Below are 128,536 nucleotides of genomic sequence, written 5' to 3'. Positions count from 1 at the left end.
AGGGTGCTGAGCGCAAAAAATAATTAAAACCGTCATTAAGAGCGACGAAGCCTAAAAGAGAAAAATTCTTCTCAATTGGGCTTAAGCTTGTTGCTGGTCATTCGAATCGACTTTGCCTCTAGCGTCCTTCGGAATCTAGTTCCGGATTAACCGAAAATAGTGGTGAAAAAAACTACTGAAAGGATCTGACTTATTTCATAGGCTGTTATTGAACTTTAACCCAATCCGGTTTCCGATTCCGGAACTACAAGGTGTTTCTGTTCAATGAACAATTTTTCTAATTTACTGTAAAATTCATGATAGTATGACTAAAATGAGTAAGTTAAGTTAAGGTTAAGTTTGAATCTGAATTCTAAAGTCTGACTGGCACGGAAATCAGAACCTGGATTCTGGTCCATCTGAATTCTGAACTTAATTTTAGATTTAGAATTTAGTTTCCGAATACAGTTTCTGAAATTAAAAAAAAAAATCTAAACTCTTGAACTATATTTTTGGAACTGGTTTCTTACTCAGAGTTTTGAACTGAATTTAGTGTCTTAATTTACTGTCAGAATTCGAATCCAGAGTTCCGATTCCAGAATTCAACAGGAATTTCAAACTGAGTGCTGGAACAAAATACAAAATATGAATTTTAGATCTGGACTATGGAACTAAATTATAGATCTGAACTCCAAACCTGACGTTTGGAACTGACCTCTGGACCAGAATTTAATTCCAAATTCACACAATCAATAAACTGAAACGAACGATTCGGAAGTGCGAGATTTTTTAAATTTACGCCCTCCAGTTAGGTCTGTGACATTACCCACCCAACTTTTTTCTGCGTGTGCATATTTAAATACATGCATAGTTTAAATCCAGTAGAAGCTAAAAAGAATGAATGGAGGAACACAGAGTTTGTTAGTTAGGACCGTCAAGATAATGACAAAAATTCCACCAGCACTTCTTTTGAAACGAAAAATTAATGCCTAGAGAGCGGTTAAAAAATCATATAATTGTTTATGAAAATCTCCAGCACGTAATGAAACCGTGAAAAGAAGTGAGTCGGTGTTTGTTGCTTTTCTGTTGGATGTGTTTCCATAGAGATAGAACTATAATTGAATCATGTGGCGGCCAAGTAAACCAAAGCATGCTTGGTTCTTCTAGTCAGTTGGGCTTTCTCTTTATGTGTTTTCATATGCAGGGTAGTTCAATTGGCAAAACAATTTCCTCGGTTAGGAGCTAGCTACGGGTTCGAGTCCCGTATCTGCAGTAGCATAGTTGTATTCACATGTCATTTCTGCAATCTGTTTTCCCCGTTAAACACTGAGCAAACTTAAAGCTAAGGGTGATTTGTTTACACGTTCATTCTAGCATGAAGGCCTGTTATTAGAAATGTAAAAAAAACACCGGTGCATGTAAAACACTTTATTCGTCAGCAGTTCATTTGAAATGTCAGTTTGTAAAACCTAATAACGGAAGTGTGACATTTACACTAACGCATTCATCACTAGAGCTAAAATTCCGGGACATTTGACACGTTAATGTCAATTGGGTTGATCGAGGAGTTAAATTGAATTGAAGTTCAAAAAAACATTGCATACAACTTTGTAGAACGGGTACAATCGGATGCTTCTCGGATCTCTGTTCAAAACGGATGTTTATGTAGTTTTAAATTCGTGACAACAAAATTATACCTTACAAATAGAACCGTGCGAACCACGTCTTTGTTGACAGATTTTATTAGTCATGTTTTAAGTATTCTTTTTTTTTATACATAACATCGTTCAAATCGTGTAGTCTTTTAAGGGCATTGTTAAAACGGTACATAACGTAATAAGTAAAACAACAACAACAAAAAAACACATTCATCGCATCATTTGCCTTTTGTGAGTTTTCTCGGATATAAAAAAAGGTTTTAGTTAGTTTCCGTTGTTTTTTCGTCGGTCAAACGTTGGTGTGAATATCGCTTGACGATGAAAAGTAAACACTCAGCTGAAAGGTAGTAATTCAATTTAAATTCTTAGAAACTAGGAGCTCAAACTGACTGAAAATATATCGGGAAAAAAGATAAATTTAATAGGAAAAATGCAGTGCTATATATTTAAAACAAGAAAAAAACCGCATCATCAATAATAATGGCAAATAAATTCGTCTTGGTTCGAATCTGGTCACGTACAATTTAGTTAAACAAGTTAAGTTCAATATTTGCGGTCTCACGATTGGCGGGTTCGGTTCCGACTAGAAATGCTATAGACAAACAAAGAGACAGTAGCAGAGATCCCGGAGATACAGTAATTCAACTGTCATTCATGCTCTCCATTGCACACACACATACAAGAAACAACACTGTTAATGTTCAAATCGTAGTTTAGTAATCAGGATTTATTTTCTTTGTTTTGTTTTTATTTTTTTGAGTATTGTCATGACCGAACGGTTTACCAATTGCACAGAGCTAATTTTCAATCGTAATTTGCTTTCCCGCTCTGCTTCATGATGTTATCTCGACATCAACAAAGCCAGTATTGAATTTTATCCGCTACTTGACCAAGTCTTAATTTGATCCTATCTCGCCGGCTTTGTAAACGGTAGCGAACACCTTTCACTGTTCTGAGATCAACGTCAGTAGCATGTTTGACAGAATCTTGAACTGCCTTGGAATTTATCAAAGACGATATCTTAAATGGGTCTACGATCTGTCTAATGTAACCAAGTTTATATTTTATTTTGTTACATCATTCAGTCGGATGTATGTCACTACCATCTTCTCAAGATTAAATTAAAAAATAAATAATTAAATATCATGAAAATAACTCACAAAGTTCATTTACAATTTCATTTACATCAAGGAGTTTTTCTAAGTTTAGCTTGCTTGATCCGATCAACTTCCTGATTTCGATTACTAGGGAAGCTGTTATCATTCGTTGGTCTCATCTCGAACTCTTTTTTGAGTGGAAATTAGTATCTAGGGTAGCCCGTTTGCTCGGTTAGACAGTGCTCCCACTAGAAGTTTTCTTTAGCTGTTTTTTGCTCTGCTAAACGAACTTTCCAATTACGCACTGGACCGTGACACATCCAGGTGTTGTCTGGCGAAGCAAGTTACAAATAGATTATTAAAAAATTACTGCACCACAACAACAGAAACTGACCAGATACGCACTGCAGCCTGCATGAGGCGCGCGAAAAGGCAAACAAACCAAGATCAATAAACAAAACAAAAAAAACACAAACTGCTTACATGTTCTGATTAATAACAATAGTGAGGGAACATAAAGGTAAACAAAGAAAGAAAAAAATAACATACGTATGGGAGAACAAAAAAAAACTAAAAAAAGAACAAAGCAAAATAAAAAGAAATGTGATTGTTTGTATATTTATCAATGAAGAGGAACGGAAAAAATACTAAAAAAAAAGAAGTAGTACGAGTAAAATTAAATTAATTTATAATAAGTAAAGCGATAAACAAAATGAGAAAAAAAAAACTCAAAAAAGATGCTACTGAAAGAAAACAAAAAGAAGAATAAAAAAATGCAAAAGCAGAAAATCGAAACCCTGATCAGTCTTCTTACTTTACCGACAAACAAACTAAAATTTACTTAAGTCTAACAAACAAACAATTAATCGGGCTTCCTTTTTTTGTTTTCAACAGATGGCCCAGGATTTGGAGGCGTCGTTACTTCTTCGGTTAGTGTGGCCGGTGGCGGCGGTAGCAGCGCAAATCCGATAGCATTGACCCACGTCGGTATCCAATCGCTGGTACATCTGGACCAGGAAGACATGAGTAGCAGTAGTTTTAGCTCGGCCAGTCGGGCTTCGCTGGACCTGCAGGCGTCCTCTTCCGGTTCGCCAACGGCTTCCTTCAGCGGTGAAAATCTGCTGCACTTTCATGGCGACTCGAGCGGATCGTTATAATACAGAGCGTCGGGCGGTGTCAGCAGTGGTGGCTCCGGAGGCACCATCGGATTGCGCAAATCAACGGCCGCAATCCGGGCTTCTCCCTCGCTGTCCCGCTGCTCATCATCGTCATCGTCGTCCACGAAGCGACGGGGAGGTAGTGCCAGAGAAAGGAAGCCCCAGAGGAAACAGGAAGCAGCAGACGAACATTCCGGGAGACGGCGAAACGAATGCGAAACGATTTTGGCCGAGGAAAATCCCACGTTGGATAAGGATGGAAATGGTAATGATAGGGCTGGGGATAGTTTTATTAGTGACCCTGCTGGCGGTGCTGGTGGTGCCGTTGATGCCGGAAATCCCGGGCGGCACGTAGATCTGGTGGCCGGGGTAAGTGTACGTGTGTTCCAGTGGGTTCGGGGGATGAGTTTCGGATGTAAACGAAAAGATGGTATCGCTGAGAAACATTAGAGTCAAGACCAGAGACTACTCGTCCCGAATATGTAAACTAAATTTTAATCCGTTTTTTTGGCGTAGGTTGAGGGTATACAGATTTGTTCAGAGCTTGAAACATTAAACTAGAGAGTTTATGCATATTATTAATATGTGACATCGCATGTACTGAGTTTTGTTTTGCCAAAGGAGCAGTACGAAAGTCCTATAAACGGATTTTGGAGGACAAACCTGTTATTTCCATGTCTTTAGTTTCGGATACTTATTCTGCCGTTCTACGCATAATTGTCCCATATTCTATAGGATTTCCTTCATATATTGGGAAAAATTAAACCTAAAACGGTAGTATTGACATCGATCTTCTTTGATTTGACAATTTACTCATAAACATTTCAAAATGTGGTCAGATTTTGAACGTAACGAAGTCTGTCGTCGATTGAAACTACATGTCTGACCGGTTTTGGGCTAAGCGCTTATACATACCTTCACAAACAGATTCCTATAATTCCTTCGATACCTTTTGAAGCATTTCTCACTAACATTAGTATCAAAAAATTACTTAATATGAAGTGATTTTTACTCAATATTTCCTTCATACCGAAAGTTTATTTTCAGGTGAGGTTCATGTAAATTTGCCCGAAGTAAGCTTGAACAGCTTCTAAGAGTAAATTTATCAGCAGGAATTTTTATATGGGAGAGCTATAATAGAACTGAAACTGGAACAAACGTAGCAAGCCTACTGTAGAATTTAAAACTGACATACGCTGCTGTCCCAATTTGGAAAAAACGTTCAACGGTGGTCCTTCATTGGTCCAATACGTTGGATCATTGGTCCAATGAAAATCCAATCAATCGTTCAACGGGAGGCCAACGAAGGTCCCGTTCGTTTGCCGATTTTGAAACAGACCGTTGAACCGAATGCCATTTTTTTCGTTCAACAAACCCGGCAGACAGAGGTCCATTGTTGAGCCATTTTTAACATGAGGAGTTGGAGCCCCGCTGGACTAGTTTTACTGCAGAATTTCTGAAGTTTTTTCCACTTATTTGTTTAAACTAACAATACATACCTGCACAATACTTCTACTTCACGTAGAATAACAACAAATTTTCTTTCTATGTAAAGGTAACACTTAATTTTCACACTATTTTTGCAAGAGAAAAAACAACAACAAACCGTTCCAGCAAATTGAACGAATATTTCGTGCAATATGTCGTTCAACAAGCGCTCAAAAACCAACAAAATTGAACGGCCTGCTGAGAGGGGAGAAACTCTACTGGGGCTGCCAGCTTTCTTGTTATAATTTCATGTGTAAAAGCATGTTTAGATGCTCTAAATTCTACATGAAAAATGGATAATTGAACTGAAACTCAAACAAACGTGTTGGGTTTTATTCGAACAGTTCTAATGTCAAATTTGAAGAGATTTAACTGTAGGGGAGAACGGGGCTGCTAGTTCGGACACGAAATTAAACTGGACAGCTTGAACGCCTTAGAAACAATTAATTATTTCGATCCATGGAATGATTTCGTAAACGCACTTTCATGTAACAGACAGGGCTCAATTAGCTGGATACCGCTAAGTCAATTCAGTTTGACGTCAATCGTGTTTGTGTCAAAATGTGTATGCTTTTTTTCTGAAACTTTTTTTTTACAATTCCTGATTTTTTGGATATATTTGATTTCTGTACACTGTAATGATGGTATAGTTAGTGGTTCCAAAAGTCAATTTCGTGCTGAATCCAGTGATTATTGAATGCTTTCGATTATATGGAAAAGAAAATTATTATTGTCTCGAAAATGAACTGTCTGTGCGAGGCTGAATCGGACAAAAAATGTGGGGCTCAACCGGACTAGAAATTCTTAACGAATTCTTGAAACATAACTTAATATTGATATCTTTATTTCTATTTTACTTGTTGTTATCAATATTTTGCAGATCTTGTAACTCCGACGAGGATCTGTACGCTTCGATAAATGATTAAACGTGCTCTTTTTTTATACACCCATTGTGTTGGTTAAAAGTGAACTGATGAACTGAACGATTACCTGATTGAACTGTCAGTTAATGTGATGAAAATGAACTCAATAGCTACAGTCAAAATACCGGTCGATTAGGTTTTGCACGAACATGACATAACCTCACAAAAATGAACAGAATGAACTTTTTTTGACAGTCGACGTGTACTTGTTTACAGTTTAAAAGTTCATCAGAAGTTCATCGTTCGAATGTAAAAATTGCAAGTAGCCTCACACTCAACAGATTCATACATATATCGCTCCTAGATGCTGGAAACACATACAGGGTAATCTTTTTAGTTATTTTCACTGTGGAATACGTTTTTAACAGGCACCTTTTCGTCATTTTTTCAATTTTTAACTTGCAGTCGTAAAACAAAACAAGTACACGGCAACTGTCAAAGATGAACTTGATTCATCGGCAGTTCATTTGTGTCGTCATCGTGCAAAACCTAATTAGGTTTTGCACGATGACGACACAAATGAACTGCCGATGAATCAAGTTCATCTTTGACAGTTGCCGTGTACTTGTTTTGTTTTACGACTGCAAGTTAAAAATTGAAAAAATGACGAAAAGGTGCCTGTTAAAAACGTATTCCACAGTGAAAATAACTAAAAAGATTACCCTGTATGTGTTTCCAGCATCTAGGAGCGATATATGTATGAATCTGTTGAGTGTGAGGCTACTTGCAATTTTTACATTCGAACGATGAACTTCTGATGAACTTTTAAACTGTAAACAAGTACACGTCGACTGTCAAAAAAAGTTCATTCTGTTCATTTTTGTGAGGTTATGTCATGTTCGTGCAAAACCTAATTGGCGGAATGAACACAACATTCATTTCAGTTAATCGTTCAGGTATGACGTCCCACACAAAAAACTGTATGTAAAACTGAAAGTGTATGGGGGCCTTAACAAAGCGATTTGTGATCGCTCTATGATTCTACGCAGTGGCGCAGAGTGGAAATTTGGCGCACGGGGCAAAATGAGATTTGCAGCTCGTTTTAGTGAGCAAAAACATACTGCAAAACAAGAAAAGCTGAACTCCATCTCCGGAAAGATGACTTGAACGACCAAAAAAAAATGGTCCCAATGATTGGTTTGCCGCCCTCCTGAAACCGTTGGGCTCACTCCTTCAAAATCATCGTCTCCGTTAGGGAAATCCAGTAATCCAGCACAGTGTCTTAGTTTTTTGGCAGACATAATAGTGCACTTCTCGCTATTAATCATAATCAATATTCAACTGTAAATGTTGTCGAATCAGTAACCTACTCCGTTATAAGGTTGACTAACAGTCAAGCATGCCAGGTCATTTTTTCGAAAATCTGTGTACACTTTCCTTAACAACATTGCGCATCGGGATCATTTGGATGAACAAAATAAAAGATCTCGCTACTCTTTTCTGTGAGCAAAAATAGTAACCTAAAATCGAGTTAGTTATGATAAACTCAAATTTAGAGTAAGAGTTACTTGTCATAATTATCCTTCGCAATTTTTGACGTTTTCAAATCTTCTTAGTAACTTTTTATAAGCTTGTATGCTATTTTATGGGGTCCCACCAGATTTGCCAGGTTATTTTTTCAAAAATCTGTCTCTGACTCAAAAATTTATCTGGATTTGTTTGGGTCTACTATATACAAGGAAATTTTGACCGGGCGCCATTTTCAGTGAGCAAAAATAAAAAAAAGGTCTCACCACCAAAAGGCCAAAACCGTAAAGATCAAGATCTGGCAAAATCTGGGAAAATTTGGAAAATCTGGCAAAAGATCTGGTTAGTTTGCGTGTCTGGCGAAGCGAGAAAAATTTGGCATTTGCCAGATAAATCTGGCAACCTGCAACGCTAAACGACATACTGAACGAAATACTCGTTCAGTTGGTTGTTTTTTTTCCTGTGTGAAAATTAGTTGTTTGCTGTAAAAAGAAAATGTGTTGTTATTCTACTCAAAGTAGAAGTATTCTACGGAGGACTTCCGTTGGACTTTTTTTTTTCATGCAGTGATTTGTTTAAGCAAATATGCCATTTTTATTGATTTTTTTAGGTGCAATTCATATTTTCGAAAACATTCGTCAAATGCTTCGACTTTTTATTCCGGCCCGTTTTTTATTTATCCACTTTTATCCAAAGCACTAGCTCGTGGCCTTCACTCACCGCTTTTCTCTGTCATCCAGAGTTGCCAGGTTATTTTTAGAAAACCTGTCAGACTCAAAAATTTATCTGAATTCGTCTGGCTCTACTACATATAAGGAAATTTTTACCGGGTTGCATTTTCAGTGAGAAAAAAAAGGTCTCACCTCCTATCGTATAGAGGCCAAAACCGTAAAGATCTGGCGAGATCTGACAAAATCTAGGAAATTAGGAAAATCAGGGAAAATTTGGAAAATCTGGCAAAAGATCTGGTTAGTTTGAGTGTCTGGCAAAGCGAGAAAAACCTGGCAACGCTGCTGTCATTCAGCGCTGTCTCACACTGCTTACACGCCAACTCGATCATACTCAAACTCAATGTGGCTACCACATAACTCAGGATACCACACATACCCACATTGTATGAAAGACGGACTGTGTTGTGTGGGTACAAACTGGTATATAATAATCAATGCATAGCAAGCCATGACCATTGTGGTGAGACAACTGCTTAAGGTCCAATAAATCAACTTATTTCATCATTACACCACGGACTGCTGTACAGGTAAGAAGTGCATCATCCTGGGTGATTCCGTTTTCGTTGAGTAATCAACAATTCACATGTGTAATGAATTCATACCACAAACGAATTTCCAGACATGACAGTCACGATCTTTTTTTGGCGCACATCTACGGTCCTCCGTGAAACTGGCACCAATGGTAATAAATTGGTTGCACTGCTGAGTTACCATCATACATACGGTCATTTCAGAAGGTACCGGGAACGAACCACATTTTTTAAAAATATTTATAAGCACGTATATGTCTTTATTATTTATCTTTGTTCATACCCTGTCTGTAGATATTTGAAATTTTCACCAGAGCTGTATTGATGTTGAGTATATTTGACCTAACTATTGAATACGAAGTAATCGCTAGAATCGTTAGAAAGTATAGAAATAAACACAATTATCCGATTGAAAATTAGAACGAAACCAACGGTTTGGATATAAACGATTTGGTCCTCCTAAAATACAGCAAATTGACATTTTTTAAAGCAACCCTTGACACATTCAAAGTTTGCTGAAAATTTCGCGGTTTCCGTTTGCTCTCAAATGTCATCTGTTATCCAGTGTTTCATGTAAGCCGAACAAACTGTTCCTTGGCAGGTACGAGTACGTCAACCAACCCTAGTAGATAAGTTTGCTACGTTAGAAAGATTTTGAAAAGAAATAATACCGAAAGAACATAATTTCCCACCATTATGCTGCTACAATTAACTAGAGAAAAAAAATCGAATAGTTTTATCAACTTCTTCCTTTATACAATTAATCGAATTCATTCTACCATACTATAGATATACTTGAAAAAAAAACCAAAATGACATCACCGCTATCGTATAGTCAAATCTGTAACGAAAAGAGTACTTCAAAGTGCGCATATTTTTACTATCCATTTATGAGATCCCGCAGCCGAATGCTGTTTTACTATCGTTAGTTTAACAATCAATCTGAAAAAAAACCCGTATGTTGTGAGAGGTGTGCGAGAATCGCATGCGACGAAAAGTAATGATAAAAAAAACCAAGTGAAGCAGATGTTATCAGCAGATAGCACGAATAAACGATGTGATATTGATTTTGAGAATCGAAAGGAATGTATCTAATACGGAATGCTTGCAAAGCGTCATCTTCAGTAAGAAACAGTTAGGAAAATGATAAAACAATGGTCGTCAGATCAGCCGAAAAGTCTGGTGAAGTGATCTAAAAATGAATGATTTGTTCTTTGCTACCGTTTACTATTAGTACTACAGCGACAACCACAACAACAACAACTACTACTACTATTATGTATATTAGTTTTACTACTACACAAAAAAAAACAATACTAGATTCAGCCAATAGCAGACAAAGTGCAAGAAAGATGATAGGTAGCTACGTGCGAAAAAAGTTTTTTTGGTATTTGTAGAGTGACTATAATCAGAGTGGCGACAGCTGCTCGTTTGGAATGACAGCTACCAGTTCCAAACGAGCAAACGACCTGTCAATTCAATGTAAAGCTAATGGAATGTGTTGAATTGTTGCCAACATTACGGATGAGAAGTCGTCACTCTGGTTATAGGCACTCTAGGTATTTGTAGAGCGCGGTATACAGGAGTGCCATTTGTGAATGTGATCGGATGAAAATGTAGGTATTTTCAGCAGTAACAAAAAAAGCAGAGTGATATTTGAATGTGACCATAGAGAAGTAGTTTTTTTTAATAATTATTATTACTATTACAATTATTTCTATTATATACAAGCAAAGCAGAACGATTTTGTTGAGCAACCCATCGTTATTTTCTAAACAAAAATCGAAAAATTCTATCGATTAGATTGGTTCTCGCCTATAGGTCCCAATGTTTTAGATTACAGTATCACCTAATAATCAATACGTCTTTCACAGCTGGTACGGCCAGACAAGACACACAGGTACTAGAAATAATCTGAGAAGCGAGTGTTTTCCAATATACATATGACATTGCCGCATTTTTTTAAACGAGAGAAAACATACAACATACAAAAAAAAAACAACTATACCAGACAAATAAACGATTTATGTGGTATTTATTTTTAGAGCAACCCTAGGGAGCCTGCTAGAGTAGGTTTTTGTAAGCCAAAAGCGATATTCCAGTGTGGTCTGATTTAGAAGGTTTATTCGAGAATGTCAAAGCGCGAGTGTGTGATTCAGGTAGCGCAAGTTTAGCATTCCAAAATCGAAGCCCGAGGTTACTAGCCGGAATCTATACTTATTTTGCTTCGTCAGTAATTATCATAAATCATTTGTTCGATAGTGTAAACTTCACTTTTTGGTAGGTTTTTGTTTTCATGTTATCCGGACTGGTAACGGTTTTGCTTAAGTAGAGGTGTTCGAAAACTTTCTCCCTAGCGTATGATGATCGGTTTAAAGTGACAAAGCAAACTTGATTGTGACATGTGTTAGATATAACCAACCTTGTCAAATCTTTTACCATCGCGTTTACACAGTTTACAACAGTAAAGCAAAATCATAATTAAATAACTTGAACATAATGTTTGCTGTTGTTTGTTGAACGATATGATACGAACGGTGCGGTTTGGATATATGCCGTCATTTTGAATAAAACAAATTTCTGTTCATTTCTCTCAACTCCACTCAATACGATTTTTAAGATCATTTAAACATTTACACAAATCTGATCAAGTAAAACACATACTCCGGTGTGCTTGGGCACGATGGAGATACCCTCTACAAGAAACACAAAAAATTTAACTAAAAATGTAACAATAAATCTCATATGGAAGGAAAATTGGAAGCAATCAGTTCGCTACCGATAGACTCGGGAGCCGAAAGCTGAAGGCATAATCAAAGTCATAAAACTATTGGAATATTATATATTGTATACATACATTTTCTACGTCAATATAGCTACTATTGTAAAGTTACGATGAACAAGGGTAAAATAAATATATTTTGAATGTAAAAGATTTTGTTCTAATTTCGTTTGAAAAGTCCCCAACTGCGATCAAGACTGTTTCTCTTTGTATAAAAATATTGCAACTTATTGAAAATCAATTTTCTTTTGATCCGAAATTAATTTTGTGAGCAAAAACAAAAATATTAGTTGGCGTATAATAATGGATTCAGCAAAAAACACGTACTCGAAGTGCGCTTGCGTTCGTCTTCCTAGCCCTAAATAAGTATGTGCGGGATCCAGCGATTGTCCTTCTCATTTTCGGAATCTTGCTTAACTATGACATGCTCACGTACTTTCTCTTTTCGGTCGTCCAGTACAATTGTATGTATTATTTTTATCGTATTGATTTTACCCCGTTTTTTTCTCAATTTCATGTGATTTTGACGCTGTTCTGCTTCGTAGGGCATGCTGCTGCGTGCTTGATCGGCAGTGAAGTTTTCACCATCTCAGTATCAGTCTCATATACCTTTTTTTCATTCGATTTCTGATTCTCATTTTCCTTCAAAATTAGATACAAGTTTTCGTTGCAATAAGATATGTCATCGTGCTCATTTTGATCAGTGTGTTTCATGTCGATGTAGGATAATTTCTAATCATTTCATAATTTTGACATTTCCGGTAGATTTCACAAATAAGGGCTCTTCAATATGTTGAAATTCAGATGCCATTTACACTAACGTTTGTAAATATAACGCTCCGTAACGCCTCTTAACTTACTAAGAAGTAACACATGTAACATTTCGTAACGCCTTTAACATACAAAAAGTAATGCTTTCTAACGCTCCGTAACGCCTATAAAAAACAAAAAAAGTAACGCTTCGTACCATCTATAACTTACAAAAAAGGAACGCATGTAACGCTCCGTAACGCACATATAAAAACAAAATAAAGTAACGCATGTAACACTTCGTAACGCCTATAACTTACAAAAAAGTACCACATGTAACGCTCTGTAACGCCTATAAGTTATAAAAAAGTAAAGCATGTAATGCTTCGTAACGCCTATGATTCACAAAAAAGTAACACTTGTAACGCTTCGTAATGCCTATAACTTACCAAAAAAGTAACGCATGTAATGCTTCGTAACGCCTATGATTCACAAAAAAGTAACACATGTAACGCTTTGTAACGCCTATGATTCACAAAAAAGTAACACATGTAACGCTTCGTAACGCCTATAACTTACCAAAAAAGTAACGCATGTAATGCTTCGTAACGCCTATAAGTTATAAAAAAGAAACGCATGTAATGCTTCGTAACGCCTATGATTCACAAAAAAGTAACACATATAACGCTTCGTAACGCCTATAACTCACGAAAAAGTAACGCATGTAACGCTCCTAACGCATATAACTTACTAAAAAGTAACGCATGTAATGCTTCGTAACGCCTATGATTCACAAAAAAAGTAACACTTGTAACGCTTCGTAACGCCTATAACTTACCAAAAAAGTAACGCATGTAATGCTTCGTAACGCCTATGATTCACAAAAAAGTAACACATGTAACGCTTCGTAACGCCTATAACTTACCAAAAAGTAACGCATATAACTTACTAAAAAGTAGTGCATGTAACGCTCCTGTTGCGGAACACAGGCTCACTTTTGACATATAGGAATATTTCAAGTGTTTTTAGAGACACAACATATCCTATCAGATAGCAATAACAGAATTATAACAACTGGAGTAATTTATTTCAGAAATATTGTGTGAAATATTTTTGGCTGGTAAGCTGTCATAATAACAAAAATCATAACAAAAAGACTCTAGTGGGAACAAAATCATAACAGATTTTGAAACGTTTGTACAACAATTATTATTGAATTTGATATAACTACAGAAGTCCGAAAGCAGAAATTTATAATAATAATTGTAATAAATTAGATAGCAAATTTAACACAGAAAAACTATATCGTAGCGATCTTTTAGCATCGTTTCAATCCAAAATTGTTGAATGATATTATTATTAAATGAATAATTTATTTTAGTTTTTTGAAATTCATTATAGTTCGATATAAAACAACGGAAGAACCCATTTTTCCAATTAATGAACGTTATCATGAGTCTTGCAAATGAAAATAAAACATCATAACTGATTTTGTTATTATATTGTTATCATAAGTTTTAACTTTCAACTGTTTTCATTTGTTAAATATCTAAAAATAACACAAATTGTTATACATACGAATTGTTGATATACTTGTGTTATGATTTTGTTATGTGCATCTGATCGGGTAGATTGTGTTGAGCGACTCTTCCCTTGTTGACAATATGAAACACAAATATCTAAATATGCAAGACTCATGTTATTGATTTGTGGAATCAAATCAGAGTGGGCAAAAAAAATTCATTCAGAATTCCATGTAAAACTCAGTATGAAATCCAAATCAATGCGGACTCCAGTGCAACATCCGATTCCGAATGAATTTCGCCGATTGGTTCGGAAATTTATCGGAATAGAGTGAGAAAAAGCGAAATGAATTGTCAATTTGTTTTCTTTTTTTCGGGATTTGAACGTTTTCGTGCTGATTTTCAGTTGAACTCGAAATAAAAGTTTTTCGGAACTGAATATATAAAATAAACCTGCAAGTTCTTCGGACAAATAAAACTAGTAAATGATCAGTTCTTCCTTGAATGACATCATACAATTTTGAAATTTGCTAGGAACCAACAAAAAGGCCTACCTTAGTCACCATCGTCCATTCCTCTAGCTGAAGTGTAATGAAATGGCGTAAGTCACCTGACTTTCACACAAACACATTCATGAAGCGAACGAAAATTCAATGACATTTATATTCCTCTAGAAATTCGTGACTAAAACTCGTATCGTTTTCGGAATCATGCGTTTTTTTTTGTTTGTCATTGATTTATTCACAGTGATCTGACCGACAGAAAAAATAACAGATTTTAAATCTTCGCGTTAAGATAAATTCAATTTGTTTTGATTTCAAGCGCTGCAAAGTAAGGGTCACCCTCAATAACACTTTTGACAACAATAACAATAACATCAACACTGACGCTGAATCAATGAATGATAAGACGAATCGCGAACAAAGTGTCCCCACAAACGAATTTCCAGACATGACAGTCACGATCTTTTTTTGGCGCACATCTACGGTCCTCCGTGAAACTGGCACCAATGGTGATAAATTGGTTGCACTGCTGAGTTCCCATCAAACATCCATAATGCAAATGTCAAACCGTGAGAACCTTTCGATTCGGTAGCTCATTCGTATATACTGAGATTTTATCACAGACTAACAGACATGACAGTATGAGTAAATTCTTATAAAAATAATTTTTCGTTAAGCACTAGTTCCACCTATATTGTACTGCGCGAACTATTTACTATCGGTACACCCCTTGTGTTACGTAAAAGTTTTTTTACTAGTTGCTTTCCCCTCGTTTGTCAACACCGATCAGCTGCTTGCAGGGTTGCCTGATTTCATCGAAATATTTGAAAATGAATCGTCACAATAAATTTTTGGATTACGTTGATAATATATTTAACTTTTTTAGTGATGTTGGAAGGTAAACGTTTATTTTACTCAACGTTTTTCATCTAGACTATTTTTGATTGTGTTGGTAATTTTCACCCGAAATTAAGTGACGGCAGACCAGAAGCAAGTAAATATTGTAACAGAACGGGTTCGATTTTGTATTGCGTTGTAGGATGAGCAGTAGGCACAATTCTGTATATAGTTTTGGCAATATGTAATTAATCTGTATCCTGCATGAAATTCGCATGGCCGTATACAAATCAATACATTACCGGTAATTCTGTATGAATGGCAACTCTGTTGGTAAATGAAAAAAATAAACACAGTCTAGATGACAGACAGGATGTTTTTGATAGGGTAACGTGGCGCCATCATGACACATGTGAGTACTGTCCCAAATAAAGGAATATTCGAAATGACCGTTTATATGGTTAAAGAATCTAATTTGAGTGTCCTGTCTGTTAGTCTGTGATTTTATGGCACACTTGGTTGAAATGATAACAATGCAATGGATGGAAACAGAAGCTCTTCTCCTCCGCCCAAAAAAGAGTGACAACGAGTTTTAATGGCAAATTTGAGTAAAAAAATGGTCCAATTGGTCACGAATATGCCTGAATATTTTTTTATTTTAGTGGAAAAATATATGCTAATAGTTAGGTGTGCGTATAAAATATCCAATTAAGTATTTAATTCTCCTAATCCGTTCCATGTATAATGGCATAAGAAAGTTCATTTATTTTAGTTCAACATAAATTGAACTACAAGTGAACAATTTTTCGTGTTACGCACTGTATATATTTTCAAGCGTTTCGATGATCGTAGTGTGCCTTTGTTTACGTTTCCTAGCTAGGTTCATTTTTGCCGTTGTCTTTTTATCACATACATGTGTTCAGTATATTTACATGGACACTGCTGAGAGAAGTGGTTACCTTTTATTACTTGGTTTAATACCGTTCAATATTTCATTTAACTAATAGCAATTAGATTTGTTAACTGTTGTACGTTTTCTGGATAAAAGTCAGCTATAAAAGCTCATTTCCTAGAAGGTAAGATATTTCAAAAACATAATACAATTCTCTAGATTTTGACTCTCTAGCAGCAGTGAAGAAGTGCTCACGATTTACAGTTTATCTTATCAATTTTTCAGTAATCACATTTCGGGTTGTGTTTCTCGCTCTCAATCGGTCAGTCAGAACAGAACGGGTTCAGCAGCAGCAGTCAACTGCGACAACGATTGCGGAATAGAAGTGAAATAGTTTCGTTCCCAGCCAAACATGGACACTGTAAGCAATGACGTACCGGTGCTAGAATCGTGCATTCCGCTGCCCATCGAGGCGGATCAGCTGCTGGAAGTCGTGGAGAAGGCCAAAGATTGGGCTGTCATGCACGGGGCGGCTATGCGATCCAAAGCAAATTTTAATCCCGATGCCTTGCAGGTACGTGGTCTACATCTCCGGTGCGATGACAGTGCAAAGTTTGTTTTTATATAACAGTTCTAGTAGTAGCGGTTACTATGGGCTGAACAGATTTTGTTGGAAAAATTGTTAATGAGCAATCGTACTTAAATTCTTATCTTTTCGTTAAAGAAGTAGAGTTGAAGTGAACTCTGAAATTTGTATTTGGTCTTGAAGAGATCACAAAATAAACATTGTATAATAATTTTACATACAATTTGCTCGATTATTCAGCCCATAGTACAAAGTCGACAAACCATTAGTGCCAACAAATATAACAATAATGAATCAACTTCCCCTCTCCGTGTCATTTTAGTTTGCACCGTTCATTCTGACACCGAGTTCATTTCCTCGGAAGGAATTTGAAAAGGCAGTCGCACTACAAACAACTTTGAACGAACTGATGCACGCCGTTTCGTATGATTACGACTTTTTGCGCGAAACTCTCCAGGGTACCATAAAGGTCGACGAGTTTACCCGTTCGCTGTTCGAAATCTTCGAAACCGTATTGGCAGAAGGAATCGCTCAGGTATTCTCGAATTGGATTTATCACCAGTTAGTCATTCACACCATTGAGAAACACATTCGTTCGTTTTCGCCTAGCATGTACCCATCATTCCAAACCAAACCCAATTTGTCATAGATTAATACAAATCAACATTTAGGAACCCAGTAACTTTCGCTCCCCCCAATCCCTTCCCACAAATGCAATCACAAAATGAAAGTTTTTAATTTCACCCCACAAAAACATCACTCCCAAAGCCAATTTCGCTGGGCCTTTTACGATCCGATTTGATGCTGGAAACGAGATGCGAGAACGCGTGCAAGGTACAGTGCAAACGAGCGCAGGCCTACTGCTGTTGGAAGCAGGTTGAGATCAATTCCATCGCGTCGGGCTTCGGCCACTTGGGCCCCGCGAGCAAATCTCTGCAAAGGTTTTTAGACCTTATTACTATCATTCTATGTACAGTATTCCCTTCTTCTTCACACACACACGCACACCCTTTTTCTTGAGTGTCCTTTTCGATAGTTGAAGACATTTCCCTCATCCGTTCTACGCAATGACCGTCACTGCTGTGAATCACGTTAAATGTCAGATTATTTACCCCCGGTATCAACTGGCCGGGGATTGGAATAGGTAGCAATTTTACCGGATAAAGTATTCATTCTCGTTCGAAGTTGTATCATTTATTGTTATTTTGAGTCCATTAGCCAATGTTGCTTTTTCTCTTAAACACTTTATACTAGTTATATTACCTGGCTAAGTAATGTTAAATCAACTCGTCTGACCAGTCATTACTGTTGATTCATACATGTGGAGGCTATTGTCACATTGTCATAATAGCATTTTTCTACGTAATCATCAAATCGCATGCATTTGGCACCGTAGTTGCGTCTCTTCACTGTTTCAGAAAATTTTTTAGTTGAAAACTCGATTATTTCATAGTAAAACCACATTACAATAATGCATAAAAAAAACGGTGTAGAGAAGCTTTCTACTCATCCAAATGATTAAAGTCATCATTTTTTTCATTCATTCGAAAATTGAAACTTACTGCAATTCTTATGTTAAGATTACTTAACTGAAAAAAGTAAATGTTTGTGAAATTGATTCTCTCACATTGTTATATAGTATACATATTATTTTCGTTTCCTTAGTCTAACAGCATGTCGGTTTTCTCTGTAGATCTTTTCTTTAGCCAGTTGTTCCCACTGCATGAATATAAATGGGATAGTTCACACATCACAGTTACCGTGAAACAAGGAAATCTAGAGATCTCACTGTGGGGAAGAGAAAATGAATGTATCTGAGTCAATACCTACTCTAATGGTGTGAAATGAGCAGGCAACTTTATATCAACAATTCGGGAGAATTTCCACACCAGTAGGCGCTTTTTGTGTCACTGACTGCTCTTTGCAAAACTGTTACAGTTGGCTCTTTAGGTGTACAGTATGCGCCATTTCTTATGTCGGTATGTAAACTTTGAATAACTAAAAACAAACGAACTTATCATGTTAAAAATTGTACGTTTCCAAAACAGCTGTAGTCAAGTCAATCTATAGTCAAAAGTCAAAGTTATAGAAGGTTACAATACCAGGGATGTAAACAGCTCCACTGAGTTTGAGACATTAAGACGTTAAAAAACTAATGTATTGTGAAAACGTTAAAAAAGTATTTGTTTTCCATGTTTAATTTGATAACGGACGCTTTCAAATGATTTCATTCTTCTCACTTTTGGGTTGGAATGGTCGAACGATTCGTACGCTAAACGATTGCGTTTCGGACAAGTTCTACATTTGTATTGTGTGTGTGTTTTTTTATAAATACCAATCTTGCAACATATAGAAGGTTGACTGGGAACATAATTTCCTATCTTGGGGCAAAATTTTATTGAACCCGAAAATGGTGTTTTATTTTTGTAAATCGACATTCAATTTTGAAAATCCCCCTTTTCCAAAGAAGGATTCGAATAGACTCTCAGATTTCAATGAAACTATTTCGGCATATAGACTATCACAAAAAGCCACTTTGTTCTCCCAAAGTTGATCGAGACTGTCTTTTGAAAAGGACTAGACTTTTATTACCAATTGTTCACTAAATTATTCTGATTTTCGAATAAAAATACTGAAAAAGTTACTTATCGAACCCTGCACTGAAAAGCTTCTAGTAGGTAATGACGTCGGACTGTTACCGACATACGGCAGACCACTTTATAAATGCACATTTATTTTGAAACATTGTTCTACTAATAAACCATCCATTTCAAGTAAAATCTGAGTAGTTTCTTGTAAAACGCTTTGAATTCTGACAAGAACCGATGGTTACAATTTCTACAACTTTCAACACAGTTGACATATTATTTCCACGAGCAAAATTCAGAACTAATCAGTTACCTCACGTTTGGCGAACGGCGCACAAAGTAAATCTTTCACTTGCTTGCGTGCCCTTCCCTACAGCGCTAACGTTCCGCACCGAGCCATGGCACCCATGAAGTTGGACGTTGTATGTATTAGTGACGACACTTATTCTGATTGAAAATCGGTTTCGTAAAATCAAATCAATGTATATGAGAAAATCTAAATAACTCTGTTTGATTCTATGTGGAGACACTGAAAATGGTTAGGAACTAAATGATTTGACAGTAATTTTGGATTATAACACTATCATTTATGGCCCTTAGAACTGTCGTTTTGTATATGTATTCTCTCCATTGTATTCATACTTTGATGAGTTTTCCGCACTTGTTTGAAACGGAAGCTAAAAAAGCGGTTTTAACGACTACAAAAATAACAACATATAAAATGTTTAGATTGATTACTTCATTTCGGATTATCATATTTCGGGCCGATAAAATGTTTTTTTTGTTACACGCAAACGACCAGCAGCTGAATGATTTAATTGCGGGCTTTATTTCAGGGTTTCAGAAGATGCTATTTTCTACGATATTGAACGCTAATTCTTTATATTACATTTAGAACGACTAATTTAGTATAATATTCCCCATCGTTGTCCACTTTTCGGTTTCTCCAATGGAGAAAGCTGGACCAGCAGCTGGATACGCAATTGCTCTTGTTTGAAGCAAGACTCACACTGCGAAAGTCCAACATAAAAAGACACAGACACAGGGTAAAAAAAATCGAATGATTCGAAAAATTTAATAATGATAATAATAATGAAAATAATATTTCAATATTGAATAATCGAGTAATTCGAAAAATCCGACATCCCTACTGTCATACTTTTCGTCATCTTAGAAGGCCCCAATACACAATCAGTTTTCCCGATAGCTTTTTATCAATCTGAGTCGAAACCAAGGGGACGACACTCCGTTATTTGATGCTAGAATAATTCTGCTATTACCTATTTCGAAAGGACTTATCGAAATACTATTAGAATAAATGAGATTGGATTGGAACGATTACAGAATAATGTAGAATAAGTGCGATTGAAAAATCAAAACTGCTTGAAGTTCACACTTTTATAGATTTGTTGTCATAATTCCAAGCAGAATTGATATCAAAAATTGAAAAAAAAATTAAAACATAGATATTGCTACCAAATTAAGTTGAAACAAACCTACACGGAGAACCTTTCGATCATAAAATTGCGATATCGCAGTTTTTTGTTTTTGCGATAGTTGATTTAACTAATTTCTTTTTGATTCAACCAATATGGTTTTTGATTTGCATATATTCAAGTAGTTGAAAAATATGTTGTTTTGAATGCTGTCAAATGCCGGAGACAGTTGAAAGCAAAACAATAATCGCAATACAGAATCAACAACTTTTTTAGTTGAAATCTGTTTGCGTCGCTTCAAAATGTCAATGAAAACAACATCGATGGTTAAAGCGTTTGGTGAAATTGTGTTCATTCGATTTGAGAAATTTATGATAACAAGTGATTATCTAACAGCGGTGTTGTGATAAAGTTAACCTTGTTTAAGATGGAAAAGATTTGGTGACAAATTATAAAATTTTAATGAATGATCATCTCGTAATCTTTCAGGTATGCGCAAAAATTTTATGCTTCAAATTCGATCATTGATTTACTTTCAGCAGACTGTTTTACTTCCAGCTGTTTGATACCGATGATGATGTTCATGCATTAGCAATTAAACGCTTTTTGACATGAATTTAATTTATAAAAGTAACAGGAACGAAGGGTTTGAAACACACAGAACGCGCTGCGATTGAATGGCGCGTTTGAATTGCCGTCGCAAAATTCCAATTCCCAGTGGTTGATGCACTCAAGCTCATATAAATTGACTAAAATTATTAGTGCATAACTTTAGTTCAACCGTTTGAAGGCATCATCTTTCAATACTCATTTTAGGTAAATTTAATAATTTCGCCAATTTACTCGCCCCTTTGGGCACTTTTGCTGATTAAAAACGTTTTTCTACATCAATCATTTCCGATCGAATCAGAAGTATTTTTTTTTAGAATTTAGTGATCGGTGGTTTTCCCAATTATTACATGTCAATATAAAATACGGTTTATATTTTAACAACGATATTTAAACCATGATTCTCAACATACCGATACTTAACATACTTATTTCAAATAGATCATGACGTATATCAGTAAGTATATTTTGATTATTTTCGCAAATCAATAACATTGTTCGATTTGATTCAACTATTTGCAATATCTAAAACAAATAAAACTGATTTATTTTTCAACTAACAGAAGTTTGTTTCAATAACAACACCAGTTATTCCAACTAAAATTTGTTGAAACTGAAAGGTATGTGTCCTCACTAATTGACAGCATTTTTTTTTTTCAAACAGTTAAATTAGTTGTTTCAACCATCGTTTCTGCTAATCGAAAAACAAAAATGACAGTTTAGTTAAAACAACAATCGATTAGTTGTACCAAATTTTAACCAATCGAAATCAGAAAATCATCTAATATTCTGGTTGAAATGGGATCGCGGGTGGTTCCGTGTATGTTTAATCCACCCGGTGGTGTGATAATTTCATTTGTCAACGGTACAGTTTCATTAAAATATTTTTTGCCTTGTTTATTAAGATAATTTCTGACTCTAATTTGGGCACAATTGTGATACCAATTCATTAAGATTTATTCGGGTAGATCACAAAAGAATAGCAACATTTTTTAAGCCAAGTGTATCAGCAAAAATACATTTGAACGTGAACGATTTGCCGTTTACGTCACTTGTACGATTACATCTCCGAAACTTTAAGTCTTAGCCATATGGTTTTCGAACTCGATCCACGACCCATTTTGGCCTTAAACGAGGTTAAAGTTACACAGAAAGAAAAGATGAAACTTACACGACATGTAAACCAATAGTATTATTAAACAGACGTCAGTTGAAACGTAAATCTGATTTAAAACCATGATTGATGTAAAATTACATTGAAATGCATTTACTTTTTCATTGAACAAGGCTGTATATTTACAAATCGCTTAGTTTTGTAATGTAACTTTCCATTCAATTACCTGCTCCAAATATGTGCATGAAAATAAATGTAAATTCACAAAATATTTCTATCTGTGTATTTAAATCGGATAATGCATATCCGAGAATATTAAGCGGTATTAAAATTGCTCGTTTTATCACAGAAATCGGACTACGACTACGACTCAATAGTATCTCTCAAACGAGCCGTAGCTTGTTAAAATTGGTTCAGTGCAAAAAAATGAGACTGAAAAAAGAGCGTTTTGTCGTTTACGTCACTAATGTCATTACATTATCATTATCTCCGGAACGTATCGGTTACAGTGATGTCAGATTGACTGATGTATTCATATGCATTGATTTGAGTCCAGGAAATTCAGCACCATGACAAAGTCCTTTATATACGGGGATACTTGAATTACATAGTATTATAAACTAAAAGGCTGAATGTTTTATGAAGGATTCAACATTCCTTTGATTTCCCTTACACTTAGCACTGTATGCGTACTTAATAGTAATCTTTATTAACTGGGCGGAGTTATCTAAATCAGCCAATCGGAAACTGGAACCTTCTGACAAAAATGTGAACGCCTTGCCAAAATATGTTAGAGTTGGCAAAATACCTCCGTTACAATAGTTTTCAGGTCTTGTAGCGTAAAACCGGCAGTATCTTCTAGGTCCAACACTGCCAGACAAAGCACGTACAGCGGACAACCCTAGCTAATTACATAACCTTAAATAATTTTTCTGGATTCAAACTAGAATTTTATTATAACAAATACATTCGATGAAATGAACCAGTTGCAAATTGTTCTGCTCCATTTCAATTGGCCACAAAACCGGTTTATTGAGAATTTTTTTCCAATAATTTAGATTCTTTTAATATGGAGATTCTCATGTACCTTGAACCTGCATCCTTCATACAACAACTTGTTCATGTAGCCCTTCCATAATTGTGTGTATGCTTGCAAGCCATCAAAAAGCCGTTTATGATTTGAAATTCCTAATGCTCGAACAGCTGTCAGATCGGATTTACAGAAATATAGGAAAAAAACGAATGAATCCTTGCCACCGGTACATGCAAGTATATTCTAAGTTCCACTCATTTCGTGATTTTACATCCAGTTTTACATTTAGAAACACCCACAAAAACTTCCCTCTTCCAACACTTTTTCCAGGCGCAATCGCTAGCGTTGCTCCGGTCTGACTATCTGGCAAACTTTCTCGAATCGAACGCCATTAAACAGGTGGAAATCAACACGATCGCCTCCAGTTTCGGTGGAATATCCACCATAATGGCACCGATGCATAGGTACAGTTTTGTTTCTCAATAACTTTTCTTTTTCGTTTTCAATATATCTCTGAACATCTTCATCCATTTTAATTAGTCAGTCAGTAGAGTTTTACTTTTTTCAATGCACTAGATGGTACTTTCTTTCGTTACTTTTTATCAGTTCTTTTTTAAACACTTAACAATGAAAATTTTCTATTGGAAATACACGATAACTGGTAATTAACAACACTCGGCTTCTTCTTTTTTCTCCTTTGTATAAATATTGAATTTTATTCCCGTTGAAAGTTTGCTGCACCCTGAATCAGGCACGAAATTAAACCGAATGAGATTTCAATTTCATGAACATTTATCTGTTTTGATTATTTTCTGGTTTTCGGAACATACATTACCCAAATTAGAAAGAATACAACAAGAAAAAAAACCTTTTTATTTTGTTAACGTTTTGCTAGTCGCAAAAAAATTTTCAACTCTTATTCTTCTTTATTTTGAGTAACAATAGCTAAATCTTTTATTTATGGTCTCAATTGCATGACCTTTCGTTGTTTCCTAGTTTTTTTTTTGCGTTGAGTATGGTTTTAATATCAAAATAATATTACTGTTTACTTCTTTAAACAAACAAAAAAAACACACGTTTGTAGTTTTATCCTGACAGAACTGGGCCATTCGGATAAGTTGGCTAAAGTGAGTACGATACAGTTTCGAGAGAGAGAAAAAAACTTCAAAGTAAATAAACCTTTCTACTCGTAGCTACCACCAAACGGAGCCTTGTACGGATTGTGTGATGCCATGGTAGAGGCCTGGACACTTCAAAACCGTCCACAGGCAGTGATCCTGTTCGTAATCGAAGATATCACCTACAACATCTGCGATCAGAGGTTCCATGAGTTCTACATTCGTGAAAAGTACTCGCACATTCAGGTCATCCGTCGAACGTTGACACAAATCCACGCACAAGGTAAGCTAGGTTCCGACGGTCAGCTACTGCTGGGAGACCAGGAAGCTTCGGTGATTTATTTCCGAGCGGGTTACGAACCGGGTCACTATCACGGCCAGAACGAGTGGTCGGCCAGACTGCTGATGGAACGTTCCACCGCCATCAAATGTCCGTCGATACAGTATCACTTAGCCGGTACCAAAAAAGTTCAACAGGCTCTCGCTAAACCGGGAACTTTGAAAAGATTCATATCCGATGAGCGTAAAATCGATACCATCAAGGAGATCTTTACCGGTCTGTATTCGCTGGACAAAAATGAACAAGGCGATGAAGCAGTCAAGCTGGCACTGGCAGACCCGGAACGTTACGTGCTGAAACCACAACGCGAAGGTGGAGGCAACAATGTCTACGGTGCTGACATTCCAGGAGCTTTGACCAAAATGGACGAGAGTGAGCGATCGGCGTGGATTCTGATGGAACGGATCTTTCCACCGGTTTCCAAAGGTTACATGATACGTGCGGGTGGAACGATGCCTCCGGAAATTGTAAATCTAGTGTCAGAGCTGGGAATTTTCGGTGCCATTATCGGGTATTTTGTTTCGATGTGCAACTGATTAGATTGATTTCAATTTGATTAATTTTCAGAACCAAGGACAAGGTGGTATACAACAAACAGGTTGGACATATGTTGCGTACAAAACTATCTAGCGCAAACGAGGGTGGAGTTGCCGCTGGTTTAGGGGCACTCGATAGCCCTTATTTGATCGATTAGCATCATTGTTTTACTTATCCAATCGATTTGATTGTGAATTATTAAACATTCGGGGTATAATTTCAAGTAATTCATTCGCATTTAAAGTATTGTACAATGTTTGAAAAAATATTCCATATATATATTTTAAACGACCAGAATATGTTCAAGTTTTTGCCATATTTTAAAGGGCGATCGTTTATCTTCGTTTATCCCGTTGGCGAAAACGACTGTAATTGAAGTGAATGTGGCGTAAATTCTGAATATTTTTCACCGTGATTTAAGTGCATAGAATGAAAAGAAATGCCAAAAATTAAACGTTGGTTTAAGAAATTGATCAACTTAACCAAAGTCTCCTCTTAGATTGCACCAATGGTATTCGCCGTACATGTCCAGCACACGTTATATGCCTAGCTTCATAAGTTTATCGATTGCAGCATATTTGATCACACCGCACATATGAAATTTATTGTTCTCGATACAATTCACCCGAGTATTGAGCGAAACATTTTCATATCGAATACGCCAAGCTCTCGAAACTCTGACAAAAATATGGTACACACGAGTAAAAACTCTACTCTACTAAGTTCTGTCGTATTCGAAGAACAGCCGTCTCAAGACACTAAAACCTCACTGCCCAAAACTAACCGGACATAATGACAGGATACAATATCAGGCCAAAGGATTGTTGGCGATTCTGGAGGATTTCATATTTAAAAATTTATTCGTTAACAGTGAATTGTGTGAGAAAATAAACATATGTGCGAAAAATTTTAATTACTTCCACACACTCATAGATTCATAAGATTCAGAATTTCATGTGAAATAATGTCAAGAAAACTCCAACCAAAAATTGTATAACGATCATTGAGAGGGCTTATAGTATGTGTTCGTCTCATGATTTCAGATATTTAGCAACAGGAGACACGCAAAAAACCATAGCATTCAGTTACAGACTTGGGGCTGTCTACCAGATTGTTCACGAGGTATGTCGTGTAATTACCGAAAAATTAATCGACGATGCAATGCCGAAACCAACAGAAGAAGTGTGCAAGAAGATTTGGTGGAATTTCCCTCTGTGTCTTGGAGCCTTGGATGGAAAGCATGTGACAATTCAAGTACCTGCCAATAGTGTCTTTGGGTCAACGCATGCTTTGATCGTGCTTCGGACGTGTGTCAATACAAACACGGGTACGACACGGTCTAGTGATAATATTCACATGGAGCTGCATTAAACAAATTTGAAGCGTAACCCGGACGGGATCCGGTCCAGTCCCGCTCCGGATACGTCACGGCCTAGTGTGAATAGCGCTTTACTCTTCGCAAAACTTTCAAGTTAAAACTACAAGCTTTCGATTTATATTGGAAACTTTCAAGAAGTTTCAGTAATGGCTCCGTAATAATCAAAAGAGAAAGTAAACAAAGAGAGGCTCTCGTTTGCAGTTAGGCCCTTTTGTCGTGGGATTGTCCGGTTCAGTTCCGTGACGGCATAGTGAAAGTGCCTTCAGTCCGTCGTCAGCGTTTTTTTTTATCGGAAAATCGTAGATTTTTAAATACATTAGCTTAACAAATAATTCACATGCCCATTGTGCTCTTATTTTTGATATTTTTTTCATTATTAAGAATTAAAAAAATCCTTCTTAATCCACATTGTGGTGTAATGGTACCTTTCTCTTGTCATTGAAACCGTCTCATTAAAACATTTGGAGACATTCTGTCGAAGGTTTGTCAAGAGAAACCTCAATGAGCACTCTTTGGAACACGGCCAGACGGATGAGGAATCATAACGTGGGAAATGAGAGTGAGGAATACTCGAACCGATGGACATTTGACTTTGCTAGGAAAGTTTGTCAAGATTCTGTTCCTACGCATTATTCAGGAGCCTCCTCCAAACAATGGTTCCATTGATAGCCCCTTTTCAATGATGTGGTTTTACATAGCACTCTTGTCTTGGTACAATAACGCTTCTGGGTTGGACAGAATTAAATTCAACTTGGTGAAGAATCTGCCCGACCTTGCTAAAAGACGTTTGTTGGAATTGTTCAAAAAGTTTCTTGAGCAATTTATTCAACAGGTGAAAAGTAGGCCAAATACCCAATTTTGTGTTTGAGTGAGATGTTCAGTAAAAGTGTTGAAACAACTTATTATCCCGCTTTAATATATAAGAAAAACTTATTGTCCCATACAGGTGCTATGTTGAACAATCCATTGGAAATTGGGCCAACACACCATGCATCGTCCAACGATATTTAAGGATTTAACAGCAGTTTGAAATCAATTGGAAAGCATAAGAACTTTCTTAGTTATTGTCAAGACCAGCACAATGAAAGTTCATCTTGAAAAATAAGCATAATTTGAATGCTTGTGGTGGATTTTTATCAGTTTTTAGAATGCACTATTTAGAATTCTTAGCAGTTCTCATGTTTTTAAATTTGCTAATGATGCCATCTTGAGACAAAACTCGTGTTGTGCTCATATTTGTGTGAGATTTCAATAGGACTCACAAAATTGGAAAAGTTGTCGATCTTGATCTTATCCACCGTTTGCAGGGAGTATTTGAGTTCCTTCTTTGAAAGCTGAAACTGGTTTCTGAGGACCAGTATAGAATGTTAGAAAGATTTAGAATATGGATTGATTTGTTCAGTGAATCTGTATTTAATTTTCTTTTAAAGATCCTCAACTATTCCATAGTACGATCACAAGAATGCTGATATTGATGTAGATGAAGAAGAATTGAATTTAGTTTGGGCTTTTGAAACTGAAAGACTCCTAACTTCAATAATGTAATGATTCAAATTATGTATGACTGTATATAACTATTTGAAAGAATCATTGCTTAATTTGAAACCCTGAATATTATTGGAGATGATCTGAATGAAAGTTAGTTCACTACAAATAGTACATTGATCCGCTACAACTAGATCATTTGTAGAAGGGTTTCTCATAGAAGATAAATTAGCTATTTGGAAATAAAACTGACTAAAAACCAGCGAAGAGTTCATCATGAAGAACTCGTACTTCTGATTATTGGTTTGATTACTTCACGTGAGATGCTTAGCACTTAGAATCCTATTCGGAGAAAATAGATCGATTTCTTGGGCATTTGTGCAGATATCATTTGATTTATTTGCACATCAATGCATTGAAATCGTATCCATGCTGCACTTCAAAAATGGGATGAGCTGACGGATGTACCTATCGTTTATTGACTGACCGGAAGGAACGAAGAAAGTTCTGTACAAAATGCCTCGGAATTGCAGGCGTAGATTGTTGGTTTTCCAGAGTGGAACTGTTGTTCCTTATTGATTTGTAATGTTCTTTTTTGGACAAGGGATATCTGTTTAAAGCTTGAAACAAAAAACATACAAAATAGCAGCGATTTGAGCTTATTCCAAAAACCGGGCATTTTTAACTCGCAAACCGGGAAAGAACCGGGAAATTAAAATCGGCAGTTCACTTGCCACCCTGAATTTACATACATACAAAACTGCAAACCAGACATCTGCGGTTTTAACGCTTATTATCAGAGATATCAAGTGCTGAATTATAAAATCTATTTCTTTTGAAAGAATGAGCTATGAAGCGGCGTTACCGTTTCATGCTGAATACCACAATAGCTGGCTTGGAACGCTGGGAAAAATGAAGGGTCGTGTAAGACATTTTTAATTTTAAAATACTTGCTTCTATATTGAATATAACTAACGCTCGTATACGAACTGTATCTTACAGTATTGTACTGTATTTTCAACTCAAGTTATACTTAGAGTTGCCACCTGCTCAGCCTCGCCCGGTAATGTCGGGCCTAGAATATGCTTCCGGGCTGCCAGACTTGGATAAATTCTGCTGGGCCACTGTGCGACTGATGACTCCTAAAGATACATATGATTTAATTCGTTATAACGCAAAGTTATCATTGGCTAAGCTTAACGTATCAGGTGTACAACTTTGCTTCCGCCGTTTTCCGATAGGGGTCAAAATACATAGATGATGATACCTTTAAATTGAGTGTGTACAGTGTCTAACGAATTATCATCGCCGCTTCAGTGACAGTTGTTCTTGTTTTCGTATTATTCACGCTCGAAAATGTCTGTTTAAGTGCCCAATTCTCGCCATTCGCGGGAAGTTTTACTTTTCTGTTACAATTCGAAAAAAATGCAGCTAAAGGGCATCGAATGCTCTCAGAAACTAACGGTGATGCTGCTCTGAGTAAAAGAACGTGCCGGGAGTGTGGTTCCAACGTTTTAAAAATGGTGATTTCGATGTCGAAGACAAGCATGCTGGTGGAAGAGAAAAAAAAACCTTCAAAGATGAAAAACTAGAAGCATTGCTTGATGAAGATTCGTGTCAAACCTAAGAAGAGCTTGCCGAATCGTTGGGAGTGAGTCAGCAAGCCATTCCAAAACGTCTCAAACGTGCCGTACGAGTTGAAACCGAGGGATATCGAGCGCCATCTATTTGTATGTGAGCAACTGCTTCAAAGACAAAATCGTAAGGGGTTTTTACATCGACTCGTTACCGGTGATGATGCGCCTTAGTCGCGTGCTAAAAGAATAGCGGCCACAATATCAAGAGCGACATGACAAAGTCATCCTCCAACACGACAATGCTCGGCCTCACGTCGCAAAAGTGGACAAAAAGTTTCTGGAAATGCTGAAATGGGAAGTCTTGCCCCACCCGCCGTATTCCTCAGATGTCTCCCCTTCTGACGACCGTTCGATGGCACACGGCCTGGCAGATCAACATTTTCAATTCTTCGAAGATTGATTGTTTCATGGATAGCGTCAAAAGAGGACACCTTTTTCGCGCCGGGATCCGAAAATTGCCGGAAATATGGGAGGAAGTTTTCGCTAGCGACGGACAACACTTTGAATAATACATCTGTAAGCACTTCTTCGCAATTAATCTTTTAATTTTGGAAAAAACGGCGGAAGCAAAGTTGTACACCTGATATAATCATTTAGTAAAGTGGAAATATGATTAAACGGCGACTGCAAACTTACAAAATTACTTAGAGAAATCAGAACTCATAATTCGAGAGCTTGCCCCCCTTCGTTAGGTCCGGGACGTTATTGGAGCGTTTGAAAGCTGATATTGCAAAGAAACGACCGGCAACGAAAAAACGCACCATGTCACAAGTCAATCAAAGCAATGGCAAAACTACATGAATTGAACTTTAAATTGCTCCCACATCCACCGTATTCGCCCGATCCCTGCGACTAATGGCCTTTCGCAGACCTGAAAGGAATGCTCGCCGGTGAGAAATTTCGCACGAGTGATGAGGTTATCGCTGAAACGGAGGCCTATTTTGAAGCAAAAGATAAATCGTTCTACAAAAGTGGTATTGAAATGTTAGAGCGGCGCTGGAATGATTGCTTTGCTTTGGATGGAGATTACGGTGTCGAATAAAGTTAAATTTGAACAAAAAAAAATCGCGTTCTCTTTGTTAGGTCCGGGACTTTTCAGCCCATGTGTTATCTCACCCTGGATGGAAACGACTGGCAGAGCACTTCGTAAAAAGGTAAAAGTAGATAGTTATCTTTCTTTTAAATGGAATATAACAAATCAAAACTGAAGTATCGACGGCTCGATCACTGGAAATCCGTACAGGAATAAGAATAGTTCCAAGAATAGGAGCCAGAGATAACTTAAGTCATACAAAGTTATTGAATTTTAAACTCCTAAATATCACGGTAAGCGAAGTCTTCTTTCAAGTCAAATCTTTATTTTCATTACGTTAAAATATACGAGTCGATTTTCCAGCTAGAACCGCTATAGCCTAACGTCTGATGAAGTTCACACGCTGTCCTCGGATGAACATCAGCCAATATGTCGACTGCAACCCCTTACCGGTTGACAGTGTAACATACCAACACAGATGCCAAAAAAGGACACAAGGCAAGGCACTGTGAAATGCTCCTGTTTCAGTTTAGGAGAGAGGCTGACTGTATATGCTACTCAACCTACACGTACACGTACAAGGACACTGCCGTCGTGTCGTCCTCGCGGTCTGGTCTGGTGAATCGTACACTGAAACGCGTTGCACAAAGTGGTGCAAGATGTGAACCGAACAACTCGTGTGCGCTTCAATTTTTCGCTCGAATCCCACTCTGGTCTCTGGTTTGTTCTAGAGAAAACAGCAAAAATTGCTAGCCAGTAGAAAAGCGAAGTACACCCCCTCACGAAGTTTTTTTGTTCGCGGGTGTGATCTCCAAACGGGTTGGTGATCCTTTTATTCCACTGAAAAGTTGTGGTGCTATACTAATTTAGTGAAAAAGTCCATTTTCGCTTGTGATATGAGTAGCAGTTTAGGAATATAAGCAAATTTTGTTATTGCATAAAGTGGCGTAATTTGTCAAGAGTGATCTAATTATCGATTGGGAAGAGAAAGCTGCAGTATTGCAGTTGTTATGTGCTACGTGAAGAAAGTTCTGTGCCAGTGAAAGAAAATCATACAAAGAACCGTGAAATAGCATGGAGTTTGAGTTCGGAATCGATTAGATGCAAAATTACTACCAAGGCAAGACTAAGACATTGTGTTCAACAGTCAATTATAGTCCCTGGAACGCAAGACTTACGGCTTAATCAACTGTCGATTGGGTGAATATATTTCAATTTTTCGACAACCACAAAAAGCACACACTATTATTGCGAAAAAAAGCTGTACTCCTGTTGAGCTGTTGTTCCGTTTAGTAAAAATAAATGATGTGTGTTAGATATACTGCATTAAAACATCAACTCATGCCTCTGTCGTTCATCTCTAGAGACGAACCACTTCAAACGAGTCATTTTAGTTTCATCAGCGTTGGTCTCAGTGCTTTTACCGTCAATGGTTGTCATCTTGCATTCATAACCGCATCAGATGAGGCGTTTAGAAAATCGATAGTCCAACTTCACCCTCTCAACTACATGTTCACACTATCGTTGCAAAAGTTCTGTTTGCCGTTTTTGTTCCCCTATCATCCGCTGCTGTTGTATAGCATATAGGTAGTATGTATTCCCAGTGCCATTTTTCCAGCAACAACCCACACAACATCCCTTGATTGAAATAACACCACACTTCACCACGCTCATTACCGGACGGACCCAGCTAGGGGTCTTACAATTACCGCGTGGTCGTGCTGCAGCCCACGCGGTGACATATTTGCAAAATACAGTACAACAACAACACAGATATAGTAGGCAGTGGAATAACAATTCAGACATAAACCATACCGCGCCTGTTGGTATGCATTCATGCTATTCTATATACATACATATACCGTACTGACAGAAGAATGGCGGCACAGGCAGCCCGTGTTACGCACGTGCTAAAAATCAATATAATTGGACACTTCTTCTTCTTCTTCTTCCTTTCTGGTTGGCGTCACCTCACTTGAGATGACGCCGAATTGATGGCACAGCAACTAAGGCTATATTGCCAGTTAATTTTCGTTTATAGTCCAGTGGACTTTCTTTTCACTTGACTACAAGCGAAAATCTCGCTGTGTGGCTGCGTCGAATCGTCAAAGTACGGCTGAAAATCCTTTCTTTCTTGCGAAATACTCGAATTTTCCCCGGACTAACACGATGCAACGTGCTCACCCGTTGAGAGTTTCACCGGAAGTGATATAATTGGACACATGCCACATGGCACGAGGAAAACAGAAAGACAACCTCACATGGTTACAGTATTTTGACCAATTTTCCCCCGAAAAAAAAAACACGTGCGATACATTGTCTGCAATAAATTGACACACTAAAGGAAATGAAAAAAAACCGTACCTTCATTCTCACAACGCCTTCACCGCTAAACATTGTTCTGTACCATCATTAGTCGAGGTGATGTTTTTGAAAATACATGTAGTTATGCTGTGTTCTATAATTTAACAGAGCTGGTTTACTCCGGAGCAACGCCCGTACGAGTCCAGGTAGTAGAGTTTGGTTGGCACTACAATTTTTGTTTCTGTATATTTAATGCGCTGTCAAACTTGTGCCTATAAGTTTTTGTCAAGGAGCATCAACCAGAAATTGGCGGCACACGGGCGGTGGTTAGACGGTAAGCGTACCAAGGATTAAACCTACTCGGTGTGATCCAATTAGGCAGATCCGCTCCAGTTAATTAACGGTTATTGATAAGGGATCCTACTCAAAGTATGTTCCGTGTTAAACGGGGAAGAAGGAGTAGCTCATTTGTGGTTGAATTGTGGCAATGGAAAAGGAGTGAAGTAAAAATGTGATATGAAATGTTTTTTTCATCTAGAGATGGAAATTCTGGAATAATATCCGTTGAAATCTGAAAATTTAGCACACGTAGAATTGCGATTTGTTTCAAGATTCAATTAAATTCAAGTTCAGCTCTGTTTTCGATTTTTCGGATTTCGGGATGTCGGATTTTTCAAACTAATCGATAAACTGGGTTATTCGCCCTTATTCTGAATAACGACGTATTGATTTTTCGATCGAATGTGGTTCGATCGAATCATAGCTACCTTTGATTTTGCTAGCGTTATGGGGAGTACAAGTGAAATACGAGGGAAAAAACGATACGACGTAATTCAGAATAAGGGTGATTAATCGATTACTCGATTAATCGATCGATATTACGACATCGCTACCCATGCAACCAAAATATCTGTGACTACTAATTTTTCTGATAGTGTTCTGATCATACTTTCAAACTTTATTGAAATTGGTTCCACATATTTCCACATTTTCGAGATATTGATAAGTAAATATGTAGTACTTTGTAATTAAATTGTTTAAAAACTTTTTAGTTTGTGAATTTTACAATATGCAACCTTTAACAAAAATATTCATTTTAATAATTGAAATATTATTGTATAACATTCGAACATTCTAAAAACTCATTGAAAAAAGTTATAATGGAAAAACTTGATTTTGGGGCTCTCCAATAAACAATGCACCATATCTCGACACCAATTCCTTTTTTAAATGTTCATGTCTTCGGCATGTTTTCTTGTTTCAATATGATCTACAACTTTTCCAAAGACATAAATACTCTATCTCGTATTGTATGCAAAATAATTTTTTTAAGTCACTTGTAGGTGGATTAATGACAACCTTGATTATATTAAAAGAAGCGGACTATTTCAAACAGAAATTCTTCTGAAAACATGAAAGCCTCAAAATTAACCCCTGAAGCGCAAATAAAAAAAACGCGTATTTTGACATGAATGGGACCACTGTGCAGTGCGGTAAAACTTCATTTCCGATCGAATAATATCAGATAAAAATGAAATTTATGACCACTGACCGTCAGCATATCGATACAAATTCATTTGCCATTCGCTGTCATTTTCAAGTGAAGCTCCCAGAATTCATCGTCAGTTTAATAATAGTACCTAGTCATTTGAAGTTTTGTTTGCTCAGTTTCAAGTGCCAAGTAGTCTAGTTGCTTCATTGTCTTCACTGTTGGTAGTGAGCAAGTTCGAATGAATAGAATTATGAATGGAGTAAAGTATTAAAAATGAAAACTAAAGGAAGAAACTATTCTGTATTCTGTAAATGGTATTTCAGCTATCTGGTTTGTCTTTCATCTATTATATCGAACCAATTCGTATGTTTACATGAACCACATTTGAAGGCCGCTCTCACACTATTGAAAGAGATATTTTGTTATTTCAAGAGATCAACTGATGGCTTCGATTGGAAGAGAATCGATTGAAGAACCGAATGCTGTTTGTGTCAGAGTGTGAAGTTTACTGCAGTAGAGAGATCGTCAGTGTGTTTCACATTCGGTTTCAATTGAATTGAATGAAGTTTTACTGCACTGGCTAGCATTGAATTCTGAACCTAAATTGCTAGAATGCTAGATTCTGAAACTGTTTGAGTTCTAGAACTGAGTTCTGGATCTGGATTGAGGAGAGCTGATCACTGAATCTGTGATCTGGAACTGAATTTTGGAACAGAACACGAGAGCAGGATTCCGGTTCAGAATTTAATTGTGATTTTCATTTAAAGAAGTACGGCCCAGCATTTTTTAAATTCGGATCCAAAATACAGCTAGTTTCGAAGCTGAGTACTACAATCCAGATGCGGAATTTAGTTCAAAAATCTTCGGAAGCTTGTCCCTGAATTCAGTTACACTTCTAGAATTGTTAAAATGAGTTTTAAATCCTCATTCTAGACCTACATTCTGAAGCTGAATTCTGAACCTGGTTTCTGGAATGTATTTTAGAACAGAATTCTAGAAATACAACTTTGGAACTGAATTCTGTTCGGTCTGCAGTTCCAGAACTCCAGCTTCAGAACTCAGTTTCCGAATTCTGAACCTGATTTTTTAGTTCGAGATCTGGACAGGTATTTGGAACTAAATTGTTGTCTAAACCTCAATTCCAGTTCCAGAATTCTGTTTCGAAATTCAGATCCCAGTCCAGGATTTATATTCGTAATTAAGATCCAGAGTTCAGGTCTTGTATCAAGATCCTAATCTTAGTTCCACATTTCGGTTTCAAAATACTAACTTACAATCAGCTTCTCAAATTCGGTTAAAGTTCCACAAATCTGGAACTCGATTCTGAACCTGGAAATAAACAAAATTTGATCATGGATTTTGAAATCGTATTTCAGAATTTAACTCTAGAATTTGATTCTGGTCCGAACTGAAAGAGGTTAGAATTAATGAGACGTCAAATTTTACCTTTATTTTCATATGAAATATTCTAGAAAACTTCAATTTTGAGCTATTTGTGGTTATCTCATACTACTGACTTAAATTCTATCACAAATCAGTGATCATATCTTCCATAACGTAGAGAAAAAGTACGGGTGTGTAATGTCACAGACATAACTGGATGTCGTGAATACGAATAAAACTGACACGATTTCTCTATACTTTCGAATTCGAATTGATAGTTGATCGATTGTGTGAATTGTGAAGCTTTTCCCCTTTCCACTACTAGAATTTCAAACGATTTTCGACGGCCAATTTTCTCATATCGAATTTGCATATTTCATTGAGAGAATCTATCAAGATGCTGTACAGGACTCATTTCTGCCTTTTATAAGGACCAAATTGTGGAATTCTCGATACCAGAAGGACCAAATTGTGGAATACGATATTTAGCACAATTCGGAACATTTTTCTCGAACGATTTTCGCACAGCGAAAATTGCACGAAGCAAATCAAATTATTTTGGAATTTCACAAAACTGTTGATTTTTACCTTCGATTTGCAAAGAAGTAATCTTAATAGTTCTTTAGATAACATTCGGAGCCATTAGAACGGCTGATTTTGTATAATGTTCCCCATCGTTGTCCTCTTTTCGTTTTCTCCAATACAAACAAACAGCAGCTGGATGACGCAATCGCTCTTATTTGAAGCGAAACTCACACTGCGAATGTCCAACGGTAGATATGCTCACAGAAGAACTAGTTGTTTTTCTGTGTTTAGGTTTGAGGAACCGAGTCTCATTTTAGCTATTGACTGAAACACAAGTTGAATGATGCCGGCAGTAGTTCCACTTCTTCAGCCACAGTAAATTTCTTATGAAAAGTCTTATTCATTATTACTGAGCTTCATCAAACTTTTACTCTAAGGCTGGAAACCATTTCGTAAATAATTTTTATTTTTGGTTAAAATTTGACATTGCGATAATTATTTTTTATTGAGTAATTTAATTTCACTAAAATTATTAGGATTTATTCCGCACTGAAAATGAAATGATAAGTAGTATAATAATTGCTATACAGAGAATGTAAGAGTTAGTTCGAGAGTTTCAACGACAACGCTCGTAGTATCACGCGTAGTAGCTTTAAGTTGATGATGGAAACATACATCTGGCTAAGGGATTAAGGCAGTCGTACCGGACTGAGTATAAATGCAACGAAGATCAAACGAAAGATAGGACGAAATGCTAAAGAACAAATTTCGTCATCTATCACCACAACTACCGATAGACGGCAATGTAGAACTATGTTTATGACGTCGTAGAAAAACCTTTCGTCGAACAGAACGTGGTCGGTTTGTTCATTAGTCAGGTGATTTTTACGTCTCACAAACGGAAATATCTGTTTGTGGCTGGCATAAGAGAAAAAAAAACTAATTCTGTTTGGCTGTAGTTCAAGGTTATGTTAAAATGTCCTACATTGATGCATTGCACAGTATGAATAATTAGAGAATGGTTGGCATTGGGACTCTTGTCTAGTGAAGTTTGAAGTTGACCTGTTTTGGATCGGAATCGTTCCAATCGTTGAATCATTCTCAATTCATAACAAATCGTGTTGAAAATCGAAGGTTCACAACTGGCAGCCACCCAACTGCTGCTTGCTACTATGGTTTGTGAAACATCATCAGTGGTTTGAAAATTTTGATAAAAATCATCTGTATAGAAAATACAAAACGCATTAAAATTTAACAATAAACGTCTAATTTGTCGCAAGTGGCTCCCAGTATTGACAAATACTATTCCATAGACGGTAATCACTTTGCTTGCGGTAAACAGTCTCGAGCGCCTGGAAGTAACTCAAAACTTCCCTTGTAACTCACTGTAACGTGTTTGTAAGGGCAAGCCAAAATGAGAGAGGCTCTCATTCTGTAGGATAAGAAATGTTGTTATAATTTATTTCGTATTAATTCAAAGACTAACTTCTTGACTAAATATTGTTACGAATACTGTAATATATTCCTAGATCAAAATATCTTGCATTGATTATGGCGATTCCAATAAGCTTGACCGAACCAGATTAATGACCTATTGGAAAGCATCAATTGAAGTCCTATCTGTCAGACTAGTCTGATTATTTTATAGCGCACCTTAAAAATCGCATCGGACACTGATAATTCGACTTCTGCGTCTGTTATTCAGGTCTACGGTGCCATTTTACAGCTCAATCATTCGTTAATCATAAAATAACGTCTACGGAATGTCTGCATTGAAGTGATACGACTGTTAGGCATTCAACTTAGAGTAGTGATACTTTCCATCTTCACTATAAATACGAGAAAATTAGTTAAGAATGTAAAATAAATGTTAGTTAAGAAAGTTCTTGAACAAACCGACAAACATTGCTATAGCCGGGTATGCGTGAGAAATTTGCCTCCAAAAGGAAATCCACATTTGAAAAAGCTTGGACTTAAAATTAACCGCGAAATGGTTCACAGCCTAAATTGAAATGAAATGCAGTAAATCAAACGCACAAAGTAACACGGCTGAAAAATTAGGTTTTAGTACTCCTCAATTTCTGAACAGTTTATTTGAAATGTGTATTTTTAGATTTTATTTCCACTTACTTGGCTGGCCGATGAATCTCCTAATTTATGAGTGTCACAATTTATATATTCTCCCATTTCACGATAAACGGAGACGTGTTGCGATGCAAAATCGACAAGAGATATAAAAAGACGTGTCCTGCCGAATTTCGGTAAAACAAACTCGCTCTATTCGAAGTCTGTTTTTAACTGACAAATGATTATGTCAAACATCGGCCGTTTACCGAGATATCTGAATATAATTTTTAATGAATGGAAAAAGCGACTTCAAAAAATCTTTCAGTTGTCGCGATAAAATGTTTGGTTTGGAAATTAGATTTGTTCATATTCTCAATCCCTATGTCTTCAATAAATCCTAAACAATGGATACAGTAACTGATATTCGAAATCTAGGTTTTTGTCTATGTTGCCAGGCACTCAAAAAAGTTAAGCAAACTCGTTTTTACATTACGAGGGGTAGTTCAATTTATGATACTGTTTTGATTGACGAGTGGTAGGTCATGTCGTCGATACAATACTGACTAAAAAACATTGGAAACGAATAAAAAGTCATTCACGAATTTAAATAAAGATCATATTAACTTTTTGCTTAAACAAGTTTATTTGCAAAGCGAAAATTAACTGTCATTTAATGAGTTGTCTTTAAATTAAATGTGCATATTTTCTTTGAAGTAATCCGCCCCTTAACCCAAGTAGCATGTTAAGTTGTTGTCCTGTATTTTTCTACTGGTTGTGCAATTTCTCAAGTAAGTTTATGTTACTATTCTTGTAACTGTTGTGTTATGGAAAAAAGCGCAATTTTCTGTGTTGTGCAACATATTTCTAAGTTCTTTCGTTATTACGAACATTTATTCACAACTATTGTGCAACTGATACAAAACTCATGCGTCGAACCCATCACAGAGGCAGTCATAAAATCAGCGAAAAAACAATTGTGAAACTCGTGAAAACTACTACCTACTGTATACAAGAAATGGAATGACGTTTACAAAAGCATAACAAACCTAAGTTCTAATAAATAAGTTTCAAATTTGATTTTCAATACAACTGTTCTTAAGACAAACATGGATCTTGATAAATAACCTGCACATGAAAAATGATAATGCTACATATTGTAGAACTGATCTTTTGTGTTTTTGTAAATGAAAAATCGACAACGAACTGCGTTTTTATGGTGAAACATGTAATCGTACGCATGAAATTTTCAAACGCCTTTGAATTAACGTGTTTTGATGATTGTATACCAACTTCTGTTAAAATAACAATCTATTATTTTTAAAGAGAATCATCGGAATGGTATTTAAAATACGTGTATTCAAGCATACTTAAAATTTCCAGCCGGTTTTGAAATCTCGAAATGAATTTTTCTTTAATTTTTTCTAATATGGTATCGATGGTAACAGTGAGTTGAATAGAAAATGGTTCACGCAACGTAATGATTTATATTATTTAAATAACGGTATACATTAACATGTGAATACTTCAGAGAGAAATATTATCCGATTTGTTTTTATTTTAAACAAACTAGTTGAATTAAGTAACAATACAGTGTAAAGTTTCTTCACGGGCCCGACATTTGTGATACCCACTGTAGGTATTATTTTGGCAAGCCCATATGTTGGAGCTGTACAAACAAGTTGCACAAACAGTATCATGAGAGTTACTTTAATGAACTTAACTTTTCGTTCAAATGTGTTGTCAGATCTGCTCATTATTTCAGTAAGATGAAAACCAAACACAATTGTTCTGATTGAGTTTTGTTTTCATTGCGTATGTAATTTTGTATTTCCGCAACATTTATGATAATATTCCCATCTTTGTAAGTTTTGTTTTTATTTCAAATAGATAAATCTTGCATAACGCTTTTGTAAGTTTTGGATTTCATATCATTGTTTTTCTAAAAATGAAGAAAACGGCTCACACTGACCTACAATTTTATGAGGCAGCCAAAACTATGCAGACTTAACAGAAACTTTTTTTCACAGTAATGTTATGATTCGGCGTATCAATTTTTATCTTCAGGAGAGTACATTTTGTTAATTTCTCTTCCACAAGAGATTAATAATCATTTCGACATATTTTGTGTCCAATACAATTGGGAAATTTGTTTATAAGTTGCACCATTGGTGTAGTTACTTCTAGAACTGTTAGTGCAATATGGAGAAGTTGGTGATCTGTTGCATAGTTGATTTAGACGTACTGGAAGTAGTTCTACAGTGATTTTTTCGGTAGTATTGTGAAAGTTTACAAGGATAAATTGCACAATCAATTTTAATATGTTTAAAAATCTGTCTGAACATTGATAACATATATAATAATTCTAAAGCTATTGAAACATCTTGAAATTTCGATAAGTTACATTTGCTACTTGGGAAGTTACTCAGTTAAAAGTTTCAGTCGCATTCCAAAATTGCCTACCCTAACGAATATCGTTTCCAACGCCGTCTGTGCCATTTATTGACACGGCACTCGCACTCACCATGGAAATCAAGTTCAATACCAAAGCAACAGCAGAAAGCACACCTCGACTGCAGCTTGTGGGGGCACTCACTTTGAGTGCTCCACCGAAACGACACCACGACGGTGACGGTGGATTGAGTGGTGGGGAGTGACTGTCTGTCATTCGGAGGATCGCTCGCCGCGAACCGCGTGCTGTTCGATTGTTTACTGGTTAGTTGCCTTGCGCGCGTCGCATCGGAGTGTGTGTTTGTTTTTCCGATTTCGAGCGAGTGCGGAAAGATCGCGATCGAAAACCGTCGTTGAGTTCCGATTCGTTCTGGATCGCGTGGTGGACAGTACCAAGAAGAAATACGAAAACAAAAGCCACCTGAAAAAAGCCTTGTGAAATAAGTGTAACTGAGACTGAGGTTGAAGTTCGGACGGTTTTCTTTCCGTGGTTACATTGTTCAAGGTTTCATTGTTTGTGGTTTGGTATGAGTAGCTCTCGGTGGTCCCAAGACAGTGAGTGAGATAACCCTGTAAAGTGGGTACTGAAGTGTTTGCAGTGAATAAGAAAAAAAAAAGAGGTGCATTGTCTAAAGCGGTAACGGCGCGGAAAAACTGACGTGCGGAAGAAAATATAGGCTGATCGATTGAGACAGGTTGCGAGGTCCCAGTACAGTGCATCGGAGACACATTTTCATTAGTTTAATGGGTCGAAACCAATTCCCGGAAACATATGCAAGGCGCGTCCGCCGTCAACGAGAATTGTTTGGAACCTAGATGAATTCTACTTCTACTTCTAGCATGTCTAGCAGATTGATGTCAATGCTGTGAAGTCGATAAAACTGAATTTGAAAGTTGAGCTCGTTTTTTTCCAGCCTTGTACAACAGGAAACCGATCGCATGCGGTTAGGCAATGGAGGTCAAGTTAAACCTGCCTAGTGCGCTTCTTCCAAAATGATCCACCGGTATTACGAATGCACTTCGCAATGGTTCATAGCACGTATGTAGTCGGTGTAAAGGCAAACCTTCGCCCGTTACGTTTCTTTTTCGATTAATATCTTGAAGGACAGGTTTCTATTTTCTTTGTTAATGAGGTTGGTGTCACATTTCTTTTTATTTATTGCCATATCTGTACGAACTTCTATTGTCACTCGGTGCAAAATGAACGAAATGAATTTATTCGCATTCGCGTGTATGGTATTGTATGCTTCCTCGGTTATTATTGGATAACTCGATTCGTGCGATCAAATTGATTGGTAACCGACCGTCGACTGTGTGACACAACCGATGTAACCATGCCGATGTAAGTGAAAGTAATCGCCATTCAATGTCGTGGTAAAACCTTGCCGGTGTGACCCAATTACGGTCGTTTTCGTTGCCATAGCAAAATTGACCTTGTTTAACCGGCCTGGACATGTTTCGATACGCTTCCCACTTTTTTTCATGTGTAAGAACTGTCTGGCCTTTCATGCAGCTTATCTGGGTTCGATTCTCGATCTTAGGATCATGTTTACAGTAAATCAGCATGTTTACAATAAAACAAATTCAAATAATTGTTCATCTGTTAGATTTGAAAAGAGTCGCGTCTGAAACTATACCAAGTACTGTAGGATCATGTTCGACCAGTTTAGGCAATTGATTGAATAGAGAATTCTTTGAACTTTACAAGACATTGTTTGTTAGTTAAACTGAAGCAGTACTAGAATATAATTACCGTGATATCTCAATTTTGTGGTAATTTATGTTAAAAGATGCTAAAATAATATTTTTATATGCTTGACACTAATTATGAGTTTTTTTTTGTTTCGGTTTTAGAGGTTTTAACCTTAATTTCGCCTCTTCGTGCTAGAAATACTTTCTGACCCTCTGTGCAAGGGGGTTGGGGATCGAACCCAGGTGTGAAATGTTACGACTTACTCATCACGCCATACTCGTCTCCATTTGAGCTTGGGCGACCACCCCTGATTGCTACTCCGTTACTGATCGGGATTAGCTGAAATTGTACAGGGAGTTTCTAGATGATCCGACCTGGGACTGGTAAATCATCCTTCAATGTACATCTTCTGGTAATCGCAGAATTCATTGATCAGTACCGGTGCCGGCCAGGCCCGAACGTAGATCGTCTAAGGAATGGGAAGGGATGTTAGTCCAACACTTGTTGTTACTAGAGGCCGTATATACTATTGCGCACTCAACAAGTGTCACGGGAGAAGGATATTTGTTAGTAAAAATTTCAGTATTGGTATTATTCGCGCGCGACTCACTATGTTCCGGTTTCAATATGCTCGGATGCCCCACTAAACTCACTGACTTCCCGAGTGAACGTTCCAACAATATCCTATATTGAAGTCCCGGGAAGTCTTGATTCACAGCTCTTATTCGAGGAAACTGACTAAAAATTTGCAATACTATCGCGTAAAGAATATAAACTTCCCTATTTTTTTAAATGGAATTACCTGCTACAAAATAAACGAGTGAATAGGATTTAGACAAAAAAGTTGATTCATTGCATTGACATATTCTAAACAGTTGTTATAAAATCATTTTAAATCACCAAATAAAGTCAGCAGATTTCACGCGATTTTTTTTTTATTTTATAAATTTATAAATTATTAATTGGTTATGTTGGTTGATCTGGGCAGCCGGCTACCGAGAAAAATATTAATTTGTTGTTTGAAATATTAATATCAAGTGTTTTAATGTGGAACACATTTTTGTTTTCTATATAGTGGTGCAAATTAGAAACTCAAGAAAAATACACGTAGAAATGTGGTCAGGTTTTGAACAATTACTCGTAACATGTCAAAGGGAAAGCATCGCACTGATTGGTCAATCGATGCAAATGCGAAACTGTTGGAAGCACGCGAAACTATAAACTCATCCAAAATTCAATAGTAACTTTCAAACGATCCTAGACTTGTATTAGTCTGCTATATTATTATATCTCCGAAACCAGAAGTGCCATTTGATCTTCGATTTGATCGACAATTCAATAACAGCTTTCAAACGAGCTTAAGCGTGTTAAAATCAATTAAGCCACCTCTGAGAAAAATATTTAAACAGTGCACACACAGCCATTTTTCCATCTCGTCGAGCCGAATGGTATATAACACTATGGGTCTCCGAGGCTTTGAAAGTCGAGTTCCATAAATTCTATTACCTTTCTATAGAGAAAGACAAAAGGTTTCGAATACATGTAACAAGAATTATATTGTAACATTACGTGGAGCATTCACCCTTTCTCCCATATGACGAAGAACGGAAGTAAGGGGTTTTCGAAAACTTTTAATTTATTGGCCAATTCGCTATGAACTGATAGTTTGGCAAGAAATTTACAGTTACAGGTATCTATGAAAAAAAACCTTCATGCCGTGTATTTTGAGACATCCGCCCGGAGGTGTGTATTCTGAGTATTCCAAACTGAACAACATTTATGAAATTTGGTTAAGCGCTTAAAAAAACGATTAATCATATTATATTTCTACTTTTAACGATTACGTAATTTTTTTCATTGTCATAAAACTTTTAATAACTCTTTTCTTCGTCTTATAACAGTCATGCACGTGTCGCTGATACCTGCTATTATTATGGTATATCCGTTTATCTCAGGACCACCTGCACAGCAATGATAAAGTTTCAGGTACGGTGCATGGTTGATGGCACGCACGGCAGAAATTGACACTGCACTGGTTGTTTGCAGAGATCGCATCGTTGAACAAAATGAAAAGCTCTATCGCCCACAATCAACCTGAACTAGGGTAGAAATAGCTAAAGCGGCAACCAACCAAGTTTATTTTTTTGCTTTTTGCAATATCATCAATTTTTCATCTTATAATTTTTGACAAAGATTGAACAAATTATGAGGAGTTATCCATATGTGGAATCATCTGCCGACAAAAAAATGTAGTCCGTCTCACATCCCGTCGCTCGTTCGATGCTTCGAAGGCCAGCAATTTTTTCCATCCATGAAAAACCAACCAACTTCCTTTATGTAATGTGTAGGTGGATATTTCACAATCATCCCCCGACCGCCGCAAATGGCACTGGGTAACAGTTTTCAGTTTAAGTTACATGAAACGATCAACTGAAGCCATCTGTAAGGTGGAGGTAAAACGCCACACTTTGGCCTTTTCCATAGTTTATGCAAACAAAAAATAAAAGCAGAACAGAAAAAGTTCAAGTTTACCGCACGAATTCATCCAAGGCCAGCAGCCACCGTGTGCTTTTCAGAGGCTTGGGTAGATCGCTTTTCCTGGCCGGTTCTTCTCTCGTTCCGCACCGTACTCCCGCGGCACCGGAGGGGTTTCTCACGTACCACCACCCGGTCTATTCATCGCATAAAATTTTCCTTCTGTAGCATTTTTTGCAGTAGGAAATCGGAGTAGTTTTCCATTTCCGCGTTACGTCATTCGGAGCAGCAGTAAAAACCGTCCGTCCGGAGAAACGGAAGTTTTTGTTGGCTGCTATTGTGGTTAGGGTCGCTTTTACCACTAGAGTGATTTGAATCAATGCTTTTGAATTGGAAATCTTTTCCGTCATTTATTTTTTTCAGTGTATGTGCATTTGAATAAGGTTACTTTGTCGGCAAAGACAGCCATGAAAAATTATTTACGGTTATTATCGAGACAAATTCTGGAATGACCTAATAGATTGAGCAGTGATGCCAAAACCGAATCTAACCAATCAGGACACAACCACCCATAAGTGTAAACTACCTCTAAAACATTGATTCAATTACCATGTTGTTTAATCCGGATAAAAAATGTCCATGGTCGACAAACAACCCGAAAAAAAACCTGCACTATTAGTGGAATCCGTTGAAGCTATCCGGAGTATCTAACATTGCATGCCCGACTCAATTAGTCAAAGGCATATGTTAAACATTCAACATGCGCCGGAATTGCTTATAATTGAGCGCACGCTCTCTTGGAACAATTGAAATGAATCAATTTTGCATACAGAAACTCCGCACTGAAAAATCTCTGATGCACTGCAATTAAGCTTGACTAGATTAATTTTTAACCATGCATAATCGGAAGCCTTCACAGGGGATCATAAGTTTTGCATGATTAGCTGAGCTGTAATTAATTTGGCGAGTGTCTAGTGTCGGGGGAATATTTCGTTTCACTGTACGGGTTTCTAGTAATTTTCTGCAACCCGAAGTTCGAATGGTCAGCTCGGAAGTTTTGTAAATAGGCCCTCACCTTCATTTCTCAGTGACAGTCCGCGTTCTGTGCACCATTTGTACACAATTTTTCGACGTTGTTCTGCTGAAAGTCCACCCATTTCGAAACAAACTAATGAAAATGAATAAACAACTGCACAAGTGGATAGAGAAGAGTGTAAACAACAGGACGCAGCCATAAAAATTGACAGTTTCTGAACCATTGCGAAATCGCAGCGGTTTTTGGACGCAAGTCCATACTTTCTGGGACAGTCTTTAGTCAGTTTTATCGTTTCAATCATCAATCAATCCTAATGTGACATTTTAATTTTTTTTTTGAAGGGCTTACCGCTTTACGAAATTAGAGATGACCCCAAAATATTGGCATATAAAAAAAAGAACGTATGTGTGTATGTTTGTAGCGACATACCTTATGATAAAAAAAAGAACCGGAATTTTCATTTTAAAATTCCCGCGCTTGTCCAATCGGTAAACTTTTATTCTCTCAACGTTGGCAACACTTTTATACACATTCTGTCAAATTTTTACGCATATCGTACGATTAGTTTTTGTTTGGCGTCTATACAAAGAAGTTAAAAAATTTTCGTGTGGCGATTTTTATAATGGATGAAAATTTAGAACAACGTGTGTGCATCAAATTTTGTGTTGCAAATGGATTTAAGTCTTCCGAAACGTTGAAAATGTTAGAAAAGGCCTTTGGTGAGTCGTGTCTAGGAAAAACACAGGCATACGAGTGGTATAAATGCTTCAAAGGTGATCGTACAAGCTTGGATCATGATGAGATCCCTGGCCGCCCTACAACATCTGTTACTGAAGAAAACATTGAATCGGCGAAGCAAATCGTGTTGCAAAATCGTTCTGTATTAGTGAGTTTGCTGTGTTGTTGGACATCTCTTATGGATCAGCCGAACACATTTTAACTGATGTTTTGGGTTTGAAACGCGTCGCTTCTCGGCGGGTGCCAAAAAAGCTGAATTTTATTCAAAAACAGCGTCGTGTTGATGTGGCCAAAGAGATGATTTTCGGCCAAACACTCAATCAATATCATCAACCAAGCACCGTACTCTCCAGATATGGCCCCGTGTGACTTTTTCCTCTTCCCCAGACTCAAATTGCCATTGCGGGGAACGCGTTTTGAGACCATAGGGACCATAAAAGAGAATTCGTTGCGTGAACTAAAGGCCATACCTTCGGCGGCCTATAAAACTTGTATGGAAAATTGGATCCAGCGTTGGCATGCATGTATTGCCGCAGGAGGAGAGTACTTTGAAGCCGATAATAAAGAAATTTATTAAAAATTGAAATTTTGCGTTTTTTAATAAAATTCCGGTTCTTTTTTATCATAAGGTAACTCCGAATCCTGCAATTGTCTAAATGATTGTGTTCAAGTCTGGCAATCATCATTTTTGTACTTCATCATTAGTGAGTTCAGCTCACCTGCTAATCGGTTCCAGTAGCAACACTGAGCTATTTGAGTGACTGGGCAACCATTTGGATAGAGAAAACATCGCCTCAGCATCGCAATGAGAGTTAGGTACTATGAAATCAAAACTGAGAACCATCAATACCATCACAATTTGATGTCAGTGATGTTCTGTTGAGGTAAGCGAGTTTGAAATGATTGACGGATTATTCTGGATATTAATGCAGATCTCTGTTCGAAGTGTCAAAGAATGATTCAATGAGGTATGTAACAAAAATAGTTGACGAGTTAAGTCGCTAAAGGTGTGACCAAATAGATCAATCCATAGATCTTCATGGTGATCCAAACAAGCCGAATCGATGAGTCGAAGTCGGGACCGGTTTGCAGCCGGTTCCAATCAACTGCATTGCAATCGATTGCCAATTCGCTCCAATTAGCGTTTGGCTGAACCAATTTGAACGTATTTGAAGATTTGTTTGCTACCAGCAAAAACAAAAAAAAACAGTTTCAATAAAATGGATCTCACTTTACCGGTTGTTTAACGTGTGCGAAAAAGCTTAGATCAGAAACAAAACAACGGTGCCGAAAAAAAAATCAATCATTCTTGGTAAAATTTCTAAGCCAAATCGAAATCGAAACACAATTTGTTATAAAAGAACGACGAATATAATGAATATGTCATACTTTAGTATGGGTGCTCCGTTGAAATTCTAGACCCAAAAATAGAATGTTTGAATAAATCCTAAGTTTGAGCTATTGAAAACGATTTTCGATATTCAGAAGAGTTCAGGAAGTACGTCGCTTTTATTTGCATACACGTCATCCAGTCATGTCCCTGACATTACCCACCCACCTTTCTCATATTCGTCATATTGAGTCGAGCTGTTCGTATTAAACTCGTATCATAAAAATTAGACATCAATATTTTCCTAAAACGCTCCCCGGCAACCTGCTACCGGATCCAATCAATCTTTTCTCCTAGCTTGTTTAAGCTCATTGTTATGTGAACATGCGTGAATGCGTGCGAATCGCAATTTGAGCGAAATTATCTGCATACCCATTAATGCCCGGTTTGAGCACGCACCGTTCCAAACATTTCAATGGATTCCGGAGTGGATGACTTTGTACTTGATATCAAACCCGCTGAATTGTGCTTCCGAACAATTCATTCACCGACCGGTTGAACGCCGTTTTTTCGTTTTTGTTTTTGGTGTGAAGCCAGGAAACTCTCGACGACTGCCGACCCGAATGGTGCGGCACGCGTGCGGCCGGTGATTTCCCCGGCATCGCAACTGCAGACGTACGGCTTCTGGGGCCGGGGGAGGGGTAGGTCAAATTACAATTAAGTAATACAGCTAATTTGCCTTTTTGAAGGTGGGAATTTTTATCTATCGGTTTACGCAAATTCTAATAAAAAGAAAAAAAACACCGAAAAAGTATCGATCGCGAAACGTTTCTATTACTCTGCCAGTTACGTGACCTTCTTCTCGTGAATGATAATCATATATTGGGTTGTAGCGAGTGTTTTGAATCGTTTTCATTGCAACGCGATTTGAAATAGCTGATTCATACCATAAAACCTATGTCATTATGCAGCTGAAAAGGCAGCTTCTGTTGAGCAATTTCGTGAGTTGTTACGTAAAACTGGCAAAAGAATCTCCGGGGAAAACTGCGCTGCGTTGAGCCCCAGTACCGATGACATTGTGTATTGATCATGTGTTTATGAATGATTTATAATTAACGTACATTAATAAGCATGATGACACATACGATTTTAAACTATTAAAATCCAGTATGAATAATATTCATGAAATCAAGAACTATTTGTCATGACTCTAAGCAGCTTCCCGGAATATCTTTTTATACTGCCAGGTCAAGTTAATCAAAAACTATACAGCAATACTGGAACGGTAAACAAGGAAATGTACCGTGAAAAGTGCTTAAAGAAGCGATTGTTACCATTCCTACGCAGTCATGACGCTTCCTCGCTATTCTGGCGAGATTTGGCATCTTGTCATTACGCTAAAGATATTTTGGAATGCAATAAAGCGAAGGAAGTGCATGTTGTACCGAAAAAGGGCGAAACCAGCTAACTGCCCGGAGTTGTCACCTATCGAGCGGTATTGATCTCTCGCGGAGATAGATTTCTCTTAATATAAACAACAAGCTACAATTCTAGAAAAAAAATCGAAACTCTTGGACAAGCAGCTAAATCGGTTGCAAAGAAGTCTGCACGGACCCTAATGGCTGGAGTAAACGCAAATATTCATAGTTGCTTCATGCAGCCTAGTTAAGTAACTGTAATTAGTTCAAAGATGACTAATAATGCACAGTTAAATGAATAAAACTTGCATCTCGGACAATTTGTTTTATTTGTTTAGTTTATGGTCGCGAACAAGCATTATCAATTACATTTTTATCGAGTACACAATACATCAAACTTGTTTTAAGCTCGTCACAGTACGGAAATTTTCCCATCACAGCTTGAAATTGTTACACCTTTAGGGTCATCAGGGTCAACCCATCTAAACAAGCATCAGAACTGACCTATAACGGTTCGTTAGCACGCGCGTTCTGCCGGCGTCTGTATTGACGTCAGAATTCATTGAAAAATGTTCAACTAAACCAAATACTCGATGCCGATAAGCAATGTTTCATCACATTACCGGTCTCAGCACATTATCACCAGTTAAAATCAACGTGATGAAAGTTCGCAGTAGGCGTAGACTGTTTTAGAAATGGTACAATGTAGCAAGAAAGTCTGTGCTCGCGAATGCAGTAGAATCGAAAACTTCTACATTTGGTACAAGATGTGCTTTGCGTAAAAGTAACTGTCATGTTTTATTCGGGGTTATGAATCCTAAAACAAAATAGTAAGATTGTTCGCAACGCTGTCAACCATGTCAACCGCAACGCTGAGATCTAGTTCTATGTTTCGAGCACAAATTTGAAACAGATTTAAAACTGCTCGTCGAATTTGTTTCTAATTAATAAAAATTTGAAACACGAATAAAACACTGTTTTAAATTTCTTGCGTGTTGTGAGATCTGACAGCCATAATGTCAAAGCGTCGAATGACATATCAGAAATTGTCAATATAACCCGCATACGCATGGCTGCCAGACGGCTGACTAAACGCTGCCAGCTGGAAAAATATGGCTGGCAGACATTCTGGTGACCGGCTGCCTCACCGCTGCCAGGAATACAACTCAAACGATACAACCGTATCCACCAGGATTTTTCCACATTGAAATCTTTGACATTTTCAGCGAAGGTGAGAAGATGAAAACGCTCGGCTAACTTGGATACAGGCGACTTTGTTTTGTCAAATTGGATTTGACAACCGTAACTGAATCAATTTTGGTAGCCTTCTGGTGGCCATGGCTGCCCAGGTAGCCAAAACGCTATGCGGGAAGCAGGAAATGTTTTGCACTGAATAATACAGTATTATTTAAAAGCACTGTTGCTCACTATCATCGAGCAATTATCTGTAGAAGTTTGTGACAAAAGTTTATATCGTCTTCGAAATCATTTATTTTGCTTGTTTGTTTCTGTTTAGAAACATCACAGTGAGCTGACATAACACCAATACATTAACAGACAAATGAAGGGCAGATTTTAAATCTTCGCGTTGAGATCATCAAGCTCGAGTTTTATTTTCGACAGTTTTAAATTATACAACTGCCTGTCATTTTAGTCATTTAGATCACAGCGTTGCAAATAGCCTTAGAATTTTGAAATTTTCCTTTGTCGTAATTGAGTTTTGAAATGTGTAAACGGTTACTGTTCGATTCCACGGAGATGATTTTAGAACTGACAAATAATGTTTGCAGCAAAATTGCACAAAGCATCTTAGAAGGGAACTCAAAATTATAAAATTTTGGCCGAAACAATTGAAATTTGGAAATGTTTCAAGTGATTTTTATAAACTTTCAACCATTTTCTATACTGCTTGCGCGCTGTTGTCTCGTATGGTGGTGATGTGAGAAAGGCACAGTAGGTTTGATGGCGTTATATCGTTAACAAAAATTACATTAAAAAAATGATACGAATTTATCCATTGGGTTTTGTGTGGAAATAACAACGAGTTGAACACAATAAAATGGGTATTATAAGATATTGTTATGTTTAGCTCAATGCATTGATGTTGCTTTGTTATGTATTATCATATAATACATATTATTCAAATTGTACTGAAACTAAAAATTTAGCCTAAACAGGTTACTGAAAGAACAGAATACAAGCCAAGTATGAACGAAAATTTAGAACATTGAAACATACAACATTCATATAACAGGTGCCAGAATCACAATTCGTTAATGGAAAATAAATTCATTGTCTTGTAAATCTCCAATAATTACTTATTTCAACCGTTTTTTTAATCAATAGTGAAATTCGACCGCATTCTCTCATACGGTGAATTACTATTTGGTAGTGACGAAGATACCGAAAATACTTGAATATTTTTCTTGTTCTTTAGAAGGAGAATCTATACTAGCTACTAAACTCAGACATATACATTGCTAGCATGTTAGTCAATACATTAACGTATAACTGCATGTTAGTCAATTATAAATATTAATGTTTCATAGTTCTAGTGTAATAGTAGCGAAATATTGAATTAGAATGTATTGAAAGTGTGAAATATTTACAAATCTATTACGCATCAATAAGAGTCTCTTTTTTGTAAGCCAACAAAACGTGCGGTAAGCCCACTGTTCTCAATCACTGAAAACATTCTTGGTTTCTATGTGTAGGTTTTGCCTGTTACGCTTTGTGCGACGATTCGTTCAAGTCAAGCGGTTGCGCGCATTTTTTTGGGACTACATTTCACCTTAATAGTATGTTCACATTAGCGCTGATATCAAGTGATATTGGGATATACTTGATATCCGATGATATCATGTGCTATATCACTTGATATCCCATACAATTTTATGTCAACGTGTATCACCATTTTAGCATGATATCCGGGATATCATGTACGATATCATATAAAGTTGTCAAAAATCGCAACTAGCAACACGGATAATGGCATTGAACGCACTCATTTATGAACGTCACTTTGAGAGTGACAATAAACAATCATTATAATTTCAAATTTTTCAACGATTACTGGCGTTCGGAGACCATTAATTGCAAGACTTCAATTATTGATTGAATTGTAGGAGAGAAAAGCAAGATTATTGATCTTACTCCTAATGGGAACATTCAATATGTCAATTTGATTGTCAAACGATATCATTTCGATCATATGTGAACACTCCCACGTAATATGCATATCATATCGATATATCAAGTGATATAAGCGCTAATGTGAACATGGCATTAGGCCCATTCTAAAACTACTTTCAGGCTCACACGGAACAATTAAATCTATCAATTTAGCAATCTTCAGAAACGTGTTTTCAAATCTTGAAAGCTAATGACAACAGCAAAAATGTCTTAAATTAACAGTTGATTTACATTCAACGTCCAGTAGATTTTACTAGTCTCGCTGTATCGCCACACCAAGATACCAAAGGACGGATGAAAACTGTTTCTTTTTTTGTGAAATACACAAACTTCAACCGCGCTGAACGCAAAACCGACGGTTCATCGGAAAAGAAAAATATTGTTTAATTCAGAATCTTATCCAAAACAGTGTTAAAATATAAGAAAAGTTTCATTGCTATACGCCTACTTTGATTCGAAATACAAGAGATTTCTTCATGAACATGAGCTACTTTGACTAACTATCAGAAATCCACATTATATTAAAGTTTTAGTTTCAGTCCATATATAATTTTATTTAAATTGTACCAAAATGTGATTTGTCAGTTGTGCATAAATTTATATATAAAACTATGATAAAAAGTAGTGTTTTGAACATTATAGAGAAATTTTTATTTTTTTTTTTTTGAAGAAAGAAAATGCTTATAATAATTTCACATAAAAATAATAAAAATAATATTACATCTTAGGTATAATCAGATACTATCAATACATATTATTTGATATAAAATCTTGATATTTTAACAACTATCCGTAGTGAATTTATATCAAATTCAGATAGGCTTTTTGTTTACTTTATTATAGTAATCACATGTGATCGGGTTTCTACCCAAACACCGCTACTCGGAAACTCATATCCAATGCAAACGACCAGCATTGTCTATGAACCATCCAAAAAAAACCTTTCTACTTACAAATAAGACAAAAAAAGACATCTAGCAGTCCTTCGTCAAGCCAAGAACCAAAAAAAATCGGCAAACGACTGTCGGATTTCATTCGTTTTTTTTGTGTGTCTTGCCTATATTTGATGCCAACGCCACATCAAAATTTTACATTCTCCAAATTTGCAGACAGAAAATCCCACGTTACCAAAAAAAACCAGAAAACTAGAATGAAACATTAGCCCATGTGAATGACCCTTATTGTTTTCGTTGCTGTCGGAATGGCAGCGACGAGTGAGAGCACCAACCTCCTGAAAGTTGAGCTCATTCCGTCTGGGTCGGTCCGGGGCTAGCCGATCTCCTTCTTTTCCATTCTGTTCGGGTAAGTTCTGTGTGTTTCGCACAATCCGAAACAAACCAGTAAAAGATGGGGTGCTGATGAATCTCTCGGGCAGGAGAGAACGTCCCTATTTTCACCTTATGTCCAAAATTTTGGTTAAAAAATGATTGAATAAAATTCTAAAAATTGTCTGACAAATGAGCAGAAATTGTTCACAGAATTCTCTGGGAATTGGGAAATTTTTCGAAAACTGTTTGGAATTCTTCAGAACATTATTATTATAATTATAGGTATGGAAATTGTTGGTAAACAGTCTAAAAATTTACCGGAAATTATCTAACAATTTTTCGGATTTTGTCTTGATATGGTCTTAACATTATTAAAATAAAATGAAATTCGTCCAAAAATGATCTCTCCTAAAATTGTCGAAAATTATTTGAAAGTTGTTTTGCAAATTCTCTGGAATACATCAACAAATCATCTCAAAAGCCCAGAAACTTTTGGAAAAAAACATCTGAAATATTTTTTTAAATTATTTCAGAAGTCGGTATGAGCAATTTTCGATTTTTTTTCTGAGAATATTTTGAAATTTTCTGATATTTTGGAGATTTGATGATATTTTCGAATTTTTCTGATATTTTCTGAAAATTGTCCGAAAGCTTTACAGAGTTAGCTTCCAGATAATGACAGTTATCTCAAAATTTTCTGGAAAATACCCAAAGAATATCTGGAGAAATATAAAAATGTATCAGAAAATCGTTTGATAATAATTTGGTAACTGTTACAAATTTGTTTGAACATTATCTCTAAGTAATCTAAAAAATGGTTCGAAAAAGTTTCCGGAAAAGTCCAAAAAACAATCTAAAATTTTTCTGAAACCTGTCTGAAAATCATTTAAAAAGGATTGAATAAAAACAACACTGTCTGACAACTGATCAGAAATTCTTTACAGAACTCTCTGAAAAATTTCCCAATTATTCGAAAATTGTTTGGAATTCTTCAGAACATTATCGGAAACATGTTGAGAAAATGTCTAAAAATAGCTTGAGAAAGGTCTATAAATTGACCAAGCGCGTAGCCAGAGAAAATTTTCGGGGGGGGGGGGGGGGCGTTTTAGAACATGATGATAAATCAACACATGTACAATTTATATCACAATGTTTCCCATGGGTTATAATGTTTTGTTTCGGGGGGGTTTGAACCCCTAAACCCCCCCCCCCTTGTGTACGCGCCTGAAATTGAACGAAAATTATCTAAAAATTATTCGGAATTTGTCTAGATATGGTCTTAACATTAATAAAATAAAATTCTACCAAAAATTATCTGGAATTTCTTTTTTTTTTTTTTATTTGTTTAAGGACCTTTTAAACTTTGTCATTCAGGTCCGTTGGAATTTCTTGAAAAATAGTCGAATTTTTTTTAAAGTTGTTTCGCAAAGTCTTTGAAATACATCAAAAAATCGTTTCAAAAGGCCCGAAGCATTTGGAAAATCATCTGAAAGTTTTTTCAAATTTTTTGATTATTTAAATTTTAAATTATTTTTATTTTAAATTGTATGAGCATATTTCGATTTTTTTCTGAGAATATTTTGGAATTTTCTGATATTTTGGGGATTTTATGATATTTTGGAATTTTTCTGATATTTTCTGATAATTGCCCGGAAGCTTTACAGAGTTAGCTTCCAGATAATGACAGTTATCTCAAAATTATCTACCCTATTATCTGGAAAATACTCGAAGAATATCTGAGGAACTTTTGAAATGTATCAGAAAAACGAAGATTGATAATAATTTGGTAACTGTTACAAGTTTGTTTAAAAATTATCTCCAAGTTATCTAAAAAATGGTACGAAAAAGTTTCTGGAAAAAGTCCAAAAAACAATTTTAAATTTTTATAAAAACTTTCTGGAAAACGTTTAAAAATGCTAGCTTTTTTGGATATTTTTTGATATTTTATAGAACTTTTCTTCGAGATATTTCGAATTTTTTTCTGATATTTTATGAAAATTGCTCGAAAGTCTTACAGAATTAGCTTCCAGATAATGACATTAATCTCCAAACTATCTGCAAATTATCTGGGAAAAACCTCAAAAGTATCTGGAAAACTTTTGAAATGTATCAGAAAATCGTTTGAAAATTATTTGGAAATCATATTTTTTTTTGGAATTTATCTACAAAACGGTCCGTAATTGTTTCTGGAAAAAGTCAGAAAATTATTTAAAATTTGTATAGAAATTGTCTGAAAATGGAAAATGATTGAAAAAAATTATAAAAATTGTCTGACAACTGACCAGAAATTGTTTACACAGTTCTCTCAACAATGCAAAGTCTTGGCATTCCGTTGCTGGAATTGTCTGGAATATTTCAGAACACGACCTGAGAATTGAAATGGAAATTTTTGTGAAATGATCTAAAAATAGCTTGTTTAGGTTTGAAATCGTTCGAAATTAGAATTTGTGCAAATTACCTGGATTTCAATTATTTCCACATAGTCCAAAAAGTGTGTTGAATTCGTCTCTAATCGTTAGAAGAATGGTAAAAAAAATTGTCAAAATCCATGTAAAAAAAATTTCTTTGAAAAAAATTCTGAAAATTCAAATGTTCAGATATTTTTCATGATCGGGTAGAAAATAGGAAAATAGTTTCTAAGCACCTACAGAGAAAATATGAAAATAGATGTTCTGAAAAAACATGTCGTTTGGCAAGCGCAGAGTTCCTGTGAGTAGAATTGATTGACCCGTGTAAGGCCCGCTTTAAATAGTCCTTTTACACGATCTAAATTGTTCAACCTAAACTGTAGTTATATTAAAAACTCATTGATAAAACTCTCATCAAAGTTTAAAGCTGTATTTTCAATGAAAGAATTCAATTCGACAGCGTTTTTACATTCGTAAAAGATCGCATTCAAAGCAAACAAACAAAGCGGAAGCATTTTCGTCTTTCACTTCAACAGAAGAGAGTATCAATGCCAACATCACTTATTTTCCTACTACAGGACGAAACCAAAATATGCAGATCTGGTGTAATCTAAAAAAAATTGAGATTTCTGAAATCGAATTTTTTTATGCCAAGCCTTTAATAAAAATGCATGAAACGTTGAGATATGATGTAACATAAAAAAAGGAAAAAAACGTTATCTCAGAAAAAAAAATTAATAAAATCGACTCTGGGACTTGTTTCTCCAAGGTCAAATATTTTTCCTACCTAGTTCATGCCGTTTCTATTTCGAAATTAGTTATTTTGGGTAGATAATTTTAGTGTTTCCGTGGTTGGTTAGAAAATTTTTAGGACGCAAATGAAGTTTTCGCAAGAAAGCTCTGGGAGTTTTGAGATTTCCGAAATCGAAAATTGCCAAATGTTTTTGAAACATTCAAGATAACACCAGATCTTGACGTTTCATGGCAAGACAGAAATGGAAATCCGCATTAAATAAACCGCGTAACTTCGGAAATCAGCGTAGAAAAACGCGTTACTTCGGAAATCAGCGTGAAAACCCGCATAAAAAAGAACCTCTTTGGAAACCAAAACTACTTGCAAGTGGAGCTGAAAGTGACATTTATATTTCGTTATTTTCGTCTGTTTTGAGTCAATGAAAATTACTTTTATCAGCTCTGACTCTCATATTATCATAAAATCGCACAAGCAACAATAGATTAATTCCATACGAAACTTCAATGTTCATACCTATTCAGTAGAACGGAATAACTGTTGAGTCACTTAAGGTTACACACTTAAAAAAACCCCTGTGATTTTACATCTTATTGGATGCACATAAATGGAGCGTCGCAGTTTACGCAAATTTTCATGGAAGAACATTTAATATTGTGTCTAAAATCCATGACATAAAATTCATTGGAATAGAAAAATACTGATAGCAACCGCCGAGACTTGAACCGAGATCGATGGATCGCAAGTACGTCTGTTAGTCGACTGAACCACAGAGGCATGCATCTGCGAGTAGAATGCAAGTTATAGTTGAAACCAGTAAAATTCAAGCTATTCCAACATTAAGTCATTACAAATGGAATTTTCCGTCATTTGACGAATTAGGTCTTTATGAATTACATCGTATGAGGGATTAAGTCACCTGCAAAATTCAAATTTTTTTGTTGTGTAGTCTAGTTTCAAGCGCAGTTTCTGAACTGATATATTTGATGAAATTCAGTTACAAATTGCAGACATCTGGGGGTTTCGTTTACAAGTAACCATTTTTAATTCTTAGCGATACGTTTTCAACTCAAGAGAAGATGACTGATTTCCAAAGATTTTCACATGCCTCCTAATTTTAATCGCGGCTCATTCATACAAAAAGTAATTTTATGTGTCATAAACATAATTGCTTCCATTTGGACGAAAACTAAATAGAATGAGCTCGAATCAAAATATTTGGTACTCAATTGTAGCTTTCAAACGACCTCAGTCGTCAATAAATCAGTGCGTTTATTACATAAACCAGACAGAAATAAGCTTCTAACCTTACGCCATACGGTCTGCATCTCATCCTCTCCGAGTTATCGATCACGGAAACGAGAGAAAGACCGCGACCGACCATTTCGTTCAGGTGTGAGTGGACAGGAAAAAGAGGTACGGCGAGAATCCCTGGGCTAACCTGAACTGACAGCTGTTCAGCGGATGGGTCGACTGACGCGACGCGACGGAAAAAAGGAACAGACAAAACTCATACAACCAACCGAGCCTGCCTTGCCCCGCCGACTGGGATCACGAGCAGTTCGCAGTCCGTCTGTCAGACCAGTAGTCCTAATCCAATTACACAGACTAGGGAGGGCTAGGGAAGGTGAACAGACAGCAAATCAAATTGTCGTCATGATGGTTGTTTCGTGCGTGGCGGGGATTGCTCGTGATGGTCTTCTTCGTGGTTCTAGTCTGGTGGTGGTCGGTCGAACCCCGGAGCTGCTGTCAAATTTGCTAGGTCTGAAAATGCACAGGTCAATAAGCGAGATCAAAAAGATTACTGTATTGCATTTGATTTAGGGTTAATCTATTAATTTAAAATCGGGCAGAGGAAATGAAATTCTTGTTAAACAACCAAAGTTGTCTGTCTGGAAATGAAATTAATTTGATAAGTTTCTTCAAAATGCAAGATTGAAATACGCCCCAAAAACTCATCTGCAGTTGCTAGAATCATGGTAGGCCCTGATTTAAGTCATCCGTCCGTTTGTGAGCACATGGCTTTTGGCATTAAAAATGCCTTACTCTTCACTATATGGGGTCGGGTGTCAATTAAAAGTTTCAAAAATAGTCGCGTAACCTTTTTGTGTCATAATTTTGAACGTTAATAGCTCGGTCATTTGTTGATGGATTGTTATAATTTAACAACCAATCGATTCGGAAAATTTAAACTTAAACATGTGTGACGACGTCGTTTCAGTATTTCAATAGTAAACTATTGAAAAAATGGTTGGAATCGACCTATGTTTTCATCCACCAATCCCTGTTGTACAAAATGACGTCAACTTTTTGTTCAGCATAGGAGGCTTTGCGTCATGCATAAAAACACCGTATCGTTATGCGTAGTATGAAGAGAAATCTATAAATATAGGCTGCAAAATATTTCTTTGCCTAGTCGATGATTGACTGTGAATGAAACAAGTACCTCGTCCAGTGAGCTGATGACTGGATTGTATATGCGTTCGCTCGCTGGATTGTCGCTTTTGCTTTATGTGTTGGTGAAATTTCCTGTTGTCTGCGCAACACCGTGTTCGCTTGAGTATTATATATATCATCTAGCTATTGAAGAACCGAATCAGCGTGGTAACCGATTCTTTTGAAATATCCCATGTATTTAGCAAATTTTTGGTCGATTTTGCCATTAACAATGCCTTACACTTCGCTTCCCGAGGCTGGGTGTCAATTTAAAACATGCAAAACTTATCGCGTAACATTCTTCTGTCATAATTTTGAACGCTTATAACTCAGTCATTTGTTGATGGATTTATTTAATTCAACAACTAATCGATTTGGAAACATTAAACTTAAACTTATGAGATAACGTCGTTTGAATATTTCAATTGCATACCATTGAAAAATTGGTTTGAATTGAGTATTTTATTTTGGTTCTCTGGTAACTATCAGGCCAATTTAGAATTATTGGCGATAGATTTTTCGGATCTAATTTGCAGCGCTTGTTCCTCGATAATTTGTTAATGGATTTTCCTAATTTAAATGATTCCAAAGCTTCAATACTGTAAGCTTAAAAAGGTTTTACTTTGTCAACGGATCGGTTTGCTTACTTAAATCTTCATTCCCATACGAACAAAACGTGACAATGTGACTGAACAAGCTGTTGTCCAACCAGGAACTAAACGCTTTAAAAGATTCAAAATTAAATTCTGAAATTTATCTAGAAGCGGCCTTCTCGATTTAGTAGTATAAATGAGTTCCACAGTTGTATATATTATGTATTTATTATGAAGACACTAGAAACGATCCATTTTTAATGTTATTGTGCTCGGTCGTGTCTTGAATACAACACCCTCTAATTTTTTTGTTTGCGTTTTTGCTCGATATCCTCGTGACCACGATTGTGTAATAAAAAATGTCTGGATCGAAAAAACGTTTTTTTTTATCTTTCCTTCAATATATTTTTCCCGAATTCTCCACGTTCTTTTCATCGTAGTCAATGTGACTGAGAAATAGAAGGTCAAATAAACGACTGCTCAAATAACTAGAGAACGATTTAAGTTTACTTAAGTTTAAAAATCTCAAAGAACTTATTTTTACATCAATTTTAGGGAGCAATAGACAGAAAGTAGTAAATGTACTTCTTTGAATCGGATAGCTTTGAAATAAGTTTTTTTTTCATATTTCTGGACAGGTTCAATTAGTAAAGCAGTTTCACGTATTATATGAAATCATTCATCAAACTACTAATAATGTTAATAAATTCAAACTGATTTTTTTTTTCTAAATAAACTCATTTCACTACCCACCGAAATACATGCGCCAGATCCTTCTTGGTCACCGCGCACAGGTAATTTTCCCACTTGAGTGATTTGTTTAAAATTAGCAACTTTTACCTGCTGCTGCTGCATGCTTCGCGGTGCCCCCCATTGCCAATTTACGGTTCGACATGTGCAACAGAATCTAAATTAGGTGACCACCACCAGCTCACTATCTGTCATTGCCGTCCCACGGGTGTATCACCTAAATGACAATACACTACAAACAGTGTGCGATAACGGCGATAACGGGCGGAACGATCGGATCTAATCAGTCAGCGCTCAGTTGTGGTCGAGCGAAAGTGCACTTTTTCTATAGGGTAAAGGTAGCCAACCTAATCTGGAAAAATCGATCACGACGTCGTAGAAAAATACCCCTTTATCTGTCATATTAAAATATGACCGGCCCAAAAAAAAAAAAATCAACGGGTTGATGCCGATCCAAGTAACCTTTGGACACCCCCTTCCCAGATTAGTCGGTGACAGACGAAGTAGACAGCCGTTTTCACCCGACACTTCGAGTTTAAAAAGTATGTCACATTTGCAACCGCTAAGCATCTGCAAACAATGTTGTAACTGGGTCGATCAATTAACCCTTCGGTAGTGAGTGCTGTTAAGTTTAATGGTTATTACAAGGGGAAATACCCGACAGAAATCATTCGACTTCTACACACCCATAATTTCAAATTCTAAAACTTGTCTCGTCATTTTTTTTCTGTTGCAGACAAATTTGAATTTTTTTACCTTGATATAACTCATCACATCACTCTTTCTTGTACTTGGACTGGAGTGGTTCACGCATCGCATCTTCATTCATTTCCTCGTTAGTGTTGATGTTGTTGTTGTTGTTGTTGTTATCGGTAGCGTTTTCTATGAAACAGCTGTGTCTTCTTCCAATCTTTATCACTCTCTGTAGTGTTCATATTAATGTTAAATATAAGGCTTGAAAAGGTCTGGAATATATCCAACAATCTGTTTGCAAATCATATGATCATATGGTAATTCAATAATCATATAATTCTACCGAAAGTGTACCAAATTTTCTAAATGTTAATTGTATAAGCATTGTTTTGAAAACATTTTGGAATTTGAAGATATTTTGAAGTCTTTTGATAGTTTTTCTGTTATTCTGAATTCGGATAATTATCTCAAAATTATTAGCAAACTATCTGGAAAATACCTGAACAGTATCTGGAAAACTTTTGAAACGTATTAGGAAGCCGTTTGACAATAAGTTGGGAACTGCTCTAAATTTGATTGGAATTTGTCTCAAACTTATCAAAAAAATGATCGGAAAAAGTTTCTGAAAATCGTCAGAAATTTATCTATTATTTGTCTAGAAACTGTCTGAAAATTACAGAAAAAGGACTGAAAAAATATATAAAATTTATCTGACAAATGACCAACGTTTATAAAATTCTCTGGGAATTTTGAGAATCTTCGAAAATTGTTTGGAACATTATCTGAAAATTGACATGGAAATTGTTTTCTAATAAATGAATAAATGAACAAAAAAATTGTTCCAAAAAACTGGAAATTATCTGAAAATTGTTCGAAATTTATCTGGATGTGACATTATCCAAATAATAAAAAAAAAATTAAAATCGTAACAGAAAATTATCTCATTAGGCCGGAAACTTAAGCAAATCTGGCATTTTTTTCGAAATTAATGTCATAAAAATGTGTGAAATTTGCCTTGAATCGTTTGAGAAAGGTCAAAAATTTTCTTCGATGAAAAATATTATTGAAACTAACATGATCAGTATCTAACGGGGAAACAGATTGGAAAACCGACATGTGAACACAATGATGTAATGAAAACCGCGAAAATGTTACCGCAGAGACGGGACTCGAACCCGTAGCTAACTCCTAACCGGGGAAATTGTTTTACCAATTAAACTACCCTGCATATGAAAACACATGAAGAGAAAGCCCAATTGATTGGACGAAACTAAGCATGCTTCGCTCTACTTAGCCACTACGGTATTCACTTACAGTCCCGTATCGACGGAAACAAATTCAACAGAAACACATACAATGATCACGAGTCTATTTCTACCCATCTGCTCTTGCCGCACGATACTGATTTGAGACTTTTGTTTTTGTCTATTTCGCTATCTACGGGATAACACACGATAGTTTCATCCATCGATTTAATGGATCTCCACTAGTGTGTGGTAGCAGCAGTGACGATTGTGTGATCTCAAACACAATGGTAAAGGTAGACAAACCTTTTATTGTCCTTCAACGATTTTGTTTTAGGCTTTGTTAAGACGTAAAGCCGCCTTTACCTTTACCATTGTGTTTGAGATCACACAATCGTCACTGCTGCTACCACACACTAGTGGAGATCCATTAAATCGATGGATGAAACTATCGTGTGTTATCCCGTAGATAGCGAAATAGACAAAAACAAAAGTCTCAAATCAGTATCGTGCGGCAAGAGCAGATGGGTAGAAATAGACTCGTGATCATTGTATGTGTTTCTGTTGAATTTGTTTCCGTCGATACGGGACTGTAAGTGAATACCGTAGTGGCTAAGTAGAGCGAAGCATGCTTAGTTTCGTCCAATCAATTGGGCTTTCTCTTCATGTGTTTTCATATGCAGGGTAGTTTAATTGGTAAAACAATTTCCCCGGTTAGGAGTTAGCTACGGGTTCGAGTCCCGTCTCTGCGGTAACATTTTCGCGGTTTTCATTACATCATTGTGTTCACATGTCGGTTTTCCAATCTGTTTCCCCGTTAGATACTGATCATGTTAAAACTAGCTCAAGGCGGCTTTACGTCTTAACAAAGCCTAAAACAAAATCGTTGAAGGACAATAAAAGGTTTGTCTACCTTTACCATTGTGTTTGAGATCACACAATCGTCACTGCTGCTACCACACACTAGTGGAGATCCATTAAATCGATGGATGAAACTATCGTGTGTTATCCCGTAGATAGCGAAATAGACAAAAACAAAAGTCTCAAATCAGTATCGTGCGGCAAGAGCAGATGGGTAGAAATAGACTCGTGATCATTGTATGTGTTTCTGTTGAATTTGTTTCCGTCGATACGGGACTGTAAGTGAATACCGTAGTGGCTAAGTAGAGCGAAGCATGCTTAGTTTCGTCCAATCAATTGGGCTTTCTCTTCATGTGTTTTCATATGCAGGGTAGTTTAATTGGTAAAACAATTTCCCCGGTTAGGAGTTAGCTACGGGTTCGAGTCCCGTCTCTGCGGTAACATTTTCGCGGTTTTCATTACATCATTGTGTTCACATGTCGGTTTTCCAATCTGTTTCCCCGTTAGATACTGATCATGTTAAAACTAGCTCAAGGCGGCTTTACGTCTTAACAAAGCCTAAAACAAAATCGTTGATTATTGAAACTGTCAAAATATCGTATGAATTGGTAGAAAATTGTTATCTGAATGAGAATTTTTGGAAATTTGTTTGAGTGTATTTTGGATATTTTCTAATATTTTGAAGATTTCGTAATATTCTAGAGATTTTCGGAAATTTTAGAGCTAATTATGGAATTTTTGGGATATTTTCTAAAAATTGCTCGAAAATAGCTTTTAGATAATGACAATCATCTCAAATTGATTTGCAAATTATATGAAAAAAAAACCGGAGAATATCTGGATAACTTTTGCAATATATTAGGAAAATCGTTTGAAAACAATTTGTGTACTGTTCTAGATTTGTTTGTAAATTATCTCTAACTTATATAAAAAATGATCTGAAAAGGCTACTAAAAATCTTTAGAAAATTACCAAAAATTTTTTCTAGAAACTGTCTGCAATTTGTTTTAAAATTATGAAAAAATCTAAAAATTGTCTCTAAAAATTTTCTGACAAATATACAGAAATTGTTTACAAAATTTATTGGGAATTGAGAAATTCTTCGAAAACTGCTCTGAACTTTTCAGAATGTTTAGCTAACGAAGACAGTTTGTTTTCAGTGTTCCCATTAGAATTGCCAATTGTTAATTCCGAAATACTGTAGATTATATATATATATATATATATATATATATATATATATATATATATATATATATATATATATATATATATATATATATATATATATATATATATATATATATATATATATATATATATATATATATATATATATATGTATATATATAGATTTTTTTTCTGTGCAATTTTTATAGTACCAAGTGTGTCAGTTTCAGATACTTCAGTCATCTACCCTCCAACTCACGAATACCAATCAAATCGAAAGAACTGTTCATCTTTTGAACCGATCCAGTCATGAGACCATTTTTACACATCTTCATAAGTGAAGTGCTCCTTAGAAAGTACGTGGGACACCAATGAAAATGTCGTATAGTCGGAAGGGGATTAATCTGGAGGGTATGGCGCGTGGGGCAAAAGTTTCCATCTAAGTTCAGAAATGTGTTTATTTTTTATCGCTTTCACTGTGTGTGTCTGCGGGGGGGTATGTAAAAACTACAAAATGACTTTCTCAGGTCATGCTTTCGGGTCGTTTTTCATCACGTGCTGTCGTTGTGGCAAGCGATTAGTAGCGAAAAGTGGGAATACAATTTTGATTCTTACTGATAAATGGTAGAAATAAAGCTTAAAGTAGAAGCAAAATTACACGTTTTCGGATTTACCGAGTTTAAAACTTCGAATTTATTTCGAAGTTATAAGGATTTTAAAAATATATTGAACTTTGTCATTTTGAAAAATCGTACGAAATTTCGAACCACTTCGCAAATTGAGACCATTTAAAGAAGTATTAATGTAAAACGATAATTTAGGACTTTATAATGAAAAAATATAGATAAAAAGTCGATGTTGTTTTTTTCGGAGCCGCAGTTTCCGATTGATTATGTTTTGCTACTTGGCATGATAAAATTAATTACCAAACAAAACATTTTTAAAAGCTTGAACATAGTCAGGTACCAATTTTTCGTTAATAATTTATTGTTATTTCGCATGTAAAATCATTTGAAAGAATAAACATTTCATGAGGGACTTAAAAATACGTAATGGTTCAACATTCTCTACAAGCCATGCAAACTATTTTTTCAGGATTTAAATAGTATTCACTCACATTACTTTTAAAAATATTTACCGGTTTAGTTTTTTTGATGTCAAATGTTTTAGAAATGATTTTTTTGATATCAAATGTTTTAGAAATGCATGAAACGTAGTCTGAAGTTATCTAAAAAACAATTATTGTCATTTAAGTTCGGAGAGTCGACTTTAAACAGTTTTTTAGAACGCGTAAAAACCGAGAAACTTCAAGACTCTGCGTAAAAAATATCGCGTAACTTTGGAAATCCGCGTAAAAGCGCGTAAATTTGGAAATCCGCGTAGAAAAAAACAGCGTAAAAAAACAACGTAATAAAGACCTGTATTTTTACTGAACATCTTTTGTACGTGGTGAAGTAGGGATCCATGTTTCAACCATTGTTACATATCGATGAATGAAATCTGATAAATTACTTGAGAATATGGCCCAACACTGCTCTGAATCAGGCATGTCCAAACACTGCACTGCACCGCGTACTTCATATAACCACCGTCACCGCGTGTACTGAGAATGTCATTGCGTGCCAGTGCACAAAGAGAAACACGAAACGCAATATCCGAAGCCACGGTGCTCGTGGCGCTGTTTTATTTTCGGCACTGGTGTTTCAAGCTTCGGCATACACCGAAACCGCGTGTTTTCAGTTTCGTTAAACACCGGAGCCGAGTGTTTTCAATTTCGCGAAGGCACCGAAGAGCACCCATGCGTTGGTTACATTGTCAATCAATTGAATTCAATCAGACGCGTATTGATGAGAAAAGAATTAATCATTCAAACGCATTTTTCGTCATACCGTGGCGCTATAGGCGCTAATAGTACAAGCAACGTATATGGCAAAATCGGAAACACTCGACTTCAGTGCTGCCCTAGAATCTAAACACCGTTGCTTGGCAATTGCACGACCACCGCTACGGGTACTTTTTCTGCTGCGTTCGGTGTTTGTTTTTCAACACGAGCACGAAGCGTAGCATTCAATACTCCTGGTGGTGTGCTCATGAGTGAAGGTGAGTACCGTGCAGAACGGATCCATGTTTTTGCCATGCCTGCTCTGATTCATTATCACGTTGTTGTTTTTGATCGACTTTGAGTAAACGCGGTACCCATTTTGAAAAGAGTTTCCTCGTGGTCAAATGTTCATGCATAATCGGTGTCTGTACGATCACGTTTAAATTGAAACCGATAGCAATGGTTCTTTTCGATGAAGCAGAGTGCAGATAACACTGTTATCAAGCGATTGCTTGAACCAGCACAATATTTTTTTCTCAAGAAGCAGTGATGTTTCGAATACTACAAAAGTGCTTCGCTTAAATGGCTGTCACTATTTGCTGACTAATCGAAATGTCATGTAATTTCACACATATTATTTTAAGAGTTGGTATTCCATTTTATGGCATTAGACAATGATAGCGCCATTTGTTTGTCAGTAGTGAAAAGAATAAGGGAAATCTTTTGATGAGAAAAGTTATGTTTGTCATGGAAATTTCACACAATGATCCTAAAAACTACGTATAAATTTCATAAGGCTTTTTATTGGAATTCCAATTTTCGTGACTTCATAAGGCGGTCTTATGCTTCTTAGCGATGTCATTTCGAAATTCCATCTATTTTTTGCCTGAGTGTTGGTCGTAAATCTGTCAATAAAATTTATCTAATAGGCATGTTATCGTTCCGGATGCATATCAAATTTTAAAGTTTACACAGATTTGTGATTTGCTTCATCCAAAAAAAATCTCCGTTTCGTGTTATTACGTATCGGATGTTTATACCCACTGTGTCGTATTGTGACTTGAAGAAACGTTGTAGAAAAGACAACAGTAAATATTTGACAACAAACGGTTTGCCAGGACCGTCAACAGAAGCGTTATTTTTGCTGTGATGAGGTTATGTTTTCGACTTGTCACATTCTAATAAAGTTTCTTTGTAAATATAACCCACGGACTTTGCACAGAACCATGCCAAAGATGCACACGTAAATGGGAAAACTAAGTCTCATCACAAACGAATTTCCAGACATGACAGTCACGATCTTTTTTTGGTGCACATCTACGGTCCTCCGTGAAACTGGCACCAATGGTGATAAATTGGTTGCACTGCTGAGTTCCCATCATACATCCATAATGCAAATGTCAAACCGTGAGAACTCGTTCGATTCGGTAGCTCATTTGTATATATTGAGATTTTATGGCACACTTTGGTTGAAATGATAACAATGCAATCAATCTCGCGCTCCACCAAGCGGTGAGTGCGGTCATTTCAGAAGGTACCGGGAACGAACCACATTTTTTAAAAATATTTATAAGCACGTACATGTCTTTATTATTTATCTTTGGTCTCATCATGAACTTGCCTTTCATTATTATTATCGAACAAACAAAAAAGCTACCGAAACAATCGCACTGACTAAAAAAAATCTGCATTCTTTCGTATCCCAGCAGCATAGCCGAATGTGGTGGCGATGCATTTTTTTTTGTTATTTTGACGTTGACCTACCCAAGCATGAACCTTTGTGCTTGTAACAACCAACAACTGCTTTGGGAAACATTCTCCTCTCCTTTCGGTGGCGGTCAGCGTCGACAAAAGCGGAATTTCGAAGGGGGCACGCCGGTTGATATCTGCTGCCTGCAACAATCACACTAACAGTTAAAGAAACAGACGGGAATAAAGTCGGCATGGCATGGCATGCTGCTGCTTTCCGAGCCTCTGTGGCAGTGTTGGTTGTCAGACCAAATCGAAAAGCCGCGTTACCAAGCCGTGCGCTGCGTATGGCCTGCCTGCGCAGACAGCGAGCTAATTTCGAGTGCCATTTTTAAGTGCTTCTTCTTTTTTTCTCTCGAGCGAATCGCGTTATCGTAGCGCCGCCTCACGGAAACCGTGATTGTCTAAGGCAAGGAAAATAAATAAAAAAAATCGCGAATAGTGTCGCATTGCTGTGCGGTATCGGTCTATAGTTAGGCATCGATCGGACAACAGCTGTTTGAGCTGAGCGAACTCACGATGGAGGTACATCGGCGCAGGAAGCAACGTAAGAATTTATTGTTTAAGCGAACGATTTTTCCCGAACGTCACTTTAAATAATCATTCCTAATCGATCAGCCTGCCATCATCACACAGGTGGCTGTGAAAATCATTTCAGCTGTCACGTCACCTCGCTTTGCCAGGTAGGGTAGGGTAGGGAATAGGGCTCAATAAAAATACCTTTTCGTTCTGTGATATATCTAAGCATTGATATTGTCGAAACGTACGAGAATAAGTTGACTATGTGTTGCTTCTTGGCAATAAATCAAAGTACGTAACGTTGGGTAAACCAATGGTAGCATTAAAAAGCAGCGCATGTGTCAACAAAAAAATATTTTTCAACATTCAGGAAGCTATTGAGCCAAAACTGCTTGCTTTCCTGTATACGTTTTACGACTGATGAAATATGAATTATAGGAACCATACTATAACCATAAGTGCGGCTTGATTCCCATCGTCGTCTTTGCCTCTGATGGTTTGCACGTACCAGATAAGCGCTTTTCGAAAAACTGTACACGCAAAAAATTGACCAACATCAACATTCTGAACGATGATTAATCTGAGTTTCGATGTTCTAGTTTAGACATTTTGGAGTCGTTATTCCTAAATTGGGTTCAACAATCCAAAATATGAATATTATGAAAACTAAAAATTACCACACTCTTAACTTCGAGCATCACCATCTCTGTTTCACCAGCGTTGCCAGATTTATCTTGAATCTTAAAGATTTTTCTTATTTCGTCGGACGATTTCACAACCCAGATCTTTTGCCAGAACTTGCAGATTACTTTTGGTTTCAATTGTTTCTACATATGCAATCACCTTCTTCTATGAGTAAGAAAATTCGAAAATTTGAAAAATAAATTTCTTAATAAATATAAACAGAAAACATAGATTTCGAAACCGTACCAGACAATATTGCTTGACACCTACAAAATGAAGAGGTTTCTTACTCGATACAGTTCTGGGGTGTAAATACTTCGATTGATCATATCACAGATAACAGATATGCAATCTCACATATGAACTGTGTGTAAAATTTGCTCAATCAGCGTGACGAACACTTGCAGATGTCAGCACGATCGACACGAGGTGCCACCACGATTTGAGTGCCGCTTTCACATGAGCCACACGTTTGTTTTGCTGTTGGTTAAAATGATTTTGTTTTATTCCGATCTAATTCTCGTGTGATCTATGGAAATAAAATTGTCTTTAACACTCAGGGAAATCGTGTGATAAGTGTTAAAATCGTTGTAGTTGGAATATTTATAAAACAGGAAGGAGGACTTTGTTATCGTTCCGGAACGAAGTGAAACCTTTTGAAAGATCGCGGCGAATGGTCGAGCAGGTGGCAGTAGTGTTTCCAACGTACAGCAAACTTGAAATTTACACAGGATTTTGAAAATATTAGTTCGAGCCTGTATATCAGTTATCTGTGATCATATTGTAGCCACTCTTCATGGCCAAACGTAACAGATTTTCAATATATCGAGGAAAGATTGAGAATTGTAATTCGACTGATTCTCCCTGCAGACGTTATTTTGGTGTCATCTTGTCGCAGAAGAACGAGTGACGCCGGCAGTGATACTTCCTATTGGTTCAATGAGAGACGTCTCTCTTCGTTTGTTTTAGATGCGATTATTAACGAACGAATGAGACAGTAGAAAAATGGAAGTTGTTGGATTGAATGCTTTCTTTGAGAACCGACGAACGACTATAATTAGATTAAACCCGGGTATAAATAAACGATATACAAAAAAAAAATGCATTGAGAATGCGACACAAGTTTAAGCTCTGCAGAGAACACATCGGAGGCTTTCTAGTTGCAGTTTCGAATTATCTCGAGTTTTGCGATTGAAAGCCAATGATATAAGTCACCACACACGCTTATAAAAAGATACTCAGAATTTGAGTTACTCAATTTCAAATAATGCATGGAAACGTCAATAACTGCGTAGTTTCCATCAATGATATTGATCCAGAGTAAATGTTACACTGTAAGTTTGGGTTTAACGCAAGAATTCGTATTTAGGTTACTCTTCGAGAGATCATTCTAAAAGTCCTAATAGCCATTTGTAGCAACCAATTTTTGGCAATAGAATCTGGTATTTTTATTTGTTTAAATTTGAAATTTGAACTAAAATTCAGACGATATCGGATTAAATGGATGCTGAAACTTCGAGGAAATTAAAAAAGCTGCTACCTAATTTTGGATCAAAACCTACCCAAAATCAACTAAAGTGCATCTTCCCAATTTTAGGTAACGAGTGATGACCTCACAATTTAGGTAAATGTAAGTTTAGTGAAAGTGTTATGCCATAACAAAGCACGCTGCCCATTTTTTACGATCAAGTCAGCTTATAGCTGAGTGATTTCTCCTCAAAAAAATAGATAAACTTGATTTTCAATGTAAGTCACCACAAACGCTTACACAAAGTTACTCAGAATTTTAGTTACTCAATTTCGAATGATGCATGGAAACGTCAAAAACTGCGTAGTTTTCATCGATAATATTGATTCAAAGTAAGTGTTACACTCTGGATTTGGGTTTTTGGTTCGTATTTAGGTTACTCTTCGAGAAATCATTCTAAAATTCCTAGTAACAATTTGTAGCAACGACACCATTTGTTGGTAATTGTGTATTTTCATTTGTTTAAATTTGAAATTTGAATACAGAATACATAATTGCAACATTCATGATTCATGGCCATGAATTGGAAGCACTGGTTGAACGCCAGCAGAGGAGCTAAATAGCCTTTTATTTTTGCTCAGAATTCGGATCAATATATCAAAGATTTGCAAGTACTAATAACGATTTTTTTCTGATGTACAAATAAAGTATTACTGAGTGAGTTAGTAACTTGTACTCAAACATCGTGTTCAATGGAAGAACTTAAATTTAAGTAACTAAGGAATTACTCTAAATTAGATTTTTTTCTTCAGAGGAGTAGGAGTTGGATCAGGGTCATTTCGCCGAAAGTCATTTCGTCAAAAGGGTCATTTCGCCGATTTCTGCAATTGTCTTAATATAATTGGAATTGATTTAAAATAAACACAAATGGAAGATAATACGTTAACACCCGTTTTGTTGACCTACAATTGTACTTCTTGAATAATAATTGATTCTTGTACTCTGAAATAAAGATTGATTCATGAACCTCAGAATGGAGTTCCCAGGGAAACTTGTTGACTATTAGCTACTAAGCATCAAATTGCAAAGGTGTATCTACCAAGCAAATGTATGTGGTATTTTCCGTTTACTAAGTTAAAAATATCTAATGCGGCTTCACCACATCGATCTGATTCGTGTGCTGTCCGACCTCGCTACCTCTCGTTCGGACCTAACACAGAAACCTAGCTTTGAGTAGACCGGGTAAACGAGGCCGTTACAGGTTTGTATGCAATAGGCCGCCGCTTGCGACCTATTCGGCGAAATGGCATTCGGCGAACTGACCCGCTCCCGTAGGAGTTACTTATTTTGAGTAACTTTTTCGAAGCGTGTACAATATGCAACTTGTGTTTTGACTGAGTTTCTAACTTGGATGTAATCTAACTCACTTCTGAGAGAAGATGGTATTTGTCCAATTCTGAGTAACATTTACTCATTGCTATAAGAAAGAAAGTAAGCTCTAATGAGCAAACATGTTCACAAATTTCTCCGAACAACTTCTAACTCACTTTTGATGGAACAGAACTCAGTCCTCACCACTGCTCGGTGGGAAAATCGGGACGTGGTCCGGCACTGGCAAGAAATCCAATCGAAACTTATTACCCACTTTTGATAATCGCCGAAAACCTGAAATTGCTTCTACGATCAAGTTTTCCGAAATTTTCTTGCTCAACATTTTCAAAGCAGGGCAATAAAAATGAATCAATTAAGATACAGAGTAGAAGTTACTCAGTTTTCTAAATCAACTTTACTCACTTTTTGACAGTTGAACTAAGTCTGTGAACCATTTCGCGGTTAATTTTAACTTTTGGTTAAAATTTAGCACTCGAGCGATTAATTTGATGTTGTCAAAAATAATCCTGCTCGAGAGCATGGCTATTCTTGACAGATCGATTGTTATTTTCCGATACTGAAAGAAATCATGCAATTCTAATATTAATTCTTCAGTTGAAATTATTTCCAGTGGAAAATAAACCCAAATAACTTTCCGTCCGTCAATTTTTTAAATGGGCCGCAGTTTTAGTTAAATTTAACTACTCGACACAAAATAACCACTCAAGTGTCAGATTTCAACTAAAAGTTAAAATTAACCGCGAAATAGTTCACAGCCAAAATTAGCAAAAGTGAGTACAAATTGCTTAATTGAGAGTAAAATTGAACGAGTGTGTTTTGTTCAAAGAGAGTGCCAAACAAACGAAAATAGCCATCTATGTTTCATTATTTTGGTCAGTAGGCGGATGACGACCAGTGTTGCCAATGTTACAGATTTATGTTGAATCTTAAAGATTTTTCACAGAGATTTTTGGACAGACATTTTACCAAACCAGATCTAGATTACTAGATTACTTCTGGTTTTAATGGTTTCTACATACTAAATTTCAACTTCTATTTTGAATTTTTATTGTCTAATATGAGTAAGAAGATCATGTCTACAGAATTCCTTGATGTCTACAGAAATAAGAGGTTGTAATGCATGTTACGCTCGGAGAAATTGTGTACTTAACTGCAAACGGAGCCGTGCATCGCCAGATAAAAATATATGACTCTATGACGCTGAGCCTGCATTATCTGAAATCAATCGAACTGATGTTGTCAATATAGCACCCGTATGGGAAATTTTCGGTTTATTGACGTTTTTTTCGGTAAATTAATGTGTAGATTACGTATTTTCCAATATTTCTGACCTTGATACTGTCCAAAATTAGACGACGTGACCAATCTCCCGGATATGAGCAAGAAAAAAAATCAAAGTTGATTCCAGCTTTTTAGATTTTAATTTTGCTTGTGGGTTTGTGAAAAAGTATAACTCTGATGTAAAACTTCAATTAACGAACCTTCTTCAGTTTGTCTAGAACTGTTCCATTAATTGAACAGCATTTATATTTTCGACATTGTAAAGAGGTTTTATCACCAGTAAGCGTCCCCCATAGCATACCTAACTATCGATTGATTTTCTTTTCGATCGTACGCCCGGTAAAGACATTTAAATTCATGTTTTACGTTTCGTTTCGTTTCTCGGGATCTGTTCGAATTAGTGTTGTAATCCGTAATTACAGTAAAATAATTCAGTTCCTTGCCTGGCCTGGTAGAGATGTACAACGCATTCCATGTTGCCTGCTAGTAAATAATACTAATTACTGTAGTAAATTAAATGTTTACTATGTTTGATTCTTGGGTAAACATAAGGGCAACGGTTATTTGACCAATTCATAATTTGTATTACAACGGAAAACATTTGTTTTGCGTGAAAACTCCGTGATCATAGGTATTCTTTTTTTTATTTTTTGAGCAAATCATCACTCGTCATTCTCCGAAACCATCGAACAATGTACGAGTATTCTATTGACCTTGTGACGGTGGGAAGTAAGTGCATATTAGATAACAGGTGTATAATTGATTTTAATGAATTTGCTGTTCTCAGACTCTCATCAAGCATATAAGCGATTATTGAAGAATTGAGATGTTCAGCAAAACTCCGCGATCGGCGCCGACGGAGAACGCGTGCTTTCTGTGCACGTGGAGTCCTGTCTAGAGTGTATAACGAATTACATAAGAAATGAAACTGCTCCCGGTCCCTGTGCCAGCCAACATTCGCTTTAGTAACGGCAATCGTTGTAAGAGTACACAGTAGTCATTTGTTCTGTAGACTGGCAGTGTTACAATTAGATCGACGAATGCCAAGCGCAATTTACTCTGCAAGCTACTTCGGTGGGGTCGCGTGCCTGTCCCGGCATTAAAAATTGAATGAGTATAAAAATAGCTCACGTGTCTGGAACACGCTACATTACTATTCCAAAAGCCAATCCGATGCGTATTCGTTGCTACACAACAAGTCGTCCGGAGTTTATGCTGCGCTGGATCTGACAATTGTTCGGATTAGGCGACGGTTACTACGATCGAAAACTTCCTCAGTGTTTCCGAAAATTTGACATTTGTTGAACGACTATTTTTTTCGTTCTAACCGCATTCGTACTCCTTCGGAATACTAACGACTTAATTTATGAGTTGAGTGCTACCAGTCACGAAGCCAACTGGGAATGTTTGCCGCATGCAGCGAAGGTTGTTGGCTCAACATGTCGTCGATGTCGTGATCTGTGAATCGGTCCTGGTGATATTGGTTTATAATTTTATGACCGCAACCATGATGACATAAATTACCGTTCAAATCAAGCAATAGATATCATCAGTCAACCATGAGAAGCAATAGCTACCATAAGATTAGCAAAACAATATATTTCTCATTTAACATTCTTTGGTTAGTTATCGCAAATTGAAATCGATTAGCCCGACCAGAGGAATGGAAATCAGTTGGCAAAACTTCACACACCTCTTATCGTTGCAGGGTCACGTGCAAACAATGCGGTGTGCACAATGCTTCGAGGATACCACATTGAACCCCATATAATTGAAGCTCGCACATCGCTGATAGGCAGAACACGCTTGCAGGGTCACAAAAGCTGTAGCATGTAATTGGCTTAATTCACATGATCATGCGTGGAAAATCCCCGGTATTGCTATTAGAATACGATTTTCCGGTCAAAGTGACGACAGGAGGAGGGAGTCCAGGGTTGCGTTTGAGGGGCAAACTCGAATGTCTTCGATACTCGGTGTTGTTGATTGTTAACTAGGGGCTACAAGGGCGGAAACAACGTAGCGTAGTCAGAAGAGACTACAATTAAATTCATACGAATATATTAGTTTTCGGTACAATACAGCACTGTACCCTGAGTCGATGGTTCGAAGTGTAAAACGCTGGTGTTGCAAGCCAGCTGTCGCATGTTCAGGCCCCGGCCTGGTAGAATTGCTAGTATGGGTAGGATTGTAACACAAGCCATTCTGCGTACTAGCATCTTAACTTTACTTTTATTATCAATTAATTCAACTATTTCAATGTTCAACCAATTGAATTTCGGTATACGATATTCGAAGTCATTTTGAAATCTGAAGTTTTTCGACAAATATAACTGGGACAGGATTTATGGATAGGATAAAACAAACAAAAATAATATTATTTTAAAAACCCTAGTTGGCGAATTCTCACAACCTATGGAGGTTTTTTTGCCTTTCACTATACAAAAGATCTAGAATTGCTGAAAACCCCGACTTTTGATCGGAGTCCCGAGAAGCCCTAGTGTTATAAGGCTCTGGAAATACTTTATCAACGTGTGTGAATTATTGTGCAGACTGATGGTCGTATGTCTGATGTCTGATTGAAATTTTAATGTGGCAACCCGGCACGCTAAACGAAATTGAACAAAGCACTCTGCGAACGCAGCAAAGCCGTACGTACCGTCGCGTACTAGTTTTGCATCGTCATTTTGAATGACGATTTGAATGTTTTGACACCACTCGTCGCCCTATAATTTCGGAACCGGAAGTCGGATCTGGATGAAATTGCACAGTATTATTCAAGACAATAAGAGCTTTAATTTGATTCATGATTCGTGAAAACCTATTTAAGTGCTGAGGACAGTACGGTAAAGTGGTAGGATTTCGGAACCGGAAGTCGGATCTGGATGAAATTGCACAGTATTATTCAAGACAATAAGAGCTTTAATTTGATTCATGATTCGTGAAAACCTATTTAAGTGCTGAGGACAGTACGGTAAAGTGGTAGGTTTTTTGCTATTTTCCCGTTTCAAATTAATTTTTCCTGGAAACGGTGCAGAATATAGAAAAACCCACCTGCTAATGTCTTCGAAATTGAATGGAGAATATTCTGTGAAATTTTCAGAATGATTCTTTGAGTTTAGCGGTCGTGTTGTATTTTTTTCTGACTAAAGAACTGCTGAAAATTGGAACGCTCGGAAATGCATACCTCTACTTGTTCATCGGATAACTCGGCTTTAAAGGCTTGTATCATAAATCTACCCTGACAAAGTCTAGATAATTTAGTTTAGATGCGATTAGTACATAAAAACATATATGTTATCTTTTTTTTTTTTTTTCCCTTTATGGGCTGCTCTGGCCGAGGGGGGTGGTTACAACGATCCACACTTTCCATACCAGACGAACTAGGCTATGGTGCCCAAATGAACACTAGTAACGAAGGAGGAAATCTTCCAGCATGTAACCCAAGCGACAGATTCCTTTGCGGCTATCAATTTGCAACGAAAGATACGAGTATCTTCTATTGCAAGTTCGCCAGAGAATTTGTCACTTGAGCAGGAAGTGTGTGCTTCACCCTGTAACCAGTCAATCATTGAGTCGTGCGTCTCTGTCGTATTCGTATTTTGTCATCCTACCAGCTGCTTCTGTATCTTAAATGTCCTCGTCGATGAAACTTTGCAAATTTCGCATTGTATCCGCTTCGGTCTTGTCCCTGCTTTCCTAAATAGTCTTATATGTCTGAAGCGGTACAAACGATTATTACTTTAAAGTTCCTAAACAGATGTAGATATGTTTGATCTACTAACACTATCCATTCTAATCTGCTCTGATTAATTCTATCTTTGTCGAAGTTACGTTACATTTCCTTTTCCCCATTGCATCGCTTTTTTATTATGCCGGAGAAACCTGTTAATATCTCAATGTGATAATTTATCAAGAATAAAGAAATAAATATTTATAATATTACAATAACAACAACAATAATAATAATGATAATAATAAAAGTAATAATAAAAATAGGAATATTGTGACTTACTAAAAGTTAATATGTCATCAAAAGATTTATTACAATAACATACCAATGTTTCGTCGTTTCACTGGGGCTCTTGATTTGTTTTCAATTTCCTTTTGGTATTCCTGTAGCATCCTAGTATATCCATATCGTTTTTGTCTATAATCTTTTATTTTGATATTTTCTCGTGATAAGAATAAAAGAAAATTAGGTGTTAGTAAGCTTGTTAAATTATATAATGTAAGGATGCGCATTTAACACTAGATTGCCCAGGAAAGTCACAATATGTAAACAATGGAAGGACCGCGTGAAATTCTGTGAACTTTTTTAATTCTTTATTTAACGATATATGCACTTAGGAATACTGCACTAGCTTTTATTTATTCTGTCACAGTTTATATTATTGACTTTCTCTCTTTCCATCATTCTGACTGCCTTTGAGCAGTCTAGGTCTAAACTAAGTGTTGGGCCTTCTAGTGTTGAGCACGCATCCAGGAAACAAGAACTACATGTATTTCGTGAAGAAATACTAGGTGTGATTGGATGAAATGGTCCACGTGAACCGCTCTCTTCCAGAAACACACATCTCACACTCTTAGTTAGAAGGTGACATCTGTGTCCAAGTTTGAGAAATCTAAGTACATTCAAACCTTTCCCGATATGAGAGTGTATTCACACTTGATTAATCAGTTTCGTCATCATTGCAATTTGTAAACATTACCGATACCGAGCCGGATCGGAAAGGTTTGAAAGTTCTTAAACGGTTCATAGGATATCAATTTACTCCTATTCCTGATAACAATAGTCCTCCTTTTAGAATTAAATTCACCAAGCTCAGGACGAATATGATATATTAATATTCATCCCAACTGGATCAAAATAATTCAAATTGGTGACCAATTCCAGGCATAAGAATGCTCGAAACCACCTAATGACCTGTTGTCAATTTCAAGCATTATTAGTCCTGTCCACTCCGTGATCGATTCAGACAACACAATAATTTTCATCTTTTAAATTTATAAGCTAACGATCGATCTCGGTATGGTCAGACTTTGTAAATACGCGAAGTGTAAATTGACTCCCACCCCCATCCACCAAGCGGGGGTACGCACCCTGTAGCTCATCATCCAAAGCCTAGGGTACATAAAAACATATATGTTATCGCGATAAAAATAAAGTCTTGTATTTTTCTGTGAAACAAAGTCAGTTTCAATGCATCCGCCCTTTTTTTTTTTGCTTTGCTTTCCTGATAGCATTCTGAAAAAGGAGAGAGAAATAAAATTGACTCGACAAGGCTGCCAAACACACAGACATTCAATCTTTTTGAAAATTGAATATTTTTTAATGTGTATGCTGGCAACCCGGTACAGTTCAGGGTTCAATGCTCATATACGAGAGAGTACAAGAGAAATACGATGCGCAAACGAAAATTGAGCGAGCCACGTGGTCGATTTGAAACTCAACACGCGACCCTCTGTCCTCAGACCTTAACCGTTGCTGAGAAATCAAAGTGAGCTCCGTTTTTGGTGATTTTCTTCACTATTATTGGTGCTTTTTTTTTTTTTTCATAAATACGTTTATTTCTTAAGGCAGTTTACATAAGTTTTTCTTCGCCGTAGCATCACTTTTACATAATATTCTTATCCTAATTTAATTCTAACATAGTCACAACGTTTTGCATTTATTAAAACATATTCTCTTATTACTTAAATATCATCTTAGGTAACTCGTCATTAATTATGAAATCTACTCGGAAATATTATTTGAACCAAACGATTAACTTCTATAAATTATAAAATAAGCTGTTATTTTCAGACATTTTGTTAATAATTTCATAAACTGTTTCGAGTTTGTTTGTATCATTACATTATTTTTATTCTAACTTAGCTATTGGTTGAACTCATGGACGCAGCTGGGATCAGAACTAAGTCTTGAAAGGGGCCTTTATTAAATTGAAACTCCAGTTTTCTTTATGAAATGATAAATAAGTTTCATGTATGAAAAGTCACGACAAGCAAGAATGTCTCGAACTGGGATATTGGATAGTCTACCTTGGGTACGCAAAGAATTTATTAGTTGAGATCTGACATCACGATACTCCACGCATGTCCAAACGACATGATCAATATCTCGATAACCTTCGCCACAAGCACAATGATTAGTCTCGGAGAGCCCAATTCGAAGGAGATGTGCATCTAACGTGTAGTGATTGGACATGAGTCTAGACATCACACGAATGAAATCTCTACTCACATCCAGTCCCCTGAACCATGCCTTTGTCGATATTTTCGGAATAATTGAGTGCATCCACCGACCCAGATCATCTTTATCCCAAGAAGCTTGCCAGCTGGCAAGTGTTCTTTGGCGAGACGAGCTATAGAATTCGTTGAAAGCAATTGGTCTCTCATAAATTTCACCCTCAATAGCACCACGTTTGGCTAAAATATCGGCTCTTTCATTGCCAGGAATGGAGCAATGAGCCGGGACCCAGACTATAGTGATTAGATAATTATTGTTCAATATGTCGTTCAGGCACTGTTTTATTTTGCCCAGGAAAAACGGTTCAGTCTTGCCAGTCATGTTTGAGCGAATGGCTTCAATTGCACTCAGACTATCTGTGAAGAGGAAATAATGGTTTGGAATTAATGTGACGATTACACTCAAACTATATTGAACTGCTGCTAGCTCTGCTATATAAACAGATGCAGGTTCTTGAAGCCTAAATGAGGCCGAAACATTATTGTTGAACATACCAAACCCTGTCGCTTCTTCAATTCGCGATCCGTCCGTGTAAAACATTTTCTCAGAGTCAATATGCCTGAACTTACTTGAAAATATTTTTGGGATTTCCGTCGAACGTAGATGATCCGGGATTCCACGCACTTCGCGCTGCATGGATGTATCGAAAAATAAAGTTGAGTCAGGGACATTTAGGGGGCTGACACGGATAGGAATATATCTTGAAGGGTTGATTTCCTGTGACATATGGTTAAAATATACTGTCATGAATTTTGTTTGAGATCGAAGCTCGACTAGTCGTTCGAAATTATTAATTACCATGGGATTCAGCACCTCACATCTTATTAGCAGGCGTGATGAAAGCTCCCAAAATCGATCTTTTAATGGAAGAACTCCCGCCAGAACTTCAAGACTCATTGTATGTGTCGAATGCATGCACCCTAAAGCAATTCGCAAACAACGATACTGAATTCGCTCCAGTTTGATAATATGAGAGTTTGCAGCGGAACGAAAGCAAACGCATCCATATTCCATCACTGAAAGTATCGTTGTCTGATACAATTTTATTAGATCTTCCGGATGAGCACCCCACCAAGATCCTGTTATTGTTCGAAGAAAATTTACTCTTTGTTGGCATTTTGTTATCAGAAACCTAATGTGTCCTCCCCACGTGCATTTGGAATCGAACCACACCCCGAGGTATTTAAAAGTTAAAACCTGTTGGATCATTCTTCCCATCATATGGAGCTGAAGCTGCGCGGGATCATGTTTTCTTGAAAAGACGACTAACTCTGTTTTCTCCGCAGAGAATTCGATACCAAGATGAACAGCCCAATCGGACAAGTTATCTAAGGTATCTTGCAATGGTTTATGCAGATCAATAGCTTTGGGTCCAGTAACTGAAACCACGCCATCATCTGCCAATTGTCTTAGTGTACATGGGGTTACTAGACAGCTGTCAATGTCATTTACGTAAAAATTATAGAGGAGCGGACTGAGGCATGAGCCTTGCGGGAGACCCATGTAACTATTTCTGAGTGTTGCCAAATCGCCATGTGAAAAATGCATGTGTTTCTCTGACAAAAGGTTGTGCAAATAATTATTTATAACCGCTGGGAGTCCATTTTGGTGAAGCTTGTCTGAAAGAACATCAATGGAAACTGAATCAAATGCTCCTTTAATGTCTAAAAATACAGATGCCATTTGTTGCTTTTGAGCGAAGGCAATTTGGATGTCAGACGAAAGTAATGCAAGGCAATCATTCGTCCCTTTATTTCTACGGAAGCCAAACTGAGTATCTGACAACAAACCGTTCGTCTCGACCCAAGTGTCGAGACGTCGTAGAATAATTTTTTCGAACAATTTTCTGATGCAGGACAACATCGCAATGGGTCTATATGAGTTGTGATTGGAAGCTGGTTTCCCCGGTTTTTGAATGGCGATAACTTTCACTTGTCTCCAGTCAGGTGGAACAATATTTTGCTCAAGAAACTTGTTGAACAATTCCAACAAACGTCTTTTTGCGAGATTGGGCAGATTCTTCACCAAGTTGAATTTAATTCTGTCCAACCCTGGAGCGTTATTGTTACAAGACAAGAGTGCTATAGAAAATTCCATCATTGAAAATGGGTTATTAATAAAACCATTATTTGGAGGAGATTCCCGTATAATGCTCTGCGTAGGAACAGAATCTGGGCAAACTTTCCTAGCAAAGTCAAATATCCATCGGTTCGAGTATTCATCACTCTCATTGCCCACGGTACGATTCCTCATTCGTCTGGCCGTGTTCCAAAGAGTGCTCATTGAGGTATCTCTTGACAAACCTTCGACAAAATGTCTCCAATAGCTACATTTTTTGGCTCGAAGTATGCTCTTGTACTTGGTTTCTAAAACCATAAGTTTTTCAAAATTCTGAGGAGTTCCTCCTCCCCGTTTTAGAAACGTCTTGCAAGCATTTTGTTTTGCGAGTTTAGCCTCTGAGCACTCTTTGTCCCACCAGGGGTTGGGAGGCCTTCTGTTAGTCGTTGGCCCAGGAAAGCGTTTAGTTTGGGATTGTTCTGCTGCCTCCAGAATCGAACAAATGAGGAAGTCATATTCTTCAAGTGGAGGGAGCTCTTCCATTGAATTCAAAATACTAGAGATACTACTTTGGTATTTAATCCAGTCGATATTTTTTGTCAAATCATATGGAATACTAGCGGAAGTAGCAATGCAATTGCTACTGCTAATTGAGATGATGATTGGTAAATGATCGCTACCGTGTAAATCAGGCAGTATTTTCCAGGTGCAATCTAGTCGAATTGATGTTGAGCAAAGAGATAGATCTAATGCACTTGGGCGTGCCGGAGGTCTTGGGATCCGTGTCATGCTACCCATATTTAATACCGTCATGCTAAAATTGTCACAAATGTTTTGTATTAAAGATGATCTGCTATCATTGTAAACGGAACCCCACATAATACCGTGCGAATTTAAATCCCCCAGAATCAATCGTGGTGCAGGAAGGGCTTCAACCATTTCATTAAGCTGTTGCTGTCCAACTTGTGCTTTTGGAGGAATATAAACCGAAGCTATGCAAATATCTTTGCCTTTAATGTTTATTTGGCAAGCAACAACTTCTATACTAGAAGTTGAAGGGATGTTTAATCTATAAAAGGAATAGCATTTCTTAATTCCCAAAAGCACTCCACCATACGGAGAGTCTCTATCGAGACGTATAATGTTAAAATCATTAAAATTTAAAGCTATGTTTGAAGTAAGCCATGTTTCGCATAAAGCAAATACATCACATTTTTGACTATGCAATAATATTTTAAATGAATCAAGTTTTGGCATGATGCTTCGACAATTCCACTGCAGGACAGTGATTGTATCATTTGCGACGGGTGATAAATTATCCATCAAAAGATACAAAACCTGAGACAATTGGCCATTGAGCTGATAACTGCTTCAAAAAATTTCTAGCTATTGGAAGGAATGCCATTATGAGGGTCTTTAAGGGTTCAGATATATTGAATGCTGAGAAAATCCATTCAACAATTTCCGAAAACTTCAGTAATCCTGTTGGTGGCTGTGAAATGGAGCCCACTGGATTATTATCTTTTTCTGTACTAGATCCTGGATTGGTTTGTGAATTTGACAAACCAGGAGGCACAGTCTTTGGTTTTGACTTTTTTTGTTTAACACGGGGATCTTTTTTTGAAGATGAAATTTTAGGTGTCTTTTTTGGTAATTTGGAGGAAGACTTCTTTCTCTTAACTGACCCTTGGGTAGTGATAAACGAATTACCTTCACTATTTTCGTCAGAGTCAGAGTCCTCTGGTTCCTCTAGATTTGAAAACCCGTTTTCGGTTTCCAAAGGGGGGACATCAATGACCATTTTAAGCATTTCTGCATATGTGCGCTTAGACCGTGCTTTTAAAGAAAGCTTAATTTTGTCTTTGTGCACTTTAAATGCAGTGCATACTGAAATATCATCATGAGGACTATTCCCACAATAAATACATTTTTCAATTTCCTTGTTGCAATCATTATCTTTATGAGGCCCTTCACACTTAATACATTTTGGTTTATTACTACAGTAAGTAGCTGTGTGGCCGAATTTTTTGCAGTTCGTACAATTCATTACATTTGGAACAAAAAGCCGAACAGGGAGGCGAATTTTATCGACATAGACATGGGACGGCAACGCAGACCCGGCAAATGTCACTCGAAACGAGTCTGATGGGCGATAAACTTTTTTTTCCTCTTCATGAACTACTGAGTACAGTTGTTTGCACTCCAGTATTTTCACACCCTCAAGCATAGAGTTCTTGAAACGACCAACACCATGCTTGAGTAAATCATCTACCGAAAGACTCGCTTCGGTAACAACACCGTCAATTTCGACATCTTTGGAGGGTATGTAAACTTTATACTCTTTATTGAAATGTTCCGAAGAGACAATATCATTCGCGTGTTTCAAATTATTTACCACAACACGAATTTTATCGTTATTTACTTTTATGATCTCTTTGATTGAAGAGTATCGTGATGTCAAACCTTTATTAATTTGAAAAATGTTTAATGGCTTTGATATACGTCTAAAAAAGACTATCCAAGGCCCAGAAGAGCTCTCCTGATATTTTTTCGTTCGTGGGGGTATAGGATTCATGCTAGGATTTACGTCCATGGATTCATCCATTACATTAATATTTTTAACTAAACTTTAAAATAAAATTTGAAACCAACACTACACAGTACTCAATCAAAAGGAAAAGAAAAAACTTCTACCTTGAAATTGTTGTCTATCTCCGTTGCACTGCCGTGTAGATCCTCGTTGCTCTAGATGTTCTTGTTGGATGTATCTGGACGTTGATACAACGATATTATTGGTGCTCTCAGAAGCGAAAATCGAGGAGTAGTAGTCCCAAAGAAGTTTTAAATATTCACTAACTAACAAGATCTGCCAACTAGATGAAATTAGCAGTAAGTTTTATAAAAATGAGCGCCTCGTTTCGCCATCGCTTGTGAAAAAAATACTCATGAAATCGAAAATTTTCACTAATCGCTTTGTAATACCGGAACCGAAAGTCGGATCTGGATAAACTTTTCGGGACTTTTTAACGAATTTCAAGAGCTTTTATTTGCTTCTTAGTTTGTGAAAATCGGTTGAAAATTTTCCGAGAGAATTGAGTGCGCATTTTTTTTATAAATTTGCACATAATTCCTTGTAATTCCGGAACCGGAAGTCGGATCCAAATGAAATTCAGGAAAATTGTATGAGACCGTATGACCTTTCTTTTGAATCTAAGTTTGTGAAAACCGGTTCAGTCATCACTGAGAAAAAAGAGTGACATTATTTGTCACATACACGAACCGAGTCGAATGGTATATGACATTCGGCCTTCCGGGCCCCGGTTGTAAAGTTGGTTTTCACAGCAATTGTATAGCCTTTCTATATGAGAGCCGCTGGATTTATTTGATTCAGTAAAATATTATTATCATTAGTTTTCATATCAATACATCGATTTTTCTTATCTTCCAAATCCTGCAATAACAGAACAAAACCCGAACTCGGAAACATGTAACTAACAGACAACCAATTTAGAACAGAGTAGTGCGGGAAACTGCATTCCTTTCTCTCTAAAGCTAGAGGTGGAAGATTGAGATTAAATGTGTTTCAACATTTCTGTTTAAATAAGAAGAAAGGATTTATTCAGGTTGTAAACCATTAGGCAGGCGAACTTCCAGTTAAAATCGGACAGTTATTTTTCATTTTTCACATGAGAACTTTTTCCGATGCTCATGAGAACTTTTTCGAATTTCGAAGTAATTTCGACTAGAGCTAAGAAATGTTTTTTTTATTAATTCAAAACAAATGAAAATAACGAAAAATAAATGTCACTCTCAGCTCCGTTTGAAAATATTGAGAACGATACCCATGTTCAGTCAACGACAAAGGCGGAATAGTAGTTTCAAAATTGTGTTCTTTCTTTCGTTTACCCTTACAGTCATTCTCGGTTTTTAATGAAATTCGTATACTGTGCAGCAAGGATGGCTTTTATCGTATCAAAGAGAGACGGATATCATCGCAGCAACAAAAAACCGGCATGGTTCATTTAACATAGAATAGACACCAGTGCGAGAGCGAATTTCTCTCGATGATCTGTCTCGCTGCTCAAAGGTTAGCTCGCTGCTGTGGAGATTCTCTCTGAAGCAACAAACGATCGTTTATTCTCGTTTCGCGATCCGATTGGATAATTGCGATAGAATCATTTTACTATTGCCGCTTATTCTATGTGCAACCTTTGTATAAGTTTTGTCTATGAAAATGTATGCGAATGCTCCACACAAGGGTATTGAAATATTGCAACCAAGTATGAGAATCATCAAGTTGAATCATCGATTCGATTTTCTGCGATAATTGTCAACTTGCGATTCTCTCTTGGTAAATTCCACACAGCAACGATCATTATCAGACTGTAATTTTTTTAAGGGCCGTGAAATACTCAGAGTATGAAGTGAAGCGATGAAATGTAGAAAAATTCTCTCGCGGTTCATGCATTGACAGATTAGAGTTCTTGTAGCATCTTCTACCGGATTGAAAATGTTGTATATAATATAGATAAATAACAGGCAGCTTCTGTAAAATTTTCGGCAATCACCAACACTGCTGTGCTGTATCGATATTCAAGTTTCGAGATTCAAAAAAACATGATTCACAATAATTTTTTCCTGTTGGTATTGGTATCTATAGTAGTTTTGGTTTCCAAAAAAAAAAGGTTTTGGATTGTAATAACTTTGATATATAATATTGTAGACATTCTTTAATGCCAACCTTAATAAATGTTCGTTATATAGAAGAAAAAATGAGAATAGAAATTTGACTAATTCTCCCTAAAGTCACTAAATTGGGTTCCTCTTGTCGTAGGAGAACGAGCGACGTTGGCATTGATACTTTCTTTTGTTGCAGTCGGAGACAAAAATGCTTCCTCTCTCTTTGTTTGTTTTGAATGCGATGATTTACAAATGAGACAGTAAAAACGAAAATGAAAATACGTGACAATTCCAAGCTCAGATTTTGTCTATCAAATAAAAGATTTATAACAAAAGTTATAATTTTTAATGTAATTAGATTGGTGGAAAAAGACATTAGTTTTACCAATAGATTCCTTTATAAAGAACCTTTCCAGTATAGCTCTGTCAATTTCAATGCTTATGGATATCATCGTATTAAGCAACTAGGAGTACAAGGAAAAGAAAAATCTTCATACTACATTCCTTTTGTGGAATATGAACTATTCTGCTTTAACAGTTTACGCAACTGATTCTTAACGTGTAAACAAATTTCATTGGTTGCTACGATCCGTATAACACCAGAAAAAAACACTACTAGGACAGGGCTCGAACATACGAAAACGGACTTGTAGAATCAGCGCCTTTACATGAACCGCCAATTCGGAAGAATTGCAGCTATCGTAATAATTAAATTTGGACTTTTGCAAGTTTTATATTGTCGATAACCGGGAAAGTGTTACTGCCTTCTGGATATTTCCTAATCTCCAACATCCAGGTCAGTGTAGTCAAAAAGGGGTAGTCCTTCGCCAAAACGCATTCAACCACTCATGGACCCTACGAACTTTTGGTCAGATTTGACTAGCTACCACTTGTGTCTAGAGGTAGGGCCTTACTTAAGGAACCGAATTGCCCTCAATTTAGAATATTAGCTATACATTTCAACATTGAAACGAGTTCTAGATGCATGATATCGAGAATCAAAGCTATTACCGGCGTTTAGAGTAGGCTCGAATTCCATCACGCGCAGTCACAGAAATCCAGATGCGCTTCGATCAACTTGAAACGAGTTGCCTGATAAAGTTTTCCACCAACTTTCACAAAGCAAAGTCGTGTTCTGCATAAGCTACAGGATTACGATGTTGAGTGTATTTCGCATGAACTTTTGATTGACGGAACAGATCCGATAAGACCGTTTCTGCAATAAAAACTGTCAACGCAAGGTGACTTTTTGTTGATTGATTGGATGACACCTCTGGAGGTTTATTGAGACGTCGATTGAGCTGCTATCGGTTCCGGGTTCGTTTTGGTGGACTTGACGAAATTTGCGGCGACGGGAGTCAAATTCCAATCTGAAAAGCATTTGTGTTAAATTGAGAAAGATGCTGTTTAGACGAACGATCGTTCATCAGTTCATGACAGTTCACGGAAAAAGGAACTATTCAAGTAGCATTTAGAACAAAAACGAATGCTGCCTCAATGCGAATGTCATTTGAACTGAACTACAAACGGAACCGTTAAGGTGAACAATAGCTTGTTTCAATTACGGAATCCATCATCATTACCTTATCGTTCGGTTAACTCTTTCTCCCTCTCTCTTTCTCTCTGTTGGGGGATGATGAGTATAGTCTCGGTGGAACCTTCAATGAATGAACGTAGTTCACTGATATCGAAGCACCAAATGGCTTTTCAATTGGATTACTAGTCGACAAGAGAACAAGACTTGATTCACTGATAAAACAGATCAATCTGAATTATATCGGTTTTTTAGGTTATATGTATATTGAGAACTCGATCATACAAGGAAGAACCTTGTCCCATGCCGACTGAAACACCAGGGAGCTCCATGAGAACTAATTTTTTTTCGCTTAATCTCAGCAGTCATAACAGACTGCTTTTTGCACGTCGCAGCCGGTAGACGCAATGTAACTATTTACGCGCTGCAGTGATATCTTATCTTCATCCAATTGTGACAGCTTTTTGTTTACACTGTTTACACCCGGTACGGACAGATGCTGTCTTCTTTGTGTATTACAATAGCCTTATAGGGTGTACAACAGCTGATCGAGCAGACGAGTATCATGCTTGTGAACCGATCTTAAATGTTTAAGGTTCGAGCAACACCCGCGATGCGCTAGTTCGACTAGCCCTCATCAAGTCAACAAGTAGCAGTATAGCAAGCCCAGGCGTGGCGTGTGATGCGATCTTGATTTTCGTATCCGTTGGATCAAATATTTGCATACTGAACTGATGCAGGTGGGAAAAATTTTAAATATTATGATTAAAATAAATATGTACTTTGATAACGCCGGAATGTCCCAGAAAAATGCACTGACACTGGCTAACTGTGATTAGCTCCGAGCAACGAGGTGGAGGGGAGCAGCCTCCCCCCGTGAGTGAGTGGAATTCGGAAGTAGTCAGAGATACTTTGTATTTGTTTTCTGCGCCTTCTAGATGAGTCGTGTATTGCAAATTCTCTGAGAAATACTTTAGTAATATATACGCCTATGGGAAAAAAATTATTACATCAATACACGGTTAGAATGACATATCTGGTAGAAAGGGGAATTATCGTGATGAGTAGAATTTTTCATCTTCTCATGAAAACATGACAGCTTTTCATGATTTATGATCGACACCCATTAAAATCTTTCATGATACTAATATGTGTCACTTGCGGAATGTTTTTTTTTCGAAACTCGTAACTACCCTTTTCTTATCGGACATCACTTTGAACCTTTTAAATCAAGTGACAATGTGATAGAATGAGTGATTGTTTAATTGATAGGCAAAAAGCAGGCATTAGAATAAAAAGCACTTATTGTATACTTCATTCGGTGAAATATTTATCTAATAGTTAGAAATTTTGTTTATGGATAATTCGACTGACAGCCAATTGACATTGCATAAGACCACGAACGGTACCACGATGTATTGTTACATCTTTTACTTGTCAAATTACAACTGAAAGGATTTTTGTACTTTTAATATTTTTATTGATGTTAGAATATTATTTCGATAGCTATCAAAAATCGTAAAATATATTCGATTACTTCTGGAACCGGAAACCATGAGTCGGTATAGCCAACATAATTTTGTTTGACTATCAGCTTACAAGAGTTACATTTTGGAAAAGTTTTCTTCTTTTAAAGAATTTTATTTAGCACCGGTTTTACCCATTATTGGTCTTTCGCCGGCGGGTACATTTTAAAATAGTATTAGGCACAGTTTCGCTGAATTTTTTCGTTCTTTGTAAAATGATGCTTGGAAGTTTTTACACACGGCAATATATGAGTGCCCTGAAAATAGTAAATTCGACCAAACTAAAAGATTTCTTATTTTCGCGATCGAACTTTTAGAACCTCCATCGTCAAGCTTCAATGGCTTATGACATTTTCTGTGAGCAAAAAATTTTTTTCTATCTAAATTGTCCTCAGTTTTGAATAAATACCGACCTAATTGCAGTGATAATAAAACTGCTTATGAAAAATGAGTAACATGCCGAATGAAACAATGTCAGTGATTGTTTCGTTCGGCATGTCACTTATTATTCATAAATAGTTTTATTATTACTGCGATTAGGTCGGTTTTTATTCAAAACTCCGTTCAATGTTCTGTTTAATTTCCAACGACACCGATCATACATCGCTCAAACTTTCTGATTCACTACTCAATGTTTTGAGTAACCGAAATTTTAATTTATTGATTAAAAATATCTAAGCGTGTACACAACTGAATTCGATAGATCACTTCTTTTAGATCCAATTAAACTTTTTCGACTGTCTCATTAATTTTCTGTGCTTCCCAACAGAGCATGTGTTTTTGGCATCGGGAACGGGTTGACTCATTTTGGCCTCCGTAAATTTGATTTCGTTTTCGTGTGTTCACACTGTTAACATGCGGAAGAGATGGTGCAACAAATGACATGTATAAAAACTCAGTCGATTGGAAAACCAGATCGAATTTGCTACACCCAAATCAAAATCAACGATCCATCCACGATTGAACAAACACGGTTCAATGTTTGATAGATCGCTGAACACGGGACCTGTATGGAAATTAATATTGAACGGATTTGGAACACTTCTGCTAGACGGTTCACCGGATCAAGCAGCAACGGAAAAATACTCAACCCTCGGGCACCCACCTAAGGCTGACAGAAAGAAGTGTTAGGAAAACCAGTTTTTTTGCGGGGGTGCTAGCATATGCAAACATAAAACATTTGTCCTCGCACGAAACCACCCCAAATGTCGCCGACCGGTTTCGTATGCAGTTTCGACAGAACCGTTATAGGGTCAAAATGTCAGTCGGAAAGTGCGTGCAGTTTCGCACGTAGCTTCCAAAGCCAGCTTGGATGGTGCACCAAAAAGTCGGCACTTTTGACAAGTTTCTATATTGGTGCTGCATGCAATCGCGTGCCGGTTTGGGCCATAACCTGACTTGCATTGTTTAGTAATTGAAACGCAATCAGCTGTGAATTATTCATTGCTGTTGACATTTGTGACGGAGCTTGAAACGTTAAAATCTGACAATTAGACATTCATTTTGTTATGAGACATGAAACTGTTTGTAAAGTGCTACTTGAACAATATTGCAAAAAAACAACTGCTAATGAAACGAATGTGAACATCCCAAGTCAATGATTTGCGCCCATTGATTTATCTAACATGAAATAGTAAGTGGTATCATGTCATTCCCGAAAAAATCCCCTTTCGTTATCACAGATTGTGTGCGTTCGCTTGTAAAATATAAGTACTACATTGTTAGTAGAGATGGTCGGGTATAGAAATTCTTATACCCGAACCCGACCCGTACCCGAGTGATCAGCAAACAAAATTACCCGTACCCGACCCGTACCCGATTGAAAATTTAAAAAATTACCCGTACCCGACCCGTACCCGAAAAAAAATAAAAAATTTTACCCGTACCCGACCCGTACCCGATTAACCGTTGTGCACTCGAAAAAAAAAACACCTTTAACCACCCGAATGGGTACCCGGGTACCCATTTTTTTAAATCGCTGTAAGTTGAGCATTTTTCAACCGATTGAAGTAATTTTAGCACTGTTGGATTCAGGAACTTAAGCTCTTTGGGATTGGTACCCATAAAGATGGACATGGTGCTCCTGGTTCCCAGGAACCCGGATATCCTAAATGAGTTCCGACATCGAGGCATTTATACACGGATTTCACGTATTTTTGTAATCTTATCTAAGAATTGCTATATGAAATCAAGTGCTATGCTGAGTTGTTATGTTTATATATTTCAGGGGGCATCCGTTATGTACGTAACATAAAATTTTGAATTTTTCTACCATTCCTTTCCCCCTTTGTCGAGCATTTCTCAATCTTTTCACCATGTATTGTCACGTATTTTTGAAACCTCTCCCCCCTAAACGCGTGACGTACTTTATGTATGTTCCCTTATATACTTCACTTTCTTATCTTCAGTTTGAAAATTATTATGTACTTCAGGCCTATTGCGAGGAGCACGCAATACAATTTTTAATTCTGGCAACAAACATTTCGAAACATCACGAAGTTACTTCCCAAACAGTTTCGTTCTCATTTATATTTCCTTTTTTTCGTTCTATGAGAGTAAGTCCAGAATAGGCCAACTACCCTTTAGATGACGTCATTTTTCTACAAAAGGTTCATTTTGGTACGGCCTTTCTCAAATAGCTGGTTTGGAAAAGTTTCAAATTAGTAAATGACATTTATGGTGGAAAACACAAGTGTCGGAACATTCTACGGAAATCCGGATTAACGGGAACCAGAAGAACCTACTACAGCAATATACACGGCCATCGAAAAGTGGATAAATTTCTGAATTTACCCGTACTGAAAAAATTCAAATCGGATGGAATTTGCCTTAGTTACAAGCATTTTTATTTGTGGGTACCCGGGTACCCATTCGGGTGTTTACGTAATAAAAAAAATTTGAGCCCCCCCATTCGACCCCCCTTACTGTAAAATGAAAAGTCAAAGCATGAGAAGTTATGGTCCAACTAGTTCTTGGAATTGACCGAATTGCAGAATCTTAGTTTAAACCTAACTCAGAAATTTCTTATTTTGAAATTCGAAAAGGTACCCGGGTACCCATTCGAGTGCATAAGGGTTAAAAATTACCTGTACCCGTACCCGACCCGAATGAGTAGTAAAAATTTTACCAAAATTCAGTATGGAAAAAATAAAGTGTTTTAGATATCGAGCCGTATCAGGCTCTAGTTGGTAAGAAAAATACATTAAAATGCTTGTTTACTTTTAAACATATAAATACAATGTGAAGCATGAATAATGTAATGTAACTTTTTTTTAAACATGCAAACCATTTTCGTTCAGCGGAAGGATACAACTAAGTTTCTGTCAAATCAGAAGTGACATTGAGGTTACCAATGTCGAAATAACCGCTAGTTCAAAAATAAATGTTAGATGGCGGACCCTGTAGATTTTCAATGTCTTTGGTACTTTATACTAATTTACAAATGTGAACAAAAGGGAGTAATATCAACTCAAATTTTTCGAAAAGTATATTTACCCAAAATGTCGTAATACCCGTTGTATTCAATTTTAGGTAGGTATGGTTTTTACGAAACAGTGCGACTTTTGATCCAATTCTTTAGAACCACAAGTAAGCGTGCTCATTATCTTGACACACAAATAAAAATTCACATTCGAATCACTTGAAAAATCACGTAAAATAGTTCCAAATGTCAAATTGAATATTACACGTGACGAAAATGAATGTTATGCGAACATCCCCTAAAATGAATAGTTTGTTATCAGTTCGTTTACTTGAATTGACCAAAGAATCAAACAATGTACGTGTATTCCCGGTGTGAAAAATTCAATTTTGAACATGGTGAACAGTGAGTCCTTCAAGTGTAAGTAGTTTGAACATTCGTAGGAAATTTTTTTGGTTACAATTTTTTACTACAAAGCAAAATGAATTATGATTTTGATTTAAATTAATCTGTCAACTATGCCCGTTTTGTAGCCTCACAAACCCACACCCACGATGTTATCGGTAGCTGGTGGTTTTTACAGCCATTGAACCGGTGGAACCCTCAACGAGTGAACACGGTGAAAATTTGAGTATTTCGCGAGAAAAGATTTTCACCCTTACTTTTGCGACTCCACGTTGTCACGCATCGAGATTTTCACTTGTTGTCCAGTGAAAAGAAACCAAAATTAACTAGCAATATAGCCCAACTTGCTGTGCCATCAATCGGTGTCATTTCAAGTGAGGTGACACCACCCAGAAGTGCAGAATAAGAAGAACTTCTATGCAGATTTTCTGAATTAAATGTTCATGTTTTTATGGTAAGAATCCTAATGATTTTTATGAAAATTTTGAAAATCTCCAACCAATATTTAAAATAACAGTTTTCTGGTATCTGAATGTGATATGAGTACTACACTACATTTTATATACTGCCCATCCTTGCATATCAGTCCCATATGGAAAATCGGCATGTTGAGAAGACGATCAAAAGTTTATTACCGATTTTTTTTATTTATTGTGCTCCCTAATGCTGGTCCCGGGTTGGCGGTTCAATGCATAGGACGCTGGTCTTACAAGCCAGCTGTCGTATGTTCGAGTCCCGACCTGGAAGGATTCTTAGTGTCAGTAGGATCCATAGTACTAGCCATGCAATGATTCTGTACGCTAAGAATCGGCTGCGAAGTCTGTTGAAACAGAAAGGCCAAATTCCACGAAAGGAATGTACAAGGTGAGATGAAAAAACTGCAACAAAGTAAAACGCCATAATTTTTTCATTTTTTTTTTAAATTTTATTGAATGAAAGCAAAAAATGTCGGAAATAACATCAAATTTGAGAATCGGTTTAGATTTGTTCGAATTGGCCGCCTTTGGCACGAACTATGGCCTTCAAACGGCCAATGAAACCATCACACGCTGCCCGAAAGTGGCTCTGCGGTATTTTGTCCCATTCTCGGCGAAGCGCTTGCTTGAGATGATCGACACTTTGGTATTTTTTAGTGCCAACCTTGCTTTCCAAAATACCCCAGGCACAATAGTCCAACGGATTGGCATCCGGAGATTTTGGTGGCCATTGTGCGGTGGAAATGAAGCGAGGAACCTCATTTCTTAACCATTCTTGGGTGGCGCGTGCTGAGTGCGATGGTGCTGAGTCCTGTTGGAATGTCCAAGGTCTGCGGCCGAAATGTTTGCGTGCCCAGGGCTTCAGAACTCCCTCCAAAATATTTTCGCGATAGATTTGCGCATTTATTTTGACCCCACGGTCGATGAATACGAGCGGCGAGCGACCATCGGCTGTTATGGCGGCCCACACCATCACCATGGCCGGCTTTTGAGTTCTGGTGGCCAACCGAAGTTGCAAATTTTCAGCTGACCTCTCTGGCAAGTAAACACGATCATTTTGTTTGTTTACAAACTGCTGGATAACGAATGGTTTCTCATCGGAGAAAACCAAATTCGGCAGTTCACCACTTTCGGCCAAGCGAAGCAACTCTTTAGCTTTTTCGAGTCTAACTTTTTTTTGCGCATCAGTAAGATCTTGCACTTTTTGGAACTTCAATGGCTTTAGTCCAAGCTCATTTTTCAATATTTGCCGAATGGCATATTGCGATATGTTCAGCTCACGAGCCATTTTTCGGCCACTGCGACGCGGATTTCGTTCAATTCGCTTCTTCACTTTTCGAACCATTTCTGCCGATGTTGCTGTTTTTTTTCGTCCACTTCCTTGACGTCGGGCTACGCTACCAGTATCACGGTAACGAGCGATGGTACGAGACACAAAAGATTTATTCACTTTTAAATGCTGGAGGGCTCTAACGATAGCCACTTGTGGTTTTCCAGCCAAATGCAAAGCAATCACACTATCACACTTGAATTCCATCACAAATAACTTTTTTTCTGAAAAATTCCCACCAAAATGCTTTTGTGCGCTTGTAAATAATATAATGAGCTGTCACTAGAATAAATCTGACAGCTGTGGGACGAGCGGTTTAGAAATGACAGCAGTCTGAAGTTGGTTGCAGTTTTTTCATCTCACCTTGTAATGCCAAGACTTTGCTTTGCTCCCTAATGCTAAATCTTGGTATTATTACATGAAATATCGGTAATACACCTTTGCTGTTCCAATATTGCAACAAATGAAATTATTGAAATTTTGCACTGAATGGGACTGATATGCGGGTACTTTAGCATATGGGACACAGAAATGAGTTGATATTTTTTTATATTTTACTGAACAAACCCTCAACTTTAATTGCAATTTCTGAGAGTATATTGAGGAAAGACTCCATTCCTCAAGCTAACTCAAAATTGGCGAAAATCGATATGAGACTGATATGCGAGTATGGGCAGTATATGAATCAAATAATTTTTACTGGATTGTGCATTAAACAGCTTTAAAATGGCAGTCCATCAAAACCTACGTGAAAAGTAGATTCCGACCGCAACATCATAGAGCTAAGGCAGTGTGTCTTATTAAATATGTTATAAACAAAGTAGGGCGGGAAATATTCACATACCTTTTCACGTAACTATGATTGATACTTTTTTTGAATGAAGAAAAAAATGAAAAAGATGCCAGTTGACAGGTCTGGTCCTAGGCGCGAATGTCAAAACCCCTTGAATCAAATTGATTATTTTTCGGAAGAACTGTTTTGCAATGAAAAAATCTCGTCAACGTGTAAACATATTTCTGTGAAGTACAAATGGTCGGGTAATCGATCCGAAAAAACAATTTACCCGTACCCGACCCGTACCCGAGTGAGCGGTAAATTTTTTTACCCGTACCCGACCCGTACCCGAGTGAGCAGTAAAATTTTTTACCCGTACCCGACCCGTACCCGATTGAAAATAAAAATTTTTACCCGTACCCGACCAAAAACCCGTCGGGTACGGGTACGGGTCGGGTTTCGGGTAAAATACCCGATACCCGACCATCTCTAATTGTTAGACTGCATCATCTCGAAATAACCTTTCAAAATTATTAATACTCATTCAAAGTTTATGTGCCCTCATGAAACGTTGTCAACCGTTGAAGGCTGTGAGTGACCATGAGTGTCATCAAAGTAACCCGCTACGCTATAGACACTCGAATGGTATTGATCTTGTCAAACGGTACCGCCAGGCTCAATAACAATTGTAATTCCGCAAGTGCTGGTGGAATGTACATAGAAGGAAAAAAGTGTGTGCTACTTATTTTTCTGTTACTCTGAAAAGATAATAATGTCGCTGGATGCTAAACCTAACCCAGTTTCCACCCTAACTGTTGTCAAACCGTTTGTTTAAAGCTAGTTTCGAACCTAGTTTCAACGTTGTTGAACTGCAAATGGAGTCAGTTTCGAACCTGATTTTTATATCAGATTTGCTTAAGTTCCCGTTACTAAGTGCGAATCCAGCACAGTTTCGTGAGAAGTGTTTGTTTGATGAAATTACCCTAGGTCAGTTTCAGTTTTCTCGAGCAAAAACGACCTTAGTATGCTTCGTTTTCTGCACAATGATTGTTAGACTTCAACATATTGTTTGCTCTCCAGTAACAGAAAAAAAACTCTTCAGACGGAATTGATTCCTTGAATAATTATCTACGGTGTACGGTTGAGGCTTTGGTAGCATGGTACTATCGCATACCTGTTCGCTTTGTGCACACTGTTCACGCATAAGAGTAAACAAGAACTCTGTTTGCCTGTCTTCAGTCTCAGGGTTTGAACCCTTGTTCTGCGAGATCCTTGAAAATGAAGTGGGTTTACTTACTATGCCTAGTTTGTCTGATCACTGTACTTGTAAGTATGTATAACTACTTTCAAGCGCTGTTGTTAGACTATAGTAGACATGACATTTCGTTCTGATGTTCGATACCTTCGAATGGTCACCGTTATCGTCGGCAGTGTAATAAAAGAAAATAATATTAAAAATGTAACATAATTTGAGATGGATAGATTGACTAAAACAAACGATATTTCGTACAAGTCCTGCGTTCGTCTAGAGAAAACAATGGTCGTCAGTTGAAAGGTTACTTATAGTCAACAAACCAAAGCAAGGTTAGCTTTGTGCAGTGTACTTGTTCTGTTTGTTTGCATTACACAAGCACTTAGAAAATTGCAACTGAACCTTGAGGTGTCTCGGCTCGACAAGATTGATATGTCGAGTGTGCTGCATAGTGGGCAGACATGTCCGGTCAAATTGCAATTGCAACCGAAGCAGTCGGCCCATTTTGTCAAATTGCAGTGAAAACATCGGAAATCTGAAAAAGTCCTCCGGCGAAAAATCGTTAAGAACATTATTTAAGTTTAGCACCAAAAAGTACAGAGCGGTTGAGTAAAAAGGTACAGAGCGGATTTTTTTTGCTCACCAAAATGATTCTGATCAGCTATTATGGTACGGGAACCGTGCACAGATTTTCACAGACAGGTTTTTGCCTTGATCACAGATTTTTGGAAAAATGACCTGGCATCCCTGCTCACGGTTGTTCTCTCAAATACAGAAAAATAGAAGTGCCAAATAATTGATTACTTTTCATCAAAATTCGAGTCTTTTGATTCAGCTAAAATTAACTTTCACAGATAATTAAAAAAAATGTTCTCGCCTCTTTGAACTCCACTGACGGAAACTCAGTTGCAATGTGTTTCCCTAATTTGAAGACTTTTAGAGGCTCATTGACAGTTTGTGATTACTGTTTAAAATCTGTGCAGCATATTGAGAATCTGTGAAACAAAGGTTAATCGGCACATAACCGCAAAACTGAATTATCGGTAGTGACACCTGTCAAAAAAAAATGGAACCTGGAAAAGGAGGGTTCTTCCGAAAGTGTTCATATTAGCAGCAATGATTTGCAACTACTGTTTCGTTTATTCAATAGTACAAATAGATATCAGCAATAAAAGTTAGCTCGGAGTAGAAGAAAATCGATCTCAAAGTGATTACTACTAGGGTAACAGAGGTATTTTGGCCACTTCATATATTTTGGCCCACCTAACAAACTATATGGATTCAATCGATCTTAGGTAACCCACGTTGCATCAGTTTGAAGCTAATCACATTAAATTACCTATTGCGGAGGGATTTTTCAAAAATATTAAAACGTTTGGTGGATATTTTTACAAAGTGGGCCAAATAAAATCGATCCTAAAGCGGGCCAAAATACCTCTGTTACCCTACCTTTACTGTTACCCTACGATTAAACATGGAACATCTTCAGAAATGTCCGAAATTGGGTAAGGTTAGGTTTTTTCGGATAAACTTTTTTTAACAGAAACCAGTGTATTGTTGATTTCTTGAGTACTAGAATGTTTAGCGATCGAGTACCATTTATGTTGGATACTTTATTTGTTATTTCCGGACATTTGAAAAATGGTATTGAACCAAGTTTAATATCATTCTAAATAAACGTTAGTTTTCGCACAAAAAATAAAATCAACATTACCATCTCAGAGTAAAAGCTTTTTCTTCCACTTCTATGATTTTTCAATTGAATTTGCCCGTTTTTTAAAAAAAATCGTTAAAAAGGTGAAGTAATTAAAAATTTTCCTTCCGATTTGACAGTTCTTGCTGAAGTATCATCTCTAAATAAGCAGCGCCTCTACATTTAATTTCAGCGTCATTGTGGCCATTTTCCAATCCACGTGTGAATGTGTTGGTGTGTCTATCCTCAGTTGTTGTGTGGTTAATGCTAGTGTGCGTGTCGCAAATACCCAGTGAATTTTGCCAAACCCCGTCGTGCCAATTGTTGAAGACATATCTCGATGAACATTAGAAAAGGTCTCAAGTGCAAATGACAGAATTTATTGGGAATCACTGGAATTTACCGTAATAATTGAAAGAGAATGTAAACAAAGAGAAACTGTCATTTGCATTTGGAATCTTTACTAATGTTCGTCTTCATATATGCCATACAAATACTAAAACAATCAAAGAACAGATGAGAAAATCATGAATCTGTTTATGAAAATCTTTAACACTCTATGGAACTGATTTTTTACATGGTTTATAAGTTATCTTACGAAACTCCAAGTGCGTTTTCAGCAGTGTAATGAAATTCTTAAATGTATTTTCTTTAGTGCGAGATTGGATCTTGCAACAGAGTTGCCATGCTATTTTTTCAAAAATCTATCTGATTCAAAAATTTATCTGGATTTGTCTGGGTCTAACTATATACAAGGAGATTTTGACCGAGCTTCATTTTCAGGAAAGAAAAAATGGTTTAACACCTATCGTATAGAGGCCTAAACCGTAAAGATAAGCATAAACAATTGATTCACAATTAGATATATGGGTTACAATACATTTTATTGTATCTTGACAAGATTTTTTTCATTTCCAACGATTTAATATATTGTTTCTACGATTCTACAATTGAATTTATTGTACACGCGGTGTTTCAAACAATATGCAAACTGTACATTTGATTGATTTCCAAGAAAACATGTATGAGAAAATTTTATGATTTGAATTTTTACGATACTTAACAACCTATACATTCTATTGTAAAAAGCCTTTTCACAATTAATTGAATAGTGTATAACAATACATGAAAATATTTTTCAATGGTCAAAGCAAAATTGTGACAAATCGTATTGTTTTTCTACAATATTTTTTATTCGGGATTACATTCCTTTTGTGGAATTTGGCCTTTCTGTTTCAACAGACTTCGCAGCCGATTCTTAGTGTACAGAATCATTGCATGGCTAGTACTACGGATTCTACTGACACTAAGATCCTGTCAGATCGGGGCTCGAACATACGATAACCGGCTTGTAAGACCAGCGTCCTATGCATTGAACCGTCAGCCCGGAACGTTTGTAGCAACAGGTTCTATTTTTTGTTAGTGAGATCGCGCTTAACACAAACGGTGTTGTGTCTGAAAAAACCGGAATGATAAACTGTGCTCTTGGTTGTGTAATCGACGCAGATGTTGTGTCCAGGAGTGCTCCGAATTGTGCTTCAGAATGGAAACGAATGTACTCAAATGTCATTTATGAGGAACAAGTGTCTGATTGGTGCCTGAGTCTCGAAGTTAAAAATGAATTATAAACGGAATAATAAATAAACACAGTAGGGTAATTTTAAGTATTGCGTGCAAATTACATAATATTTTAATGCAATACTCAGAAAAGGAGCAATTTTGGTATTTGTGGAGCAAAATTTTACTCAAAATTTGAGTGCATATTACTCTATTTTTGGCACGTGTACAAATAAAGAATTACTAGAGATGAGTAGATTTTACCCAAACATTGGTTCCAGTGGAAGAACTCAAATTTGAGTAACTAAGGAGTTACTCTAAATTAGAGTTGTTCCACTTTTTCTGTAGATGAGTAGGATCTTACGCATTTTTGAGTAACTACTTATAAGCGTTTTAAGTTAAAAAAAATGACATGTAAATGGTTGCCAGATTGCATGAAATAATCGATGGAATTCACGCGTTTTTTTTACAACGGCCTCTGATGGTTGTCTATTCCACAATACTAATATTGAACTGATTCAAAACGATCCGGTCTGTTTTGACTGGCCGTGTTCAGATTGGTACAAACTCGTCAATGATTTATTAAATTCTTGACCCTTCAATGGTTGTCAGTTTTCTGCCAACGCTGATTCAGAATATTGTCCAGAGATACAAATTTCTTATATAGCGCTGTAGACTTTTGAAATACGAGTTTTCGCAGACTTTTGCAAAAATTTACTGACTTTTGAAAATGCCACGATGTTTCTTTTTTGCTTGCAAAGCCAGTTTTGTGTATCATACTTGAATTATTGAAAGCCGCAGACATTTTTTCCGATTTACAGAGACTTTTGCAACTCTGTCTGAAGATCTTTGAAATGTTTACCTGGCATCTCTAATGCTGTAAGAATATCGAGATTTTTTCGGGTAAACGCCTACTGCCATCGGGAGGAAATCGTTTAGGCAATTGCTTAGAATCTAAGTTATCACTGATGATTTTTTCTTAAAAGTTATTTTAGTTGATTGTACTTTTTGGAATGGGATTGACACCTGGATCTACCTCAGCCAGTTGACCCATTGTTTAACCGAATATCTATAATTTTCCAGCACACATGAGATCATCAATATCCTGTGCTAGAAAAAACCCCGGAACCCCATATCGAACGGGGATTCACTTCTGAAAATCCCGTTTTTTAAATATAAGCAAATCACACAAACCATCGTAAATCATAGTAGCTCCATTTGTCAGTCTTCGTCTGACAAATGAAACTACCCCAACCAACTTCAATGAGCCACTGACGTTGACAGATTGATGGCTGGTTGGCTGTATGACATGCATAAGCTAATCGTCTCTAGCGTTCGTCCAAAAACGGCTGTAAAACGTGTAGCTGCACGAAATGAGCGGGATAAAATCATCCGCTTGAGCCGATTCAGAAGCAGGTGTATTTTTTTATTCCATTATCGCCTTTAGTGACTTGCTTGGTATGCTCATCACGCTTCAGCGCTAGATGCTCGGACAGGTGACAGGTGACCGTAAGCACTAGCTATTCGACAATAAGTCAAAAGAGCGAGAGATAAGTTGTTTTCCGTCCATTCTAGGGTGAAACTTTTCTTCATCGGCGCCTGATCAGGGGTTGGTTTTTCTATTTCTTCTTCGTACGAATGAGTGATCTGAGATTCTGAGTTTGGGCTTCTTGTTATAACGGGAGCGAATTTTTTTTTGTGAGTTTCGAGTGAGAATGAGAGAATCAGCTGCTTCCAACTATAGCGTCCAGTGTTGTTAGGGGTGGCTTTTCCGTTTTGCTCTTCTCCGTTGTAAACAACGATGAACGAACAAAGAGAGGGAGAGAGAGCGAGCACGCAAACGGGAGAATGGCTCTGAGAGAATCAGCTGCTTCCAGTGGTGGTGCGCAACGCGGAAAAGGATGTTTAAATAATTGCCATTCGGATAGAAGGCTTTTCAGTACATCCAAGAATTCCGGCGCATTCGGTCTCGCGAACCACCACCGAAAAGAGATAGTTGTGTGGCACTTGAAATTTTTCATTTGGTAGGACTCTGAGTCTACCTGAATCTGGTTGAAAGATAAGTGCACTTGAAACCGAACGGAAAACTTGTGACATTGTGCTGTTTTGTGGAATAGGAAAAATATTATGTGTTATAGAATTAAACAATCGTGCTTCGGAAAGGGTTTAAATTTTAAGCAATTTATTTTTATGAGACAGTGCTGTTTTTGATTTGTTTTTTAAAGAAGAAACTCTGGGATCTGTACTGTACTGTGGACTGTGAAGCCTATATTTGCTTGCACTAATCGATTCGTCCGAACGAACGATAACCGTTTTGGACACAACATCCGGAACATCGAACTCCCATTAATCGTTAGAAGCTCGTTTTTGTTCCTGCAGCTTATCGTCGATGTGTAACGTCAGCAGCAGGGAGATATAAAAATAATTAAATCGCACCAGGGCACGCATCAAATCAGTTTCGGGCCCCGGTATTGGAATGCAAACAGTGAATCATCGTGTATCGAAGTGTCATAATAAATCATAGAACCGGCCATAATTCTCGGCCCGGTCGAAGCGAGTTTCTACGAAGCAGTGAAAAACGAAGTTGTCGGTTTACCGGTCTCCATTCAGGTTTCGAGTTCACCTCTAGAGCCCAAATCGGCTCGATCTTCTCCGTTGAGGTTGCTTCATTTGGGAATGGAAGTAGTGGCTGACTTTCGAGTCGCATTCCCGTATCTAGTGAAGGCGAACGAAGCATTGCTGGGTACCTCGGAGTACGAGCGTGATTTCAACTATCTCGTCGGCACGCATCAAGTGCGGCTGGACAAGCTGGATCGGGCTATCTCGGCCGTCAGTCCGGAAGTTACCATCGCGTAGACACCTCCAATGAGCAACTGTGTCACCGCAGTACCCCAACCGTAGCCTCTGACCTGCCAAATACCAAATCAATCAGACGTATTGAGTCGGAAGTCACCTACGCCACACACTCCACCTGATCTGATCCGATCTGATACCGATCCAAAGTCCCAGTTCCAGGGGTGATCCATCGGAGTAGTTCTGTATTTAATTCAGACAAAAAAATGAACCCAAAGCTGAACCCGTTAGATGATTCGGAGCAAGCGCCGCATCTGGCGATTGTTCCGGCGGACATTCTCTACAGTATCGATCTCGGTCACGTGCCCCACGACGGCACGGTCACTACCATCAGCAGTAATCTAAGTAATAGTAATAATAACAACATCATCGGTGCTACTAGCTTTAGGCCTGACGATCTGAGGATTGACGTTCGAGGAGCCCAGGATTTCTATCGACCCGATGACGATGGTTTCAGACCATTCACAATCTACGGGCACCACGGTGAGTTAGGTATGTTATATCTATTCTTGAAGTTTTTGATTTTCTATGTGTTGTATAAGCACTGTAAATTGTTACATAGGATTGTTAAATGTTATCACATGCTTTCGATGTATTGCCCCATCTGCACATTGCACTGTATGTAGGAAGCCAACGCATCCATCATCTGTTATTTTGCTACATGCAGGCTTTTTTTATTTAATTCGCCATGTCATTTTATCCAATCGACCACTATCTCTATAAAACGAACACCATCTAATTGGGTAATTTAAGGCCCCAACTTCCGTCTATAGTGTCACATATTTAAAAAGATAGGCAATCTTGTGCATTGAAATGAACAACAATTTCCCTTGCTTTTGTGCGCACCACGATTATCACAAGTGACAATATGATGGTTACCTGAATGTGTATAATTACTCTAGCCTACGTCAAAACAAAGACATTGTAGGAATTCGACGGAATGCACATGACAAAGCTTGTGAAAAATGTCAACGTGCGTTCAATTATGATACGAGCAGAGTAACGCGACTATAGTAATAAGAGTTCTTACTATCCCCTTGATTTTCCATAAGAACATAAGATTATTAAACATTCAGGGGATTTTTAGGTTGTGCTTCGATCACATATTTGTTTCCATTTCGTCACGTTTCGTCTTCGACTGATCGGTGCATTAGCATTTTAAATTGAGCTACCGTTGCCACCTAACAGTAACTGTCAGTAGTCATTCGTTCTCGTCCGAGCCTTCAGAAAGGAGATTACGTTTCGGTGCTATATTCTAAAAGTTTTATTCATGCCGAGTAAACTTTGCGTTTGCTTACCGGTTCGTGGAGAACTGTTTGGTGGTAATGGTAGTTCAATTAGAACTGCTAAAGCGCTGATGAGCCGAAGACTATGTATGTAAGAGAACAAGTTAACAGTTCATAATTCTTCAGATGCAGATTTTTCGATAAATTGGTTTGAGTTAATAGCAAGCTACACTGCCTTTATTACCAGTTTCCCAAAAATAACCTTCAGCAGAGTTATCATTGGAATAGTAGGCCTGGACCAAAACTGACGATTCTAATGGCGCTTTCCGTTATCCACGCGCACTGCCAACAAATAATTTACACTGAGGTCTCTTTTTACGAGTAAAAAAAACCGCGCAAAAAAACCACGTAACTTCGGAAATGCGCGTAAAAAACTCAAAACTGAAGAAATTTTTTTATGCCAAATATTTTAGAAATGCATGAAACGTCCAGATCTGGTGTAATCTAAAAAAAACGTTGGTAAACATCGACTTTGGGACTTAGAGACCTCGTAACTTCGGAAATCCGCGTAGAAAAAACCGTGAAATGGAAGAAAATTTTTTTAATGTGAAAATCGACTTTTAGACTCGATCTGGTGTAATCTAAACATTTTTTTTCGAAAAAAATTCAAAATTTTCTAAGTGTCAAAAAGTTGACTTAAAAAAATTTGGGATAACACCAGATCTCGAAGTGCCATGCATTCCTAAGACAAAACAAGAAAACCGCGTAACTTCGGAAATCCGCATAAAAAAGCCGCGTAAAAAGAAACCGCTTAAAAACGCGTAAAAAGGGTGTATTTGTATTAATATTCATGCAATATTTACCCTATTCCTAAAATCTGCGACCGTTTCAAAATACTTCCACTTCTATTGAGAAATAATATAGAACTATCATTTTCTAATAAAAAAAAACTATTGTTCACTCATTCTTGTAGAAGAACTAGTTCTTAAAATTGATCCCGTGCACGATTAAACCTAAAAATCTACCCGCACTCGATCCGAGCCCGAAAATTGTTTTTCCTAATCCCAAACACGGAATAATTTTAAAGTTAGAATACCCGAAATTCGATCATCTCTAATTGAAAATTTTTGAACCGGAACCACATCCGTACTAGAGATGATCGGGTAAGCAATTTCTTAAACACGACCAATACCCGATCGGAAGAAAAAAATTATTATATCCATACCCGAGAATATTTTTTCTTCTAAACCCGAACCCAAACCCAACCCGTACCCGATAAAAACTAAAGATCACTGCTCATACCCAAATCGAACCCGAAGACACTCGAGCATTCGGGTTCGAATACCGTAAAACCCGACAAAATTTTTGAATCCAAACCCGACTCGTACCCGTTAAATTGAGAAAATGCACCCGAACCCGACCAGTTCCCGTCGGGTTCGGGTTTCGGAAAAAATACCTGAAACCCGACCATCTCTAAGCCGTACCAGTTATAAAAAAAATTCATTCTTACCCGACCCGCACCCGACTCTTTTTTGTTTCCTTACCCGTGCTCAACGGAACACGAAAAACTCTACAAGGCGTTCTTTTCTTTTGTACACCGCTGTACTGTCCGAGATGGTCGGAAAAATTTTGAACCAGAGTCCTCAAATCTAAAAAAAAATATTTTAAATTGGTTTTGGGAATTGAGATTTTGAGATTTTCGAAATTGAAATTTTCTTGCTGATGCCAAATGTCTTAGAAATGCATGAATTGTTGAGATATGGATTAATATCATAAAAAAATTGGAAACAAAACGTCTGGAGCAGAGAATCTTAGACCTCCTACTTTGGAGATCCTCATTAAAACCGCAAAACTGAAGATTTGGTGCAATTAAACAATTTTTTTCAAAAAAATCGAAAATTTTCGAGTCGAGTCTGGTTTTACCAGATCTCGACGTTTCATGCATTTTAAGACAAAACAAGAAACTGTGTGTTTTAGGCTGTTTTAGAGGGCTATTTTCACACTTCAAATCTGATTATCTCAGAAACGGCGACAAATATAAAAAAAACCCAACTAACAATCTCTTAGAAAATTAGTTTAGATTATTCTGTGAAAATTTCAGAATGATTCATTGACTTTAGCGGTCGGGAAAGTCTTTTTTCTGAAAGAAGAATTGCATAGCTGAAAACGCCGTCCTTCAACTTGTTAATTGAATATCTCGCCTTCAAAAGCATGGATCAAAAATCTATTCTGACAATGTTTAGATAATGCAGTTTAGATGCGGTTAGTGCATAAAAACATATATGTTGTCACGATAAAAAAGAAGTGAATGTTATTTTTGTGAAGGTAAGTCGATTTCTATGGTGGCGCCATTTTAGTTCTCTGGTAACGTAACGAAACATGAGAGAGAAATAAAATCGGTTCAAAAAGGCTGCCAAACAAGCGGTAGCTTTATTGGATTTTATGTGATGTAGTCAAACTTATAACCGAAAATATCAAAACTTTCTTGACCACCCGGCCACATCGAGAGTCATTTTGCACATTTGCGAGAGAGCATGGAAAAAAATGTAACACACAGAGCGACCCACGTGGTTATACGCGACCTACTGGCCTCAGCCCTTAATGGGTACATTAATTTTTTTTCTCAAAATTAAGATAAGACCGAACAGAAAATGCTATTTTCCATTTTTAAATATGGCAATGTAGGCACTTGTTTTCGAAATCCAAACTCTTCGAGATCGTTATCGGGTGCAACTACCCGAGATCCGCTTATCTCTTAGTGCAATTTTTTAAACTAGAACTAGATCCGTACCCGTTGAAAAAAAAAGGTAGCATCAGATTTCGATGTTTCATGAATGTTTAAAGGCATTCGGCAGCGCAATAAATTTTTTATAGTTTAGCGTTTTTTACGCTGATTTTTTAAGTTACGCGGTTTTTTCAGACGTTTGTTTTGCACGGTTTTTTTTTTGTGAAGTACGACTGCAGTGTATTTATTGATATTCATATGAAGTCGAACAAAAACAGAAGGAAGAGCGAAATAAACAAGACACGTACGGCGAGAGAATGACGCAATTTCGCCTGGGAAATTTTGACAGCAGCCAGCCTTCTGCTGGTTGCCAGAATTCTTCACAAGAGGGGATATGCTGCATCTAGAGTGCCTAGAAAAAGTGTCGACAACTGTTCGTTTGGAATGACAGCTTTGATACAAAGCCGGGAAGTTAAATGAATAACTCTCTCTAAATTTAAGATCTATTTCTCCAAACAAAATTGCTGCCGGTCGAGTCTATCAAACATCCGAACCATTGGAAAATTAGTGCCTCCTAATCGAAAACAATCAGTCTTATAGCAAGATTTATATTATGCCAATTAAGATAAGTAGAAATTGTTTGGAATTAGCGAGTTCAAGGAAGTTCATAGTTTTTACATGATCAAACAAACAGTTTGAATTGAATAAGAAGTTTCTTTCTAGTTATAATTTGCCACCGGTCACGTTTTTTAAACGTTCAGAGTGAGAGATGCACCTATGGTAGTAAACCTATTTCTAAAGTAAATAATCCAGACAGTATATTAAACAGCTTCCTTATCGGCCTCACTCGAACACTTATCTCTGAAATGGAAGAATCGTGTCAAACAAAAAAAAAACATGTTTCCAGCTAAATCTAGATAGCGAAATAGGTTAATACCTGTTCATTTCGGTTTTCTCCCAAACATTCTTATCTGTCATTCTGTGGCACTTTTTAAGCCTCCATTCAAACAACAAGGAGCACATTGCCGTCTAATAACTAACAATTGCGAGAAGTCATAAAAATAATTGCAATTAAAATGCTATCCTATTTTGGGATTGACTCAATGTCACCGGTTTCACAGTAATCGCTCAGCTATAAAATCGAATCGTGTTATAGCTCAATTAGCATCTCGATGGCACATGCCAAAAATCTGCCGGTAATTACGGGCCTCGTCAAGTGGTAATTTTCCCACAATCCAACGTCACTTTCCGACGTGGTCTTCTGCTTCGAAATCCGGAAAGTGGTGTGATCGCACTGATATTTGGGCGCTATCGAACAGGTTTTGACAAGTCGCTTGCTGCGATACACCGTGCACGACACGCGGATCCGCTTCAGGAGAGAATCTGCCGGAACGAATCACGAATGCCGGATGACGGTTGGTGTTGCCAACGTCCTAGTTTAAGTGAATTTGAATCCTGTTCAAAACGCTTCAACACGATCACTACTACGTAATGAAATTGACACGCGGTAAGCAGAATGAACTGGAAATACCGTACCAAACATCTAGCAACACTTATTGTGTAGAAAACTTCCGATGCACAGTGGTTCAAAAGTTCAATTTCACGCTCCTAATTCAAAACATAGATTTCAAGGTACAGCGTCTTGATAGACAAGTTAGAATTATATAAAAAAAACATGAAAAACGGCTCTATTTCATTAAACTGAAATGATAGCGGCAGAGTATATTTGAGAAAGTTGTGTAGTTTTAATGATGACACACTTTGTATAACATGAAAAACTCATAGAAATTAAAAATGCGTTAGTTACTCAAGTTACGGGAATAGTACCTTCTGCAAATTTGCGATTTTTTCCAGAATTATCGTTCAACAAAATGAATTCAAATGTTTTGCATGATAAAAAGCATCATTCGAACATTTTGTAATAATTTCGTGGAAAAATATTGAGAAATAAGTCGGTGAAGAGGTATTTTCTAGAACGCTTCTTAAAAATCATGATTTGCGGTGTCCACTGTATCTCAGCGCAGACTAATCAGAAGTGAACAAATCAAAGTAGCATAGTTAGAGTAGAAGTTTTTCTAGACCCAACGTTTCTGATTGATTTTTTTTTAATTTTTGGTGGTTGTTCAAAGTGAAAACTACGATTTTTCACAAAAAAAACGCCATTTTGTAGCTGTTAAACCTCCCCAAAGTAACAAACAACGAAAAGGAAAACGTTGGGGTCTGGTTTTTTATATGTAGAAAGTGTGTGCAAAATTTGAAAAAAGTTGGTGCAGTAGTTTTTGAATGACGATAGACAGGGACTTTCAAAACCTGCTTTCGAGGAAAACGCGTTTAAAGGTTTTTATCTATAAAATCAATGGAAACAATCAATTACTCCAGGGAGCCCGTAGGGTCTAACATTTTCAAAAAATCATATTTTTTCTTTTATAATTTATTATAACGAAACATTTCAAGAATGTTTTGTTAAGTTTAGAGGTCAATCGAAGTAAAAATCTTGGGCCTGTACGCCGAGCTCTTGCTTCTTCTTAGAATGAGATAGCCGTAGATAAAGGTCCATAACTTCCAGAGTTTCGTTCCAATAGGCTTGAAAATTTCACAGAAAATTCTTCATATGTTTTACTATAAGGAAATGTAAAGAAAATAATAAATGATTTTTTCAAAAGTGTTAGACCCTACCCGCCCCTTAATTGGTATGCTCTGATCTTGTGTCATGCAAGCTCGGATGAAATTCCATGTTATGTCGTTTCGCCTGAGAAATTGACAACTACCCCAGGATAATTTTGAGTGCTTAAGATTAATTTCTAATTTATATAAAATGAACTCGATTGATAATGAGAAAAAGTTTATCGCTTTAAACGAAATCGCAGAATGGTAGAGAAACTTAATGCTATAGAAATAACTGCTTGCATACAAAACTTGAACACAAGCTTGGCGAAGAGAAGCTTAAATTTGCTGACAAATCTGCAGACCTGGCATCTCTGGTGTTAACGATAAGAGCAAATTCAGCAGCTGGAAGATTTATATAAAATTGAAACAAACCCAGCCGCTCTAGTTTTATTCGTTCGAACAGTTCTACTGTCATATTTAAAACTGGTGTACACTGCCGTTCTATTTTTTGTATTTTTGAAACACTAGTAAAACGCTGCTGGGGCTGCTAGTTTTGCTTGTAATAATTTCCAGATTTAAATTTTTGAAACTGACATAAATTATGCATCTAGAACTGTAACACTCCTGAACATGCTCTAATGCTTCTACCCAGTGAAATTTTCAACAATCCAATCATTGGCCCGATTGAGCCCTACACGCTCATTCAACGTTACTCTCAAGTGAGAAATTTGTACTCACTTTTGTTTATTTAGTGCGCAAATGTTAAAAAGTGAATAATATTGATTTAGAAGACAGAGTAACTTTTACTCAGTTTCACAGAGCTTTAAAAACGTTGTGTGAAATTTACATTCAATGATTTTTGTAGAATTTTTGTGTGAAAATTTACGTTCAATGATTTTTGTGGAAATTTGAAAAAAAATGGATCAGGTTGAAGCCGTGGTAGATGAAGAAGTCTATCGAAAATTAAAAAGTAATATTGTTATACCTTCTAATCCTAACAATGATTGAAGTTTTTCGTTGTCACATTTGTGCAACCTTCGTTCCAGGATACGCGAGGGAGTTCAAAGAACATTTTCAACTTTCTATGGAAAAACTACAAAATGAAAATATTTAAAAAATATTGCATTGTTTTTAATTTACACGCAGTTTTGATTGAAATAAGAATTTCTTTAGATAATTCGAATGATATTGTGTAATATTTACTCACTCGAGCTAATTTTCCCATTTATAGCACTGAGTAAATGCTACTCAGAATTTGACAACTACCATATTTACTCAAAAGTGAGTAAACAAGCTTTACTCGCTATAGAGTAGTTCCACTTTTAACGAAAGTGAGTGAAATTGTACTCACTTTAGAGTAACATTGAACGAGCGTGTACATCGGCCCGAAAGTAGACTATCTTCTTCACTCTTTCACTCTAGCGAGCAGAGAGGCCAGATATTTTTTTTAAGAAAATATGTATTACCCTGTATAAAAAATCTGTATTTATCTGTATTCACTAATAAAATGATATTTCTACAATGAAATGATGTTGAACTGTATCTCAACAGAATGGTTACAGAATGAGAGTTTCAATGAGCATTTATTTTTTATCTTCGTAGTTCACAAAAATATGTAAAGCTGAAATTTAATATGAATGGTTTTTTAGCCACAATTAAATTTCAGTTCCATATACTTTTCTAGATTTAAAAGTTGACTTAATATGACAGTCAGGTCATACAACTCTCAGGCCGCAGACAGAATAAACGCAAGAAGCTGAACCGAGCTGGTGGATGACATTAGCAGACCAAAAGAGGGAAGCATACTCTCAGCAAGCCAAAGGGGCCCTATTAGAGTGCAAAATATAAATCTGCTCAGCTTTCTCACTCTGCCTACGGTCTTAGCCTAACAATAAATCTTCAAATTGTAATATAAATATTTTTTGTGTTGATCATCAAATATCTGCACACAATTTTTTACTTTAATTTGTGATTGGTCGGTTGATTAATAAACTTTCATCTCGCCACTGCAATCAAATACTAAAAGATAGCTCAAACGAAAACAGTTTAATTTTTCTTTATTACTTCTTGTGAAATCTGTATAAATCTGTATTAAATTTAGAGAATCTGTATAAAATCTGTATTCTGTATTAGATCTATATGAGGATGTAAAACTCTGTATTATACAGATAAATCTGTATAAATGGCATCTCTGCTAGCGAAACACAATGTACCCGCACAATGTACAATGTACTCGTAAGTCTCGTCCGATGTTCGAATTTAAAGGGACAGGCGAGGTCCGTGCAGGTACACGCAAAAAGAAAATTAGTAAAAATAAAGATTTACCGGTTGATTCTAACACGTTTCTGTGTTTATTCATATTGACAAATGAGGTTTTGGTTTGATAAAGCCAACGTTTCGTTTTGGAAAAAACATAGTGTATTTGGAAAACGTATCACTGCTCGAAATAAGATTAATACAAACAGGCAAATAGAAGTAACATACTTTGATTGATTGCGCTGTCATCCACTGCCATATCAAATGTCAAATTATCAACGACTGGTGTTTCAAATCGTAGGATTGAACAATCTCAAGTACCTTACATACGGGATGGAAGGTTCTGTTGTTCCACGGGGTGTGGGTGTGTCGGCAGGCACAAGAGAGCGGAGTTTTGAACATTCCGCACTACATTGACGTTATCGAGAGAGAGGAAGAAAAAAACGGTAAGTCATTTCTGATGTAAATGACACTCCAGTAGAACTAGGCTAGGTGCCGAGATATCTTGTTTGCTCGTTATCAACCGGGTAATTGTACTCACTCACCTGGGGAATAATGTTTTTATTTCAATGGACTAGTTCATCACCGACAAGAAATGGTTAACTGAACTCTAGTCTATGAAATCAAAATTCCTAATAATCATAGCAAACATTGACTATAACGTTGTCATTCATCTTAGCTGACATTGAAACAGCAGTGAATGATTAGTTTAGTAATTATAATTCATAACCTAAAGCTCCCGGTATCTAAATTGGCTCCCATCAGCGGGTACTGCATTTGTGTTTAACTACGATCTAGACACGAAAATTCCATCGGCATTCGAACTGCTGTGCCAACAACACAGAGAGAGAGAGAGAGAGAGAGAGAGAGGGGGGGGATAGAGAGACAATATTAGCACAGGTTTATTGGATTGGCAATTTCCTTCTAGTAATTAATACGTAATATTCATGCCCGGGCGTTGACGAATTACGATTGCCAATCACGCCACATGACGATAAATCTGTGAATGACGACACGAGCTTCACGAAACCATCGACCGACGGTTTTCCTGGAAGTTCCGAATCATGGATGAATGAATGTCCACTCTATGATCGAATAGTCTCAACGATTCAGAGCGGTATTTAGTTGCGAATTTTACTAAACTTTGAATGTCAGTAAATGCATTGAAGTCTTGTTTTTACACGAGGGATACGTACCGCATAAAAAAACCGCACAAAACCAACGCTTGAAAAATTGGGTAATTTCGGAAATCAGCGTAAAAACGCAAAACTATAGAAATTTTTCATTGTTGCTGAATGTATTAAAAAATTCCTGGAACATTGAGATCTGGAGTTATCTCGACCAAAATTTGTATGAAAAAAATCGACTTTGAAATTTCCGAAATCGAAATTTTTTCTTGATGCCGAATGTCAAAAATATACTGAAAACTAAGTTAAATCTACTCATTGGTAAGGTGTTAAATACATTGACTCAATTGTAGATTGAAGAGCGGTTTACTTAGGCCGTGGACCATCTCGCGAATTATTTGAACTTTTAGTTAAAATTGGACAGTTGAGCAGTTGTTTTTGGTCGAGTAGTTAAATTTAACTAATGCTACGGCTCATTTTAAAGTTTGACGGATGGAAAGTTAGTTGGGTTTATTTTGAACTGTAAATAAAATGATATCAAGTGGTATAATAATTGCGAACGTAAGAAAAACTTCGAGATAAACATACTTTGTTTGACAAAGTATTGGAATTTTCTCGTGAGGTGCTTTCTTAGACAGAAAGTACAAAAAGAAATCACGCAGAAGAAATGTTTACTTAAGGTCTGAAATTAGAATTTTTTCAGTATCGGAAAATAACTATCGAGTTGTCAAAAATAACCATGCTTTCGAGCAGGGTTATTTTTGACGATGAAAATATAACTAGTTGATGATTAGAAATTTAATTGATCAGTTTGAAACTTATGTTCGATTATTTCACCAACCAAATAATGAGAAAATAAATCAAACTCGAATAATTGATTGACAAAGTGCAAACTTTTTTGTGTTCGCTAATTTTTTAAATTGCCGCAGTTTTGTTTTTTTCTTGCTAAAACCGATTCCGTGTATCATACTTTATAGTAAACTAGAATTCACTGATTTTTTCAACTCAGTCTGAAGATATTTGGAATTGTCACCTGGTGTTTCTGTTGAATCCTACAATGCGTAACCGCTTTAAGGTATTCAGTGTATTTTAACCATGAAATACGAAACTTCAACAAATTTTAGCACAAATTAAAATGGTAATGCTGATTTTAATTTATTTTGCGAAACTAACGATTATTTAGAAGTAATCACTTTAAAATCGATTTCTGATATCTATTTGTACTATCAGGAATCAACGGAAAAATCGATCAAAATAACTATTGCCGATATGAAAATTTTCGGAAGAAACCTTCTTTTCTTGGTAAGTTTGAGAGGTAAAGAGCTTTTACCCCCTAATTTATGCTAGGTGCATATAACCAATTTCACTCGATTTTACGTTTCGTCTTAGACTCATCAGTGCGTAGCAGTTTATGTTGAACTGCTACCTCCGACCTGACGGTTCAACATAAACCGCTAGGCAGACGTAAAGTTAATGCTATTTGCAAAACACTTCTTTGATATTGCACCTAAGTGTAATATCAAAACCGACGTCCAGAACGAAACAAGTTTCGGCTTGCTAGCCGTACAGATTTTGGTAAGTTTGAGAGGTAAAGAGCTTTTACCCCCTAATTTATGCTAGGTGCATATAACCAATTTCACTCGATTTTACGTTTCGTCTTAGACTCATCAGTGCGTAGCAGTTTATGTTGAACTGCTACCTCCGACCTGACGGTTCAACATAAACCGCTAGGCAGACGTAAAGTGTTTTGCAAATAGCATTAACTTTACGTCTGCCTAGCGGTTTATGTTGAACCGTCAGGTCGGAGGTAGCAGTTCAACATAAACTGCTACGCACTGATGAGTCTAAGACGAAACGTAAAATCGAGTGAAATTGGTTATATGCACCTAGCATAAATTAGGGGGTAAAAGCTCTTTACCTCTCAAACTTACCAAAATCTGTACGGCTAGCAAGCCGAAACTTGTTTCGTTCTGGACGTCGGTTTTGATATTACACTTAGGTGCAATATCAAAGAAGTGTTTTGCAAATAGCATTAACTTTACGTCTGCCTAGCGGTTTATGTTGAACCGTCAGGTCGGAGGTAGCAGTTCAACATAAACTGCTACGCACTGATGAGTCTAAGACGAAACGTAAAATCGAGCTTCTTTTCTTGATTCCAATTTTTATTGACAAAACGGTAATTCAGTTTCGCGGCAATGTGCCAATAAGAGTAACCCACTTGTGAGAAATTCTGGCAGCCGGCAGAAGTCTGGAAAAATGCCGGCAACTTTCAAAATTATGCAGGCGAAATTGCGTTTTTCAAGGTCGCTCTTCCTTTGTTTCTGTTCGACTTCATTCGACAATCGTCAATCCTGCATGTACATCCAAAATTGAAAACCTCTTGAGTCTTGAGACCAGGTAAATTAAATGAAAATGCAAATGAAGCTTTGCATATCATGTTTGGTAGCGCAAAAGCTATGTTATTGTCCTTTATATATCACAGTGCGATCCGCCAACTCCTTCCTCCAACGAAATGAACAAAATCGGATGTGTGTAAAATTTTCTATATTTCGACGTTACCTTGCAAGCCCTTGAAGAAAAAATGTCCAGACCTTCAATTAGTGCCAAATATTCGCCAGGCTGCGCGATAACTGGAGTAACTTAGAAGTGAAATCCCGATCTGAAATGGTCGTTTGTTTATGTTTACATGCTTGAATCCCGGCGCGCCATACTTAATTTCGTGAGAAAATTACCAACACAACCAAAACTGTCTTATCACGCCACCAGTGTATTTTACGTCGTGTTTCGATACGTTAGCTAATTTGTATATATTGAGATTTCATGGCACACTTTGGTCGAAATGATAACAATGCAATTAATCTCGCGCACCACCAAGCGGTGAGTGCGGTCTTTTTAGAAGGTACCGGGAACGGATTAGATTTGTTTTTAATATTTGTAAGCACATACATGTCTTTATTATTTATCTTTGGTTGTACCATGAAAGGGTGACCGGGTTTCTAAAATCAGTCAAAAAATCGAAAAACGGTATTGATTCTGTTTCAATTGTATTAAATCGGTATTTAAGAAGAGCGTATATGTCGTTGCCTTCGACAAGCCCATTTCCAACCAGTAGATGCAATTACTTTACTAAACGAAACAAATTTGAGTGAGCTGAACATGTTTATAACCTTTTTAATTCTTTGAAGTTCCAATTTGTATCTCTGTATAGAAAACAAAAAATGTATTTCGTATCAAAATGGTCTTTTTTTACTTACGGAATATGCGACACATTCGATTGGCTGATGGGAAAGTAGTATGGCTTCATAAAATAGGGCAAATTCGGTCGAAGTTTCGAATTCTGTTAAAAGCATGCACGAAACATTACACGTGGTGTTAAAAGATGAATTAGAAATTGATTTGTTCCGAAACTTCGGTGACAAAAGAAGATATTAATAAAATTGTGAATCTGGTATGAAAAAAAAACAATATCTATAGATTTTAGGACAAAATGTGTGATATGGGTTGAAAACGTGTTTATCTTCGCAGCTCCTTAGTAACCGTTATACAACACCGAGCAGTAGCAGAGGCACTGGCCTGTCTGTGCGGTGAAATTAAAGAAAATTTGTCTAAATATTCCTTTCTCCGGTAATTGACAAGCGTCCCACACGCTCGTTTGCATGCATTCTAGCTATTTTTTAAATTCTACCCTTTTACATAAACCACCCCATCTTTATCTCTCTCTCTCTTTCTCTTTTCTCACTGATCCCGCACCGCAAATTATAATGCATCTGATCCATCTCGTTGTTTTTTTTCTTCCCTCCCCTCCTCCGTCCAGGTGATGGAAACGACAAACTGTCCGTTTTACCAGCTTCAACAACCGGCTCATTAAGCTCAATCATAACGACGTCCGTGGCATCCTCCGAACCGGATCGTGGTGATCATCGTGATGGTGGCGTTGGCGGCGGTGGTGATGACGACGATAACAACATTGTAACAACGACGACGGGTGGCGGCAAGTGTCTGGGCCTGGGCGGCGGCGGCGGTGGTGGTCCCGGCGGCGAAATCAAGCAGGAAAAATGGTGGGAAACTACGCTACAGATCTCGATTCCGTTCTTCATCGCCGGTATCGGCACGATCGGTGCCGGCATTATCCTGGGCCGGGTAGAGGTGAGTTGGTTTTTATTGCGTTTAATCAAGCGAACAAAATTGTCGGGAATCAAAAGTGTTGTGCGAAATTGCAGCGGTGCCGGCTGGGAACTAGGTTAAATTCTTGAGTTTGATTGAAAATCACATTCCTTCCAGCCTGGATTGACAATGACGACAAATTTCCTAATACCTCTTTGTAATACTAGAAACTTATCGAAGCAGGCTTAGTTCAACAGTTAGCTGAGGGACTTGCTATCATAATTGAATTTATTGCTTCTATCAATCGTGAGTTTTACCGTCGGCAAGGGTTGATAAAAACAAGGATCATAAATAAAAGCGAACAGCCGCAATCGGAGTCCAACTCGGGAGGGACTGTGTTATCACGATGAAATCTGATCTAATCAAAGTTCGATAATGTCCCTGTACGGCAACAGTAAGCGTCATTCAACCCTTCCGGTCGTCCACCGGTTTTATTGACGTCATCTTTGTTTGTTTGTTTATTTGTTTCCCCACATTTTCTGATGTTTGATGAAAATTGTCTCATGATGAACACCTTTTTGTAGGGACGATGTGCATTGAAAGTGGAGATAGCACTCATCACATTTCTCACTTCGGTAGGCAGTTGAAATGTCCCACGACCTTGCTTTCCCACTAACGCATTAAAACTCTTTCAACACGCTAAAATTCCAAACCAAAACGAGTGTGGTTCCCTGAGTGAAATTAACAACAAAAAATAAATAAATAATCACCTCTAATCAATGCTATTCTTCTATCACCGCAGCACTGGAAAGTCTTTGCCCACGTGACGGAACTGTTCATCCTGGTACCGGCCCTACTCGGACTGAAAGGCAACCTGGACATGTGTTTGGCCTCGCGGCTTTCCACCCAGGCAAACCTCGGCAACTTATCCGGAGCACGCGAAATCATCCACATGGTCATCGGGAATATTGCGCTAGTGCAGGTCCAGGCCACCGTAGCGGCGTTTATAGTGTCGATCTTTGCCATCAGCGTCGGTGCCGCCATGAACGGGAGCTTCCTATTCGACCACGCGATGCTGCTGACTGCGTCCAGTATGTTTACCGCGACGTCGTCGTGCTTTGTGCTAGGTAAGTGATAGTGGCGATAAGGCGCGCCAAACTACGTAAATAGAGCTTGATTGCCCCGCTGCGGCGCGATGCAATGGAGTCGTCGTGCAAAGCCCCGTTAGGGCCGGTTAGTTCCTTGATTGAAACGAGTGTAGTTCCCCGAAACGGTGGGGAAATGTTTAGGTTTAAGATAAGAATTATTTCTTGGTAGTTAAACGCGCTCCTGGAAAGTTGATTATTTTGACGTGAATACGTTTTACTCTACCAGAGATGTCCATCTCCTCTGTGTGACGAAAAGCAAGCAAAATTTCTCCCCTCGCACTGACAGCTTCAACGAGAGTTTTTCTCTTCACATATATACACAAGTGTTGTATGAAGTGTTAACGCATCATGAGTGCGCGTGTTTATTTTCTTTTACCTCTAGCACTGAATCGCTCCAAAGTGTTAGAGCAGAGCTAAGAAATTCTTTGAGGTGGATGCAGATACTTTCACAGAGGTGTACACGCCGGTGAGCACTCTGGTGTATGGTTTGCGAATAAGTAACTTGGGGCACTCACAATCAGCTAAATAAAACAATTTATCTTTGAATTTTCGGTTTTCCTTGCAAATTTTTCATAGCAAGGCCAGATCTACTCTCTATTAATTGAAGTTCACAGAAGTGTTCGCTCACCATCACGCGCCAGTGATCACTTGGGTGTATTTAGACGAGAGCACGTGAGAGCGATTCGTGCGAAGAGAATGTGATTCTTTCGCACCAGCTTCTTTAAACACAAGCACGCACTCAAAGTCTGTCTAATGGACACTGAGAAGAAGTGCGCTTTCCTCAGTGTACAATTCAAACTTACGCCCTGGTGTATCACTCTAGTGAAATGCCATCTCTGTACTCTACTATGAGGTTTATGTAAACATTCGAATTGGTTCAAGATAATAGGTGAAAGACAAACCAGATACCAATCACAGAATACACATAAATTAATAGGTTCCTCCTTCAGTTTTCATTTTAAATACTTTACTCCATTTATAATTCTATTCATTCGAACTTGCTCACTACCAAGAGCGAAGACAATGAAGCAGCTTTACTACTTGGCACTTGAAACTAAGCAAGCAAAACTTCAAATGACTAGGTACGATTATTCAACTGACGATGAATTTCTGGAGCTTCACTTGAAAATGACAGCAAAAGTCAAATGAATTAGTAGGGGTATGCTGACGGTCGAAGGCCATAAATTTCATATTCATCTTATAACATTCGATTGAAAATAAAATTTTACCGCACTGACTCTGACATTACCCACCCGTTTTTGTTCGTAAATACTACAAGGAACAGCCCCTCGGGGTTGTATGAACTGATGATTTTTGAATAGTTTACTGTTGATTGTCTCTATTAAGTAGTAGCAATCTGTTGTTAAAAACAATTATAATGCGCAATCGATCCACAATGTCATCGATTAAGCCTTATTAACAAAGCAAATTTTCTAGTACTCTTGAAAATATTCTATGAACATCGCAAACGCGAACCACAAACAAAGACTATGCTCCCTTCATGTACATTCGGCTTGCATCGAATACATGATATCAATAGCCTAATTGTGTGTGCAATTAAGTTCATCGCATTGGGAGCTTCGAAGTGCGCTTATGAAATGTAGAGATTACAATTGTTTTGTACCCTTGAAGCCGATAAAAGCAGTGTCACAGTTAACGCGAATTTGCATTAAAATACATGCAAAATTGTGCGTTGGCATGAAACTCAATGAAACAAAAATACGAAAAAAAAACTACATTTTTCAATATTACAAAATTTGTCTCAGAGTCATTATCGTAAAATCCACCAATTCAACAAGCTAGGTTTATAAGAATTGCATCATTTGTGGATCTAAAACAGTACGGATGTGTAATGTCAGAGACATAACTGGATGACATGAATACGAATAAAACCGACATGTTTCCTTCCAAGCTTTCCATTCTTTACTACTAAAATTTGAAACGGTGCACCTATACTGAAGTACGACTTATTTACATCAAACTTTCTGGCACACAATTGAAAAAAGGGGCGGTCCAATCATCTGCAATAATACAATAGTGTTATAGTTGTTGTTTTTTTTTGTAAATTTACATATTCAGTGGAGTATGTAAAGCTTAACATAGTTCTATGGGAAAATTGTGGAACTTTTCCGGAGTTTAAAGCTGTTGAAAACTTTTTGCCGTCAATTTTTCTCTACACCAGAACCTGAAGACCAAGATGCAGGAACTGGTGTTCAATTCAAAAACTAAGTTGGGAACGTGGGGCTGACTCAGAATTCATTTGAAAAATTCAGATTCGGAATCCAGGTCAAGAATTTAGTTTATGATTTTAATTCTAGTTTCATGGAACAGATCTCGTTTTAAAATCCAAGTTCCGAGTTCAGTTACAGAACTAAATTCTGACCTGGAATTCCGAAATTGAATTCAGTTTCAAAGTCTAGTTCCAGAATCCAAGTCCCAAAATTAGGTTCAGCATATCCAGAGTTCAATTCTAAGATTTAATTACAGAATCCAGATCTAAAACTAATATCTTGAATTTCGTTCTAAAATTAGGAAGTGTAATTCCTGAATCCGAATTCAGAATTCTAATTTCGAACCTAAATTGAAGAACTAAATTCAGTTCCAGACACAAAAATCTAGTTTCGGAACCTGCATTAGAATTCAGATCCCGAACGTGTTTTCTGGAGCTAAATTCTAAAAATTGAGTTCTAAACGTGAAATTATGTTCAGAATTCAGATGGACCAGAATTCAATTTCAGAATTTAGTTCCAGAATCTAATCTAAACTTTAATTTCTTGAATACAGATGCAGTATTCAGAAGCTGAATGTGATTTCTCATCATTGTCACTAAAGGGTTATTCAAAAGCAAATACATATCCCAATATTTGGGGCTGAGAAAGCCACAAATAAAATTTTTTTTTGAAAAAAATGGTTACAAAATTTTCATCGGATACTATTCCTTTATTCATCTTTCTGATATTTTTGAATTCCATTGCGAACATGTTTTTCTAATGTTGAATTTTAAATGGGATCGAGCCCATTTCGACTTTCTCGTTTGAAGTGTAGCGTTATTCAAGCGTTCTTCAGGTGGTAGTCAGATGGGGCCAAGTCTGGGCTATTAGATGGGTGATTCAGAAATTTTCTTCCACTAGTGTCCAAAAAGTTTTTTTTTACCGGAGTCACAACATATGGACGGGCGTGAACGGATTGATGTCCGTTTTCTTATTTTGACTATTCGTTCAAAGCCCAAACGAAACGAAATAGTTGAGTTCGGTATGAAGGACCCTTGATGGTTTGAATCCTCTTAAGCATGCAGTGTATGAGTTTGTAACTGGTATTATCAACAGTATGTACACTTCAAATGGGAATCGTTGAAATAACCGTTCAAAGCGATCTAAAATATCTGTTGTCTGTGGATCCAGGTTCTGTGGAAAAGCACAAGTCCACCCAAATTCACATTAGCATGGCAAAACACGTTTTCGACGATTGCCGATTGCTCTAAATTACGGGCAACACGCTGCCCTACATACAGAAAACAAAGAGTAGATTTGCAAACTATATTTTAGGGACTTATCAACGATTTGTCACAACCTCGATAGTTTTCATATCAAAGTGTTTGTGGTATGAAACTATCCAGTCAATCAGAGCTATCAACTGAGTAACAGAAAACACAATTAACTAGTTATCTTTATTTTTATTTTTCAGACTTTGTACTAGTGGCTGTGATTTTACTGTCTAATAAGTTGAAAATGAATCCAGATAATCTGGCAACCCCACTGGCAGCATCGATCGGTGATGTGGTATCCATTAGTTTACTATCCTTTATAGCATCCTTGCTATTTGAAAACATAGGTAAGTAATAAAAATGAGTTATAAGTCAGATGAAATAATTTCCTAATTGTTTCCTTTTCTTCTTCCCACAGACACTCATCTCTGGATAACATTCGTCGTGGTTACCTGTTATTTTATACTGTTACCATTTTGGGTATTTTTAGTGAGTAGAAATAAGTACACTCGGCCCGTATTGACAACTGGATGGGTTCCTGTACTATCCGCACTCTTCATCAGTGGGTGAGTACCAACTCCTAACCGTGCATAGTTTGTTAACATTTTTTTAAGTCTATCATCGAAGCATGAACTTGACCGAGACTGCACTGAGTCGAAGACGAACAGTAAAAAAAAAACTCACGCAATGAACTCACCGCTCTCTTTTGTTGCTGTGAGAGGCGAACCATTTTCGAGTGTCAATCCCAACGTCACTAGTTTCCTAACGACGAGACGAAATCAAAATAGCGTCTGCAGGGAGAAGCAGTCGAATTTAAATTCTCATTATTTCTTCGATATAATGAAATTTGTGATGCTTGACTTCAAATAGAGTCTAAAATATAATATATCAAAGTAATTACACTCCAGAATCTCTTTGGAAAACCAAAATTACTATAGATACTAGTACCGACATTGAAAATCAGTAGGAATCAGTCACGTACCCAGAGGGGGGGCCCGAGGGGCCCTGGCCCCTCCCGAAATCAAAAACAGATGTATAATTTTTTAGAAGGTCTCAGGCATGTCTTACAGAAATAACAAAACTGTAAACCTAAAGAAATGTAATACAATATCAGTTCCAGTGGAAAAGTTTAAATTGTCTGTTAAAAACACTCGTAAAAGGCACACCGAGAATTAAGTACATCAGCAATCTTCAGTAACATTATTTTTTTTATCTTTGGGCCCCTCCCGAAACGAAATCCTGAGTACGGGCCTTGTAGGAATCATGTTTTTTAACTTTTAATTGAAAACCGAGAATAACTGAAAGAGTAAACGAACCAAAGACTATTCTATTCTGCCTTTGTCGTCAACTAGACATGGATCTCGTTCTCAAAATTTGCAAGCAGAGCTGAGAGTGATATTTATTTTTCGTAATTTTTGTCTATTTTGAGTCTATTTTAAAAATTATTTTTATCAGCTCTGGTCATAAGTAAGCGTATTTCCTCTTCGGTGCAACACACAACAGAAATAAGGGGCACTGCATGCTCCTTATTTCTGCTATATGTGGAGACATAAAATGTTTTGATAGAGTATTATCAAGATGGGTGTGATTTCGCTGTAACATAGAGAATAATCACACATTTTTTGTTCCTTCCAGAATGGGTGGTCTAGTGTTGGATGCTGCCGTCGGCGTCTTCAAAGGTTTCGTCGTGTTCCAACCGATCATCAACGGCATCGGCGGCAATCTGGTGTCCGTTCAGGCGAGCAAAATCTCCACCATGCTTCATCAGAGCTCCATCATCGGCATAATTCCGCCGCATACCAAGATCTTTGAGCTACCTTGGAAAGCACTGTTCAAGGGAGGTAAGTTCGTAAAATGGTTTAGCTGTTCTCGGCGGTTTGTTTTTAATCTTGTTTCATTTTCACCAGTTCCCTATGCCAAGACCGCTCGAATTTTGATCCTCATGGCGATTCCTGGACAAGTACTGTTTATCTACGTTGCTGACTACATACATATGTCTGAATCAACCATTGGTGCTCCGTTCGTATTATCCTACTTGTTTGTCAGTTTAATTCAGGTTGGTATTTTGAAGACAAAAAAACGAGACTAATTCGTGAAGTAATGCATTTATTTTTAGATAATGTTGCTACTGTACATTGCTCATGTCATTATCCATGCGATGTGGAAGTGGAAAATCGATCCGGACAACTCGGCCATCCCGTACCTTACGGCACTGGGAGATCTGCTGGGTTCTAGCTTCCTAGCGTTGGCTTTCCTGTTTTTGCAAACAATCAACCATCCGTACGGAGAACTTCCGGACGAGGCCAGTGCAACCGTCACGCCAACCATTTCGTTCAGCGTCGTCGATGGTGATGCGAGCAACAATTTCGGTATTTATTAGCTTTCCTATCCCGATATTTTATTTAAGGCAAGAATCCAAAGGCAACTAACAACATATGTATGCTACTGTATGTGAGATGTTTCTCCGCCGTGATGTCCTTGCCCGTTTTTCCTCGATCCCTTGATCCGTTCCCACCCGAAACAGAAAACTAACGCTCTGTAACGCAAATATATATAAAACAAAAGTAATAATGTAATAACAGTATTGAGAACTCTTATATTTGATACGTAAGCTCTAGCTTTGTTTTTTTTTTATTATTTATATAGTTTCCTAATTTCAGTCCGGATACCTTTTTGTTCCGGGTTCTACCATAGCGAAAATATTGAAAAAAGCAAGTAGGGTTTCAAGATACATCCAATTACAAATGTTAGCAAATGTTCCCAGGGAACCAAGCGAAGTTTTTTTTTCCCAGTGCGTCATTGGTGCACTTGAAATCCGATTTCCCTCACATAATAGAGTCCTAAGCGAGCGAAGCGTTGTTTTGTTCTCAATGTTAGCAGCTTGCCTACATTTACAGGCTCTCTTCTTAGTTCTATGTTATTACTATCGCCTGTTTGAAAGAGTAGCAAGTGATTTTATGTCTTAGCAAAAAAAAAAATAGAAATGAAATGTGGAAGTCTCTACCAGTCTGAAAAATTGCTCACGAAGTAGAGAACCAATTCCGTAATTAATAAAAAATATCAATAATTTAAAATGTATCGAGATTAGAGAGCAGTGAGAAGCGCAGAGCATGTTTAGAAGGTAAACTAATTTAACAGCTTAGTAATGAAACTTTAACTTTCTATTTTAGACAAGGTATGTTAAGTATATTGTAAATAAAACCTAATTCTTCACTACTTAATTCAATGTGAAACGAAATGAACACACATGTTTTAATTATGAGCAATGAACACGAGAACAACCTGACGAGAAATAATTTAGTTTTAGTGAAATGAGTTCAATTGATACCTATAATTCGAAACTTTACAGGTGTATAAGCTTAGTTGATTGTACAATATTTTTTCTTCTAATGGACATATGTAAATATTTAGACAATTGTTTCATAATTCAAGTAAAAAATCCATTTCAACATGTTCAATAAAAAAAGATAAACTAATTAAACTACTACTCTTCAACTAACTTTCGAACCATATTACACCAAATACTTTCACTTCCGGCAAAATAACTTGGTTCATGCTTTCCTTTCTAGTACTGTTGTTCACAGTTTCGCTCGATATTACCATCTTTTTCTTTTTCGCTTCATTTATTTTTCTTTCTATTCCAGCACCACTATTGGCATGAGGTCTTTATTTCTTTTCTGTGCACTGTCTATAACCGTTTTTTTCTAAACTGGTAATCCCTGTCATTAATCGATTGTACGCACACTCAAATGTGACACTTACAAAAAAAATGTAGACACCGGTACACAGTTGCACTGTGTTGTGTCAATCCAGGGTTTAAAATCTACAATCGAAGTATGCTTTGAAACAGGAAAACACACAGTCGAATTGCACGGCTCCTTTTTGATTAGTTGAACTTTGTTTTTCTCTCTAAAGTTTTGTTTACGTTGATTTGAATCGGATAATAAAAACTATCAACAATAATGAATCGAACTGTAGAAAGCAATTCGGCAGTATTACAAAAACCTTAAATTAAGCCAGTCTTAACGGAGAATAATAAATTGAGAATAATTAAGTAGTTTCACCTCTCCCCCCAGAAAACAAAAAAAAAAAAGGCTGTAGCAGTGCTTATTGTCGATGGGCTCCTCAGCTAGTCTTATAGATTACGAGAACAGAAAAAAAACACAAGCAACAGTCATAGCGCAGACTTTTATTTAGAAAACAAAACAGATACAGATATAGTGCCTCATCATCAGCTTTTCACTTGTCAAATCAACCCGCAGGAAACCCGTTTTGTTTTTCGCACTCAACGTCATAGCCTACTGTGTTTAACATATTGAAACAAAATCCGCAAACATACAGTTCAGCTTTACGTATCAACGGAATTTTAGCCCCGATAACCCCAGGCATGACAATAAGCAAGAATTTTGATTTAGTAAACTAGCAAATATCGTGTTTCGATGGCAGACAGCTACTGAGATATAAAAACAAGAAAAAAAACCTAACTAACTAACAGAAAAGAATGTGATATTTACTAAATGAAAAAAAAAGTGAATGGTCGAAACATGCAAACAAAATAAAAAACAAACAGAAACAATTGATAGTGGCTAACTAAATGTACTAATAATGAAAGACCACGGGAAAATCAGAATATCAGGAATGAGAGCGACAGTTAGACGCGCAGCAGATTACATAGCAGGAAAACATTCATATTAAAAAAAATAAAAACAAAAAACAATTATTTTTGTGAGAAAGAGAATAAGAATGAAAGTAGAAAGGGGAACAGAAGAGAAAAAAACAGCAACGCACGGTTTGTCATTTCATTTCATTTGAAACAAAAGAAAAAACCCTGAAAGCAAACAGCCGCGGTGCTATAATACTGATAAATGAGAGAAGCGATTTAACGAAAGTAAAGGTTATAATTAACGACATATATGAATCGTTTCCGATATACTAAATCGCTATCCCAGTTTGAATAACGAATCAAAATAGCACAAACAAACAGACGTAACATTCAATATATTTCCTATTGTTGCTCGTGAATCCAATCCATTTAGTAAAAAATACAGTGTGCGAACGGAAGAATTGTCAATTTGCATCAACGTTTAGTGTATCATGCAATTCAAGTGAGAACAGGAATTTGTGCAGGGGTGGTGGCATTGCTAGATAGCATGCAGGCTAGTATAGAGATGCAATTGAAAGAAGGAAAAAAAACACGAAAATATGTTTCAAGTGTTATGTCCATTTGTCTGTGAAAATAGTAATTTCTCATTAAAACGATCGAAACTGCAACATACACACACAAAAAAACTGTAATAAATAGCAAAACCAGAATGGTTATGGACAACATATAAGAATAAACTTGTTGCAATTGAAAAACAGAGAATTGGCGTGTTGTTTCCGATGACAAAAGGCTTAATATCATAAGTTTACCTTTCAAAAATGTCTGCCCCGAAATAACCGCCACGTGCACCGACGAATTAATTGAGTTTATTATTTGCAGTCAAATAGTGCAGTTCAATTACCAAGTACGCAGACATGCCAAGTCTACTTTACTGCAGGCTACTGACTGTAGCCAGTATAAAAAAAAAGTGCTGCATCGATCGAATGCTAGTCGGATGGCGCTTATTTGGGCTATAAAGTGGGTGTGCAGACCCAATCGGCGGGAAGAA

General features: G+C 37.0%; 2 protein-coding genes across 11 annotated transcripts; both read left to right on the top strand.

The window, feature by feature from the left end:
* Positions 1-16,307: 16,307 nt before the first annotated feature.
* LOC131426177 (glutathione synthetase-like) lies at positions 16,308-25,901 on the top strand. Of its 2 annotated transcripts, none has more exons than XM_058588690.1 (7): positions 16,308-16,501; positions 16,603-16,891; positions 17,226-17,438; positions 17,672-17,844; positions 24,768-24,810; positions 24,877-25,652; positions 25,709-25,901. In XM_058588690.1, exons 2-7 carry the CDS (start codon positions 16,730-16,732, stop codon positions 25,833-25,835), a joined length of 1,494 nt encoding a protein of 497 aa, XP_058444673.1. In that variant the 5' UTR covers positions 16,308-16,501; positions 16,603-16,729; the 3' UTR covers positions 25,836-25,901. The 2 variants fall into 2 exon arrangements, with proteins under 2 accessions (XP_058444673.1, XP_058444674.1); XM_058588691.1 differs by lacking the exon at positions 17,672-17,844 and adding an exon at positions 24,014-24,147 and having other exon boundaries at positions 16,317-16,501.
* A 5,892-nt stretch (positions 25,902-31,793) lies between these two features.
* Positions 31,794-128,250, top strand: LOC131426175 (solute carrier family 41 member 1). Of its 9 annotated transcripts, XR_009229061.1 has the most exons (10): positions 31,812-32,030; positions 103,735-104,700; positions 117,964-118,295; positions 119,056-119,380; positions 123,086-123,232; positions 123,304-123,451; positions 124,521-124,726; positions 124,793-124,941; positions 125,002-125,330; positions 125,401-128,250. XR_009229061.1 is itself a non-coding variant. In XM_058588684.1 (9 exons), the coding sequence occupies exons 2-9, from the start codon at positions 104,415-104,417 to the stop codon at positions 125,263-125,265; spliced, it is 1,857 nt and encodes a 618-aa protein (XP_058444667.1). In that variant the 5' UTR covers positions 31,794-31,924; positions 103,735-104,414; the 3' UTR covers positions 125,266-128,250. The 9 variants fall into 9 exon arrangements, 8 of the variants coding, with proteins under 8 accessions (XP_058444667.1, XP_058444671.1, XP_058444664.1 ...); XM_058588684.1 differs by having other exon boundaries at positions 31,794-31,924; positions 125,002-128,250; XM_058588688.1 differs by having other exon boundaries at positions 103,735-104,691; positions 125,002-128,250.
* The last annotated feature ends 286 nt before the right edge of the window (positions 128,251-128,536 follow it).

The sequence above is a fragment of the Malaya genurostris genome, chromosome 1 (genome assembly GCF_030247185.1).
Source record: "Malaya genurostris strain Urasoe2022 chromosome 1, Malgen_1.1, whole genome shotgun sequence".
NCBI lineage: Eukaryota > Metazoa > Arthropoda > Insecta > Diptera > Culicidae > Malaya > Malaya genurostris.
The sequence above is the reverse complement of the archived record's forward strand: the minus strand, read 5'-3'. Positions and strand labels throughout refer to the sequence as shown.

Excerpts from the sequence above, each read along its gene's own strand:
- LOC131426177 (XM_058588690.1), top strand. The coding sequence starts at position 16,730 with ATGGACACTGTAAGCAATGACGTACCGGTGCTAGAATCGTGCATTCCG. Across the intron at positions 16,892-17,225 it reads TTAATCCCGATGCCTTGCAG|TTTGCACCGTTCATTCTGAC; the intron begins GTACGTGGTCTA and ends GTGTCATTTTAG. Across the intron at positions 25,653-25,708 it reads ATTTTCGGTGCCATTATCGG|AACCAAGGACAAGGTGGTAT; the intron begins GTATTTTGTTTC and ends ATTAATTTTCAG.
- LOC131426175 (XM_058588684.1), top strand. The coding sequence starts at position 104,415 with ATGAACCCAAAGCTGAACCCGTTAGATGATTCGGAGCAAGCGCCGCAT. Across the intron at positions 104,701-117,963 it reads CGGGCACCACGGTGAGTTAG|GTGATGGAAACGACAAACTG; the intron begins GTATGTTATATC and ends TCCTCCGTCCAG. Across the intron at positions 123,233-123,303 it reads CTTGCTATTTGAAAACATAG|ACACTCATCTCTGGATAACA; the intron begins GTAAGTAATAAA and ends TTCTTCCCACAG.